Source organism: Hemicordylus capensis, chromosome 4 (assembly GCF_027244095.1).
Source record: "Hemicordylus capensis ecotype Gifberg chromosome 4, rHemCap1.1.pri, whole genome shotgun sequence".
NCBI lineage: Eukaryota > Metazoa > Chordata > Lepidosauria > Squamata > Cordylidae > Hemicordylus > Hemicordylus capensis.
Window position 1 is genome coordinate 114,444,440 of NC_069660.1, and position 144,179 is coordinate 114,588,618.

Here is a 144,179-nt window from a genome sequence, read left to right on the forward strand (position 1 = left end):
CAATGAAGTCAGGCAGCCTTTGATAATCCATCCATTCATACTCTGAGAGAGAGATAAATAATTATGTATTCCAATAGCTCTGTATTTTTTGTTCTGCATCAGCTGTATGACTGCTTATTTACTGTACATGTGATAAACTTTGATTTCTCCATTAATACATTGGGCTTTTAAAAAACAATGGTTACAATAATAATACACCTAGGAACCTTTCCAAAGTTAAGCCAGCTGCTGTTCTGAAGAAGGCAGCCCTCATGAAATTTTCAGAGAAAAACAAATTTTTTCTCTGAACTCTCACAGTTGAAATGTATCAGAATTCCATCCCCAACCCATATTCTCCCCCGATAAATTCTGGAGAATATTGGGGAGACTAGACTCTCTCAAAGTCTAGTCTCAATGCCTTCAATGGTCCTTCTCTTCCAGCAAGAACATGAAGGGCAAAGAACCCATTAGGAGAATGCCCCTTTTGAAACATAAAAGACCACAGCAGTATTTGAGGCCTCCAAGCCCTGGCACAGGGTGATGATGTCATTACCTTGTCCCAGAACTAGATGCCTCTGGCAATGTGTCACTGCCAGAGTTGGGCAAAATACTCAGAAAAAGTATTTTAGATACTAAATACTTGAGAAAATGTATTTTAGATTTTAAAAAATACAAAATACTTGGTAAACAACCAATAAAAATACAAAATAGTTTTTAAAAATACATCTTAATATACAAAATACAATACCTGGAAAAAGGAAACAATTTTGAGAAGTTTGTTACTTATCCAAACTTGTTTCCATTTCCTTTAAGCAATACAAGTTTTCCAAAGATTAAATCACTTGTGCCCCCTGGGGCTGTGAATCATTCCAGCAAAGGAAAACAACCATTCTACAGGACCACTTGATGTTAGACTGGTATTATATCTAAAAAACCAGCCGTCCGACAATGGGCTACCCAACATACTACTGTGAATAATCATATTTTGTTATTGCTCTCAACACATCTCTAACACTCAATCAGATCAATAATTCAAAAACCAGGGGCATAGACTTCTCAATTTTGGGTGGGGGGGAGGCACATGGGAGGAGAGGTCTTGTGGTAGCAAGCATGAATTCTCCCTATTGCTAAGCAGGGTCAACCCTGGTTTGCATTTGAATAGAAAATTGCATGTGTGAGCACTGTAAGACATTCCCCATAGGGCATGCCTACTCAACAGGACCCCCAGCTGTTTTTGGACTACAACTCCCATAATCCCCAGTCACAGTAGCCAATAGCCAGGGATTATAGGAGTTGTAGGCCAACATCTGCAGGAGGGCTGAAATTGAGCAGGCCTGCCTTAGAGGATGGGACTGCTCTGGGAAGAGCACCTGCATGCTTGCATGCAGAAAGCTCCAGGTGCCCTCACTTCCCTGGCAGCAACAGGGCTGAGATAATCTCCTGCCTGCAATTTAGGAGAAGCTGCTGCCAGTCTGAGTAGAAAATACTGAGCTAGACAGACCAAGAGCTTGACTCAGTTTAGGGAAACTTCCTATGTTCCTTCCTATGTTCCTATGGTTAAACCCAGTCCCCAGGACAGACACAGGTGTATTCATCTAGATGTATTCGTTATTTATATTTCTAGAAATCTTTATTCATCAACAATTGATCATAGTTTTAAAAATGGAATATTCTTTTCACTCTGTAAATCGAAGCCCACAATCTAAAATAAAAAAATTATAAAACCTTTTACATGAATTAAATGAATCCTCTGGCAGAGCTGCCACCATTCTCCTATAAGACAAAACTTACATCAAAACATCCCCTGTTCTATCTAGGGTGAACCAGGGTGAACTCAAAATATAGCCAAAATGCCTTAAAATTAGAACTTCTTTGGAGCATGTAGCCGGAGCAGGCATGTAGAGAAACAGAACGGAGCATGCTTCCAGCCAGATCAGCTTTAAAACAATCAAAAGCTAGTTTATTTAGGTACATATAAAAAGTAGGACAGTTCACAGGCAACCAAAGCAAAATGGTAAAAATGCACAAGCGAGATACCTTTCTTCCTATCTGGTGTTAGACAGGAGACTTGGTAACTTTTAGATATCAAATTGCAGTTCAGATAACAAAAGCTTGGATCGTGCTGAAGTCTGTACATTCCCAGGAGCCATGTAGCCTGGTCTCAGCTAACAAAGCAAAACTAACAGCAAAGTAGCATGTTGAAAACAGCAACCTTACAAGTCCCTCCCCTCACCTAACTTGAGGTTAAGTATCCCCTCTTGGATATAGGCAGAACAATCAAAAGCTTAATGTTTCTCCCTCAAGGTAGAGTTTTCCAAACAATAGGAAGAAGATTCCTGACAAACGTGAGAAATAAAGCTCTCCACATGAGCAGTGTGGAGAGCTGGAAGGGGTTTGGCGAGGCGAATGGGCTTGACTTGCTCTGCCCCCCTCCCCCCCCACAAGCATCCAGCCCTCCCTGGGAGGCCAGATCTGCCACCCACACGATTACCAACTCTGTCATGGAGCCGCTTGGGGGTGTGGGGATCAGGGGCCTCCCGGCCCCCAGAAGACCCAGGATGCTCCATGTGAGTGTGCAGGGCATTCTGGGGAGTCCCCCAATGCTAGGAGGCTTGTTGTAGCCTCCTGGTTGGGGGTCTCTTCATGTGTCACCACGGTGCTGAGCCATGCCATGGCGACTCATGATCAGAATAAGGGGGTCTGAGAAGCGCATGTTCCTCTAACCTTGTTTAATTGGGTGAGTGGAGGGTGTTAGGGAGGTTTGCTGCCAGGAGCCGTACAGCTCCCGTTGCAGCACATGGCTGCATGAAACCGGGTTAGGCTCCCTTAGTTGAGTTTCGCATGGTCATGAGAATAGCCTTGATAACTCACAAAAGTGGTGGGCTTCCCTCAATTCCAGGCCAAAATGGGAAAACACACAACATCCAAAAAGTCAGGATGGCTTAAACACCAGTGAGTTTGGGGGAATACTAGAATCGTAACTCATCATGTAGCCTACATAGCCTATGGTGCATACTAGGAATAGCACAACAAAGTACGAAACATACACAGGATCAGATCCCCAAACAGTTCCCATAAAATGAACACGCAAAAAGCATAACAAAGCATTTTCAGCAATCTAGCATGACAGATATAAGCATATCTTTTATTCCTACAAGGCTGTGCGTTGCCAGCTCCAGGCACTTCAGAGGCAAGATGCCTCCAAATACCAGTTGCAGGGTAGCAACAGCAAGAGAGAGGGCATGCCCTCAGCTCTTGCCTGTAGGCTTCTCAGAGGCATGAAACAGGATGCTGGACTGGATGGGCAATGGACCCTACACATAGGAAACATGGGGCCTTTTCCCAGCCACACAAACATAAGGATTCTCAGTTTCTCTCACCTCTTTGCAATTAGGAAGCAAATGAAAATCTTGTCCTCCTAACTGCACTTTGCTGATTGCTGTACTGTAGACCAGAGAAGGGCAATGTGTAGGCAAATCTCAATTAATCCACATGTCTGCAAATCATCCCACCTTCCAAGGGGGTGGGGGTGGAATTTGCATCCCAATGTGGGTGTTCACTGATCATTAAAAGACATCTGCCTGGTCATTTCAAACTGGACAAGCCAGTTACCACTTGCTTTTCTCCTTCTTACTTCTAATCAGAGAATCCTAGAGTGAAAGGGCGTGCCTCCTAAGAACTTGCTTGCTGAATTGCTACAAAGACAACACAGGATGGACTGGGTTGTTCAACTGACTGATGAACCTGAGCATACGAGCTTGCTGATGTGAATGGGCTGCTTGCTTGAAATAAAAAGGCAGCCCCTGAAGCAAAATCAAACAAACAACAAACAAACAACAAAGCAATTGTTGGCTGTTGTATTTTGGTTTGGGCAATGTATTTTAAAAATACAAAATACCTGAACAAATGTATTTTAGATACAAAATACAAAATAATGTTATGAAAAGTATTTTAGATACAAAATACAAAAGTATTGAAAATACATATTTTAAAATACATGCATTTTAGATACTGACCATCTCTGGTCGCTGCCCAATTCAGATACATTTTGGACTATATAGACACATTGGATTATAGTCTTAAAAATAGTCTGAAATGAACTGCTGTCCATGTACCCAAGAAGTAAAAGCCAACAGATACAAGTATAAGCCAAGAAACAATTTACACATGTGCACTGTAATGAGTAATATGAAGCTAGTCCAGCATATAAAACACATCATCTAGCCACCACAGCACCACTTCCAATTCTGCAGCAATTATTCCTGTGACATTTCCTATTTCCTGTTGGTCCTAGCATAGAACCTGAACCCCAGTGGAAGCTGGAGAGCTACAATATCACCTTTTACTACACCCCAGCCCCCAAATGACACAGTTACTATATGCATACAAATATACAAATATATTTCTTTAGAGTTTACTAGACTATGCATTTGTTAATACTTTCTCAAATAGCACACATGACAGCATCCCATGGAGATGTATCTCCCTTCCCTTTAACTCAGATAATTTTAGCATCCAGATGTTCTTGGTATATGTGAACAATCTAACCAAGACCAGGTGTTCTCCCAGCAGGGCTGAAGGGTCTGAGTAGTCACACTGATTCTCTTGTTGATAGCTTTAAAAATTGCTTGTTACCTGCCTTAACAAAAAAAAAATACAAAATTACTGGAGTAGTTTGGAAAGCTTTGTTGTAAAGACAAAACAACTTCATTTGGTTTGCATTCCCTAATGCAACTTCAAGTCACAACAACTATATATAGACATTTCCTAGTCCTAATGTGTGCAGGAATCACTGCCAACATATTGTGCAGCCTATTGTCACTGGAACATTAGGCTGCACAATATGTTGGCCACCCCAGGGCTGCTGTTGTCTTTTATGTAGTCCCGATTCCATTAAGAGCCAGTTGGATTTTCCATTGTGGCAAGTGGGGGAAAACTGGTAGTGCTGCTTGAGCAACCACTGGTTCTCAAAAGTACAGTATTGGGGCTGCTTACAAGCCTGCAGCAGCCCCAGGGCGGCACATTCAAGTGACAGTAGGTTGCACATCATGTTGACCAGAATATACTGGTCAACATGGCAGAAAGAGCCATTAATTTTCTTGATGAATCATTGTCTTATCTAGCAAATTATTGTCTATGCCCCCCACCAGCTGTTGTTGTTGTTTTTACTACAACTCCCATTATCCCCAGCCACTGTGGCCAATAGCCGGGATTATGGGAATTTTAGGCCATCTGCAGGATGCCCAAAGTCGAGTAGGCCTGGTCTGTGGTGATTGGCAGCAGCACTCCAAGGACCCAAGCAGAGATTTTCCCTGCCTTACTATCTGAGATCTTTATAACCAGAGGTGGAAGCAATGAGAACTGAAACTACAGGCCTGCAAGTCATGACCTCATGACCAAACTATGTCTCCTCCTCATTTTTTTTTAAGTTCAAGCCCTCACACTCAGAGTATGCACATGGATCCAAAACCTCTCATACTCCTAGCAAGTATCCTTCACTTAGGCCAATAAGCCCATGCTAGCTCAGGGCAAAACTAGATATGACATGATAAGAACTATATAAGACAAATGACAAGACATGATAAGAACATGATATAAACTAGATAAGATCCATGCATAAGTTAAAGGGAAAATCTCATATTTTTTTAAGGTGGTGGTAGAATCTGATGAGATCAGTCTCTGCCATTCCACAATGTTTTTCTGATTAAAATAATCACCAAAACCTCCCACCAAAGAGCTGCTATTTGCCCTATGGGGCAAGTATCACAATGGCCCTGTATGTTTTGCCCCATGCAGCTCTGGACTCTGCTTATTAACAAGTTCCGTTATTATGCATCACATATAGTTCAGCCATTGGGTTGTCTCAGTTTTTATAAGGTTCGTGGCATTCCCTCTGCAGTTTTGAATCTTAGAAAAAAGTCCAACTGATGTAATAGCCATGCTTAATTCTCACAGGTATTACATATTTATTGGTATGGTAGGTAAACCACATTTAATTAGCATTTGTAGAAGTTTATGCTACTGTATCTGAGCATGCTTCCAAAAATTAATGAGCCAAATATTTCCGGCTGATAACCTTCTACACTTTTATTTTCTAGGCTTATCGCAGCAGACTAACTGTGAACTCTTATGTTAACCCTTGTTCAATAAGATAAGCGTGATGTCGGTGAACAATATATTTGTTGCTTGAACACATTATGGGATAGTTGTTTATAACCACAAACTTAAAAGGATTTCCTAGCATGTTGTAAGAGCCATTTAACCATACAAGTGAAATATATTGGTAACAGCTAAATGAAAGTGGCTGATATCCAGAACTATCCTGTGAGGACGCAATAAGAAACTGTGCCCTTATACCTGGAAGCTTTCCCAGCAGCCGAACTCAAGGCTTGGAGAGAGGAGAGTGATTTTTTCTGCTCTTCCTTTCTTCCAGAAGCATTCTTTCCCTTCAAAAATGTCCCTGGAGGTAATGCAGCCCTCAGAGCCAGAGGCAGAGCCACTATTAGGTGAACAGGTTCAAAGAACCCGGGCCGCCACCAATCAGGAGCCACAAGCGCGGCCCCAGACACACCCACCCATGTCTCACATCAGACGCGAGGGGCATTATTTAGGTCCGAAACGGCCAAAATCAGCCTGCGCTGCATTGGCAGTGAGGCCAGAGGGACTCTCCCTGCCTTAAAGGCAGGGAGAGCTGCTCCTGGTCTTGCTGCCAATGCAGCAGGCTGATCAATCTCCCTTTAAAGCAAGGAGAGTGTCTCTGGCCCATGCTGCCCAATGCCACGCAGGCCGATCTCTCTTCCAAACGGGGCCACACGGCCCCGTTTGGAAGAGAAACCAGGACTCCTGCATCTGACATCAGATGCTGGGACGTGGCTAGCCGGGCTCCTGCGTCTGATGTCAGATGCAGGGGGCGGGGCCAGAGAGCCGTGGCGGCTGCACACAGGCCACCGCCAGCCTCCCTACACTTCTGCTCAGAGCCTTCATATTTCTTGAAGGCACAGAGCGCTTCTGGAGGCAGGGAAGAGCAGCAAAAATAGCTCCCCCTCGCCATCCGCATGGAGACTCCATTGCTGGGAACTTTGACTGTGTCACATGTACATTCCATTGGTACATGTACCATTGTGTTACATGTGCACTCTACCTCAACTGTGTTAAGAGTAGCCTCTGGCTATGAGGACACTGACTCTTGCTGCCTCCTTGTAGCCTTGCTCTGGATGTCAGCCATTCTCCATTATTTTTCAGGGCATTTAGGATTTATTGAAATATTTGTTCACTAACTAGGAAAGTGCCATGTTCTATGCATTTCTTTATTTTTGAAAATGTATATCTCATTATCAACACTGGCTGACATCCAGACTAACATTGAGCTAGTGCAAACATGTTGCACTGTGCAAACATGTTGCACTAGCTAGTTTTGCTAAGTCATAAGCTTATGTCCTAGACTAATGTTTTCTATGTTGCAACAGGGTGTGCTTCTCCAACCTGTAGTGCATTTCCTGCTATAAAACCTCTTCCTCGGTCCATATACATTGCAGGGGATGGTGCAAAGCTATCTGCTGTCCTTGTTGTGCAAGCACAATACCAAGGGTGCAAGAGACTGAGCATTATTGAGCATCCACTCAGCTATGCCCAGACGTATATAAAAATATGTTAAATAAATAAATGTGATATTCTTGCATGTATGCATCTCTGTTGTGCTAGTGCATTAATCTGGCAGCCAATGTTATGTAGGTGAAAAGTGTGGTATGCACACGCACAAATGAATTCACATGCAGAATACCATGTGTACTATGGATTTTATCTGTGTGAAGACTATACACTACCTAATGAGTATCTTTAACAAGAAAAAACCCCAAAAGAAATGAATTCCTCTGTGGCATTCTGTCTGCTAAACGAGTATTAGAGCTGGAACAGGAAACTAAGCAATTGGCATTCTCTTTTATTGGGAGTAAAAGATGTGATGGCTCTTTACTGATTTTGATCACTCAATTGCTACTCACTCTTTCTTTAATTCTCCATTGTGCAAGAGGAAGCCGGCTCCCTTTGTGTCTTAATTGGTTCCCCCAATCTTAGTCCTCTTTCTGCAGAAGAAAAGCACTGGCCCCACTCTCATTCACACAGAAGACACAGACTTTTGTTTCTTAGTGGTTTCTTTGCCATTTCTGCCTAAGTGCAAGTCCAGAACATAATTGTCAGATGATCACCACCAAAATCCTTACTGACAGCTTTTTTTTTTCATTTTAAAACACTGCCTACTAATCCCATTAGCTTGAAAAGATTGTTTCAAACTACTTTATTCCAGAAATACCAAAACATCTACAAAAAATTACAATTAACAATCATCACCAGTAATTATTTTCCGTCATTGTAAAGATTTCAAGAACTTCTCAGGAGAATTTTTCTTGTATGGAAAAGGCAAGGACAAAAGGCTTTCAAGGAAATGGGACAGATACTAGATGGGAAGACATTTAAAATGCATTTTAGATATCCCGAACTGCTACTCCTGGAAGAGAATAATTGGGGGGAGAGAATTGGGAGGAGAGAGAGCAGCATGGAATCGCCAAAGCTTATTTTCAAGCCAAGCCAAAAATGAAAGGAATTTTGGCTCAGATAATAAAAACTAGGGGAAGGAGGTTGTTTCCAGACTCAAACAATTGCAAAACTTGGCTTCTGGAGCATAGTGCAATAACTTATTTTATCTTTGGATTCCATACTGAATTGCCAGTGGATGCAACCCAGAAAAAGTCAGACATGTTTTAAGACCCACTGAAAGAAATAGTCATTCATTCATTCATTCAACATATTTTATACCACCCAAAACTTGCATCTCTGGACAGTTTACAACAAAAAACAGAAAAGTTAAAACATTAATTTGATGCTTAAACTGTGCACTGAAGTCACATTGCTTGCATCAGGGCTTGGATCGAATCACAAATTATCTTTCCCCCCCCTCCATGTATAAAAAAAATCTACTCTGTCACAATAAGAAGTCCAATGCAAGGTATTTAAAGGCTTTTAAAAGCTTTTCTCACAAGCATATCTCCGGTAGTTACTATTATAACACAAATCAGCCTTCAGACATGTTTAACTTTCTCTGGATAGCACCCCAAGTTTGCCATCTTTCCTTTATTCCAATAGATAGCACAGCAGTTAGGTTATATTTTTCTGTGTTTGTCCAGAGAAAGGGATTTTATGTAATTTCAGCCTTTCACACTATTATTGATGCCACTGACTACACTTTTCTCTAGCTATTAAAACATGCCTAAAATTGCTGAGCATCACAGAAATAGGCAACTGTGGCATCAGTGCATCATTCCCGTGATGTGAACACATTCTCCTAAGTGCAGCACCTAAATTCCTCAGATCAATATATGATTTGTGATCCTTCAAATACTCAATTATCTCAGTTTTGAAGAAGTGACCTGCAGATGTCAAGAATAGTATTGATTGGTCTTTAATACTTTTTTTTAAAGTAGAGCTTGAAAAAAAATTCAGCTTTGAATGTCATGTTTTCCTATAATTATTTTGATCAAATAAGTATGGTATTTTATCATTGTAGGCATGGGTAATTTTTGTCAGTTTTCACAGAAACCATTGCTGGACTCTTGAAGACAATATACTTGTTTGTTTAATCCCTTCCACTTCCAGATCATCTTGAAATAAACGGAAAGTGGGACATACATGTTTGTCTCCACCTGAATTTTAGAGCCAGAAAGGTAGGAAAGCCAGAACATTTGATGTCACCTTGAACAGTCAACACAATTGGTCACAGTCTAGCACAGGCTAGTCATGCAGTCTTCAGCCTACTTACTTGGAAGTAAATCTCATTGCAATCAATAGGAATTAGTTATGGGTGGAAGTACTTAGGATTATTCTAGAAGTCCCACTGAAATCAATAAGATATTAGGATGTGAATTTGAGCTCTTTTCAGATGTTCATTCTGGACAGAATGGAAGTGCACATGGTGTTGGGGCTATATGGCAGTGGGTTGCCCCTGACCTACTCATGGTCATTTCAGCATCCAAAGTGAGTCTATGTGCATGCAAGTTCAGGGGTTCATATGAACGTGCATAAGTGGAAGCTGCTACATGTCCCTTCATATGTGTTCATTCTAAAATGAACTTCTGAAAATGACTCACGTGCCATTCTGTTGCTTCCATTGGGTTTTATTCCAAAGCATATTTTGTACACTTTATTTCTTGTGCCATAATTCTGGATTGGGAAAAATAAAATAAACATATGCCTATTTACACAACCCCCCTGCAAAAGCCCAAATGATTAATTTCTACAGTTACAACAAAATTTACTGTAGATTTTTTTTTAAAAAAAACAGATTACAAGTTATGAAAATAAGAGTATGGCTTAGTGTTGTTATCCTGGTAATACTGTTATAATATTGTAAAAAAATTCATGGGTGTTTAATATTAAAACTAACATAAAAATGTACATAAATACATAATTTTACTAGGCACCTGTGCTAATAGAGAAAATGAATTACTACCCATGTTTTGGAAGATTGTCATCAAAAAGTAAAGCTATAACATAGTAAGAACGTCAGACCATGTGTTGTTCTGCAAAAAGCAGGCCATACTCAAAATATTGGCTAACATCCTGACCAAGGAAGTGCCAAAGAAGCAAGAGGATTAGCAGTGGCTGCCTTCAGATGCGACGTGAAACTGAGGATCCAACGCAGTATCCAACGGACCCTCAGTTCTGTGCCCTCTCCCCCCCGCTCTCGTGTATTTTTTCAGATGTTTAGTGAGACTGCAGAGAGGCTGGGGATCTGGCTGTGCAGGCTTCCTTCTTTTGTGAAGGACAGCCCACAGAGCCAATAGCATCTGGTGCAAGGGAGGAGGTTTCTCTCTCAACTCCGGTTTCGGAGAAGGCTAAGAGCAGTGCCAGCATTTTAATGTAATGCTGGCACCACCAAACTGTAGGTGGCAGTCACATAACTATGAGATAACCGAAGACAAATAGAGTTTGGGGAGGGAAAATAGGGGTCCATTTTTTTCCTTTAACTGTGGTTGCCCACATCCGGATGTGGGAAACCACATCCAGTAAGGATTCCCCTTTACAAGCATCGGGTGGAGGGGTGTTGAAAAAGGGTGTCAGGGGCAGGCAGGAGGTTATCTTATGGGCTGCTGCAGTGTACAACCCCTCTGTGGTGGCGGCAGGCCAGTGGTGGCTCCCCTAGGACCCGCCGGCTCTTGCTCTCATCAGCCCAGACCTATTGTGGGGAGTGCTGGTGGGGTCTAAGGGAGCTGCTGCTGGCCTGCCACCACAGCAGAGGAATTGCATGCTGCCAAGGAGCCACAGAGTCTTACTGTATTCCCTTTTACAAGCATCCGAAATGGGTTGAACTAGTTTGACCCAGTTCAACCACTCAGACTGGACTGGCCCAGAATCACCCAGTGAGTTTCTTGGCTGAGTGGTCTCTCTGGTCCTAGTCCAACACTCTAACCACTACACAACAAAGAAGCACCTTTTAAAGTAGCTTTCTTATATTTATGAAGATGAGACAAACTGTCCCTATTCAGCTCAGCATAGCATCCATTTGGTGCATGATGCTCATGTTCCCTCCCATTTCTTTTTAGTCTTGAGCCTTTTGAGGACAGGGAATCATATTGTCCCACACCCCAGCCTCAGGAAACACACATACATATTATTATGGATGTAAGAGCCACATTTTTATTGATCAAATTAAATGAAATAAGCAAACTGGAAAGCAGGGGCAAACTCCATCCCCTGAAAATGTGGGCCTATCAAAGGCCAAATTCAAACATCGCTGTTCTCCTCTGGGCCATGTATGGGTGACACACACTGACTCAGTAAGGAAGCAGGTAGAACCCACTTCCTCCCCTTCATAGTCAACCCCAAAGGGGCCTGGACAACTTCTGGGTCTTCGCACCCCCCCGAGCTGTGCAGCCCTGAAGTTTGTGAAGCCCTGAAGCAGGTTTCATAGCAAATCAATATCCATGGGCCGCCACAACCACAAAGGTCCGATTGCCAATATACCCCTTTTAACTGTCCAAGGGTGCTCACCAATGTTAAATCCATCAAAACTTACCATCCCGCTGTTGTAAACCTGCCAGGCTAATCAAGAGCTATATATCAGCAGATGGAGCGTGAAGCAGGCAAGGGGTCAAAAGAAGAATGTCAGAGCCAAACATTAAGCAATGTCCAAACCACAGCCAGTCTAAGTCGTTAAAATATCCAGTTGGTCAAACCAAGTCCAAGTCGAATTCCACAAACAGAGTCCAAACAGTCTGGAGTCAAAGCACAGTCAAACAAGCAGGAACACAGCTGGGTAGCTCACCAAAGCACGACGTTGCTACCAGCAATATGGCTGAAGCAATGCCGTTTTAAATAGGCTGAAGCCATGTGCTCTCAATCATGGGTCCATGACTCAGCAGCTCTCCTTGTTGAGCCGTTCTGTGCATGTGTCTCCTTATCTCCTCCTGTCTCTTCGACTGATGCCTCTTTACAGCTGAGATCAGCTGTGTCTTCTCCACAGGAGCTGTCATACTAGGCTCTGTTTCTTTTTCAATGTCCTGTGAGTTGGTCCCGCTTGCCTCTGCAACTTCTTGCCTTTGAGGTAGCTGCACTCCCTCCTCCACTGTCACACTGCCTGCCTCCTCCTCATCCTCGGAGTCCGACAGCATGCCCATGACACCCGCCCACACTGCCCCTGCCACACAGGGAGGTTAGCCTAGCTTGACCTACCTGCCCCACCTCCATCCAAAACCACCACAAGCCCCCTCCAAACATTAGCCAGCTAAAGCACACAACCTTCTTCTGACAAGTGCACCCCAACAGGTTGGTACAGGTGAGGGAGAGAGTGAGTTAAACCCGGGTGCGTGATCAACACTCCTCCCCTAGCAACACTGAGTTTACCAATGGCCACTGATGCCTTTCTCCTTGCCCGTTCAACACCCCTCATACTTTGAACTCTCCTCCACACCCTGCATTGTAGCCATTCGGCCCAGACAATACAGACTTCCAGAATCCATCTCTGTATTACAGCAAAATTGGAGGTGGCCTGATGGATAATGGATAGGCCAGTTCATCTGCCAGGGTGTGAATTTTCCCCCAGGTGGATAACTAAAATTTGAGGAGGGGGCTTATTAACTAAATTATCTAAAAGCATGGGAAGCAACTGGCTCCAAAGCATCTCCAGCCAGTACATTCTTGCAAGCTTCCCCAAACCAAGCTGGGTACCAAACTGGGAGGTGCTGGCTTGCTTGAAAGCCCAGAAAACCAAGGAATAGCCACAGATTAGTACTCTTGCAGGAGCCGCTGCTCTGCCAGCACCTGCCAAGAAAACAACAATGATGAAATAACCAGCAACAGGTTCATCAAAGTAACAGTTAACTCACATAGCACAAGAACACTTTGGACTTCCAACGTCCAATCCGCCCGAGTTCCTCATCCTGGAAACCCAGTTGACGAGTAGATGTGGCCGCACCTGTGCAAAAAGAATGAAACCTGAACAGATGCACAGGTTCCCCCAGCAGCAAGAGCACCCTCTTCAGGACTGACCAGAACTGATACTGTGACAAGGGCTCCCCATCCGCACGCACAAACAGGCACCCCAAAGTGTTAGGCTGCAACTCAACGTAGTGCCACAATGTTTTAACTGGGCACACCTGCAAGTCATTGGCCGCGGCCAATAGAATGAGATGCCCCCTCCCCTTCTGATCAGTTTTGGAGCAATATAAATCAGTTTTATCAGCAATATCAGTTTTGTTAGCAATATAATGAATCAAAGAGTAGATTATTCTCCAGATTTGGGTCTATTACATATTTTTACAGGAAATAATACTAAACGTAAAGATAAAAAATTAGTTAGCATTTTAATCCTTGCTGCTAAAGCAGTTATGGCACAGCAATGGAAACTGCTGGATAATTTAAATGTGGAGAGATGGTATAACAAGGTATGGTCATTGGCAATTTTAGAAAAAAATTCAGATAAAGTATAGATAATGAAAAATCAGAGAAAAGAATCACAATTTTGTTGCATTTGGAAAAAATGTATTTCTTATATAGAGAATAATGAAGATAACTCTGATCCTCTTCATGTTTGGAAATCATGATTATTTTGATATGACTGGAATAGTGGATGTGGTCCACTCATTGTAGTGGTCCAATACTATGTAGATATTTTTGTTTGCTTATATCATAAATATGCTATATTTATTTGTATTGAATTAAATTGAATAAATATAAGAATGTTCCACTGAAAAAATTAAGGGGGGAAAATCAGTTTTAGAGGAACGTAGCAGCAGCTGAGCACCACCCACTGAGAACAAGATGTCAGAAAACTGCAAGTACCGATCCCTGGCAGCTCAACCGCTGTGGGGAAGGACCTCACTGTGATGGAAATCCCCAAAGAATGAAACTAAGGACACTGCCTGAAATAGAGCTACCTCCCAGGGAGAGCTGCACAAGGACTGAAGCTACCCCAAAGTGGCTATAACCAGATGTAAGGTTATTGGCCACCTATGATCTTGCCCCTTAGGGAACCCATGGGTCCAGCCCTCCAACATAATCTCACCCTACAGTCCTCGGTGCTGACAAAAACACCTCTAGCCCATGCTTTGAAGGACAGCGCAGCCACGTATCTGCCCAGTGTAGACACTGCTCTGCCCAAAGCGTGCAGGCCCACCAAGAACAGCATCAGGTGTTCAACCTGGACAGGTCAACACTCAGAAAGGCCTTCGACCCTCCTAAAGACAGCAAAAGCAGCTACCTTCACAGAATAACTAGCCCTGGTACTGGGAGCCAATGAAGCATCAACGGCCCTTCGGGCCTCTATTCGCCAAGCTGCCACAGGCTTTTGGCATCTCTGGGTCCACCCTGGCCTCGGGAGCTAATTCCCTGAACCTGGCCGCCAGAAATGAGATAGGGCATCAGCAATTCTGTTCTGTAGTCCTGGGACATGCTGAGCTACAAACAAAACGTTAAAGCATAGACACTGGAGCACAAAGGGGCAGAGCAAACCCATGACTCAAGGGGACCAAGACGTTTGGGAATTAACCACCTGGACCTCCGCCTGGTTGTCACACCATAACTGGACCATGGAATCTCAAAGATCCTCGGCCCAGAGATGCACCGCCATGACGATGGGAAATAACTCCAGGAAGCTAAGGTCCTGGGTAATCCCTCTAGACACCCAAATCTCAGACCACCAGGCTGAGCACCACCTGCCCCTAAAATATATTCTAAAGTCAATGCCATCGACAGCATCTGAATGTATTTGCAACTTGGCTTTGAGCAATTGCTCATCTCTCCAGAATGACACCCCATTAAAATCCCCCAGAAATGTTTCCCACATGGCCAGGTCTGCCCTAATGTCTTTGGTGACCCATATCCTGTGATGCAGCAGCTGCACCCCGGCCATCACTTCACAAAGACACCTTAAAAAGGCCCTTCTGGGAGCCACCACACTACATGTGAAATTGAGGTGAACCACCACTACTTGCAGCTCCCTGAGAGTAGTCTTCCGTGCCTGCCCAATAGCAGCAATTCATTCACACAATACCCTAAGCTTATCCTGAATGATGAGACAACAACCCCAAATCATGTCTAACTCTAACCCTAGAAACGACAGTGTAGTGGATGGCCCTTCCATCTTGTCCTTAGCCAATGGCACACCAAGGTCCTTGGCCAACTGAATAAAGCAATGTAACAAGTGTTGGCACTCCAAAGAATTCCCCCTCCCAGCGAAAAGAAAATAGTCTAAAAAATGTGCAGTGGACACAGCATTTGCCATCTGCCTCAACACCCTTTCAAGAAACGTGCTGAATGGAATGCCTCAAAGGCGGCACAAGAGACAGAACTGCCCATAGGGAGCACTCTGTCAAAGTAAAATTTGCCTACAAAAGAAAAACCCAGCAGATCAAAATCCAGAGGGTGAATGGGCAAAAGGCAGAAAGCAGACTCAATGTCACACTAGGCCAGGAGGGCCCCCTTCCACACCCATGCACTATCCTAACTGCTTCATCAAAGGAGGCGTACCATACAGAGCAGAGCCGCTCTGGGATCCTGTCATTAACGGAGGACCCCTTCAGGTAGGACACATGATGTATCAGGTGAACTTTTCCAGGGCCTTCTTGGGAACAACTCCTAACGGTGACACCTGCAGATTAGGAAAGGGACCTACTACCCTACCCGCTGCTACTTCTTTACCAATTTTACTAAGGACCACATCTTCCTTACCCACAACTGAATGCCTGCCTAGAAGAGAAGGAGATCCGAAAACCTTCCTGAAAACCAACCCTCAAAAATGCTGCTGCCTGCAGATCTGGATAAGCTTCCAGCAACCTAACCAACATGTACAAATTAACTGAGCTGGGCCCCTTTACTTGCACATGGGGGAGGGGGGGTTGCCTTTCTTGCTGTTGTTGGGGCGGTTCTTAAAGCCTGCAACCCACCCCCCCTGGATTGAGCAGATGAGGTACTAGAGTGCTTCGCTTTGCAGGATCTGCACACATGCCAGAACCTGCAAGGGGACCGGGAGCAGCGCCCCCCAGAGTTAAACTCCCAACACACCAGGTGGGGTTGAACTCACTGCTGGTTTGGAGCTGACAAAGCTGATGAGGCTGCAGGTTTTGACAATTAGTGTCTGCTGTCAGACCTGTTGCCCTCAACTGGATGTGAAGCTGTCATGATGAGCAGCCACAGCTCTTGGAGGGGCGTGTCCCAGTGAAGGGCGGGATCCAAGGCATCCGTCATCCTAAAACTCTCGTCATAACAAACCCAAGCTTTGCCTGCAAAATCCGAAACCGCCCTGTGTATGATGTTTAAGTATTTCACCCAGGCAGCGCCCCTTGCTGGCTGGGCCCTAAGGATGACCCCCATATAAATTCTGAAACCCTATAGCCAGTTATTCCAAGTCATAAGAACACAAGTCATTCTAAGTCATAAGAACCCCCAGCACAGTATCTCCAGTGACTGTTGCTGGTGTCTGTCTTATGTTTCTGTTTATATTGTGAGCTTTTGGGGGACAGGGATCCATCTTATTTATTTGTTGTTTCTCTGTGTAAACTGCCCTGAGCCATTTTTGGAAAGGCAGTATAGAAATCAAATTATTAACAACAACAACAACAACAACATAAGAACAGCCCTGCTGGATCAGGCCCAAGGCCCATTTAGTACAGCATCCTGTTTCACACAGTGGCCCACCAGATGCTGCTGGAAGCCACAGGCAGAAGATGAGGGCATGCCCTCTCTCCTGCTGTTACTCCCCTGCAACTGGTGTCTTCTCAACTGGTTTCCATTTAGTGGCCTCATGGTCCTTGCAAGACTCACACATTTTGTGCTTCACTTCGGCTTCTCTGAATAACAGACTAAACATGTCTACATATTCCCCTTTCAGGATCCCCTCCCTAGTTGCCAGCAACAAGTGATTGCCCAAAGGCAGTCCAGCCGCCTCATATGGAGCATGTTGGGATGAAGGAGGAACCCCCATGGGGTAAAAACCCTCACTTTCACTCAAACCCAAACCCGCTGCACTCTGCAGTTGTGAAATCCCCCTCCAAACTTGATCAACTACACTTTGTGGAGTAGAAGGTGTCCATAGTGAGCCTTATGGAGCCCCTGGACCCCCTATTTGCAGAGGAGCAACCCATAATGGATTGAATCCCCAACCACCAAAAGGAGATATCAGCCAGGGATACATAGGTCACTGGCTGGTACCATCCTGAGGTGGGTGTGTGTGTGTGTGTGTGTGTGTCATGTTCACTTGATGGTAGAAAGACTGGTTGCTCCACAGGAACTGAATCTGCTGGTACTGAGCCTGCTGGCACTGCTGGTGATGGTGGTAGAGGACCACTGGGTGCAGGCATCACTGGGGTTTGGTCAGCTGTACAGGGCATCTCCATCGGACTTGGCAATGCAGGTACACCCGCTCCTTCCAGAGACACCAAGCTATCAGAGAAAGATTTTAGTAATTTGGCCCTCACTGTACTGCATGTGTGTTTCTTCCTTCCCTGTGGTACCCCAGATGTGCCTGCCCCTTTTAAGTACAGGGGCAGGGCATCTGAGGGGGCCTAACTGGATGCCCCGCTGTCTTCCCCTTGTCTTTCCTGGGAGGCATGACTCAAGCACCAAGGCAGAGCTACCAATGGTGTTTTTGTTTTTTAAGAATATATATATATAATTATAATTATATCAGCAAAGCCTATCCTAGTGCCTGCTCCTGTGTGCACAATCAAGGAGCCCTGTGCCATGGCCCCTCAACCCAGTATTCACCCAGGCCCCAGCGCCCAACTCAAGGGAGCAACTGCTTAGCCTGGGACCCAGCTCACAAATGCTTCCTCCCAAAAGGCCACACACACCCCAAATCAAGGGCACCCCAGGACAGAAACCCCCAACCATGCCAGAGCCCTGAGCCCCAGCTATCACCCTCTAAACATGGGCCACAGCCCGCCAAACCCATTGCCGCCACGCCTCACCGTGCGCTTGTTGCTCCATCTGGCCATGCCGCTCCTGCCTGCCGAGTCGAGCTGCCACAGCAAAGGGAACACTCACCTGGCCCTCCAAGGAGGAACCACTCTGAGAAAGAGCCACACACACATGCTCCTTCTCCAAAGCCAACTGCAGCCCAACTGAAATTTTGGGGTGAGGATCTACCCGAACAGCCAACCAGACCCCGCCCCCAGTCTAACCCACCAATCCCCTTGCTCCTGGGACTGATGGGCTAGGGGGTGAGAGAATGAGCCCTCCCCCAGCATGAGGTCGAGAGAGGGGCATTCATGAGTTGCTTTGGGGGGAAATCAGCTTGTTTTGTTCAAAAGGGACATATAAATATTTTTAATTGCCAACATTCTGACTAACAAAGCACTGGTGCCGCAGTGTTGTGTTCCAGACAAGGTTGATGCTGCACACAAGGGGAAAGAAAAGATCTCCTTTATAAGTCACATGGACATATGTTTGCATCGTACAGGCAGTTGCAGAAGGAAGGGGAGATAGCTTTACTGCACCGATGCTTCATTATTCAGCATGCTAGCCAATAATAATAAGTAAGAATGAGTATCCAAAAACAGAACTGAAGATAGACTCCCTGAAAGATAAAGAACAATACCCAGAGATTTAGGAAGACTGTAAGAAGAAGCAGAGAAGTAGCTGATACGTACAGTGATAAATCTGTGGTTAAAAATTTCAGCAGAAGTAGTGTCAAGGTAATGATGAATTCTTACTATGTTTTGAGAATACAGACCAGCAGATTTATAGCCACAGAAGAAGAAGAAAAAGCTTGGAGCTAAAGGATACACAGAAATTTCCAAAAGAGGGGTGGGGGAAAGAAAGATCTTGCATTGAAAAGAATTAAGTTAATAAATCAAAGAGGACATATACAATATTTCAGGAGATAAATAAGATGCAGAGGGGGTCAACTGCAGGATCATTCAGAAATAGCAGTAATAGCAGCAATTACATGATCCTAAATGAAATAACATTGAACCAGAGGGCTTATCTACTTTCTCTTTCTGCAGAAGCTCTCTGGGCCATCTTGTACTTTCAAATGTTAGATTAGCTGTCTGTATCGATGACACTTTGCTTGGTGCTTTTTCCATATCAGGCAGAATTACCAAGTAAAGAGGTGTGTGAATCAGGAAAAAAGTAAGTAAAATGTCATCTGTTCCAGAAGCTAGTACATAAATACAGTAAAATTGAACCATGGATCTTTATCTGCTTTTTCCCTGTGGCCCATCCAATATCTCTGAATGTTAGCTCCTGCTTCTCATATTCAGAGTAATTCATAAGCTAACATCTATAGGGAAGGTGTACAATGGGCAAAAGAAAGATAATATTTATGGTGACATATTTATTCACTTGAACCACACTGGAATCTTTAATTTTAAACAACTCACATTTTCTCAGAGTAAGTTTGGAGTCATCTTTGCATATACAGGAAAAATATAGGATAAGCCATAGAGAAACAGTAAAGTGGATTTCATATGTTGTTAGGCCATTTGCTAAAATGAATACCAGAGTTATATGGCTATGGCCACAGGTTAGGATACTGTTACTGCTTCGTGCATAATCTGTTTGCTTGATATTCAGACAGGAAGGTCATTCATGTATCTACAACCCTGCCCACTTAAAAAATGTAAAATGCAATTCAGCCTGTAAACCCGATTTTGAAGGGCTGGGAACTCACTCTAAAACTTATTGGAGTGGGGAGCACCTTACCTACAGTGGTTTCATCGAGAAGCAGTGTGGCAACTACCAGCTTACTGGGCCTTGCCTATGGAGTAACCAGTGTGTCTGGCACTGATGGAGACAGAGCACTGCAGCCCAGGCCCACTCTGGGTGCTACAGCTGACTTGCAAATAGCTCAGGATCCACACCTCCTGTTCCTGTCACAGCAGATAGTGGTGCCCTAGATGTTCCTCAAGGAAACCCAACTTCTCCGTCTACTCCTGGAAATGGGATGTGGGATATATACCCAGTATCAGGGCAGTGGGTGCATTTTACCATCAGTGGGTCACAGGACAGTGGTGCAGGGGTTAGCTGGGATAGTTGTCTTCCTTATGCAACCCTTCTTTAGATGTGACCACTCTTTTAGGGAGCTACCTGGAACAGGCCACAAGGGAGATTTGGCAGTGGGTATATGTTGACTTGTTTTCCTTGCTGTTTCGGGATCCTAAACTGAAGCTTCTGTAAAGAGTGGGGTGTTGGTCAATCTCCCTAAGGAAGTCAAACAAATTAAGTAACCAAAATTAAGAAGAACTGGGGTCAAATGGTTATATGGATACTCCATATTCATGGCGGTTGTTCTTCAGGCACTACCTTGGAGGGCCCTGTCCTTGTTGAAATATCTGGGCATTATTCACAGGGTTTATAACGCTTACATGGATGCCTTGTGGCTGGAGTATGATGAGCTTTTCTGCATGTGCAGTGTAGTCAACAAGGCTCTGCCCAGGGACAGGAAGAACAATGAATTTTGGCCTGATTTAATGTCCTTGAATTGGGCTTGCTTGGGCAAGGCCTCTGATAGTGGCCATCTTTGGGCAATGGGCTCTGCTAGGGATCTGTATTGGAAGGCTGAAGTGGGAAAGGATACCACTTCTCATGATTTGGGAAAGCTTGTCTGTTGGGATTTCAATTCTGCTGGCAAGTGTTTTCGTTCACAATGTTAAAGCACAAATGTCTTAAGCATGAATGTGTCAATTGCAGATGTAATCACCCAATGACCAATCACTTTCAAGTGGGGGGTTGCATGGTGTGGCTGAAATGGTCCCCCTAGCAGCAACCTAATGCAGCGGCAGCTAAAAGTTCTCAAAACAAGGGTGCCAATGCCAGTGCAGTTGGAAGCTCCTTGTAGATATCTGGCTATATATCCTGACAGAGTAGTGGCTAATTATCTGTAGCTCAGTTTCCCCATCTCATACACTGGACTCAGGGTTGCTTGTTCTGCCAAAAATTTGACTTCAGTCAAGGGTTTGAAAGGCATAGTATATGCAAAAATTTGTAAAGAAGTTGAGACTGGTAGAGTGTCAGGGCCCCGATGGGTCCTCACCTTTGCCCAATCTTAGGATTTCCTCTTTAGGAATGGTCCCCAAAAAGACTCCAGGTGAATTTAGATTGATCCACCATCTGTCTTATCCTAAGGACAGCTCAGTGAGTGCTTTTATTGCCCTTGAATTAGTGTCAGTCAAATATGCTTCAGTTGATGCCACTGTAGAACTGGTATACACTAACAGCATGGGTAAATGTGCTCATGGGTAAATGTGCTCAGATCAGTTGGGTAAGGAAGCAGGAATTCAGTTGAGGGGTGGCATTGTGCAAGGTATATGCCATCGTGCAAGGTATATGAAAGGTTTATGCTACTTGGGGTGGAGGCCTAGTAGTGTTGTTTCATTTTTAATCTATCAGGACTGTACCCCATAGTAGTGACCAGGTTCCCCTCCCTCTAAAAAGTTAACAGGAAGTGAACCCCTTTCTTGACTGACAGGTTGGTGACCTCCAGAGGTCACCCAATCAGTCCACCAGGGGTGTGGGACCTAGAGAGCTGTTGCTGGGAATTCTGGGAACAAGAAAGTAAGTCTGTGCAGAGAGTGCAGACTAGCATGGGGCCGGATGCCACATGGCTGGAGGCTGCAGGATAATTTCTCAGGGTGAGAGATCTGCAGGAGGCTTGAATCTCATGAGGGCTTTGGTGAGTTCAAGGAAAAAGGGGAAGCTATGGCTTTTGGCTTTGGGAACCCAGCATAGGGAACAGTTTGCTTAGTCAGACTGTGTGTCAGGGATTTGTTTTGCTTTCTGTGTGCTTTGCATGTCCTAAATATCTGTTATTTGCAGCTAACTAAATTTTAAAGTGTACTGCCCCAGCATCACTGAGGTACTTTTGAGGTATTCTTGTAACCAACTAATTATTTGTAAGTGTTTCTAAACATCTAAAACCCTCAGAAAGAACCAGTCTGTAATAATGGAATAAACATGGTTTTTTTTCCTCTGCTCTTTACCTTTTACAAGCCTCCAAGGGTGGTAAATCAATAAATAGGGTGGGGGGTGTTCTCTGGTACAGAAACACATCTCAAAGACAGCCTGGCCAAATTAACAATTAATTCCACATGCAGGCAGACGCATGGAGGGAAGATATACTCTTGCATGCTGGCAAGGGGGGACAAAAGGGGAAATCAGGATTTCTAGTCACCCCAAACCCCGTTGGGAAAGACTTTCTAAAGTGGTGAGTTGGTGGCAGTGAGATTTACCCTACCAGAGTCTTTTTCTTAGCTTTCTGGGTTTGGAAAGTTAAGATTTTTAAGCCAGCCAGTCCGCTTCTCAAGCAGAGGAAAGGGATGACTCATTGCTAAAATCTTCCACATGCTGCAGAACTAGTTTAGACTAGTCAGGGAGATTATCTAGTAACCTGTCCTGAGTCAGGAAAGGGATTTTCCACTACACAGAATTCGCTACACCTGCTGACACAGTTCCAATTCCAGTCCATCTATAAGGTTGTACTCAGTCTTGCTGGTTTTCCTGTGGGTCATTTTGGCATGTCTTCTTTTTGCATTGGTGCTGCCTCTGTTGCAGCTTCTGAGGGCACCTTAGCTGAGGACATTAAGTAGATGGGGTGCTCTTCTTCAGATGCGTTCTGGCTCTATGTCCAAAAGGGCCTGTTCTAAAGCATCAGTTCATTGTTACTGTTTTAGTTTCCTTGTGTATGTGTGGCAACCAGTTGGGACTACATATTGATTTGAATCATCAGCCATAGCATTCCTTACTGGGCATCTTTCAGCTGCTGGGATCCACAGCTCTGGTTCAGGTTGACATTCATTGAGCCTGCCGTAGAGGGATGTTATGAAAGGACCTGTTGTCGGCAGTCAAATAATTAAGCAGTGAGCATCAGCCACCACATTTGTTAGTTATTCATCTGGGCAGGAATGACATAGTGTTTGTTTCCAGGCTCAGGTTTATATCATTAGTTGCTAATGATTTGAATAGTTCTTCAGATATATCCTGGTTCCACTATTGCGATGGTTAAGTTATTACCATGCCTATGGTGGCCTGGGGCTTGGTAAGTCAATACACTTAACAGGTACAGGAAGATCAATTTGGGAATGTTCAAAATTGTTTCTTGGATGGGTGGTATTTTGTTTATACAGCCTGCATCTCACGTACCCAGGGAGGACATGTTAGGCATGGGTGGGATTCCTCCTTCTGAGGAGGGAGTTAAGGCTCACATGTAGGGTTTGAAGGCATATCTAGTTTCCTATCAAGGCATTTGTTTGGTGGAACAGGCCCCAGCGTGGCTGTGGGCCCACCTGTGGTGATGGAGACTAATTGCCCAGCATGGCAATTAGCCTTGAATATTAATTTTAGGATATTTGTTTATTACTGGCTACATTGTAATATTTGTCAATTATTTTGCTTGGTTTAATTAGCAAACACTAATATTATTTATTATTTATTTATTTGATTTCTATACCACTCTACCAAAAATGGCTCAGGGAGGTTTACATTAAAACAAAACTAAAATCAATTAACTATTAAAATCAAAACCTGTAAACACAACATAAAACCATTATCAAAACAATTTAAAAACCCTGGAAGGCCAGGCCAAACAGATAGGTCCTAAGGGCTATCCTGAAGGCCAATAATGAACTCAGATTATGGATTCCACAGCCCAGGAGCAGCTACAGAGAAAGTCCGCCTCTGAGTAGGGATGTGGTTTGCCCGGTTCAGTTCAAATTCGAACCAGGTTCGAACCAGGAGGGGGTGGTTCGGTTTTAGTTTTGCTCGAACCTCCCCCTGGTTCGGTTCGAATTTGAACTGGTTAGAACTGGTTAGGACATCCAAAAATGGGTAGGGTGGTAGCTGTCACCCAAGGGTACCTGCCACCCAAACCCCAAAGCAATCGGACACATACGATTTTTTAAAATGAATTATTGAATTATTATTTTTTTCTCATAGGGTATAATGGGACTCGAACCATCCCATTATTCCCTATAGTGGAGCACCCATGGCTGACAACAACCATGAAAACCCCGAAGCAATTGGACACCCCTATGATTTTTTATGAATATTTGAAATATTTTAATTATTTTTCTCATAGGGTATAATGGGACCTGAACCAGCCCATATCCCCTATTGTGGAGAACCTTGGGGCACAAATGTGGGGTGGGTGGTATACAGCGAGGGGTGCCTACCACCCACAAAGTTCCAAGTTAATCGGACACTCCTCTGATTATTGGTGAATTTTAAAATTATTTTTGGATTCCTCATAGAGAATAATGATGATTGCAGCAAAAGTATAGCTTCATGTCAGGGAGAAAGGGGTGTCCTAGAGTGGAGTGTGGTGGGTGGTAGTGCCCAAGGGGGGCCAGGAAGCTATCAGAATTATTTGAAAGGAATTGGGCAACAGGCTGCATTTTAAGTGATTTTTGGAGTTTACGCGACTTTAAGGTTTTTTTCCATAAAGAAGCATAGAGGAGTCAGCAAATGTATAGCTTCACGTCGGGGGGAAAGGGGTGTCCAAGAGCAGAATGTGGTGGGTGGTAGTGCCCAAGGAGGGCCAGGAAGCTATCAGAATTATTTGAAAGGAATTGGGCAAAAGGCTGCTTTTTAAGTGATTTTTGAAGTTTATGTGTCTTTAAGATTAGCAATGAGAGTGGATTCATGGTTTGTCATTGAAAATCTAATATGCTACCAAAGAATCTACACTCAGAACACCTCAGAAACAACAAAACCCAGTACCCCATGGGTTAGCAACCCATGGGGGTGGTTGGCACCCTCGCTCTGGGCCACCCCAGTACTCCCCAAGTGCAGTTATGGGGCTGCTGAAACCTCCATTCTTCTCTATGGAGAAAAACCTTAAAGCCACTTGTGGGGTGCTGGGGTGGACCAGAGTTAGTGGTAGTCTAGTGCAAAGAGGGTGCCAACCACCCCCATGGGTTGCTAACCCATGGGGTACTGGGTTTTGTTGTTTCTGAGGTGTTCTGAGTGTAGATTCTTTGGTAGCATATTAGATTTTCAATGACAAACCATGAATCCACTCTCATCTGCTAACCTTAAAGACACATAAACGTCAAAAATCACTTAAAAATCAGCCCTTTGCCCAATTCTTTCAAATAATTCTGATAGCTTATTTGCCCACCCTGGGAATTACCACACGCTGCTCTAGGACACCCCTTTCCCCCTGACGTGAAGCTATACATTTTCTGCAATCCTCATTATTCCCTATGAGGAATTCAAAAATACTTTAAAAATTCACCAATAATCAGAGGAGTGTCCAATTGCCTTGGGGTTTTGTGGGTAGTAGGAACCCCTGTCTGTCTACCATCCACCCCACCTTTGTGCCCCTAGGTGCTCCACAATAGGGGATATGGGCTGGTTCGGGTCCCATTATACCCTATGAGGAAAAAATAAAAATAATTTTCAAAAATTCATTTAAAAAATCATACAAGTGTCCGATTGCTTTGGGGTTTGGGTGGTAGGTAGCCATGGGTGCCAGCTACCACCCCACCCACTTTTGGAGGTCTGAACTCGTTTGAACCAGTTCGAATCGAACCACCCCCTGGTTCGGTTTGAATTCAGACCTCCAGCTCGAACCTCATTGCTGGTTCATTTCGAATTCAAACTGGTTCAAATTCGAACCGGTTCGCACATCCCTACCTCTGAATTGCCACCAGACATGTTGGTGGTAATTGAAGATGGACCTCCTCAGATGACCTTAACGTACAGGGGGGATCGTGCAGAAGAAGGTTGTCTCTAAGATAACTGTGTTGGATGATTTACTACTATGTAATAACTTTGTGTTGGATGATTTATTACTATTAGTTATTATTATTATGTGCATATCTAGGTGGTGCACACAATTTAAAACACAAATTAAAAACAGAGTAAACTGATTTATAGCGCAGACTCTTGGGCAATGCAGGCCTGCACTGGAAGTTTTCCACTTGGAATTGGCTGCTGCCCTTCCATTTAGAGGTGTGCATGAATTGTTTTTTGCTATTCGATTGGACCTCAAATTGAATAGCAAAGATTCAAATTGACTCATTTGATCATCCGGCCTCTCCTGGCCAGTTCAACAAATCAATTCAAAAATTTGCTAAATAAATAAATAAATAATATGTAATTTCCCCACAGGGAACAATGGGGTGATCCAATTCCCAAGAGGAGACCCAAGTTCAAATCTCCATTCAGCCAAATACTTGTTGGGTGACTCTGAGCCAGTCACTTCTCTCTCAGCCTAACCTACTTCACAGGGTTGTTGCGAGGAGAAACTTAAGTATGTAGTACACTGCTCTGGGCTCCTTGGAGGAAGAGCAGGATATAAATTTTTTCTTTTAAAAAACCCCAAAACAAAAACATAGTCCCTCCCAATACAGAACACATTTTGCCCAACACACAGCCCAAAGATGGTCAAAAAAGGACAGCTGACCCAGAATCCACTGCCAGCCACAATGCCTGAGCTGCAGTAGCATCGTTGGCACTAGCTGCTCTCTCTCACACAATTATGACTCCTTAATTCCTAGCATTCTAACAGCTGCGACAGCAGCATCCTTAGCAGCAAGCATAGCCATAAGCTAAACTAGAGCACATTACATTTGTACACCGCCCCAAACCTTCATCTCTGGGCGGTTAACAATAGTATAAAACAAGTTAAAATATATACAAAAACTTAAAACAATTTAACAATTTAAAATCAACCACGAATTAAAACCTTAAAATTTTTTAAATTTTTAAATTTTAAATTTTTATTTTATTTTAAAATAAATATTTATATTATAAATATAAAATAAATAAATATTTATTTTATTTTATTTTACTTGCAATGTAGAATGCAGATTTCAGAGAAGAGCAGTGAGTGAAGTACAAATTCCTCTCAAATATCAGACATGGAGCTCATATCACAGCAATTACCATGAAAGTATGAGAGAGAGAGATGAGATGAGATGCCACTGTCCAATGCCACAACACAAAGCAAACCACAACTCAAGGAAGGCAGGGAGGCAGGAACCCAAGTTTTGCCTTTGTCAATCTGAGATCCAGCAAAACCAGACAGTTAATATAATAATGATACCTTTGTGATCACATCTACTATCATGACATTATTATGTGGTCACATAGAAGTTACAGGAAATATAGAGCTGGGCACAGCTGTTCTGTTGGTGTGCTAATCCTCTCTTCAGATTATCATCACAACTGTATCTGAATTCCTTGGTTGGTAACTGAAGCAAGTGATAGTTTGCACGTGACCACAGTTTAGGCACCCAAAACCAAGCTTTCATATCACCACAAACACAAAGCTTCCTAACTGAGCCAGTTCACATATTTGAACCATCAAATGTTATGTTAAGTGCATGTATTCATGTATCAATCAGTCCTACTTCAGAAATATACAAGAGTATAAATTACACCCATATCATGACTTCTGGATTCAGAATATTGAATTGTTGTGAAATTGGTTTATTCCCTTATATAGGACTGAGTTTGGATTTGAGAAGTGAGTTCAATCCAATGAAGGTATGCTCAAATATATGCTCACATTACACAATAATAATTTGTATTAAAGAGTTCAATTGTATCAAACAATATAATTAACTGTCTTCACATGGATAAAAGACTAGAAAGAGAACACTGCACAGCACCAGTGAAATATGTAGAATGAAAAGGTATAATGTTCTCCTCTGCTTCACATAAAAGCAATACTTATGGAAAAATACAAAATTACTACCTCATGCATTTTATACATTCAGATCAGCAGGCAGAGCAAGCATTTCAATGTGACATATTATGCTAAAAGTTATACCTATTTGTAGAAGTAGGTAGCACCACAGAGAAAACACTGGAGAATATCGATAGACTGCTATTATTTCTTCAACATTTTGAATACTCTTCTCCCCTTGGGACCTTTCTTGAGCTCACGTGTTTTAAATACGGATGGGTTTTTTTCCTTCTTCAAAGTGATGCAACTAAAACTAGGAATACTTTTATTTCATAGTCTTTAAATGAAACACGGTCATTAGACTTAATAAGTGTTCTTGTTTGGCAGCTAAGTATGACAGGTTAAAAACTGATTTGAGAGAAACAGAAACTAAACCTTAGATAGAGAAAGAACAACCAAAGTCTATCCCATTCTTAAAATGACTAAATAACTTGGGAATGGCTTTCCCCACTATTTTCCACAGTGATCTGTCTCAATAGCACTAATTATGGATTTTCTTATGTTCAGATCATGTTCTTCCTTTAGAAACCAGAGAGAGACTTCAGCAGGGTTCCAAGGGGTCTTCTAGTCAGACACTGGACAAGTCCACACTGACTTAGCATCAGTGCTCCAGCACTAGGTGCTCCATATCTATCCCCTGGTTTAATTTTATGGAATATTTACATCATTTGAATCAAGTTGTTGAGGGCTACCCAGAGGCAGGGAACTGTTCACTGAGAAATTCACCAAACTTGCATCAGAGGATCATTCAGAAACATTGCAAGAATAATAAAGAATGGCTTTTGATTGCTTGAATTAATCTTAATAGGAACATAGGAAGCTTCCTTTTACCAAATCAGAGCACTACTGTATCTAGCTCAGTAGTGATGGATCCATCTGACTAGCAATGGCTCTTCCAGGTTTCAGGCAGGAATCCTTCCTAGCCCCACCTGGAGATGCCTAGTATTGCATTGGGAGCATAGTAAGCTTGGCGGCAGCACTGAAGCAAGCTTTAAGGATGGGGACCCCCAGTGTCCCCCACTTCTGCTCTCCTGCCTGCCTTCTTTTTCACCATCACCAGGCCCAATGGGCAAACTTCATCGTGCCAACCTGTTTTGTGCCAGTGTGGCCTGATGGCCTACCACGAAGCTGGTCGGGCTGTTTCAGCTCAATGGCACAGGGCTGCACAGATCCCAGTGAGAACAGACTTGTCTTAAAGGGACCAGTCACACTGGGGTGGGGCCAACTCTGGGATCACAGCCAGTGAACCAACCAGTGCAGAAGGTTATGGGGGATGTGGCTGGTGACTCCCAGACAGCAGAAGCAGTCCTGCTGCAGTCATGCCCCCTGTCTCAATTGGCCTTACATCCCTGGATTGAACCTGGGTCCTGTGTGCAAGGCAGATGCCCTACCTCAGTACTATGGTCCCATTTCCTAGGATAATGGAACCTACCTAAGTCAATGACAGCCTGTATCTTTGGACAAAGTGTACTACATTTCAAATCCAATCAAAAGCATGAGAGACTGACTCCAATGTTCCCATAGTCAAGCCAACAAATCATCCAGCTAATGTTCAGGAGTGCCACAATGTAGCATTCATGCTGCAGGTGTGTCACTTGTGCCCTAAGGTTTACCATAATTTGCATTCGATCTAATTTGTATTTAGTGATTTACAGTATTTTTTCTATCATAATGCACCATAAGACCTAGTAAAAGAATGAACTAGCAGTCCAAATAAGATTACAACATATATGGAAATAAGATTCATGCCTTTAGTTCCAAAAAACCATTTGGCCCACATTCACATATTTCTGTCTAGCACTGCACACCAACAGATGCTTAACTTTAAGCAAAGCAAATTCTTAAGTGATGCTTTTTTAAAAGGATATAAAATGTGTTCGTCAATCTTGCATAAAGAAACAAATACTCACAGAGCTCTTCCTGGCTGTTCACACAGCACAGGTGCAATGAGAGAGAAAGAGAGATCATCTAAAAATGCCTACAATTACCTGCACCTGAGGAAAACTGGTATCAGATACAGATTTTCTTAATGACTCTGCAGTCAACACAGAGCTTAATGAGGTAAATGGGGAAAACCGCTGGGAGCTGCTGCTTATTTTACATCAACAATTAACATCCATGGGGCTTGATTTGTGGGGAAAAGATGGAATCTTATGGATTTAAAAGCTATCCTTAGTTGTCAGTAATAAGAAAAAATTTAATGGATGCTGTTAGATTATTTTCATGTGGAACAAAGGTTACATATGCAAACAGACCTTTTCCCTCTGCCTCTTGTTTAGAATGAAGCTAAAATGAATGCTAGCCAACATGTGTTATTTATTTCTCATTGATTTTCAGTGAATAGAAAGTAAAAACTTTCTTCTTTGAGTTAAGGAATGGATAGTGAGAGTGGCCAGTATGTAGAGATAATTGGTACACTTAGGCTGCATTCCTATATACATTTATTGAGAAGAAAGCTTCATTTCATATGGGAAGGCTTAACTATGAGTAAATATGCATAAGACTGGGCCGTATGATTTAATATGAATGTCTTACTGGCTTCATGAGGGACTATATTCTAGAGCTGAGGTGAAACTACTTTCTCGAGAACATTGCAGTGCTAAAAAGTGCCACTACTTTGCGGTGGTTTTTCAGTACTCTTTGTGAACATATTACTTTATCTAATTTCCCTCAGTGGCTGACATCCTGATTAATGCCGTGTGTGTGCTTTAACAACAGCATGCATGCAGCACTAGCTCTCACACTAGTCCTAGCACTTCCGAAACGGGGATGCTCTTGTGCAAGAGCGTGACTCATTTAGGCAGTCTCCCTGTGCTCCAGACATACTCCGTTACTGTGGAAACATGACCTTTAGTTGTGCTTTTGTGCAGAAGTGCCCACGCTTCCACTAGAGATGTGCACGGAACCGGTTTAAGTGATTTGGTTCAAGTTAGAACCGGCCTTAAACCAGGTGCCCTGGCTCGAGGACTGGTTCGATTGAGCTAACTCATGGTTCAGCTCGTACTCAAACCATGTTTGAGCTGGTTCTAAAGTGTTTGCCAAAATGAATAATGGGGAGTCAAACCACCCCCACCTAGGAGCATCAAATAATCCTGTTTTTTAAAAAACCATCTTCAAAAACAGGATACAATATCTTGGACTAACCAAAGTTGATGGAGCACATTTGCTACTCTTTTACTAATGTGAGCTTGTCCACATTAGGGCACTCAGGTGATTTTTAAGGAATTCTATTTGAGTGGTTTCCCCCCCCCCCGCCGCCATAGGGAATAATAGGGATTATTCATTTAAAAAGGAGGATTATTCATTTGAAAAAACACACAGCATGCAAAGCAAGCATTTAAATGCACACACAAATGTTTTAAAAACGTTTAAAATAATGCACCTACTGAGAAGTATTGTTTCTTCACTTTGTGCATGCTATTATTTTATTTTATTTTTTAAATCTGCCTCAGATTGGCAGGGCCACCACAGCTTTGCTGAAAGCCTGCATTGCAAGGATCTCAGACATATGGTGGCACCAGACCACTGACTCATCACTGGCGGTATGTGCATGTATGGTGCATGCGTGTATGAGTGTGGGCGCTAGAACTAATAGGAAGGAAGCAAAGCAACTATAGATAGCATTATGAAAACCTTAACTATTTACAATATATGAAGCCTGGCTCCTAGAGTTTGTGTAATGCCACAGCCCCTGAGTGCTGCTGGGCAGGGACACCAGTTGATCAGTATCATGGGTGGTACAAGTGGGATGCATGAACAGCACTAGTAACAGACTGACCATGTGCTTTTTCCAGGGTGAGGGTAGGGTGACCTGCTCTGAAGTGGTATTGAAGGTAGGTGAGGAGGGTGACCATGAGTCACTCACTCTTCCTCCACTTCCAGCTTGGGGTAGCCCAGCAGGGGAAGGTTAACCTTGAAGAAAAGCAGTTGCTCCACCAAGGCATGAGTGATGGGATCTGTGACCACATCCCCAGCCATGTAGAACACCTTCTTGCTCTGGACACTGGTTGGTGGGCATGAAAGGAGACATCCTGCAATGACTGCTAAGTCCGGCCAGACTTGGCGATATGGTGCCAAGAACTGGAGAAGATCCATCCCCAGGTCTTCCTCCAACAGCTCCTGCAGGTACTGCAGAATTATCTGCTCAGCACCACTACAGGGCCTGGACGGTGGAGCCTCTCACACCCCTGGAAAGTTGCCAAGGCACCCCCGCTTGAACCACTGGGTGGCACCAACGAGTGGCTGCCTCTGGACTGGGAAGGTGGGGAGAGGGATGGCCTGCACTGCTGCTGGGTGTGGAACATACACTTGGTCACATCAGCACCCTCCTGGTTACTGAGCCTCCTCTGCTCTTCCTCTCTAACTCCCTCAACCTGGATGTCCCTCCACCCAGACAGGTTGTCCACACGGGTCACAAAGTTGGGTCACAAAGAAAAGCCAAAAATGCTCCTCTTCGTCACCCAATTTCTTGATGTGCCTCTCCACTACCCCAGTACTCAGCCAACCTGCCAGGGCTCTACTGTCCCTAGTGGTCAGCAAGGCCTGGAGCTCACTCATCAGCTTCTCAAGGAGAAGTGCGGACAGCAAGGCCTGGCTCAGAGGTGTTGTCTCGGCACACAGGCTCTTTGTTGCAAACAGGAAGGACTCGAATGCCGAGACCATCTCAGATGAATGAGCTTCCACGCTGTGTTGGAGCCACTGTCAATGACAATGAATCCCCGCTTGAAGTTGGGCCTCCCGGCAGACTATTCCTCGATCTGGCATACAATCATGTTCTCCAGTTTATCTGCTATGTGCACCACATCCATCTCCTCCATATGCAGCATGGCCCGCCTGTGCCTTATTGCAGGAGAGGGGCTGGCCATTGTGACAGCAGCAGTGGATGTGACCTCTCTCTCCAGCCTTCAACAGTGAGCAGTAAGGGAAAGGAAAGCAGCATGCATACTACTGATGCTGTTCCACAGATCATCTGTGAAATGTATGCTGGTGCCGGGCCCTGCTGCTTCCACCATGCCCGAAACGAGCTCCCTGCACTGTACAGGGAGGGGACCACTGAAGGTGGTCCTTGAGGGGATCCTTAGTCAGGATTCAATCAATCAATCAATCAACCTTTCTTACCGTCAGAGACCAGCATAAAGTTATACAAGTTAAAATTTGTCTGTTGAAAGTATGGGAGAATAAAGGTGATTGCAAATATGATACATAGAAGGGCTAAAATTAGACTAATTGTGATTTAAAAACAGATTAAGATGAAATGATTACTTACATACACATTAATAATAATAGAACTAAAACTACTAAGAATAAGAAAGATATAATGGGACTATTTCTGTTATAAAAGAGCACAAAAATATAAATGATTAAAAGAGCATAATACTGTTTCTATTATAAGAAAGCATAAAATGGTAATGGTAATAACATAAAATGGTGATAAAAGTGGGCAAGACATTACAAGAAGCAATAATAGCAATAAAAGTTAAAATTATAAAAGACAGTAATAAAAATGCAACAATAAAATTAAAAGTAAAAGGAGATGAGGGCAAATACAAAGTCTAGTCACCAGAAATCGGATTATGACTAAGGGGGCTCGCAGTCCATCAGCCTCCAGCAGATGCCGATCGCCGCCACACGAAACCTGGCAGCACTGTATGTAATGGCAGGCTTAGAGTCAGAAAGTAGCAGAGAGGTATAAAATTGGCTTGGACAGCTTTAGTCAGGAGTGAGCAACTGGAGAAACTGGCTTTCTCCAGCATCCGAAATGGCTAGTCATCCAGAGCCATCATCTTGCCTATGATACAGGTCACGAGATGTGGGTCTGTTTGACCAGGATGTTTACTGTCCAATGCCTTGGGCATTGCTTGACCAGGAGTGTCGCCTGCTTCAGCAAAACTGGTGCATGCCCCTTATCAGTGCTAGTCAAGGGCACAACTTACTGGCTGGAACAGCTGCCACTCCAGGAGCCTAGGGGGCTCCTCCTGGAACTTCCCCCAGGAAGAACTGAAATAATGGGTTAAAAGGCACTTCCTGGTTGCTTCAGGGAATATATTCTAATACATGTTGCCCTTTTTTCTGGGGGCACTGCCAGGAGGAATCAGATTGGCAGAAGCACCATGGGTAGCAGCTGTTCCAGACAGTAAGACCAAAAGAGGAAGTGGTAGGCAGGGGAGGAGAGGCCGGAGGAAGCTCCCTGCTCTGGAGGATTCCCTGGCTGCTGGTAAGTCAGATCTTTTACTAGCTTGTTTATTTGTTGGGAGGGGAAATGCAATCCCTGCTTTCTCCTTTCTGTCTTTTGCCCTTCCTTTCTGCTCTCTGAGTTTCTCCTTGCTTTTTGCCTGGCTTTTTTGCTTTCTGCCTTCTTCCTCCCCACCCCACACAACCTTTCTGTTTCCTACTTTTGCTCCATGTTTCTGCTCTTTCTGTTTTCCTCAGTGCTGGCAGGCTTGGGTAAATACCCAAGCCCGCTGGTGTGGAGGAAAGCAGGGTAGGCTTCTGCCTTGGTGACCAGGTTCTCCCCTGCCCCCCTCCAGCCTACTGGCATGCAAGGTTAATGGGGTGAAGACTTGGGGAGTGGTAGTTGTGTCAGCCCTCCAACCTTCTTGCCCTCTACCCCCACCAGCATTTGGGTACTCCGCCCTCTGACTGCCACTCAGCTCTGAGTTTTGCTCTGGACACAGCGAGTGTCAGCCATCCTTAACCTCCCCTTGGGCCTTTAAATTTAAAAACAAAACCTAGCACCCTCTCACACCTACACTGACCTAACACACTACAAGTATAGTACAGCAACTACACAACAGCAACATGACAGTACACTATGCACCTTTGGAGAAAAAAAAGGCATCAGGAGCAGCAGCAACAACAATAGCACCCCAAACCAGGAAGGCTCTATTTAAATCCCATATCTATGGGTGAAATGGGTTAAACAAATTGTTCCACTGACCCTCTGTTGTCCACTTCAGTTGGAGTGGAGGCTAACCAGAGGCTGCAGGCCTAGCAGAGCAGCACCCACTCACACACACCAGGGGAAGGAAACCAGATGTTGGTGGCCAGCAGAGCAGCCTCCCCCTAAGAAAAGGAAAATAACCAATGTAAACGTTAAAAAGATGCAAAGAGCCAAAAAATAGAATAGAATAGAAAAATGAAAGAATATGTTCATATGAGAGTGAAAAAGCCTTTCTCTGACTATCAAGCCCCTGTAGTTAAAAAAAGAAAAAGAAATAGAAACTGCAGCAGCTCCAAGGGCCCGGCCTGGGCCCAGCAGGCCACACAGATGGGGAGCTGGGCTGGCTGGTGGCTGGGCACCAGTTAATCTGGACCCAGGCACAGCTGTGTTTTCAAAATGAAAATTAAAAGCAGCAGCCAGCAAAGAGGGAAATTAAACTGAAAATTAAAAAATAAAGTTTTTTTTTTTGTTGTTGTTGTTGTTTAAATGGCCAAAGACTGGGCAGAGAAGGGCAGGAGCCAGGCAGGCACACTGCTTTTTTTTAAAAAAAGAAACAGCCCAGCCAGTGAAGAAAAAAATCCCGCAAGCAAAAAATTAATAAATAAATCCCATAAGGCAGCCATCCAATAAATCCAATGGCAGTCCAATAAGGCAGGCAGGTAGGCCGGCAGAAATGCTCTGTGAAGATCAGAGACTCCACAAACCCAGGTAGCAGCAGCAGCAGCTCTCCAATCTAGGAAGCTTGAGAAAAAGTGACTTTGCAAGGCCAGAGGGTGACCTTTAAACAATATTTGAGACCCCTTCCTTTGCTGCACCCTCTGTCATCCCTTCTGTCCTGGCAAATGGGGTGACCATTGTAACTGAATGGCACAACTGGCATGCCAAACAGACAGATCTGGCCAGTGGCAGCTTGGCCAATCTCTGAGAGTGACACATAGTGTCACAAAATGGCCACTGCTACTAGCCCTGCATAAAATAGTGGTTCAAGCCATTAAGCCACCTTCAAGCCAGTTTGTATCAAACCAGGTTTGGCTCAATTTGCATTCGGACTGGCCATGTTCTTTGAATGGTCAGTTCAGCTCAAGCTCCAGCCTTCGAACCAAACTGGCTGAACCTCAAGCCAGCTCGATTCCAAGCTGGCTCGCACAACTCTAGCTTCCACTAGCATCGCTAGAAGCATGCACACAACAATACTCAGGATATAATCCACTGTCAGTTTTCTTGACTTGCACTCAGTGACCACCTAATTGGTTTCATAATGTAATTTTGTTTACCATGTAAATTCCCACTGATAGGTTGGGATCATCCATGTGACTAATCCAAAAAGGAACAATCAACAGCTGGCAGGACAAGCTATAATATCAAACAGGATTTTTTGAAGTGAATATTTTCAGGTGGTTTTCTGAAAATTGCTGATTTCAGGAAGTAGTGAAAATAACTAACAGGAAAATTCTCTCTGCAGTACTTCCATATATTCTCAAAATTTAATCTAACAATTTTAATCAATGATTTTAATTATCAGATTAAATGTTGAGAGTAGCTAGAAGTACTGCATAGATAAATTTCCTGTTAATTATTTTAACAACTTTCTGAAATTAACTGGAAAGAATTTGAAGCCTTGACTCCCTGCCACCCACCCTCCAAGCTACTCTCACCTACTTTGCTTTCTTGTGGTTGAGGAGCAGTAGCAGCAGGAGAACAGAAAAGCACATTCCAGGGCACAAGGATCATGCCCCTGTGGTCAGGTGAGATTGAATGTCTCTCTCATATATTTCTTTATTGTCATTTTTACCAGGGTGCGAAGGAGAGTTTGAAGTTGTCACTGTTGATCACTGCCTGGGAGATCCAATGAACATTTGCTCATGTGTTGCTTTGACCTTTGAAAGCCACTTGAGAGTACCTAAATTTCAAAATCTTGCTATTAATACTAAATCCTTAATGACGTTTTAGTAATCTAGGAAGGTCGTTACTAGTAAGTCCCAGTAGGGCTGGTTGTGAAAAGCCCCAGGTTTGCTCCCGATCCCGCTGCTCCTCCCGCTGATAGCCCTGATTCCAAACCCAGGCTTACAGTGAGGAAGGAGCACAAGTGCACACCCCAGCTGCTGGCAGCTGCTCCTGCATTTCCAGCAGCCATCTTGTTCATAAAATTGGAGTGAGGAGTGGCCAGGCAGCATGGAGCTTTCCCAGTGCACCACACTGCTCATGTGGTGCATTGTGGGATACTTGGTGGCCTGGTTTTCTTCCTCCACACTCCCTATCAGTGCTTCTTTGGGTGTGCAGGGTTTGGTCATCTGGGGGGAAGCAGATAGGCTCCTGCAGTTCCCTCAGCCTACCCCCTTGTGGTTGTGTGAACAACCTCAGTGTTTTGCTCTTTTTGTCAAACTGTGTCCTTTTTCTTTCTTGTGCTTTGTTTTTATGGTCAATGGACTAATAAAATCTGATGACAATGAGGTGGTGGTGAGATACACATTTCTGTTCCCCTGCCCTCCTCAATGTCTGATACAGTCACAACAGTCTGCCATGTAAGGAGTGCCAGTAATTATAATCTTTCCAGCACTAGTGACAGATGGCAGAAGTGCGGGTGCATCTGGCATGTTAGGATGACTACATCAGGGAGGACAGGTCTTCCTGACTCTATCTCTCCATTTTTCTGCTTCTTCTGGTGCTATGGGAAAGGGAAGTAGAGAAGGGAGGGAGTGGGTGTTTATTTATTTATGGCATTTTTATATTGCCTCACCCAGATGGCTTTAGGAGGTTCACAAATATAAAAACAGATTTTAAAAAATAAAGTATTCATTAGAACAAATTAAAACCAGTTTTAAAATCATTTTAAAATAATGTTGAAGGTTGTGGAAGAGATCAGGTCAGATCCTTTTGTGCTCCTGATTACCTCAGTGGGGGCACAAGAAGATTCAAACAGAGCTGGAACTGGAGGCAAGCTACTTTCCAATAATTTGTTCTTCCAAACCTCATTATAGGGAGGTATGAGCCGGCTTGAGGGCTGGTCCAAGGCCGGTTCAGGTTTAAAATAAAACATGAAAAAATGGTGGACTTACTGACATTGCAGGGCCTCGGGGGGTGCTGCTGCAGCTGCTGCTGAGTCTCCTGATGTCCCCCCACCAGCCTCCCCCGGTCTCAAAGACCCACTTCTGGCCATTTCCAGCCTGTTCCAAGCCTCTCTGCACCGACGGTGGTCATTTTGGACCCCACTGCGCATGAACACTGGCCTTCTGCATGGCCAGATCATGACCCAGCCATGCAAATGGCCAGTGACCGTGCACAGCGGCCTCCAAAATGGCCACCACCAGTGCAGAGAAGCTTGGAATAGCCCATTTGAGACTGGGGGGAGACTGGTGGGGGGAGGGGGAACATCAGGAGAAACTCCCCCCTTGTGGTTGTGGCAGCACTCCTGAGGCCCTTCAATGTGATAAGTCCTCCATTTTGTGCATTAATGTTTTTCCCATCCCCCGTTCCCCCACGAGCCAGGCCCAAACCGGTTCGGACTCGAGCCGGGCTGGGCCCGGTTCTAGCATGCACAAAAACGGACTGGATCCAGTTCAATTTGAGTCTGGTTCTGCTTGAACCGAACTGGGTTTTCCAGTTTTGTGCACACCCCTCCCTAATTAACAAGGGTTTGCTCATCTCTAATAAGAATAGTTTCACTTTATCAGTGCCAAACATGTGACTATACCTATTTATAACAGCCAGCCAGGTCGTTGCCCATTAATTACTGTCCTGTTAAATTCCCAAAACTGACAGCAGAGTACACAAGAAGCAGGATCTTTCTAGGTCCTTACAGTCAACACCCAGCTTCTTGTCCATCATTCTTCCCTTTCCAGTAGCCCTTTCCAGAAACTCCTTCATTTTCACCACATTTATAGGCAGTGAAAATGTAGAGGTTACATGCTGGCAGGGGGCACTCACAAAAGTGACCAAAAAATGAGGTCCAGAGAGTGGTTTACCAGCAGCAATCAAATCACAGTGATCCTTTCTTGTCCTGAGAAATGGTATCCTCTCTCCAGTCAGTGACTGCAGCAGTGGTACTATGCTCCTTCTTCTCTTGGCAGCTGCTGGTCACCATTTTCTTTCCCAGAATACACTGATGAATGAAACTTGCTCAGTGAATTTACAAAAAGAGAATATAGCAGCCAGCAGCGACCAGCAGAACGAGGATCAGTGTTGAACTGCATGCAAAGATGACACCATTTTTCAGTTGAAAAAGAAAAAGGATTACTACCAGGGATGCAGCAAGCTTGGAGTGGGCCCTAGGATAAAAAGTGAAGATGGGCCTCTGATTCCCCCCTGATTCTCCATACAGGTGCTAGGGGGAGACCAAAAAGCAAGCTGTTATCCAGTTGGTGTGCCGTCTTCCCTCAGGAGCCTAGGGACATTCCCCCCTGTTCAATTGTAGCTACACCCCCATTACTGCTGTTGTGCTGGTGGTGGTAAATTGCTTCCCTAACCCTCAAATGCTCCATCACTTTTGTGTATTCCCTCCTTGGAAAGGCCATAGTGAACTTTGCAGGGTGTAGTGGAGGGGAGGACACGCAGGGTCAGAGTACCAGTACTTCTGGGTTTCTTTGGCTGTTGGGGTGCATATGACCATGGGGGTGCCATGGAGAGTGTCGTAATTCTGAACTTGCAACTATACTGGGGGCTCAACACTCCTTCCATCAAGCAGAAGTAACAGTGTCAATCAGTTAAGCAGTGGATTGTTCCTTTGCAGGGATTTTTAAAAAATTAGGACCAATTCTTTGTTTGAAAGAGAAAACTGTAATAAATGTATTAGTACAATTAATTGATGAATGTAGCAGTCCTGTCAAAGTGGAGGGTCATTTTATATTGCAATCATTTGTGCAAACATGCATGGTGGCCTAAATAAAATAGCAAAGTAATACACATAAGAGATATAAACATTGGATATGTTAATGGCCTCCACATCAAGAAAGTCATGAGGCAATGATAACATGGGCAAATAAATGTGGGTGAAAAGGTCACAACATGATTAATACAATCAGTCCTAGTTAACTGTATTGGGGTAACTATTGCTCCCCAAGCACTGTGAGTACTACACTCAGGTTGGAGGTCTTCTCCCTAACCTGTTTGGGTAATACGATGACTATGATGATGAATATTTATATACCACAAATATTTATATACTGCTTTTCAGCAAAAGTTCCCAAAGCGGTTTACACAGATATGAATGAATAAATAAATAAAATGGCTCCCTGTCCCCAAAGGGCTAAAATGAAATATAAGAGAGACCCCAGCTACAGCCACTGGAGGGATGCTGTGCTGGGGATGGATAGGGCCATTTGCTCTCCTCTTGCTAAATAAAGAGAATAACCAGTTTAGAAAGGTGCCTTTTTGCTCAGTTAGCAGGGTGTAATGCTTAAACCTGGCTCAGAAGAGAGGATATGACAAATTTGAATCCCTGCTCATCCTTACCAACCCAAAGAGGGATCAAGACAATTTGGGAGACCTCAATTCTTAAACCATTCAATCTTTGAGGTTCATAGCAGAGTTGCCATACGTCCCAGAATTTCAGGTATCATCTGGATTTCAAGCATCTCACACACACACACACACACACACACACACACACACACACACACACCCTCTAGCCCTTGTAGTATTGGAGTTATGGAGCAAAATGTGCAGTCACTATTCTGCTCAAAAATTATTTCAAGCCAATTTAACATAATATGCAAATTAGGCACCCAGATTTGGAAAGCTAAAATATGGTAACACTAGTTCATAGTCGCCCCAAAGTATAGCCCTCATGCTGTCAAGCATTGAGGGCCAAATTGATGACTCCTCCCTTTGCTAAAACTTGCCCAAGGGTGCACACCAGTCAGTTCTACTCCTGTGCCCTGCCTGCACTCACTCTGTCAGTTGTGGCCTAACTAAAGTGGACAGAATTCCACCTTACCACTATGAATGCACTGGTGGGATGATTTGCATCCGTATATGATCTTTCAATTCCACCTCTCGCGAGTTTTGCAAGAGGTGGGGAAATTGGGTATATATAGTAGGTGAGCCATTCTCATTCAGTGCACTTGTTGGGAGGAAGCAATTGCACCCTCCCACCTGCCCTTCCTGGACATCCTGGGGTTTTTGTCTGGTCGCTCCTTTGGGGGTGGCTGTGTGTGTGTGTGGGGGGGGTCCTTTTTCATTCTTTTGAGTGGAGGAGAGGCTGCCCTCACTGGGATAGTTCTGTTTGTTTTTTCTCTTGGGTGGAAAAACTGTGGGACAGCTTACTAGTTTGTATTAGTTCTGTTTTGGGGATGTGAGTGTTAGTTTATCCATTCATTCATTTATGTGTGCTTTCTAAAGCAGTTGATTCAATCAAGGGAATCAGGCTGTTCAGCCTTGCATTGGCAATCTTTCTCTACTTAGTTAACCACTATTTATTTGACTCTCTGCCTGGGACAGTTACACACAACAGGCTTTACCGTGAGTTTACTGGGAGGCTTTATTGCAAACTTGAAGTTGTCCCAAAAAACCAACACAGAGTGGATTTTTTTATGCCGGACATAAATCGGGCTACACTCTAACACACTGTGAAAAACCTGAATTGTGTGTGAACTGCTCCCAATAACTCGCAGGGACTTTGGGGTAAATTTGGACGATGTGTGAATGCACTCTCTCCATTGAAGAGATGTGAGTTAATGGGCTTTAAAAGCCCCATATGCAAAGCTTCCTGGAGGCTATTGCTTGGGTATTTTGCCTCAATTTTCCTTTGCAGAAAATGCCTGTTTGTTATAATTAGTTTGTTTTAGTAAAGTCCTGCCCTGGATTTTTTTTCAGTGCCCAGTTTTAAATCCATTCTTGTATCTGGCCTCATCATTTTATTTTATTTTTTATTTACATTTTCTATCCCACTCTTCCTCCAAGGAGCCCAGATCAGTGTACTACATCCTTAGGTTTCTCCTCACAACAACCCTGTGAAGTGGGTTATGCTGAGAGAGAGGTGACTGGCTCAGAGTCACCCAGAAAGTTTCATGGCTGAATGGAGATTTAAAAATCCCTTCCTGACCCAGCAAAGGACAAAAAGCAGAGCTTATTCTGAGCCATGGGGTGTGAAGGAGAGAAGTCACTCTGCCACCAAATGAGATGCTCTGCAGGGAGGTACCATGGACAGCAAGGCCATGCTCCCAGCCAAACACCTCCACCAATCCCACCTGGAGCTTTGTGCCTTTCAAAGTCTGCTCTGCCCCCAGCACAAGGCCAGGGGTGTGATGATGTTCTGAATCACATATCCCAACATCTCTGCCATGCAAGCCTGATCCATTTTATAGAGCTTACAGTAGATACAAAATATGTTCACCTTTGGGAAGGTAATGGAGCTCCCTAGACTTGGATTTGCTGCATGCAAACCTATCCTTGTAGTTGAACTTGTATCCCTTCCAGACCAATGTGTCACTACTGAGAAGACCTCTATGCATGCTTGAAATATTCCACTAGCATTTTAAAGATATGAGACCTGCATTAGATGGCATTATAAAGATGCTATGAGATCTGGATTTTTCATTAAGAATACTATATTTGGGAACTGAACCTATTTATTCAAAACCCTAAAACACCCTACCTTTTACTAGTGAGCAGTGCGTGGACTGGGGCCATAATGAGAAACCTTACTCCACTGATTCATTCAAAACCATAAAACAACCTCCCTTTTACTAGTAAGCAGTGAGCAGATCAGAGCATAACAAGAACCCTTACTCCACTGATATCAATGACTAAACCTCCATGCATTTCTGTGTGGTCAGGGCTAAGTCTATAAGGTTTTCCACTGGAAAGGCCAGCAAATGCTGAGATGTATTGAACAGAAGCTTACTCTTTTAGTCTATTCCATGTGGCATGTTAAGAAGACAAATAGATACTTAACTAATGTGGTTAAATCAAATATCATTTCCAGGTAGAGACCTTCTGTAAAAGTCAGCTCTTTGCTAAGAGAGCACTTTATGGCTCAGTCATAAACCTTTGACAAATACAGGCTTTTAATAGAAATGGGCATGACTGGGGAAAAAGATTTTGAAACATACACACAAGCTGTGTGACTACTGTTCAAAACAAGGAGGGCTGCTTATTTTTCTAGCAGGGTTCCTGTACCTATAATAGCTGCCTGATAGGTAGAAATTGTGCAGGCGAAGCTTTTCCCATCACGACATCTACATGCTAGGAAAAAGCTTCTGAAAAATAAAAGACAAGCACATTGAAGGGTGGAAAGAAAAAACCAGTAACAGGTGAGACTGCCAACCAGTGTTCCCTGTACCAGGTATTCTCAGTTGTTGTTGATCACAGTTCCCATAAACCCCAGCCAAATGCCATTGTAGCTGGGGAGGATGGCAGTTGTAGCCAACAGCATCTGGGGATCTTGTGACCAGGGAACACTGGGGCCAACACTCTTTTAAGATTGTGATCCCTTTGAGGACAGGGAGCCAGCTCATTCATTCATTCATTCATTCATTCATTCATTTATTATTTCTCTATGTATACCGCTTTGGCAACTCTTGTTGAAAAACCGTATATAAATATTTGTTGATGTTGTTACCCTTTTGCAGCTGCATGTGCAAACAGGCACACTGCATGGCTGGTTTCTTGCCTGCTCCATTCCTTAGCAGACTACTGTGGTGTTTTTGGTTAAACCATTCCTTGATCCAGGCCAGATTTTGAATGGGGCTTTAGTTATCTGTATTCCAGTCCACAGCTAACAAACAGCCAGCAGCAAGAGCACTGAAAAGCAGTCTGCACTTGCCTCTCTGTACATAATATCTATTTCATTAAACTATTAATATTCCTGATTCCACTCCACTGCCTTGTCCATGCATACCACAACTCTTTCCCTTGGAGTCTCCAACTACACAGTCAAAAAATTGATTTGTGCCACTCTTCCATGATAAAAGGCTGTGTGTGTGTGTGTGTGTGTGTGTGTGTGTGAATTTTGTACTGGGTGTCTCTACAACATGAAAGTGGCCTTTAACTAGGGCACTTTTTCTATCAGCACTGCATGCATACTTTGGGTATACCATGCACGCTCTGGAGCAATGTGCTTGTTACCATTCACCATGACATGTACCATAGTATTCAAAGCCTCTGTGTCAGCCACCATTTGTAATTCGGAATCTCTAAAACATGTTCCTTTTTTCTGCATGCATGCATGAGCAGACATGCACACTTCCAGCCCCTTCTGTCTCTCTGAGACTCCCACACCTAAGATGCTCTTCCTGGTCTTGTGAGTGATCGTAGGAGCATTTAACTCCTGAGCCTTGTGGTTACGCTTCTATAAACTAGATGTCATCTGTTGGCTCATTATAATACACTTGCCAAGCATAATCTCTCTGCTGTTGAATACATCAGGCCTCACAAGCCTGGATTATATTTCCCCTCATGGAAGCTAAAGGAACATTATGGATTTTATCACTGACATGTGGAAAAGCAATCAGACACTACATTAGTCAGCTGTCACTGCCCATTTGCCTCCTTATTCTCTCCATGTTGTAAAGACGTTCCTTACAAGGTTCCCCAGAAACTGACACTGCTAGGCAAGACTGAGCAAATGCTTAAGACAAATAATAATGCCTGGGTCCTATTGATCTGCTTTATTATTTCTGCGCTTCATCTGCATAAAAGGTGTTAGATTTCCCCCTCCTCAAGAGAGTGTAAATTTAACATTCAGAGTTGCCGAAAGATCACACCTTAGTATAAATGATTCAGTTTTTGAGGTTTAATTGATTCCCTGGTCATATAACATTATTTCAGTCTCCTGATGAAATGCATCAGGATTCTCAAGAAAGATGTGGAGACTTTTGTGCAGCTGCAAAGAAAGGCAGTGCCTTTTTAAATTTTAAAATGTACACTCTGTTATTTCCCCTTTTAACACACCATACTTCTCAAACAAAGTGAAATTAAAGAAACAATAAAATCGTAGGTGGACTCTATAATTCAGAAATAGACAAAGTTCAGGGGCAGGGCATCACAAGTTCAAGGTTCAGTCACCAACATCTCCAGTTAGAATGGATATTTAGAATGTAAAAATCTTCAGTTAGAATAGATCCAGTCAGCAGGGCTTTAAAAGGCATCTATTCCCAGACTATGGGAAACAGGCAGCAGAGATATAGGAAGATGCTGAAAGGCATAATCTCATACTGCACGGGATATGACAATGGTAAAACCCAACTGTATTCTACCAAAGACAACCACAGGGCCATGTGATCACCAGGAGTCAACACCGACTCGACAGCACAACTTTACTTTACTTGGTCTCTGGGCAGACCCACTGAGAGCTAACAGTCTGACTTCATAAGGCAGCTTAGATGCTCATAGAATAATTTTTTTCTAGACAAACAGTTTGATTTGCATGTGTGCATATTAACATTTGAGGTTCCCTTTTACCAGTAAAGATGAGAAGACACTTGCATCCTTCCATGTACTGCACAGTTTGTTCAGGCAGTTCCTGTGTGCACACATTAGTGTATAAAACGAAGGGGAAGTTTCATTTCATGTTCTGAAAGTTTCATTTCAGGCTTCTGACATCTTTGCCTTATTGGTTGTGTGCCAGAATTCTGTCAAGGGGCATTGAGCAAACTCATCATTTTGGAGGGCAATTCCCAAAGCACTCAGTATTCATTTTTAATATATAAAATATGCTCAAGGAGCTCTACAGCATGTTTTACAAGAAACATCTGTGCCTAGCCGAACAACTTAAATGATCTCAATGAACATGTTTCATTCTTTTTAATTGAGCAAAATAAACGTATATTATGAAAATATGAAGTTGCCTTATACTGTCAGACCATTGGCTAGACCTATCTAGCCTATTATAGTCTACACTGACTGGCAGTGACTCTCGAGGGCTTTAGACAAGGGTCTTTCAGAGTTCTAAATGGCAATGCCTGACGTTCTATGTAGAAAGCTCTACTGTGAGCTAGGACCCAATCCCCAATATTTTCATTTAAAATCACACATGAAGTGATCACAATCAATTCCATTGTTTCACACAATGACATGAATGTGGGCACCACAGGGCCTTTTACACTATGAGGAAATGATATACAAGTTCTCTACTGGATTAAAATAACACAATGGAAAGGCTTAACATGGTGACCAAATATCGTGTCCACCCTGTTTACACAGTTTGCACGATATGTGAGCAACATGCAGACTAAATTAGTCTTGAACATTTCTCATTGCAATTGAAGCAACTTTGGGAGCTGGTCTTGTGGTAGCAAGCATGACTTGTCCCCTTAGCTAAGCAGGCTCCACCCTGGTTCCATATGAAAAGGAGACTAGAATTGTGAGCACTGTAAAATATTTCCCTCAGAGGATGGAGCCACTCTGGGAAGAGCAGAAGGTTCCAAGTAGGCATCTGCACAGAACCCTTGGGGGCCAGTTTGATGGTGGTGTGTGTGTGTGCAGCTTTAAGGGCGGGGGAGGATGCACTTACCCCCCACACACCGCATTTCCCCCGATGACGCTTGGTTCCTTAAACATCCCCTGGGGCGTTAGAATACCTCCCTGCCTCCCCCTTTGCTACGTTTACTGGAAGTTCCTGGAAGTAGCGGATGTACCTGTGCATGACATGTGCTTGTGCGTGCACGTTGTGCTCATGAGCGCACACATCAGGTGTCTGCACGTGACGTCCATACGTGCTCAGGTGCACCCACTACATCTGGGTAGTTCGGGTAAACGTAGCGAAGGGGGCGGCAGGGGGGTATGCTGCTGCCCTGGGGAATGTTTAAGGAACCGTGTGCCAGCGGGGGAAACGTGGTGGAGGGAGAGTGCATCCTCCCCCGCCCTAAAATCTGCAACCCCCTGCCATCGAACCGGCAGAACTAGCCACCATTTGAACCAGTTCAGAGGCCCATAAAGAGCCTCCGAACCAGTTCCGTGCATATCCCTAGTTCCAAGTTTCCCCTTGGCATCTCCAATATAGGGCTGAGAGAGTTTCCTACCTGCAACCTTGGAGAAGCTGCTGCCAGTCCGTGAGGACAATACTGAGCTAGATAAACCAATGGTCTGACTCAGTATGGCGGCTTCCTATGTTACTATGTAAGCTAGTAATGACTAACCTGTCTCATTTATTTCAATGGTGTTTAGTCATGACTAGGTAGTCTAGATGTTATCAGTGCCTCCAAGGGATTGGAGATACAAGGGATTGGATCACAACTTCTATAAGTGGAGTTTTGCTCATGGAAAAATTCACTCATAGAATGGGGAGTGGAAGGGGGTTTTCCTGCTCTTCCCTCTGCAACCTCCTGCACAGAGGCAGAGCTGCCCGTCTTCAATAGTGTCCCTTGAACATGGGCCAGTGCAGCCCTAGGGGCCTCTCAGCCTCCCCCTCCCCCGTCCCCCTTCTGAAAGGTCTGACAGCTGTTCTTTCCCCTCCCACATCTTCGCACACTTGTTCCCTGCCTCTAGTCTGCTGCCTCCCTCAACTTCTGCCTGCTTGTTATTTCTCTTCCGCCTGCTTGTTTCCAGTACCTTCCTCCTTCCACCCCTTTCCTTCCTTCTTCCAGCAACTGCAGCAGCAGACAGCGGGTGAGCAGCTGGGGAGGTTGTGCGCTTGCCATGAGAGGAAGGCCTCATGTGTGTCACAGGAAGGAAGGTCATGCGCATGCGTGACCAGGGAAAGGTCATGTGTGCTACCATGTGCATGCCATGGCAGGAGGACCACACACCAGGGGGGCCTGAAGACAGGTCCACCGGCCACTAGCTATGGCAGTGTTCCTGCAGCGACCCAAAGTCTGCTCTTGAGTGCTGGAACATGTAATATGGGTAGACTGCAGCAGGAAGGGAAGCACAGAGAAAACTGGACTCATCTGCACCTTTGGATCCAAGTCATTATCTCTTTATAACTTATGGAGAAATAGTTATCAAAATGCCTTTTACTACCAAGTGATAAACCTTGCAATTTGTCATATGCCTACTGAATTTTGAGTAGCAGGAATAGGCCCAGCTGAGCAGCCAGGTGGAGAATTGTATCTGCATACAGCTGCTGCCATAACAAGAGGTGAGATTAACTCAGTGCAAGAAGTGAGGAAACTGCAAATTCTAATCTAAAGTACTTGTCTATTTGAGTGTTTGTACATATCTTCCCTTCAGGCATTAAGCCATAAACCAACTGTTCTATATATTATATCGCATTCTGGAGGCTATATCACTATAGCCCTATTCAGACATCATGTTGTAATCTGATGTCTGTACACATATAAATGTTTTTGTGTGAATGACTGTGTATGTGTTCATTTTTAAAATGGGTTTGGAAACAGGTCCCTGAAATGCAGGGTACAGATAGGAGGTTTACTGCTATATGTGCATTCAACATAATGTGTGTAATTGTGCATGTGCACAGATATGAACGTGCATTCACTGTACACAGATTGTATGTGTGTTGAACATAACATGTGAATAGGTCCTATGGGTGTGAGGGAATGTGACTTTTCAAATAGACAAACACATTTAAAATAACGCTCCCTGCAAGTAATAAGCTACAGAAATCTGTAGTTGGAGTTCATTGTTGGCTTTCAGGAGAGCCATTAAAACCTATCTGATTGGCCTGGCCTTCCAGGGTTTTTAAACTGTTTTAAATGTTTTAATTGTTAATGGCTGTATGCTGTTTTTACATTGTTCTGTAATGATTGTTTTTAAAAAGGATTGATTTGTGGGTTTTATTTTTATTGTTGTGTACCACCCAGACCTGTTAGGATGGGGTAGTATATAATGTAATACATACATACATACATACATAATTGATTCAGTCTCTCTCTCTCTCTCTCTCATTTGTTACATACTGCTATTCCCATGACTGCAGGAAAGAGGGCTAAGGGAGCCCAGCCCACTTTCCTGTGGTTGTGTTCTGCCACGGGAGCTGCGCAGTTCCCGGCAGCAAACCCCACTAACTTCCCTTCCCGTTAAACGAGGTTAGTGGAGCGAGCTCTTTGCTAGCCCCGTTCCCCTGTTTGTCAGATGCCGTGCTGTGCCACTGTGCCACAGTGACTCATGAGGAAACCTTGGAGGCTCCAACAATCCTCCTGGCCTCCGACATCTCCCCAGAATGCCCCACTGCCCTTACTAGCTCCATGATGGAGCCAGTAGTCATGTGGGTGGCTGATGCAGCTGTCCAGGGCAAGGTCCCTGCTCATCTGTGGGGAGAGCAGGCTGAGTCCGTTCTCCTTGCAAACCACCTCGCAATGCTTCACTTCAATCGTGTGAAGCACTTCACTGTGTGTTTTAACATGGGAAAGCATTCAAACACTCACACCCGTATGTCTGAATTGGTTCACTCTAAAATTCTACTACTTGGGACTATCCCTTAATTTGTCATAATGTATATGAGGTTCAGAATGGGGCAACTGCCACAGTTCAACAGTATGTGCATAGTGCAGTAGGGAAGCCGTATATTTGTTTCCCCTGTGATCTGGAGAAAAAAGGGGAGATGAATAATAGGGTGGGCAAAGAAAGAAGCAGCAGGTGCAGGAAAACAGGGAGTTATGATCATGTAGCCACGGAGAAAGAAAAGCCAAGTACATGAAAGGCAGGTTTATAGAGATGACTGTAAGAGGAAAGGTCACTGTAGAAAATAAGGCTGTGGAGAAAGCATGTAGGACCTAGGCAGAGGTGGTAGTGTGCTCTTGGTGAGAATGAGGCAAACAAGCAGAGGAGCAGGGAAAGTATAGGGTTGAAGACAGAAATATGAAGAAGAAGGAATATCAACATAATGGGGGACAGGGAGTAGCTGATTTTCACATATTGGTGTAACTTAAGTAGCCAAGCATTTGGCTACAGCTCTCTGACTATTTAAGAGAAGAGCTAACTAAGGTGCTTTAAAGTAAGTAAAGTGTGCCATCAAATCGATTTTGACTCCTGGTGCCCACAGAGCCCTGTGGTTTACTTTGGTAGAATACAGGAGGGGTTTGCCATTGCCATGAGATGATGCCTTTCAGCATCTTCCTATATCGCTGCTGCCCAATATAGTACCAGCGGGGATTCGAGCTGGCAACCTCCTGCCTTTTAGTCAAGCATTTCCCCACTGCATCACTTAAGGTGGTTAAGGTGCTTTACTTGCAGTCCAGAAACATGTGAAAATTATAGGTTAAGGTGGTTACCTTCACTTCCATGTCATATAAGCAGTACATATTAATTTCATATATTATGCTCCCTGCATCCATGGTTTGCTTTGGTCTTTCAGCTTGTCTTGGGCAGGAAAGGCATATGTCTAGGCAAAAATTCTATAGGTGCAGCTTCCCTATCACTTGCTAGAGATGCACCTGATTATTTTCTGCCTGATACATCTCTACAAGGCTTGGTGACTTGTCACTAGGTGGATGGATGGTTTAGATTTCATAACTGAATTCAGGGCTTATAATGGTGGAAGGCTGTTTTTATCCTTCACCTTAACCATATAGGTATAATAATAGTGGTGATTTTAAAGAAAAATGATTAGAAAATGCCATCAGCTATAAAGGCTATTTGGGCAAATATTACTGGCAGGATGTTCACCATGTGACCTTTCCCAAAGCCTTTTTCCACTGATACCGTCAGAAGTGATGGAATAAGTCATAACAATTATAGTTTTCTACTCAGAAATGGGCAGAGAATATTCCCTTTCTATAGAGATAAGCACTTTAGTGTCCTCTTCAGCTGATGAACAGCCCCCATAGCTAGATGTTACCCTGGAGACTGTAAAAGGAGACAGCACTATCTGTTTCCACCTCTCTCCTTGTCCTTTCTTCCTGACCCTTAACCACCAAGGAACTTTGACTACAAAAAAAAAAGAGCAGTTTGGTAATATATGTTGCAGATGTACTATTATGATTATTTTGATCTTATACATTCTTGTCTAATAGCCCATTTTCCTCCAAAAGCTTTACATTTGCCATATATGAGGAAAATAATAACAATTTTCTTATAAAACAAAACACATAGATTTAACATGGATTTAAAAAATATTTTATTTCCACTTGTGGAAGCAAGCCCAGCAATTATATAATACTTCCTATGTATGATTTACATTAATTAGGATGTCATTACTTGGACTTTCAATAAGACAGCAAAGGGCCAGCTTTGCAGATATATGTCAAACTAGGGAGTACATACACATTGGAGAAGACTTCTGTGAATGGATTCAGAGATGGATACAAGGCTCCTCTCCCCCAAAATGCTGAGCCATTACAGTATGTGGGGTGGGGTTATGTCATAAAAAAAACTTTGGCTGCTTTCAGACATAACACAAAACCAGTGTTAAACATGGCAGAGGTTCAAGTATGTGGACATCCGAATGCTTTCATCACCCATCCCAGCCACATTTTTGCCTCCAAACCTGAATTTGAACCTTTGGCTTGTAGTGAGTTTTGCTGCTGAAATATCTGGTTCAGAAGGACCATTGTTTTCTAGTCCGCATTGTTTTTTCCACCTGGGTAACCTGGGTTTTGAACTGCAGCTCCACCCGAACCCATAGAAAGGACGGCTCAGAGCAGCCCAGAAACTAGTCAGCTCTATGCCAGCTGAATTTCTCGCTGGCCACCTCTCAAAGTTCTTGCTCTGCTCTCCGCCATCTCCACACGCCTACTGCCAGTACTTGACAAAAGAGATGCCACATCCCTAGTGTTCTTTCATTAAGGGGAAAGAGCCAGATTGGAGAAAGCACGCTTTCTCCTGCATCTCATGGGCGCCCCTTGTACATCTGAACAAATAGGATGGGGTAACAAGATGGGCACAGCAAGAGAGGTCTTGAGCAATTCAGGACTGCAGAGATTTATGCATAAACACATGAAGTTTCGGTCACACCAGAAATTGAACCAGGTTGTTTCCCCACAAGAGGCACACATGCCAGACTGTAGGGGGAGTGATACTATGGTGCTTAGAAATAACAGTGTGCCAGCCCTGTGCAAATCGAGGCTCCCATCAATGCTACATCTGGAATAAACTCATGGAAATCCCCCAACGTGGCAACCTTACTTTGATTCAGTCATATAAAGAGACAACACTTAGCCCCACAAATCTGGTTTCTGTCTCTGTCCATTGGATTGTATCCCTTCAGCAACCTGCAATGCACAACTTGGCATATTGCCAGTCATTCAGGACCTTTACTTAGAACTACCATGCAAAACGTTTTGACAGTTTTCATATGGGGAAGGATGAGGGGCAAATACACAAGGAACCCTTTCATTAATAACACACCTGATCTAGCACTGCTGCTTAGCAAGGCATCCTTTCAAAGGTGTTGCATGTGCTGTGTGGTTGCGCAGCAGGGCATTGATTGCTCTGGATGTCTGGATGGTGTCTGGACAGTGTCTGTATTTTTAAGGTTCCTATGCATGGTGCTGCCTCTTCCAACTGTATAGAGGGGTTCCTTCAGCTGTGTGTGTTAGACACACACACACGCACACACAGAATTTTTCTATACCACTTTTCAACAAAAGTTCCCAAAGCAGTTTGATTGATTGATGATTGATTTAGTGCCGTAAAGTCGGTGTCAACTCTTAGCAACTGCATAGATAGATTCTCTCCAGGATGATCTGTCTTCGACTTGGCCTTATTCATTCATTCATTCATTCATTCGATTTCTATACCACACTTCCAAAAATGGCTCAGGGCGCTTTAAGTTCTCTTAGTAGTGCATTCATTGCTGTTGTAATCGAGTCCATCCATCTTGCTGCTGGTCGTCATCTTCTTCTTTTTCCTTCAACTTTTCCCAGACTTCTCAAGTGAACTGGATCTTCACATAATGTGTCTGAAGTATGATAGTTTGAGCCTGGTCGTTTGTGCCTCCAGTGAAAATTCTGGATTGATTTGTTCTGTGATCCATTTGTTTGTTTTTCTGGCTGTCCATAGTATCCTCAAAAGTCTTCTCCTGCACCAAAGTTCAAAAGCATCAATACTTTTTCTATCTTGGTTCTTCAAAGTCCAGCTTTTGCATCCATAGAGTGTCACAGGAAAAACCATTGTCCAAATGATTCTAATCTTTGTATGTGTAGACATGTCACAGCATCTAAATATCCTTACCAAGGCCTTCATTGCTACCCTACCAAGTGCTAGTCTGTGGCGTATTTCTTGACTGCTGGATCCTTGACTGTTGATGGTCAGTCCTAAAAGCCAGAAGCTATCCACCACTTCAGTGTCTTCATTGTCAGTTCTGAGGCTGGTTGCTGTACCCATTGTCATTAGTTTAGTCTTTTTTGCATTTAATTGTAGTCCCATTTTTTCACTGTGCTCCTTGACTTTCGTTACTAGAGCTTGCAGATCATCTGCATTCTCGGCTATCAGAGTAGTGTCTTCAGCGTAGCACAAGTTATTGATGTTTTTCTCCAACTTTAAAGCCATACTCATCTTCTTCCAATCCAGCTTCTCTCAGTATATGTTCAGCATATAAACGGAGCAAAGAAAGAGAAAGTATACAGCCTTGTCTTTCTTCTTCGCCGATCTGGAACCAGTCTGTTTCACCATGTTCTGTCTGGACTGTGGCTTCCTGTCCTGTGTATACGTTTCTCATGAGAACAATAAGGTGTTCTGAGATGCCCATTTTCCTAAGGATATTCCACTTCTTGACATGGTTGATACAATCGAAGGTTTTTCTATAGTCAATGAAGCACATATTGACTTCTTTCTGGTATTTGGTTTTCTCAATTATCCAGTATACATCCACAATGATGTCTCTTGTTCCTCAGCCTTTTATGAAACCAGCTTGAACATCCAGCATTTCCCTTTCCACGTAAGGCTCTAATCTGCTTTGGATGTTCCTGAGCATTATTTTGCTAGCATGTGAAATTAAGGATATTGTGCGATGGTTTGCATAATCTGTTAAGTCTCCTTTCTTTGGTATGGGTATGTAGACTGACCTCTTCCAATCTGTTGGCCACTGTGTTCTCCAAATTTGCTGGTGTAGTTTGGTTAGAGACTGATTCTTCTTCTGTTGCCTGCCATATTTTTTGTAGCTATTCCATCAATTCCTGTAGGCTTCTGACTTGGTAATAACCGGAGTGCTGATCTAACTTCATCTTCCCTTACTAGAGGTTCTTGCAAGTAGGGAATATCTTCTAGAGTATCTTGGATGTTGACGTCCCTGCTGTACAGATGTTCAGTATACGCCTTCCATCTCTGTTTGATCTTCTCTGAATCAGTTACTATTTGTCCTTTGGCATCCCTTAACATACCAATTTGAGCCTAGAACCTCCCTCTGAGTTCAGAGATCTTTTGGTAAACTTGCCTTGTTTTTCCGTGTCTATTTCCATCCTCAAGGTCTTTATATATGTCATTGTAGTACTGCTCCTTTTTGCTTCTAACATCTTTCTGAAATTCTCCAAGTTCCTTCCTGAGGTCTTTATCTTTCTTGACTTTGGCTTCTTTCCTCTTCTTGGCAATTTCCACTGTCTGTTATGACATCAATTTTGCTTTCTTCTGTTTCTTGGTCCATGACAGTCTCTTTTCACATTTGTCCTTAACAACGTTTTGATTTCATTCCAAAGTCCTTCCGGTTCCCTATCAATGAGGTTCAGAACTTCAAAGTGTGGTGTAGTGGTTAGAGTGCTGGACTAGGACCGGGGAGACCCGAGTTCAAATCCCCATTCAGCCATGATACTAGCTGGGTGACTCTGGGCCAGTCACTTCTCTCTCAGCCTAACCTACTTCACAGGGTTGTTGTGAAGAGAAACTTGTATGTAGTACACCGCTCTGGGCTCCTTGGAGGAAGAACAGAATATAAAATGTAATAATAATAATAATAATAATAATAATAATAATAATAATAATAATAATGCCCCCCAGTGAGGCACTACCTTGGCGTGGTTGTGGGGCTTGCGTGCTCTGAGGAAGGTGAGAGCTATGCCAGAGGTCCAACCATACTGGACAGGTCTCAACAGAGGAGCCTGACAAAGAGTGCCTCTCCCATCAACAATATGGTGAGACGTAACTTTAATAAATCTATACTGAATCGGTCGTCGTCCGGGTCAACAAGGACCGCGCCAGTGCTGGAGTCCCTGGACATCTGGTGGCAAGTGGGCAACAGGACTCAGGATCTTCAGATGAGCAACCAGGGCTGAAGACAGCAAAGTTACTGGAAGAAACGTCGCTTAACCGAAAAAAATATATGAAAAATGCCAACAAGGAAATAATGATCTGCTATTACAAGTCTAGTCCAACTAGAAGAGGTTATTTAAAAAGAATGTACCAAATTTGGAAAGAGAAGCATCCAGATACAGAAATAACAGAACAAAGGCTAGCAGACCAGAGAAGATTCATAATCAGAAATAAAGTATTCACAGAAGTTGAGCTGGAAGAACTGCAAAGAGCAACACAGGCTCAAGACATGGAAGAAGAATTACCACCAACTGAAGCAGTTGCTCAGGCGCAGGTGGAGGAGGTGTTGGAAATAGAGGATGCCACTGTTGCTGAACTGTTTCAAAATCAAAACGAGGCAACCTCCCCTTTGCCTTCACCTCAAAAACCCAAATGCCGTTTAACAGAAAATCAACAAGAACTAAAGCAAAATAACTAAGCACATGAACCAAACAACCACCAGGGTTCGATTGCCAGCTCTAAAAACAGTTGCCAAAAAACAACTTGCTCAGGTATTAAAAGATGTCAATGCTGCACTTGCAGAAATAACAACCAATAATTTGCAAGAAACAAACCAACTAATGTACAGTGCAGCAACAGTAATAACATCACAAGAGCTCGGATATAAGATCAACGGACCTGTAAAAAAAGAAAGTAGTACATCACCTAAATGGAAGATTAGATTAGAAAATAAAATCTCCAGGCTTAGATCAGATGCGAGTAAATTGAAAGATATGAAAGACAAGAAGCTGAAGAATGAAAACACCAAAAAGTATCTGATCCAAAAATACCACCTAGATTCAAGGAAAATTAGAGAAGTCCTGGAAATAATAAAACAGCAAATAACAGCAGTGTCAAAGAAGATTAGAAGATATGAAGCCAGAACTACACAACACAGGCAGAATCTCCAATTCCAGTCGAATCAGAGACCTTTCTACCAAAGTATAGAAGGAGAAACTGCAAGAAACATAGAAACACCAAATAAAGAAGAAACAGTGCAGTTCTGGGGGAAATTATGGGACAATCGAATAGATTATAATAAAAAATCAGGCTGGATGAAAGAGGTCAAAAAATGTTACCAACAAATGCAAGATCTAATAATAGCACCAGAATTAATAAGTGAAAGAGCAAATAAAATTAAAAATTGGACTGCTCCAGGTGACGATGAACTGCATGGCTTTTGGCTTAAACACCTAACAAGCCTTCATAAACAACTATCAAAACAGTTCAATCACATTTTGCAAGGAGGTTATATTGAACAATGACTAACAACTGGGAAAACTCATCTCATCATGAAAGACCCAGCAAAAGGTGCAGTTCCAAGCAATTATAGACCGATAACCTGCTTGCCAACCATGTTCAAATTATTATCTGGAATAATAGCAGATGGAGTGATGCAATACTTATTAACTAACAAACAGCTTCCAGTTGAACAGAAAGGAAATTGCCCGAACACCAGAGGCACAAAAGACCAGCTGCTGATTGACAAAATGATTTTAGAAAATTGCAAGAGAAGAAAAACCAATCTAAGTGTTGCATGGATTGACTACAAGAAAGCCTTCGATTCATTGCCTCACACATGGATACTAAAATGTTTAGAAACAACTGGTGTCAGCAAAAACATTCAGATATTTATTAAAAAAGCAATGAGCATGTGGAGTACACAGTTAACAATCAATGGCGAGACACTTGGACAGGTTAGCATTAGAAGAGGCATTTTCCAAGGGGACTCACTATCCCCTCTGTTGTTTGTAATCGCCATGACCCCACTTTCACAAATACTCAACAAAACAGTCCTCGGATACCAAACATCTAAAACATCAAGTCAAATCAACCATCTGCTGTACATGGACGATCTGAAGTTGTATGGAAAGTCCCAGTCAGAAATCAAATCACTGCTAAACACTGTCCATATATTCAGTAGCGATATAGCAATGGAGTTTGGACTAGACAAGTGTGCTGCATTAATAATGAACAGAGGAAAAATAAGAAAAACAGAAGGAACAGAACTGCCCAATGGAAGCAAGATCAAGAACCTGGAAGAGAAAGAACCTTACAAATACTTGGGCATTCTCCAGGCTGATAACATCGCACACACTGAAGTTAAAAGAAAAATTGGAAGTGAATACATCAGGAGAGTTAGAAAAATCCTAAAGTCCAAACTCAATGGCGGGAACACCATACAAGCCATAAACACCTGGGCTATACTTGTTATCGGGTACAGTGCAGGAATAATAGACTGGACCCAGGCAGAGCTAGAGACGCTAGATCGTAAGACCAGGAAAATCATGACCATCAATCATGCTCTGCACCCCCGCAGTGATGTCAATAGGCTATACCTCCCTCGCAGCTCAGGTGAAAGAGGAATGCTGCAAGTCCATCAAACAGTAGAGGAGGAGAAAACAGGCCTTGAAGAATATATAAGGGACAGTGAAGAAGATGCACTTCAAATGGTAAATAATGCAAAACTATTCAACACCAATGAAACAAAGCAGGCCTACAAGAAAGAACAAGTCAAGAACCGAGCAGAAAAATGGAAAAAGAAGCCACTGCATGGTCAATATTTGTACAATATAAGTGGAAAATCAGACATCACCAAGACCTGGCAATGGCTTAAGAATGGCAACTTGAAGAAAGAAACAGAGGGTTTAATACTGACTGCACAAGAACAGGCACTAAGAACAAATGCAATAAGAGCCAAAGTAGAAAAATCCACCACAAAAAGCAAGTGCCACCTTTGTAAAGAAGCAGATGAAACCCGGTGGTAATTGGCACCCTGGGTCCAGTTCCAAAAGACCTTGAAGAGCACCTCAACACCATAGGGGCCACAGAAATCACCATCAGCCAATTACAAAAAGCAGCTTTACTGGGAACAGCCTATATTTTGCGACAATATCTATAACAATTGACAATAAAATTCTGCCATCCCAGGTCCTTGGGAAGGACTCGATGTCTGGATAAAACAAACCAGTCAATAACACCTGTTTGACTGTGTAAACAAGAAATAATAATAAAGTGGTTCCTGGTGTTCTCCTTGAAAATGATGGGAACACTCTCAAGATCATATTGTGGAAGCTGGATAGCTTTCTTTTCCTGCTTTAGCTTGACTTGGAACTTGCACATGAGCAGTTCGTGCAAAATCACTGGTGCAGGGTGGCAGCATACCCACTTGCCGCCCTGTTCAGCATCAGACTGGAAGTGGCCAGTTCGTGTGCACAGACTACAAGTAGCCAGTGCACATGCATGGCATGCACTTGCTGCCCTGGTCTGATGCTGACTGGGGCAGCAAGAGGTTATGCTGCCGCCCCGTGCCAGCGATTTTGCAGACAGTGCCAGTGGGGGAGATGCGATAGGGGTGGTGGTAAGAACACCCTCCCTGCTCTTTAAAGGTAACTTCCCTGCTGCTGAACCAGCTGAACCGCCGGACTGCTAGACCAGTTTGGAGGTCTAAAAAAGGACCTCTGAACCAGTTCAGGCACATTGCTAGTACACACAGAGGGCACGGAGGGCACCAGGGTAGGGGGAGGTAAGATCGACCATATCTTTCTCTTAGGCAATCCTCTGCTGCACCTGGCAGCTGGCTCATGCCACCACACAAGTGGCTTTGCCAAGAACCATGCAACATTCTGGAGGCCAGGGAAATGCAGTCTGGCCTCCAGAAATCCCACAATGCACCACATGTGGACCACAGTGCATTGGGGGATTTCCTCATGAGCCAGGCACTGTAGGTACCCAGCTCTGTGTCTGCTCAGGCTGCCTGCAGCCTGAGCACAACTGGTGACTGAGGTAAGAGGGTGTGCAGGCCTCAATTCCGGCACTTCACATGAGGAGCCCCACCCAGATAGTGGTGCAAGCCTGCATAGGGCTGCTCGTCTGAACAGTCTTTCTGGGTTTCAAATGGATGTTTCCCAGTCCTATGTATAGATGTCAGAGATTGAACTTGGTTCCTTCTGTATTACAAGCAGATGCTCTTTCACTGAGCTACAGTCCTTCTCCCACCCACCAAAGAATACTTGTATTCTGCAATGGCTTGGGTTACATCCATGTAAATCAGATGAGTGGATCTTCCTTCTTTTTCTGTGTGCAGTAGGATTTCATGCACATGAATAAGCTGTTCTCCTTCCCGCAAATGAATGGTGGATTGTGTGATTATGAACAAAGGAAGGAACAATTGCCATCAGTAAGCTTACCTACAGTACTTAGTTAGTAAGTTATATGACTAGAAGGATTTCTCAGTAGCTAATCATAATCTGAATAATTGTCATCTATAATTATGTAGGAGAGCACAAAGCTGAAGAAACTTCAAACTGACTTTGTGATACCAAGATTGGCAACATGTTGATGGAGAGGAAGTCATTCACAAGTAGACATTACCCCATCAATCAGCTTGCATTCAGGAGAAAAATTGACTTTGTCATGATACGGTTCTTAAAGCAAAAGTAATAAATTCTGTACAATCGGCAAGCCCGCAGTGTGCCTAATTTATTCATTACCCACCCTGAAAAATAATTAAGTCATGCTTTCTTTCCTGGTGCTTCATTACAGTTTAGCCTTTTTTTTTTTTTTTTTTTTGCAGCAGTCAGTGACTGAATGCTTATTAAAATAAATTAGCTGCAAAACTTTTAACTCTGTCTTAAAGAAAAAACGAATCCACGTTTCTAGTGGAAACAACATTGATTAAATAAACCTAGTTTCATGCAGAGCAGACTAATTCCTTTAGCCACAGTTTCCAATCTTAAATCATGTTGTATCTGTATTAGTTTGAGCAGGATATAATGAGCTGTGAGTTTATAATTGCTATTAATCTCTTTCAGCAAGCATTTTATTGGCAGGATGAGTGACTTTATAGCCCCAGACATTCATTCAGACACACCCATATTTCTGCTTTAATGCAGCCGCTTTAGATATGTTAATTGATACATGATTTGTTCTGGAGTTTTGTAGTGTTGAGCAGTTGTTGATATCCTGTGATGCTGCTGCCATGTTGGAACCCATTTTAGGACATAGGTTAGAAGCAGAAGAAACATGCAGTTCCTTTGTCACCCTGCATAGAGAATTTGTCACAATAGAGGTGTACATGAAAGGTTCAGCGCCGAACTGGTTCACCTCAAACCAGGCCAGATTTGATTGTGGACTGAACTGGGAGTGTTTTGGTGTGTGAATGAACAGAACCAAGCCTGGTTCAGATGGACTGGTTCAGCACTGAATGGGCAGTCGGGGGCGGTGACAAGAGAAGTAATGAAAGGGTCTGCTTATTCACAAGCACACTGCCCACGCCACTTCTTGCCCCCCCAGGGGCAGCTAAAGCATGCATGCTCCACCCTCCTTTACCAAGCTTGCCTGCTTGGCAGCAGCTTGGTTCTGGCATCTACACATGTGTAGATGCCATTTGCATGATGTCCATACATGTGTGGAGGACAGAACTGAGCCGACGCCAAGCGGGAAGCTTGGTAAAGAGTTTGCACGCTTTAGCTATGGGCTGTGCTGGGGAAGGGAGAGGTGGCACGGGCAGTGTGCTTGGGTAAGTAGACCCTTTCACTACCTCTCTTGCGGCCTCTCCACCACCCCTTCACAGGAGCCAGGGTTCCCCACTCCTGTACTTGTAAAGGGGAATCCTAACCGGCTTTCCCTTTACAAGTATTAACCACCGAACCACTGAACTGGTTTAGTCAAACTCACTGGTCCAGCTGGTTGGTTCAACCGAACCAGTTCAGCAACCTGCAGTTTGTCTCAAATTTGATTTGAATTCATATCTCATCCTAATCAGCAGTTTCCAGTTTACATAATCTGATTTGAATTCAAGCTGAACTGTGATCTTTGGTTCATGCACACCTCTATGTCACAGATGCCCTTAAGAAGGCAGAGGATGCTCTGGGATGTGTTTTCCAACTGAAAACATATTCCAGAGCATCATCTGCCTTCTTAAATACTCCTGTTCTTCACTAACTGTAGTTTCTGTCACCACCTAACAAATATGGAACCTCTTGGGGAACAAATCTTGTTGAGTTTTGGAACTGGATTCTGACATTGCCCTCTCCACTTGATCAGAAATAATAAAAATTTTACAATCCAAGCCAATATCCCTTATGAACTGTCAAACAGCTCATGCTTATTTTTATTTATTTATTTATCTAACTTGTATACCACCCAAACTTTAGTCTCTGGGCAGTTAACAATAACATAAAAACAATTAAAACAAATATAAAAGGTTAAAACAGTTTAACAATTTCAAAAAAGTATAAAATTAAAACAATATAAAATTAAAACTCCAAATTTAAAAAGCTGAAAAAGCTTGGGTGAAGAGTTGGGTCTTCAGATGTCTTTTTAAAAAATAGTCAGGATAGGGAGAATCACATCTCAGCAGGGAGCACATTCCACAATCTCGGGGCAGCAATCAAGAAGGCCCCTTTCCGTGTGGCCACCAGACGAGCTGGTGGTAATTGGAGACAGACCTCCTCATGTGACCTTAATGGGTGGTGGGGCACATAATGAAGACGGCGTTCTCTTAAATACCCAGGGCCTAAGCCGTTTAGGGCCTTATAAGTTATAACTAGCACTTTGTATTCTACCCAGAAACCAATTGGCAGCCAGTGTAGCTCCCTCAGCAAGGGAGTAATGTAGTCTCTCCGAGATGACCCGGAGACCAACCTGGCTGCTGCATTCTGAACCAACTGAAGTTTCCGGATTACATACCAAGGCAGCCCCACATAGAGCACATTACAGCTGTCCAGTGGAGGTTACCAACAGATGTACCACTGTTTTGAGGTCATTGATCTCGAGAAACTGATGCAGCTGACATATCAGCCAAAGCTGATAAAAAGCACCCCTGGTCACCGCCTCAACCTGAGAAACCAGGGAGAGGTGTGGATCCAGAAGTACTCACAGACAATGAACCTGTTCCTTTTGGGGAAGTGTTACCCCATCTAGAGTCAAAATCGTCTCTGGAGTTCTGACCCCACACAATAAGTACCTCCATCTTATCTGGATTCAGCTTCAGTTTATTCTCACTCATCCAGCCCATTACTGCCTCTAGGCAGGCATTCAGGGAAGATATGCCATCTCCTGAAGAAGTTGACATGGAGAAATAGATCTCCATGATCATGTATTCTTATTGTCCCCGATACAGCTATAAAGAGAGGATGAGGTCTTGCAAAGAATCCTTGCAAGGGTGGGGCTGACAATGGAGATTTCCCTGCATGGGAGAGAATAAAAAGACCTGCTGTGAAGGTATCTATAGCTTCAGACTGAAGGAGACTAGGTGGGTCTGGCTTGGAAGTAAATGCTGAAGTGGAGGCTAGAATGGGATGAAGAAGCAAAGAGACAGGAAGGGACAGGCTGGAGGACAGGAGAAGTGGGAATGGAAACAGAAGAGGAGAAGGAGATCAAGGCCAAGTCATGGGAGCTGGCTTTGGAAGAGCTCTTTGTGGTGCTGAGGCTAAGGAGTTTACAAGGAAAGGAGGAAGCGCCACCCCTTCCTGGACCTGATCCATTGTCATGAATTAGCTCTTGATTCTTTCTGCTTTGAAGTAGGCCCATGGGAAAAGATTAATTGGGTGGCCAGCAAGTGCTTCTCTACTGGTTCTGGACTTCAGCCTGATCCAGTGCTGTTGCTGATCTTGGGGTCCAGGATAGATAAAGGAGGGTCTGGGACTAGGGATATGATAGGGTGTGAGGTCTCCCAAGGCCTCCACTTCTCACGAGGAACATCCCCTCGAGGGGTGGGATCTGGTTGGTTGGATAGTACTATGGGCTTGTTCAATGATAGAGACTAGAGACAGGGGATGGATCCTCCTTGTCCCCAGCAAAGGAGGCCACATCAAGATCTGGCATGGCTGAGTCTTGACAGAAGGCTGCAGATGGAGCCATTTCTGAAAATTCTTTGAAATTTCATTTGGAAAGAATAAACATATTCCCATTATGATTGGGGATTTCTATTCATTGGTGAGTTGCCAAGCACCCTCAAAGTCTTCAATCTATTATCTTATGCTACAGTCTGTAAAAATCCAAAATACCAAATCCCATATAAATAGATCAGTGTTGGACAAATTGTTATTTGAGTATAACCTAGAATGTATTTTAAAATCAGCAGAAAGATTACCATAGTTGCATTCAGTGTTCCCTCTAACAAGGATTCCCCAATGTTGTTGACTACAACTCCCAGAATCCCCAAGCAAAAGCCATTGCAGCAGAGGGATCTGGGAGTTATAGTCAACAACATCTGGGAATCCCTGTTAGAGGGAACACTGGTTGCATTCCCCACTGCTAGTATCTTAAAGCATCGTGTTTCTCTGTCTAATTTTTCTATATGGCTCACTCCCAGCCCTAAAGGTCTCCCCTCTTCCCTAGTGCTCCTATGCCATGTATGGGGCTTTCAAGATCTCTTTTCTTGCATGCCAACATAGTTACATTTGTGGCTTATGCTTGTGCAACAGTTAAGGATAATTTATGTGCCAGAATAAGTACTAGAAACAGAAGACCCCCTAACCATAAGCTTAGAAGCACTGTTCTTGATAAGTTATGCAGCTATTGCATGGCAGAACATTACAGTAATCAAATACTTGACCTACCGTGGCCATTATTGCTCCAAGTTTTTGTACTGACTTCTGTGAACATCTCTAGAGTCCATATGGATGATTCTTTTTCAAGTTGCATTTGGAAAACACAGATAAGCTGCTTTCTAGTTGAATTTTTAAATGCTCCCTTAATTAAGATACACTCCATACAAACACTTCTTTTTTTGTAAACTAATGTGCAATTTGTAACATATGAAATCTATCAGATAGAAATTATATTTCAGTGATCTAAACCCAATTAACCTTCAGGAAATCTAGGTAGATACAGTCTGTGAATGATGTTAATTATGGCTGGGAAAGCTAGGCAATTATTGACCAAGTTTGGCAGACGTTTTATGTTACCTACTGATACCACATACTGCTAGCTGCCTTGATATGTAAGAGAGAAATATTAATTCAAATGAGGTCATTTGAAGAATTATGAGTTGAATATCTCTTGACCATTTAAAAGAGCACTTTAGGTTCTTTAAAGCAATAGCTTCCCTTTATCCCACCCTCTTGTTCCGAGGAAAATAAGTTACAGCTATTATTGCATAGGTATGGATTAAGAAATGAAAATAGATTAGTTGTAGACCAAATATTAAGAAATGCCATGAGCTGTTTCTAATTTTGAAAATGTTTGCTACTAATCCCTTGAGACTACTTAAAATTCTTCAGCCACATGGAGCCCCGAGCTGTCTAGGAGCAAGCCAAGATACGAAGCTTCAGTTTGAAAACAGAGTATTAGAAGCATTTGTGTGCCAGTCTGATAAGGGGCAAATATAGGCCTGTTCTCACACCATGTCTGTGATCTGTGCCTGGCATTGGCCACCCCCATGACTGCCCCAGGACAGGAGCTGTGCCTGGAATACCATGCTAGAAATACTCATGCAGATAATGTCTATATCCTTTGCAGCATCTGTAATGACAGGAAGTAAGATCTGTGTGAAACTCTTAGTACAGAAGAACCCTCTTCAGAGGTTTGGCAGGGATGGGGCTGAATGCTGATAGGGCAGAGGGAGGACACTGCTGCTATACTGCCAACCCTGGTTCTACTCATGTTCATTGAATGCACAGACACAGTGAATGGTGAATGTTGAAAGAAGGCTATGGTTGCAATGGAATGTCTAGTTTTTAACCTGACCTGTGCAGACTATTAACTGATTGAATAGATACTGATTGTACTGATTATACTATTAACTGATTGAATAGATACAGAGCCCCTGGTGGCGCAGTGGTAAAAACTGCTGCCCTGTAACCAGAAGGTTACAAGTTCGATCCTGACCAGGGGCTCAAGGTTGACTCAGCCTTCCATCCTTCCGAGGTCGGTAAAATGAGTACCCAGAATGTTGGGGGCAATATGCTAAATCATTGTAAACCGCTTAGAGAGCTCCGGCTATAAAGCGGTATATAAATGTAAGTGCTATTGCTATTGCTATACTAACTGGAACAGCCATCCATCTGAATAAATATGGTGATGTCTTCAGTTAAATTGTTTCTTAAAGCATTTTCAACTATCTGTTCAATTTTAAACCCGTTAACCACATTTACTGTTGTGGTCACACAACTGTTGTGGTCACACAGGCCACATTCAGAATCAGGACCATGGTTCAAATCACAACCCAGTTATGGAATCAGAGGATGGTGTTGGACAAATTACTGAGCCCCTACTTCAGGAAATGAAAAAATAGGGAACAAAAGAAATCTATGTGAGCTTCTGCAGAATCACTATGAAGTGTAGAGCACACAACATGAATCCAATCTGGAGGAAACCAGTGTGTGAGTAAAGAGGTCAGATCTGGTTTCTCATAAATGTGTCATCCCCATGAGATTCTAGAGAAGGAAAGGAATTATTTTGCCCAGGATACCTTCTGAGGGATGGACTCCCCTCTTCCCAAATTGTTTTCCTGTATGTAGACCTTCAAATAAGTAACCTAAGTTCCCACAGGGACTTCCTGGTGAAGCTATAATCATATTAACATGCGGAGTGTGAATCCACATCAAGAAGCAGCCCCATCACCTGTTTAACTCCTCCACATTCCTAAACTAGAATGGCTACTGAAATGTGACCTAAAGTGAAATTTGAACAACTCAGGCTAAGCATAATAGGAAGTCTGAAAGAAGCCAAAAGAGCTTGTGTTTTTAAAGATTTTGTTGTGATTTATACTTATTAGGCACTTCATAAATCCTGTGATTAAAAGATGGAGCTATACATATTTAAATAATAAACAATCATATACACATCAAATTATCACCATATTTGTTTGTTTGTTTGTTTGTTTATCAAATTTGTACACCACCACAAACTTTCATTTCTGGGCAGTTAACAAAAGCATAAAACAAGTTAAAATATATACAAAAACTTAAAACAATTTAACAATTTAAAAATCACCTAAAAACCTTAAAATTTTTAAAGAACTGAAAAAGCTTGAGTAAAGAAGTGGGTTTTCAAATGCTTTTTAAAAATTGTCAGAGATGGGGAGGATCGTATCTCAGTAGGGAGCGCATACCACAGTCTCAGGGCAGCAACCGAGAAGGCCCGTCTCTGTGTAGCCACCAGGCAAGCCAGTGGCAACTGGAGACAGATCTCTCTGGATGACCTCAGTGGGCGGTGGGGCTCATAATGAAGAAGACATTCTCTTAGATACCCAGGGCCTAAGCCATTTAGGGCTTTATAAGCTATAACCAGCACTTTGTATTTTGCCCGGAAACCTACTGGCAGCCAGTGTAACACTATCAACAAAGGAGTGATGAGGTCTCAACGAGAGATCAACCTGGCCGCCGCGGAGACCAACCTGGCCGCCGCATTCTGTACCAACTGAAGTTTCCGGATTACATACAAAGGCAGCCCCACATAGAGCGCATTGCAGAAGTCAAGTCTGGACGTTACCAACATATGTACCACTGTTCTAGGTCTTTCATCTCAAGAAACTGATGTAGCTGGAGTATTAGCCGAAACTGATAGCAAGCCCCTCTGGCCACTGCCTCAACCTGAGATACCAGGGACAGGTGTGGATCCAGAAGTACTCCCAGACTGTGAACCTGTTCCTTTTGGGGAAGTGTGACCCCATACAGAACAGGGAGATCAAAATCATTTCTAGAGTTCTGACCCCGCACAATAAGTACCTCCATCTTATCTGGATTCAGTCTCAGTTTATTCTCCCTCATCCAGCCCATTACTGCTTCCAGGCAAGAGTTTAGGGAAGTTATGCCACCTCCTGAAGAAGTTGACATGGAGAAGTAGATCTGGGTGTCATCAGCATACTGATAACAACCAGCTCCAAATCCCCTGATGATCTCTTCCAGCGGTTTCATGTAGATGTTAAAGAGCATTGGAGAGAGTATGGAGCCTTAGGGGACATTATACTTGAGCTCAGATTTTGAAGAGTAACAATCTCCAATTGACACCATCTGGAATCTATCTGAGAGGTAGGAGCGGAACCACTGTAAAATAGTGCCTCCCACCCCCAACACTCTCAGACGTTCCAGAAGGATACTATGGCCGATAGTATCAAAAGCTGCCGAGAGATCCAAACGGACCAACATAGTCACACTTCCTCTGCCTATTCCCAGTTGGAGATCATCTATCAGGCCAACCAAGGCAGTCTCCACCCCATAGCCCACCTGAAAGCCAGTTTGAAATGGGTCTAGATAATAAGTTTCCTCCAAGACTGCCTGGAGCTGAGAGGCTACCACCCTCTCACCTTGCCCAGCCATGGGAGGTTGGAAACAGGCCTATAATTGCTCAACTCTGAGGGATCTAATGCAGGCTTCTTAAGAAGAGGTCTAATAACTGCCTCCTTAAGACAAGAAGGCATCCTGCCCTCCCTCAGAGAAGCATTTATGATTTCTACCAGGCTTCCTACAACAACCTCCCTGCTAGATAGAACAAGCCATGTTGGACAAGGGTCAAGAGAACAAGTGGTAGGCCTCACCATTCCAGCAGCTTGTCCACATCCTCAGGAATCACAAACTGAAACTGACCCAGTCGAACCATATAAGAGGAGTTGCTGGACACCTCCAGTTCAGACATCAAATTAATTGTGGATTCTCATTCTAAGTTGGCCCAAATCCGAGAGATTTTATCTGCAAAAAATTCTTTAAACACATCACAGTGGGTAACCGATGGCTCCAATTTCTGATTCAAGGAAGTGGGAGCACATACTAGCCCCCTCACAACCCTGAACAACTCCGCAGGACATGAACTCAGATGCAATATGGGCAGAAAAGAACTGCTTCTTTGCCGTACATATTGCCTGAGCATAGATCTTTAAATGTGCTCTATGTCGTAATCTGTCGTATTCAAGTTGAATCTTTCTCCACTTGTGCTCTAGTTGCCTAACTTGCCGCTTCAGCCCCTGTAGATATTCTATATACCAAGGGGCGAGTGGGTCGGAGGGGACACTTAGGAGTAATCGTGTCTACTGCCCTGGTGAGCATATTATTCCAATTTTGCACTAGGGCATCAACAGGATCACCTGCAAAGCCAACATTAAATCCCTCCAAGGCTTCTTGGAATCCTATTGGATCCAGAAACCTCTTTGAGCAGACCATTCTAATAGGCCTCTCGCCCCTGCAGAGATGGAAAGTGGTTGTAAGCCTAACCTTAATCAGATGGTGGTCCGTCCATGACAATAGGGAAATCACAGGAATCCCCACCCACTGAACACCACCCTGATCAGAGTAAAAGACCAGATCAAGCATGTGCCCTGCAATGTGCGTCAGTCTGGAGACCATTTGGGATAGGCCCATAGTTGTCATGGCCACTATGAAAGCCTGAGCCACCCCGGACAAATTGGTCTCGAAATGAACATTGAAGTCCCCCAGCACCAAAAGTCTGGGAGACTCCAACGTGAGTTCCAAGACCAAGTCCGTGAGCTCAGTAAGGGATTCCATCAGGCAGCGGGGCAATCAGTACACCAACAGAAGTCCCAATCTATCCCTGGTCCCCAAACATAGGTACACACATTCAATATGGTCAGATACCTCGATGGGGACCCTGGTAAGGGAGATATTATCCTTATAGACCACAGCCACTCCACCTCCACCTCATATATTACACCTAAAGCAATATTCAAAGTGAATGTGGGAGTTCCCTGGATGAAACATCATATGACATTGGAGGAAGCCAAGTTTATAAAACATCCAAACATCCCTGCTTTTGTCACAGAAGAAGCAGAAGAGTGACCAAAATGCTGGGAAGAATAGTGCTGTTTGGAGAAGGGTTCTAAAATAGTCCAATAGGGAACAGGAGTAGCCCAGTGGTAAAGTGTAGGGTTGTGTGAACAGGTTAGATGTCGAACAGGTTCAACATCAAACTGGCTTGGTTCAATGGCTTAATATCAAACCGAATCCTCACAGTGCAGTTTGCTGTTGAACTGGAAACCCCTCCCCCCGAGCAGCCATTCAAGGGAGTTCATTCATTTTATTATTTTTTATAACTTTTAAAAATTTAATTTTACAATTTAATAAGATAACATGCTAGCCCCACAAATGGCGTTGATGCATGCGTCAATGCCATTTACGTGCCAATGTCACATGAGGGCTGCCGGGTATGCATCCCATCGCCATGGCACAGCATTTTAGAGGGGCAAGTGGCACAAGCTGCCGCTTGCATGAGAGTCTTTCCATAGCAATAGCGCCGTGGTGAGCCAGCGGGGGCTTGGAGGATGAGCAGGTAGGACCTGCCTGCCTCCTCTTAAAGGAACCCCTTGCAACCCTTTGATGTGCATTGAAGTAATTTGCTGCACATCCCTATCAGTGAAGTTGAGCTAAAACCAATGCTACATTTTAGAACATATAAATTTCTTCTGAGTTTAAAATAAAGCACAGTGGAATTAGCTACTTGACAGCTGACATGTGGAATTGCACCTACAAGAAGATAAATCAAACATTCTACATCCAACCCCTTAGGTTTATCTATCTTCAGTGTTTTTTCTCTGATCTCATCATAAATATGTCAATGGAAGATGTAGTGGATGATGTCCTCCACTTGACCAGCGGCACAAGGACAAAGGTGCTGTTCCACTGGGAGTTTGCAAAATTTCCCTTCAAGATATGCTGAAGGCATAGTCTGAAAACTAAAAGATGTAAAGCATTCCTCAGTGGAGCACTGGTAATATTAATCCGACATAGAGAGAGACTCCTATGTTTCTTATAATGGTAGGACCAGAATGAGAACTTTAATGACTGTACCGCAGCGGCAAAACTACTGGCATCCCATTTGAGGAGCCAATCTCTGATATTTTCTCTGCTCCAAGAACTAAATTCATCCACCAGAGGCAGAGAGTACATTTGTAGGATGTGAGACAAAAGTTTGGTCCATTGATTCCCACCCATATAGTGCAAATAACAAAATTTAACTAGGTTGTGTTCTTGGAGACTTTCTAATTTCTTAAAGTACCTTAACAATGCTAGATGGACTCTAACGTAGATTGAGGGTAACCCTACCTCCATTCTTAAATAGGCAGTAGGAGTGCCCTGGGGAGCACCCCAAATTTTCCTTAGGAAATTGTGGACTACATCCAACAGGGCAATGGTCTGCACATCCCACCCCCAGGTCTCAGCTCTTATACAACATCTGAGCTATCACCTTGCCCTGAAATATTTTAAGTGAAGGGGCTATTAACTGTCCTTCTTTGGAGTAAAAAAAAAAAAAACCCTTTAGAACACTGCACAGTGAGAATGATCATCCCCACATGATCAAGGAGACAGTGCAAAGTATGCAGCTTTAGCTGAAGCTTCACACACAGGTCCAATAAGCAATTAGTCAGGAATCCACACTCAGGGTTGATGGGGGCTGCCACTGGTGCCTGTGTCTTACAGTAAAGAATACTGGATTAAATGGAAAGGAGATGGCCTGAATGTAAAAAGCATATCTACAGAATGCTGTAGATACTACAAAGAACTTTTTTCTTGTCAACGTAACGGATGTTTTCTGTTATTCTAAGGCAGGCCTGCTCAACTTTGTCCCCCCAGCTGTTTTTAGACCACAACTCCCATAATCTCCAGCCACAGTAGCCAACAGCCAGAGATTATGGGAGGTTTAGGCCAACATCTGGAGGAGGACCAAAGTTGAGTAGCCTGTTCTAAGGTGTAACGGAACATGAAAGTGTATTAAATCATAGGAGAAGGAAGTTTCAGGAAAGTGACAGTCCTACAACAAAGCAGATACAAACCTAATTCTAACCTTGATGCATCCGGAATAATGATTTATTTTTGCTATCATATTCTTTCAAAAAGGATGAACAATAGATTGACTGCTGTAACTAATATAATTATTATAGGCCTATATTTTGCAGATGCAATCAACTTCCAGTTGCAATGTATGAAAGCTTGCACCAGTTTTAATGAAGTTGGATTACATCTTTAAAGATATATATACATACATTGACAGATTTATATTTATACACCTCTAAATTATACATAGCTATTATTCATGCTGTAGTTGCCACCAGAGGGCATTGATCAAGCATCCCAGAGTCAACCTGCTAGACACACTTTTTAAATTTCATTGTGGCTTTGTCGAGATAAATCTGCCAGCATTGTTGTGCTAATAGGTATCCCTTATGGTTTAATTTTTGAATCTGACAGATCTGATAACATTTTACTCTGGTGCAAAAGGGAAAAAATGCAAGCACACTGTAATAAAATAACCTTGAAGAGACAACTTAATTAGTATTTAAGTGATTCTGATTTACAGTGTAATTCGTATGGAAATATGGATGCCCACCTGCATATCAAATGCAGTCTCCACATTTGTGACTTTTTATACTGAGCAGCCTTCGATTGTTTCATTCAAAAGTAACATAACTGTCTCAGAGAGTTATCTACATAGGGTAATTTATGTGAAGCACTGATGTTCATGAAGGTATATCTGCTGGGCCCAAAGTACTATTATATATGCTAAGAGGTCAGAATCACTTTAGACTAGTCACTTCTGTCTTGACGTGGTTCAGTCAGACCAGCTGGAAAACTGCATAAAGAACAAAATAGCTCATTGATAGCCTGATGCTATATTTAAGCTACATTTTGTTAAGCAAGTAAATGACAAAGAAATATCTGTTAAGGTAAATTCTCACGGTCAATATAATGAAGACCTTCTGCCTTGATACAAATGCTCATTTCAAGAAGACACCATTATGTCTCATTCTGAACAATGTTCCTATGATTCTATAATGAGGGTAATTCAGTAGTCTCCTCTGTGCCTCTTTGGTGCTTTGTTGGAGTGCATTCCTCTTATTTCATACATATTCGTGTCATGCAGGTACAAGTAACCTTAGGATGCTTCTGCCTTATGTGAGCAACTTGGCTTCTTATATTTGCAGGTTACATTAATATGTGAAGTAGAACCTTGCCCATCTCCCTCATGGGGAAATTCATGCCCTGTATTTGCAATAGAACAACATGTTCTCTGCATAGGGAAGATTTGCGTCCCCAATCATGATGTTAATAATATGCATGGATAAAGGCAATGAGATTCACTATGGCATGCCTCTTGTACTCAGCACCATGCTTAATTTCGCTAGGCCTGGTACAAATTTGAAATATATATTGCCATTGCATCCCCCCTGCATTCTGATGAACAGCTTTGTTTATTTTGGGGGAAAATGGGGGGGGGATTAGTATTCTTTAGATGAGGAGTCAAGAGCTGGAAGTATCAATCAATCTTTCTTATGGTCAATAGACCAGCAAAGAAACACATAAATAAAATACAAATAAACCAAGGCATATATTACTAAAGTAGTACTCATTTCCACATTCAAATAGTACCCATTTTGATTTAGTAGCAGCTGACATTAATATAGCAACTTTACTGTTAATAGAAGAGCCCCAATCTGATAAAAACAGAATAAAATGGGATTTATCTGGTAAATTGGAAGTAGCATGTCCTCTTTTCCTTCTTTGCTTCTCTTTGCTCCATGAACTCCAGCTCCAGAAACCTTCACACCTTGACTTGGAACTGGAAAAATATAGATCTAGTACTGCCTCTCCTGGATTAGTAGTGTCACCTGAAGCACATACACACTCATTTAATACTCTGTCATAGAAACAGGAGATGGGATTAAATCTGCATAATAAAGCTGCAATGGAACAGCCTTATTACCTCTATGTGGACAAATAATAGCTCCTCTGCATTCTCCTAAGGACAGCATCACTTCTTGATGGAGATGTGTGTGAGTGCAGTGGCTGAAAAATGCAAAACTAACACAAGATTTGTGTGAGTGCAGTGGCACACTTAGTTTACAGGGTGTTTGTTTGTTTGTTTACATTTATCTCTCTCTCATCCTCCAAGGAACCCAGAGTGGTGTATGTGGTTATGCTTATCCTTAAAACAACAAGTGGCAAGTGACAGGCCCAGAAAACAGTGATGCTTATGTAGATTGCTGCTAGAAAGACAGAGATGTTACTTTCCCAACCCAACGGTATCCTCAGGTTTAGTCAGGCCATTCTGTGTGGAGGAAGTTGCTCAGTCCACAGCCAGCTCCAGCTGAGAGGATGTCATATAAAATTTGGTCAGTTTTATTAGTCTTATTTTACTTTTACATTGTATATTTTTTATTAATGTTGTGAGCCGCCTAAGCAGTAGTGTACTGGAGGGTCGGGGTAAATAAATATTCCAAGTAAGTAAGTAAGTAAAATACATCCTCAGCTCCACCACCTTGACTTTTGTCCATACAGTTTCAAACCAGCACGTATTTGTACACAGTGCATTAGATAATTCTAGACAGCCTTCTCTAACTTAATGTGTCTCTGGGATGTTTCACAAAAGATTAGTTTCCTACTCACAACTGCCAGGTAGGAAATTGCATGACTAGTGCATGGCTCACTAAGGTGAATCTAAATACATGAAACTCCCTGACTGGGTCAGGGCATGATCTGCTTAGCCCAGTATATCCTACCCTGAGGGGCAGCTGTCTCTAAATCCTTAAGCAGGAATATCTTCCTGTCCTGTTTCCAGGAATTATTATTAAGCGGAAATGGCTGGTAATTACACCTGAGCTATCCTACATCTACAGCATGAGTTCCACTTCCGTCCCTGCTAAAGAAGCAAAGAGGCACTTTTCAAAGTGGTGATTCCCTTATATGTAGGACAGGGAGAGCAACCATCCCAATCCAATATTAGCATAGAAACCCTCCAATGGCTGCTGATGGCATCTACCTTGTATTTATTTTTTAGACTGTGAGCCCTATTGGGACGGGGAACCATTTTATTTATTTTTCTATGTAAATCACTTTGAGGATTCTTGAAAAGTGGTATATAAGTATTTGTATAACTGCTAACTGAGCAAAGAAGCACCTTTTTAAAATGGTGATTCTCTTGATTGAGCAGGGGGAGAGCAACTGGCCCTATCCATGCCCAGCACAACATCCCTCCAGCGGCTGTTGCTGGTGTCTATCTTAGCTTCCTTTTTAGATTGTGAGCCCTCTGGGGATAGGGAGACATTTTTTTAATTTGTGTATATCTGTGTAAGCCGCTTTGGAAACTTTTGTTGAAAAGCCATATATAAATATTCATTGTATTGTCATATTTGTATATTCATATTTGTAGTAGTAGTATTAGCTTTACCACTATGCTATGCGCCTCAAATAGGAGATATATCCATAAGACAAAACAGTAGAAATACTGCATGTATTTTTCCAGTGTGGATTTTGTATGCATGGACCAGCTAGCCACGAGATTTATGCAATTCCATGACTTCCATGTATGAAATTCTTGTGTGAAGTAGCCCTCGGTGTCAGCTCAAGGTTGATGAGCATACTGGTATAACCAGTGATGACAATTTTAAAAGTACTGTTAGTTGAAACTCTGCCACCCAAGGGACTGGTGTTTCCTTTGCCTGTTTTTTGTAAGGTATCTCAATGACTAGAGTTCAGTGAACTCTGAAGAAGAAGAGACAAGCAGAAAAGGGAAAACAACTTGGCAGAGAAACAAAACCCAAATCAGTTTGCTTTTTAAGGTGTTGTTGAAGGGCTTTGCAGCTGAGGTGAGGGAGCTAGTTTTCGCTCACACAATCTGTGCATTTTGCTGCTTAGGTACTTCAGTGACTCCTATAGAGTGCCGTGAATCCTAATGCATTTGACTGGAACAGGCAGCAATACACAGAGAATCAAACCATGTACTTTTTAAAAAAAGGCCCAACTTGTGGCACCATTTGAAGCCATTCGCTGCCACTTGGGAAAGCAATAGATAAAAAACCTCCAACAATAACAGACAGAAGTAAAGAGCAGGCTGTGGGCTTGAGAAAGTTTAGCAAAAAATACTTTCTTCTCTCTAATGTAGGTTACAAAGAAAGGTGATTCTTTTGTGCAACAGCCTAAACACAAACTTTTGAGATGAAGCAAACACTTGGAGCCATTGTGGACTTTGGAAAGAATGCAAAATGTGGGTAATTATTTGGGGGCAAGCAGGTGAGTAAAAGACAAAGGAAGAGAATCTGAAACTTATTGTATTGCCTCCTGAGAAATTTAGTTCCCATGGCCACTTGGAAATTCAGCTGTGTCCTCTGGGCAAATTTACAGCAAGCATATTTTGGAACAAGAGATGCTTTGGGGAGAAAAAAGTCATGTCAAAGAGAACATTTACAAGAGAATTGACACAAATAGAGAAGAAACTGACAAAACAAAAGACTGCTTGGTCAGGTGATCTGTTCACAGTGAGTGTTTCACTAAGAAAAAGGGATTTATCTTCAAAGAAGTTTTGCAAATGTAGTTGGCATGTAGTTTCACAGCAATCACTGAAAGTTTCAGCAAGAGTTTAACATTAAAGTTTGGGAGCATGCCTATAATTTATCCTCTAGGCATCCCAGTTTTCCTGGGCTTGTCCCAATGTCAAATGTCCTTATTTTATAGCATATCTTAGGTAGATGCAAATTACACCTTTATCCTGCACTGCGCTTCTATTTCATTAATCTTATGTAGCCCAATTGGGAAAGAGATTCTCAAAAGCCTGTCGGGACATGTTACAAGCAAGCAGGAAGTTCTGATGCCCACAAGCAGGAAATTTATTTATTATTTTTTTATTTTTACATCCCACTCTTCCTCCAAGGAGCCCAGATCGGTGTACTACTTCCTTAGGTTTCTCCTCACAACAACCCTGTGAAGTAGGTTAGGCTGAGAGAGAAGTGACTGGCCCAGAGTCACCCAGCTAGTCTCATGGCTGAATGGGGATTTGAACTCGGGTCTCCCCGGTCCTAGTCCAGCACTCTAACCACTACACCATGCTGGCTCTGATGGTCTGATGCCATTTCCTGCAATACTTCTAGCAGTGAAAGGTGTCTGTCCTGTTTGCCTCAAATTGTGGGGAGACAGGACAGACACCTGTGATGATGAAACCAGTGATGACCAGTGATGATGAATATATTTTCTGTTTATTTAATGCATTCTATACAATCAACTGTATAGTTCTGATTGCCTTGACAACCTACAGCTACATGGGGGCCAGTTTTATCAGCCAGACTCCATAGTCCATGTGAGAAGTGGGGTCTGGTGTGTTTTTAACTTAAAAGGACTGGGGCAAGCTAGAGGCGCTTCCGGACTTAGATGCTGAGCCTTCAGACTGAGGTTTGAGGGGAATTTATATTTATATCCTCCAGTCTTAGTCTTTGTTTTTGTTTTAGGTTTTTTGTTTTGCTTTTGTTTTAGTGGTCTGTGCCAGGCTGTTCGCAGGGATGTGTCTGGGCTTTCTTGTTCTATGTGGTTGGGGCAGCTATTTCAGTAGTGGTAGGGAACAGAGGATTGGGCATCGGCAGGCCATCACGCCGTTATAGGGGAAGGGAGTCCAGTAATTGTATTACTGTTTTCACTGCTGGCTGCCCTGTCACTTCTCAGGCCTTGGGGAGTAGTTCCAACTCCCCACTGAACCTAACCATGCTCCTTTGTAATGCCAGGTCAGTTCAAAATAAGATCAAGATCATCCATGAGCCGACTGAGCTCCTGCTTCCCTGATTGGCCAGATGTGTCTGCCTCTCTTGTAGGCTTTGCTGTGTTGCTAGTCCTGGAGAACTGGCACCCTATTGGCCCTGGCGGAGGGCAAGGATGGGGGCTCCAAAGGAGGGAGATTCAAGTTGTATTTAAGGGAAGCCCTGCCTTGCAGAATCACTCCTCTTCAGAGAGGGGAGCTGCCTGGCTGCTGCTGCTTTTTTTGGCTGTAGTTGTGCTGCCTCTGCCTCTGGTCTGGTGGTCTCTGTTGTGTGCTGGTGAGGTCTCTCTCCTGCTTGTGCCCTGCTGCATGTTATTTTGGCTCCACCCCCACCTCCCTCTTTTTAAAAAAGTAATTTTCCCTGGCTGTGTGTGCGCTACTGTGCTGCCCTTCCAAAACTCCCTATTGATTTTTTTTCCTGCAGTGAGTGAGTGTCTCCTCCTGCTCTAGCCCAGCTAGTCACTGCCAGGCGGGGGCACAAGCCCTTGGCCTCTGGCCCAATATTTTGGATCTCCCCCCCACACTTTTTTTTAACTCACTGACTGCCTGCCTTTTTTCTGGGTTGGGTTGACTCTGTCCTCAGCAGCCTCAGTAAGTCCCCCTTTATTCCATTTCACATTTGGGGGCAGAGGGGGATTGCTGTTTTTGTTTTTGGAGCAGGTGGTTTTAAAAAAACCCTGTTAATGTATAGATGCCTATGTGTATATATACTTGTATATATTGTATTTGTACAATGTGTATTATAGCCTCCCCTCTTTCTTTTCCCTCTTCAGTTTAGTTCTAGCATGCACATGCACACACCAAATACGCTTGCACCACCAATGATGAGTAAGTGGTCTGGTGCCACCATGTGTCTGGGGGCACCTTTGCGGCCTCCAGAAAAGATGTGGTGGACCTGCCAGCCTGAGGCGGATTCTCCTTTATTGTAGCTGCATGCACAAAGAGAAGAACAGAAGAAATTTCAAGGTGTATTGTTTTAAGTTCTCATTCAGTGTGGTGTGTTTTTGCCTTGCCCTGTTGCAGTTTGCATGCCAGCTTGGTTTTGCTGCCTTGCACCGTACTGTGTCTTGCTAGATGTTTGTTTCTGGCTGTAGTAGTAGTCTTTGGTGTTTGGTTCAGTTTCCTTGGTTTTGCAGGCAGTTCTGTCTCTGTGGTTGTTTCTCGGTTTGCAGCTTGGTGTCTTTTTAGTTTTGTCACTGCCTGTTGGATTGTGGTCTGACAGGGACACAAAACCAGGGTGGGTGGTGGGCACCAATGGGTGCCAACTACCACCGAAACCACAAAGCAATTGGGCACTCCTGTGATTTTTAATGCTTTTTTAAAAAAAAGATTTGCCTGGTTTTGTGTATTTCTCCCACAGGGACAATGGGGATTTGTGGTGGCCCAGCTGGCCCTTTCCCCCCATTTGATGGTGACTGCCCGGGCAGTGGGGCACCCCAAAGTGGGTTTGGGGCAAATAATGTTGGGCCACAGCTCCCCGTCATAGCCCCAAGCTGGTGGGGTTCATGGGTTTTTTAAAGGATTATTTGCTGGGGGGGGGCTGTTTGACTGTTGTCTCAATGAATTGAGAAAAAGAACTTACAAAGCAAGTTCACAGTGTGTGGATTTTTTTCTCAATGGGATTGATTCACTGAGAGAACTGTTAAAGAGGCCCAAAACAAAACAAAAACAACCACGAACCCCACTGGTTTGGGGTTTGAGGGGTGAGTTATAGCCCAACATTCTTTGCCCCTAAACCCACTTTGGGGTGCCCAGGCACCCCCCAAGGCAGACTTCAAATCCCCATTATTCCCCTAATTATCCCCATTATTCCCCCCACCTCAAATCCCCATTATTCCCTTTGGGGGAAATTTTTTTTTTTAAAAAAAAGGAACAATCATATCATTAAAAATTGCAGGAGTGTCTGATTGCTTTGGGGTTTGGGTGGTAGTTGGCACCCATGGTTGCCTACCACCCACCCAGGTTTTGTGCCTCCTAGGTGCTTTGCATAGGGAATAATGGGCCAGTTTGAGTACCCTTTATCCCTATGTAGAACCTTTTAGAACTGGTTCGGGTTGGGCTTGAATTTTAACTGAACTGGGGGAGGGGGTTTCCAAGCAAAACCAAAACTGAGCCTACCTACCCCAGTTTGATGTTGGTTCAAATTTGAACTGGATCACACAAACCAGTTTTGTGCACACACCTAGTTAAGGGTGGGGTGGGACTGGTAATCCCTTTTGTGAGATTAGATTGGATCCGTTTCAGTTTGTAGCTCCTGAGGATGTGGACAAGCTGTTTGGAGTGGTACAGCCTACCAACTGTTCTTTGGATCATTGCCCAACATGGCTGATTTCATCTTGCAGGGAGGTTGTTGGAGCTGCACTGGTTGATATCAGTAACATCTCACTGATGGAGGACAAGATGTGATCCTATTTGAAGGAGGTTGTGGTCAGAGCCCATCTTAAGAAACCCACTTTGGACCCCCTGGTGATAGATAATTTTAGACCAGCCCATAGGCGTAACTATAGGGGGCGGGGGGGCACGTGCCCCGGGCGCCATCTTTGTGGGTCACATGGGGGGCGCCGCCAGATCCCAAAATTTTTTTTTGGAAAAAAATTTTTTTTTTTAAAGATTTTTAATACACATTTCTCCAGCGCCCCCTCCCCCACGAGCGGTCCCTTCCACGCTCGTGCCCCCACATTGCTTTGCTGGCCTGGCTTTCCGGTGGGCGCTGCGGCGGGCGCCTAGTTCCATGCTCTTGCCTTTCCTTGGCTTGTGACGGAACTTATATCCAGCTAGAAAGAGGCCCTCTAGTGGCTTGCCAGCCAGGGTGAGGGAGGGTCTCTAGTCACGCACGCACGTGCGACTTGGCCGGCGTGCCGAGTCGCGCTGCGCATGCGTGCGTCCTCCCAGCTCGGCTCGCCTGCACGTGGCGCGGTCGCGGAGGAGAGCGTTGTTGCTGGGGCTGGGGCTGCAGGTGCAGGCAGGAGGACACGGACACCTGGCGGCACGGACAAGAAAGGATTCAGCGGGCGGGCGGATTCGGCGGGCGGGGGCTCACAACAAGGTGTGTGTTTTCTCTTCTGTCGTGTCGTGTAGTCTTCTTATTCTTATCAATTCCCGATTCCCCGCCTGTTCTGCCACTTCCTTCCTTCTGCATCTCAGCCTTACATGATCTATGAGCAGCAGCAGCCCAACCCCTTGGTGAAACTTGCGGCCGCCCCCCCTTCAATATCGCTGCTTCCCCATCATCTACGAGCAGCCCAACCCCTTGTTGAAACTTGCAGCCGCCGCCCCCCACTTCAATCTCGCTGCTTCCCCCTCGATTTGAAACCTTTTCTGGTGTAAATAGCGTGCGGTTTTGGAAAAGGGGAGTCTTTCTTTAACAGTGGGAGAATAAGGAGTCTTTAGCACTATCACCCTAGTCCCTCGAATTACTCTGGAGTCCTTGGTTTTTGTTTTGTTAAAATACATACAGTCACTCACAGGGTTGTTGTGAGGAAAAACCTAAGTGTAATGTAGGATGTATCATCATTCATTGCATCATAATTCTGATGTTTGAGATACAAGCCAACTTCACAGGGTTGTTGTGAGGAAAAAACACATGTGTGTCAGTCAGATGTATGTTGGGGGGGTGGCGGGGGGTGGCGCAGCGGGGGGGGCGCAATTTCAGTGCTTGCCCCGGGCGCCGTTTTCCCTAGTTACGCCTCTGGACCAGCCTCCAGCCTCCCAGGGTTGGGTAAAATGATTGAGAGGGTCAATCTCAATCATCTTGGATCAGCTCCAAGAGGCCTTGGAGGAAACGGATTATCTAGACCCATTTCCAACTGGCTTTAGAGTGGGCTATGGGGTTTATTTATTTATTTATTTGGTTAAATTTCTATACTGCCTTTCATTAAAACCATCTCAAAGCAGAGATGATTTCACACAAAAAGTTAAAACAAGACTATAAAAATTACACAATTAAAATATTTAGCTAAAATATAAAAATTGAAATCTGATTAAAAGTTTAAAAACAAGCACAATATAACTATAAAAAATACAAAACAAAAGCAATAGCACCAATAAGATAAAAACCTGGGTAAAAAGCTAATATTTCATTCGCTTTCTAAAAACTGTGATGGAGACTGAAGAGTGTATGCTAACCCCTGATAAATGAGCAGACACCTTTTAAAGTTGTGATACTCTTATATTTAGCAGGGGGAGAGCAACTGGCCCTATCCAACCCCAGCACAGCATCCCTCCAGTGGCTGTTACTGGTGTCTACCTTATGTTTCTTTTTAGATTGTGAGCCCTTTGGGGGCAGGGGACCACCTAATTTTTGTATTATTTATTTTTCTATGTAAACTGCTTTGAGAATTTTGTTGAAGAGCGGTATATAAGTATTCATAGTAAGTAAGTAAGTAAGTAAGTATGCCCACTGGCAGAGCATTCCAGGGTCTGGGGGCAACAAGTGAGAAGGCCCTGTCCTGCATGCACAACAGTCAAGCCTCTTTCACAGTCTACGCCCCTAGACAACCTCACAAGTGGGCAGCAACCCTTGGGAGCAGGCAGTCCCTCAGATATTAAGGGCCCAAACCATTAAGGGCTTTAAAGGTCAAAACCAGTACCTTGCATTGGACTCAGAAATAAATTGGCAGCCAGTGCAGCTCTTTCAAAATGGGTGTAATGTGATCCCAATGGGCAGCTTGAGATAAAATCCTAGCTGCCACATTTTGCACTAGCCACAGTTTGTGAATATTCTTTAATGGCAGACCCACATAGAGCATGTTACAGTAATCCAGCCATGACGTGGCCAAGCTGACACACTAGCTGAAGCTGTGCAAAAGCACCTCTGGCTACTGCCTCCACCTCAGCTTCCAAAAGCTGAGCCGGGTCCAGCAATACTCCCAAGATGCACACTTGCTCTTTCAAGGGGTGGGCAACCAGAACCCAGAAATGAACCAATTAAAACACAGATTAATTCACTAGATGTTTCTGACCAAATGGAGTTCCCATGTTTGCATGTTCAGCCACTCCATTTACATCATCCTATTCACTCATTGTGTTGTAGCACAGCAGACACAAACCATGGGATCTTTTGAGATTCCCTGGAACTACCTTAGTAAAGAAAAAAGGTCGATTGGAATGTTGCCCCCGGACATGTTCTTGGGTAGATCAAATCCCAGTTCCATGATCCACACACACCTTGATGTTACCAGCAGCTTGGGCAATCTGCTGCTCATACGCCATCACACCAGGTTGTGCCAATTTCCAGATTGGCTTTCATGCCAAATTCCAGATTGGTTCTCTGGCCAAACCTGATCTACCCAGTCTTCCTTGCCAACACAGGAAGCTTGTTCCATGGAAGAGGCACTCTCGTGGATTCACCTCTATCATCTAAACCCTCCAGCTTTCTCACCCCTGCTTCTGACTGAGCTATTCTGGAGGAACAAGGTCCCTCGGTTGTTCAGGCAGCCTCAAGGTTTCTGCGCCAATAGAAGATCAGGTAATATGAACATTTGCCCCTCTCTGGGACCATCTCTATCCCTGCTCCTTTTTCTTAAATCCAGCTGCCTCCTTCTCTAAGCCTCTTTCTCTAGCCCGCCTCGGAATTCATACAATTAGGACGTTAATCTAAAATGCCTCTTTGCAGTTGAACACAAATTTAATAGGATTGCTTTAACCACACATTTCTTTCCACTGTACTCCTCCCTTCACTAAACCCTTCTTTTGATTTTTGAAACTTCAACCTTGTCTCAGTCCAGTTATTTCCTGCTTCCACAGCTTTGTGTATATTTAATCTGACATGGAACTGTCCTACTCAGAGCTAATTTTCCCACACAAAGCCCAAACACACTGGGTGTTTTTTAAAAAACCAGTCATCTCAAGGCAGTTCCATTAACAAGGGCAGTCACAAAGGACTGAAGGTTTACTTGACAATCCAAACTGGAGAAGAACATTTAGAGAACCTGTCACTTGATTCATAATAAAACTAAGCTCCCAATCATAATGTGTTTTCATATTGCAAACCAGGAAATTACAAGCTATGGTAACATTACTATTTCAGTACTACTTGCACAAGCTCTTCAAGTGAGAGTTAAATTACTACTGTTTCTTCTGGGTTTGACCCCATGGTGAGAAGAAAAATATGACTGTCATATATTCATTTGCATTGTGCAAGGGAGCATGGTGCTGCCTTTGAAAAGGACACTCTATCAAAGTATTTCTGCCTTGAGAGAAAAGGAGCTACATTCTATTTTAGAACTGCCTTCATTTCCTGCTTCAGGCCTCACAGCAGTTGAGTCTTTCAACAGTAATTTAAGAGTGAATTGCCACTGGCCAGAAGTACATCCAGTGCTACAAAGCACATCAGTGGTTGTTTCAATGGTATGCAAATACAAGAGCCTTATTGCAGATACAAGAGTCTTATTGCAAAGCAATGGGTGTTATAAAAAGAAGTACATGGAATAGGCCTTCTAAATTAATGAAAATACAAAGACAAAATCAATAATTTTTAAAGAAGTGAGGATTAATTTGGAAAAAAAGAAGAAGAAAAGGAAACATTCTGGGCTCAAACATACTAATTTCTTTATTAATGCAGGTTGTCAGTAACTACCCAAATGCTTCATATTATAATTATCTTTATGAAAATCAATTAAAATGTGGTGTTTTCATAATTAGATATTTCTGAAGATCAAACATACCTGCAGGTACCTACAACACTGGATTCCATCCTTTTGGCAGCTGCCTCAAAAATATTTCATTCCTAATAGTATTTATTCAGGTGTTAAATCACCACTGTGACATTTTTTTTTTCTTGCAGAGATAAACAAAACCATTAAGTTAAAACAGATACAGGTGCCTGGTTTCTCAACAGATGAGCTTACCAGCTCATCAGAACTTCTTTCAATTTTACTCAAATTTTACAGAAGCTTTCATTAAAACACTCCATGATGGAATAAAGTGGATATAAATGTAATAAATTAAAAGGTTTAATACATTAAAAAAAACCCACCTCACATTCTTTTCTGTGTTTACTCTCAAACATAAGTAATTTCATGGACCTTGTTTTGAGTGAGTATGCTTGCCATTCTAGGCTTTAGACTTGTTCACAAAAACAAAGGTGCTAATTTTTCTCTAGACCGTAATGTATTTGGCTGCCCAACTGATTAAAATTATTTCCATATGGATGTGTACCTGACTATTTATATGAACTTTCATTTTTATGAACTTTCAGGACTATATATTTTTTCCTTGTGATATCTATAAATTAAAATGTAAAAATGATAACCATTTGCCCATATATTTATTGCAATCACAACTATTAGTAGCCTTGTTTCTAATAAATAAACTAATTCTAATAATAAACTAATTAATTATTTTTCACTTGGTAATATAATAAGTAATACAATTTTAGGATCCATTTGAATGTTATATACATATTTTATGTTCAAAAGAACTTACACAAAAATTTCTTAGTTTGGGGGCATTCTCACATGCAAATGTGATTTGTATCAGTCATTTTATGTTAGTCATTTTATACTAGTCATTATATTAGTCATTTGTCATTTTATTTGTATTAGTCATCAGTCCACAGCAAAACAACAGCAACAATAAAATACAATAAACACATATCACATCACATACAAGTAATGATGCATATTTACATCATTAAAATAAATAAAAATTAGGAAAAAAGTAAAGTGTTCCGTCAAGTCAGTGTTGACTTCTGGTGACCACAGAGCCTTGTGGTTGTCTTTGATAGAATACAGGAGAGGTTTACCATTGCCATCTCCCGCACAGTAGGAAATGATGCCTTTCAGCATCTTCCTATATCACTGCTGCCTGATATAGCTGTTTCCCAGTGGGGATTCGAACCAGCAACCTCTGGTAGACTGGTAGACTACACTGAGCTCTAGCATGACATATGCTTTAATATGGTGCCACATGATAAGGCTGGGTGCCTTATTTATCATGTGGCAACCAGACTGGAAGTTGACACAAATGGTTGTTTCTTTGCTGGAGAAGATAATGGTTGGTATCCTAATGATCTGTGGGATGTATCAGTGCTGCAGACAGGATCTACTAACTTGAGCACAGGCACTACAGCGGGTTGGGTGGTGGTGGTGATGATCTCCCCTTCCCCACGAAGCCCTCTGTATCACACACAAATATATCCCTTAATGTTGTGCAGCCCTCAGGGACATACTTTTTGGTGAAACTGAGGACTTCCAGGCAAAGGGGAGGTCATCAAAATTTCCCCCTCTCCATAAGCACCAGTGCTGTGTTAGTCTGGAACTCATCACAGCACCAGCACATCTCACAGAGCACTGGCCAACGGATGTTGGCCAAAGAGAACAGACTTTGATAGTCTTAAAAAGTACACCAAACTGTTGAATTAGTTTAGTTAGACATATATATGAATTGCTAATGGTGAGAAGTTTAGATTTGAATCAAGCTGTTCCTTATACGCACATTTTTGTTTTTGTTTTCATTACATGATACTAAGTTCTGTTTGAATGCAATTAATTTAATGGCCTCTCACTGACCTATCATTTAAAAAAAATTAAGGCAGATGTTATGGGGCTGGAATATCTTAGCAGGAATTCAGAGAATGAAAGATAGGAGTGTTTGATATAAATTGGATGCAGATTAAAAGGAAGAGAGAGGTATGAGAGGGATGAAAGAAATTTAATTCCAAATCCAGTAATAAAACAAGGATGAAATTACATCTTTAAATCTAATATTAATTGGCACTGTAACCAAGTCTTTTGTTGCTTTAAAAGAGAGAGCAATTAACAGGAACACAGGACTATGAGTATATGGGCAAAAATGTTTACCAGTTTGGTAGACATGTTAATACAACACAGTTATCAAAGTGTTTCTTGGTTGTTTTAGATTAAAATAAAGTGGTTGGCACTGGATTTTAATTTCACATTAGCTTCAAATTGTGCATGTAAGAATAAATTTAAGAGTGCCTTCTTCTTCATGAACCATACCACCTCTAAAGATCATCGGGAGAGGTCCGCTTGCAGTTAGCACCCACTCACTTGTTGTTAACCCCAAACTGGGCCTTTTCTTGGATTGCTTTGGGACTATGGAACACACTCCCAAATAAAATCAGAACCTCCCGATCTCTGGCTGTTTTTAAGCAATATCTGAAAATATATCCATTTTATCAGGCTTTTAGTTCATAATGTTTTAGCGTTTTATTGATAGTTATTTTAAATTGTTTTACATGATATAATGTTTTAATTGTGTGTGTGTGTGCGTTTTGTTTTGTTTTAGTCTGTAAACTACTATATGGGGCAATATAGAAATGCAAAAAAAAACCCTTTATTGAAAAATATATTTTGAAAGGGTTTTCAATTAAACACCAATATTGCTAATTTAAGAAGCATTGCATTCTGTTTGAGCCAAAAGCTGGTCATGAACTCTATCATTCTCTGATGTATAGTCAGAATTTAGAGGAAGAAAATGCATTTATTATTGTCTGATATGTTTTTGTCATATGCACCAAGGAGGAGAGCCACCTTTCCAGATGATCATTTTTTGCACAATAAATGTCATTAATGTTGGGGCAGGGGGTGGCAAGGACTCAGGCCACATCTGTTGTGAGTGTATAGTTTCCCCCCAGCTCTAAATCACAGTATTTATTCTGGGGAAAATGTGACTCTTCTCCAAGTACGTGCTTCCATTTCTCCAGTTAGTGTGGTTACCTGTCTTGGATCATGTGGTTGTGACATTAGCTTTTTCTCAGTTCATCAACAAAATGCTTCAATTTGTGCTTCATCACCATCTTTTTCCATCTGTTGCCCCTCATGTCCCTTCCCCTCTTCTTGCATAGTCTTTCAGCCTGAGCTCATTTTGACTTTCTGAAATATGCTATATTTTTCACTTTTCTCACTCTGCTACTTCCTCTCTTGAGCATGTTTCCTCTTCCTTTCTGAAATCAATAACTCCTGCTATCTTAAATTCTCTGCTTCATTTCTTTAATCTATCTATATCCTCTAGTTCTTTTCCTTCCTGTTTTAAGTCTGCCCTTGATCTTCAGATTCTTTTAAAAAATGCATGACCCCTTTCTTAGCTAACTATTGCTCTATCTCTATGCTTCCCTGTCTTTCTAACATTCTTGAATGTGCCATCTATTTCCCAGCCCTTCACTATCTCTGTGATAAATCTCTACTTAATGTCTATCACTCTGCTTTTCAATCTGCTCATTCAGCCAAAGCTGCTCTAAGCCAGATCTCAAGTTATCTTCACTTTCCTAAGTCACATGGTCTTCATTTCTGTTTTCCTTGGATCTTTCTTCTGTTGTTGACATCTTGGATCATGCTCTGCTATTGTCTTGTATATGATGATGGTCTCTACATTTCTCTGGTTCCATTGTTGACTTGTTTCTGTCTTTTTCATCAGTCTCCCAAGGTTCTTTTAATAGTTTTCTTCATCTATTTTCTTTTCCATTGGGCATGTTCAGACAATCATCTGCTGGCATACACAATAACTTTGGTTTGCTGGGGTGGGGATGGGTTGGAGCATGTGTAGAGGGGCAATTCAAATTAATATCCTTTTCACACAACCAAAGGATGCACCAAGAATGTGTTGGGATGTCTGCAAGTGACTTCAGGGTGGGCATGCTCCCAGTGGGGCCCCAAAGTTATTGTGTGTGCCAGTAGACAATTGTCTGTTATTTACCCCTGCAAAGGGGGATTTCTGGGTTTTTTTTATTTCTGCTATTTTCCCCTGCAAAGTATTTATTGCTTAAAACTGAATGCTGAGAGTATTTCTAGAGCACATACAAAAACTACATACTTTACGTGAGACCAAAAAAAAAAAAAAAAAGACATGGCTTCAATCCAGGCTTAGAATCTAAGTAAAGCAAGATGCCTAGGAAAAAGGAGTGGAAATAAGCAATAGTTGTGCAATATCATTAGAAAACACCAGTATGAAGAGGCACGTTGTAATCAAGCATTTAAATATCCCAATGGGAGAAACTAGGCAGATGTCAAGATAAAGTCTTGAAATGACAGATGATGGCAAGGGAGAACTGAAAGAATCTTTGCAGGACAGTGAGTATAAGTATAGCAGAAAGGTGAAATTGGGGCATTTAAAATCATATCATTAAACCAAAATGAGGTCTTGAGCTTCATTTCAGGTATAGTCACCTTAAGTGATGCAGCGGGGAAATGCTTGACTAACAAGCAGAAGGTTGCCGGTTCGAATCCCCGCTGGTACTATGTCAGGCAGTAGCGATATAGGAAGATGCTGAGAAGCATAATCTCATACTGTGCAGGAGGAGGCAATGGTAAACTCCTCCAGTATTCTACCAAAGAAAACCACAGGGCTCTGTGGGTGCCAGGAGTTGAAATTGACTTGACGGCACACTTTACCTTACTCTATTCTATCATCCCTGCAATATGCAAGCCACTTCTCTGCCTTCAATAGTTACCCCTCATTCTTCTCTAAGGAAATATTAAGATGATCAGGCTTCCCATCTTGCTGTGGTTGTGAACAGCCAAGTCAAAGAGGGAAAGCAACTTGACTGAATCTACTTTCAGTAGTACTGGGTTGAGAACCACTCCAGAGCATGATTTTATAGAACATTAAATGTCAGAAGTAGATATTGTTCATATATCAAAGCCTACCACAGTCCAACATCCACTGCAATTGTTCCTATTGCCTTGCTTTAGCAAACACTTCTGTACATGTCTGTGTTGAAATTATCGACTAAAAGTGTGACTGTGTCAGAGTTTTAAAGGTTTTGTTTTGAAGATTACATCCATCCTGTTTTCTTGATAAATTTTATTACTTCAAACAGACCTTGAACTTTCCCATGTGTTTTACTGCAAGTTCATTATATCTGAGTCAAAAGGTTTATAAGCAGAAGTATAGATACATTGGATTGTGGCAGACATATCTTGCTCGTACATGCCATGTGCTACTGGACCATAAATAACTTTTAGAAAGCAACATTGTTAGAACCATCACCCTCCCTTTGTTACAGTGTGGAAGGTGTTTTTTTTAAACTCTCTTTTTACTTTACTTTCTTCTTCTCTCAAATAGCTACAGCCATTGTCTTCAGGCCCCATGCACCAGAATAGTGCCATTGAAGCCAATAAGACTATGGAGTATTTACCTGTAAATGCAATAAAGATGATGGCTCAAGCTTGCTATACTGTGCAAGAGAGTTTTCTTTTTAGGAATTGTTACTGATTTAGAATAACATGACTATACAGATTACAGAGTTCAGCTTAAATTCCTATTGAGATTTCAAATTGTTTTCCTAAAGCTTACAAGTACGGAGAGGTAACAGGTTTATTTTTACATCAGCAAATGAGATATGCATAGTAACTGGCAGGGTGGAAAGTCCTGCTAGCCTTATGCCTGAATGTGCTGAATGAGCCCCTTTATATTTTGACCATTTCAATCATTATTCTTTAAATGGCTAAAAGAACAATATTAGATTGAAATGCTATGCATTCAGACTTCCCCTTTATTTTAGGGGTGGGAAAGAGTCATTGTCCAAATGCTTCATAATAGTCCAGGGGATACGCTTCAGAAAATACCGTGGTTTAGGAGACAAGTCTGCAATTCTCTGGTCACTGGTGTATAACTAAGTAGTCCAAAGACAATAGCTTGTTTCAATTTCGCCTTTGCAAACAATTGAAAAGCAGCACAACCAGTACCTTCTGGAATTCTCAAGGCGACACTTTTCCCATGTTTTAACTAACAATGGCAGATAAGGACTGTCATCTTAATGTCATGCTAGGTCAGGAGAATCTATTGTTCTTCCTTCAGACAGGACTGGCTAGTCAGTCTGAGGATATGTTTAATCTTAGGAGGATACAGCAACCACCCCCACCCCCATTTTGAGATAAATACATTAGTATGTGCAGCTAGTGACAACCAGCAGCTATGAGCATTTTACTATCTACATTATGTTAAGCTCAAGCACTTCTTGCAGCCTTCCAGACTTTGGAAAGAACAGTTATCTCATTTTATTTATTTTGTATTTATTTTTACATTTCTATACCGCCTTTCGTTAAAAGAAAACCCCAAGGCGGTTTACAAAAATTAAAACATACAATGAAAGCAATAAAAACACCAAGCAATAAAAACACCAAGCTAAAAACATATCAAACAAGCATAAAAAACAAGACAACAGATAAAAACACACAGAAGCAGCAGTAAAAACAATTATGTAAAAGCCTGGGTAAAAAGCCAAGTCTTTAAAAGCTTTCTAAAAGCCGTGATGGAGTCTGAGGAACGAATGGCCACTGTGAGAGCATTCCAGAGTCTAGGAGCAGCAACAGAGAAGGCCCTGTCCTGAGTGCACAACAACCGAGACTCCCTCATTGTCGGCACCCGGAGCAGGGCCCCCTCAGATGTCCTCGTCAAGCGGGCAGCAACCCTTGGGAGCAGGCGGTCCCTCAAATATCTCATGTATTCAATTGCAAATGTATAGGCCCTGTGAGTGATAGTTGTAAGAGGTGGACAATAAAGTGAAAAATTGCCGGCAAATAGAAGAAATACAGTGTCGTTCATGAGTTATATTAAGTTCCTTATAAAGTCTTAGCTCTGACCAGACATTTAAAAAGCAGGTATGCTGTACTGGTGTACAGTGTCTTGAGAACTCAGCGTGGAGTCCCACCCCGTGCTGATATGCTCAGAAGTCCATCCCCGGCGCTGTTGGCGCAGTGTCCCAGGAGTGTGCCTCAAGCCTCGCCCCAGTGCTGTCCATGCTTAGAGTGTTTGTCTGTAGAAACAGAAGCTGTAATCACGAACAGATTCTTTCCATGTTAGGGCGATGGGGCACCCTCCAAACATGATAAGAATCTGTTCATGGCTACTGCTTGTGTTTCTACAGACAAATGCTGTAAGCGTGGACAGCACTGTGTTGAGGCTTGGGGCAGACTCTAGGAATGTGCATGAACCAGTTCAGTGGTCCTTTTCCAGACCACCCTGGGGGCAGGCACATTGTGCACATGCCACTTCCAGTCTAATGCTGACCTGGGCGGCAAGAGGGTACGCTGCCGCCCTGCACCAGTGATTTTGAGCACAGTGCTGGCTGGGGAAATGTGGCGGGAGGGGAGGTAAGAGCACCCTCCCAGCTCCTTAAGGGACCCCCGCTGCCGAACTGGTCATCTGCTGGTCCGTGCACATCCTTAGCATACTCCTGGGACACTGTATGTAAGTATAGCATCCCTGCTTTTTTTAACATCTGAAGAGGCTCACGTGTGTCTTGCATCAAGATCAAAACAAACAATCATTTTGTAATCACTGAAGTCAGAAAAATCCATAGAATAAGCTGTTTTAAATTGCTACCATAAAAACAAAACAAAACAACGGAAGTACTTTTTCACACAACGCATAATCAACTTGTGGAATTCTCTGCCACGAGATGTGGTGACAGCCAACAACCTGGATGGCTTTAAGAGGGGTTTGGATAACTTCATGGAGGAGAGGTCTATTGACAGCTACTAGTCGGAGGGCTGTAGGCCACCTCCAGCCTCGGGGGCAGGATGCCTCTGGGTATCAGTTGCAGGGGAGTAACAGCAGGAGAGGGCACGCCCTCAACTCCTGCCTGTGGCTTCCAGCAGCATCTGGTGGGCCACTGTACGAAATGGGATGCTGGACTAGATGGGACTTTTGCCTGATCCAGCAGGGCTGTTCTTATGTTCTTAACAAAAGGCTGTGTTGGTCATAGTGCTGACACGCCTACTGTCGTTTCTTTTATTATGTAACCCCCCCCCCATGTTGTTGTTGTTTTTAAAAGTTTTTTCTCTTCTTTTCTGCATGATATTCCTGTTACTAGATCTTGGGCTACATGCACCTTCTCCACCAAAAGGTTACCCGGTTTGCCCTGAAGTGTGAAATGCTACAACCCTTTGTGACTATGCTTTGGCTTAATGTAGGAAATTTAACTCAATTTAATGCAAAGCTGCATAGAAAACCAAATTGTACATTGAGTAACTGGGAAAGCTGGCCATGGATAGAATACACCCAAATTGGAGTATTCAGAAAGGCACAATGGAGTGCAGACACATTTCTTACTACCAAAGCTGAGTTTTATTAAAGAACAGAGATTTACAAGTGAAAGGTAGTGGTTAGTGCCTCAGCAGATTTGCTGGCTGTGATCTTCCCTGAAGGAGTTAATGCTCTGTAAATGGCATAGAGTTGCCCCAATACAGATTTACAGGTTGGCACTGAGGGGAGGGGTTAGCATAGGGAGGGGAGGACGGGGAGGGAGAGAGAGATAGCACAGTTCTATAGTTACGTATATTGCAGCTTTGCCCTTGCTGAAATGATGAGATGGGAGATATGCTTGGCAAGGGAAACTCTGGGCACCTAGGGCAGTGCCTTTCAAGGAATTGAGGAGTCCAAAAATAGCAATTTTAAAATGGCATCCATGAGTTTGCCAATATTATTATTATTATTATTATTATTAATCATTAATTATTTATTTATTCACATAGTCAGACCAGTGTTACTGACTGGTTTCTTTTATCCAGACATCGAGTCCTTCCCAAGGACCTGGGATGGTTGAATCTTATTGTCAATGTTGTTGCTGTTGTTATAGATATCGTCGCAGAATATAGGCTGTTCCCAGTAAGTTGATTTTTGTAATTGGCTGATGGTGATTTCTGTGGCCACTATGGTGTTGAGGTGCTCTTCAAGGTCTTTTGGAACTGCACCCAGGGCGCCAATTACCACTGGGATTATTTTGGTCATTTTCTGCCACAGCCTTTCAATTTCAATTTGTAGATCTTTGTATTTGGTGATTTTTTTCTATTTTTTTTCTTCTATTCTGCTATCCCCTGGTATTGCTATGTCGATTATTTTAACTTGTTTTTCTTTCTTCTCAACTACAGTTATATCTGGTGTATTGTGTGGCAGATGTTTGTCTGTTTGTAGTCGGAAGTCCCATAATATTTTTACATCTTCATTTTCTACCACTTTTTCAGTTTTATGGTCCCACCAATTTTTGGTTACAGGTAGCTTGTATTTTTTGCAAATGTTCCAGTATATCATCCTTGCTACCTTGTCATGCCTTTGTTTGTAGTCAGTCTGTGCAATCTTTTTACAACAGCTGATTAGGTGGTCCACTGTTTCATCTGCTTCTTTAGAGAAGCGGCACTTGCTGTTTGTTGTTGACTTTCGACTTTTGCTCTTATTGCATTTGTTCTTAGTGCCTGTTCTTGCGCAGCCAGTATTAAACCCTCTGTTTCTTTCTTCAAGTTGCCATTCTTAAGCCATTGCCAAGTCTTGGTGATGTCTGATTTTCCACGTATATTGTGCAAATATTGACCATGCAGTGGCTTATTTTTCCATTTTTCTGCTCGGTTCTTGACTTGTTCTTTCTTGTAGGCCTGCTTTGTTTCATTGGTGTTGAATAGTTTCTCGTTGTTGACCATTTGAAGTGCATCTTCTTCACTGTCCCTTATATATTCTTCAAGGCATCTTTTCTCCTCCTCGACTGTTTGATGGACTTGCAGCATTCCACCTGAGCTGCGAGGGAGGTATAGACTATCTACATCACTGCGGGGGTACAGAGCATGATTGATGGTCATGATTTTCCTGGTCTTACAGTCTAACGTCTCTAGCTCTGCCTGGGTCCAGTCTATTATTCCTGCAGTGTATCTGATAACAGGTATAGGCCAGGTGTTTATGGCTTGTATGGTGTCCCCACCATTGAGTTTGGACTTGAGGATTTTTCTAACTCTCCTGATGTATTCACTTCCAATTTTTCTTTTAACTTCAGTGTGTGCGATGTTATCAGCCTGGAGAATGCCCAAGTATTTGTAAGGTTCTTTCTTTTCCAGGTGCTTGATGTTGCTTCCATTGGGCAGTTCTGTTCCTTCTGTTTTTGTTGTTTTTCCTCTGTTCATTATTAATGCAGCACACTTGTCTAGTCCAAACTCCATTGCTATATCGCTACTGAATATACGGACAGTGTTTAGCAGTGATTCGATTTCTGACTGGGACTTTCCATACAACTTCAGATCGTCCATGTACAGCAGATGGTTGATTTGACTTGATGTTTTAGATGTTTGGTATCCGAGGCCTGTTTTGTTGAGTATTTGTGAAAGTGGGGTCATGGTGATTACAAACAACAGAGGGGATAGTGAGTCCCCTTGGGAAATGCCTCTTCTAATGCTAACCTGGCCAAGTGTCTTGCCATTGATTGTTAACTGTGTACTCCACATGCTCATTCCTTTTTTTACAAGTATCTGAATGTTTTTGCTTTCACCATTTGTTTCTAAACATTTTAGTATCCATGTGTGAGGCAATGAATCAAAGGCATTCTTGTAGTCAATCCATGCAACACTTAGATTTGTTTTTCTTCTTTTGCAATTCTCTAAAATCATTTTGTCAATCAGCAGCTGGTCTTTTGTGCCTCTGGTGTTCGGGCAATTTCCTTTCTGTTCAACTGGAAGCTGTTTGTTAGTTAATAAGTGTTGCATCACTTCATCTGCTATTATTTCAGTTAAGTTCATCGTCGCCTGGTGCAATACAATTTTTAATTTTCTTTGTTCTTTCAGCTATTAATTCTGGTGTTATTATTAGATCTTGCATTTGTTGGTTACATTTTTCGACCTCTTTCACCCACCCTTCTTGTTTATTATAATCTATTGGATTGTCCCATAATTTCCCCCAGAATTGCACTGTTTCTTCTTTATTTGGTGTTTCTATGTTTCTTGCAGTTTCTCCTCCTATGCTTTGGTAGAATTGTCTCTGATTTGACTGGAATTGGAGATTCTGCCTATGTTGTATAATTCTAGCATTGTATCTGCTAATCTTCTTTGACACTGCTGTTATTTGCTGCTTGATTATTTCCAGGACTTCTCTAATTCTCCTTGAATCTAGGTGGTATTTTTGGATCAGGTACACTTTGGTGTTTTCATTCGTCAGCTTCTTGTCTTTCATATCTTTCAGTTTACTAGCATCTGATCTAAGCCTGGAAATTTTATTTTCTAATCTAATCTTCCATTTAGGTGATGTACTACTTTCTTTTTTAACAAGTCCACTGATCTTATATCCAAGCTCTTGTGTTGTTATTGTTGCTGTACTGTACATTAGTTGGTTTGTTTCTTGCAAATTATTGGTTGTTATTTCTGCAAGTGCAGCATTTACTGTATAACTTTTAATGCCTGAGCAAGTTGTTTTTTGGCATCTGTTTTTAGAGCTTGAAGTCAAATTCTGGTAGTTGTTTGGTTCATGTGCTCAGTTATTTTTTGCTTCAGTTCTTGTTGCTTTTCTGTTAAACGGCATTTGGGTTTTTGAGGTGAAGGCAAAGCGGAGGTTGCCTGGTGTTGATTTTGAAACAGTTCAGCAACAGTGGCATCCTCTATTTCCAACACCTCCTCCACCTGTGCCTGAGCAACTTCTTCAGTTGGTGGTAATTCTTCTTCCATATCTTGAGCCTGTGTTGCTCTTTGCAGTTCTTCCAGCTCAACTCCTGTGAATACTTTATTTCTGATTATGAATCTTCTCTGGTCTGCTAGCCTTTGTTCTGTTATTTCTGAAGAGATACAGCTTCTCTTTCCAAATTTGGTACATTCTTTTTAAATAACCTCTTCTAGTTGGACTAGACTTGTAATAGCAGATCATTATTTCCTTGTTGGCATTTTTCGTATATTTTTTCCGGTTAAGCAATGTTTCTTCCAGTAACCCTTCAGTCTCCAGCCCTGGTTGCTCAGCTGAAGTTCCTGAGTCCTGTAGCCACTTGCCACCAGATGCCCAGGGACTCCAGCACCTGGCGCGGTCCTTGTTGACCCGGGTGATGACCAATCCGGTATAGATTTATTAAAGTTACGTCTTACCATATTGTTGATGGGAGAGGCACTCTTTGTCAGGCTCCTCTGTTGAGACCCGTCCAGTATGGTTGGACCTCTGGCACAGCTCTTACCTTCCTCACAGCACGCAAGGCCCACAACCACGCCGTTGTTGTTGTTGTTGTTGTTACTTTTAATTATACTATTTACACACAGTCTACCAGATGTTATTGCCTGGACTTGGTACTTTAATTATTGGGCCCTCTCCAAGGGTCCAGGATAACTATTATTGTTTGTTTGTTTGATTTGTATACCACCCTTCCAAAAAATGGCTAAGGACAGTTTGCATTAAAACAACACTAAAACCAATTAACTGTTAAAATAAAAAACTGTAAAAACAACATAAAACCGTTATTAAAACAATTAAATACCCTGGAAGGCCAGGCCAAACAGATGGGTCTTAGGGGCTCTTCTGAAGGCCAATAATGAACTCAGATTGCGGATTTCTGCCGGGACTGCATTCCACAGCCCAGGAGCAGCCACAGATAAGTTCCGCCTCTAGGTCGCAAGCAGACATGTTGGTGGCAACTGAAGATGGACCTTCTCAGATGACTTTAATGTGTAGTAGGGATCGTACTGAAGAAGGTGCTCTCTAAGATAATAGGCAAGTGGTTCCAATCTACACACCTGAGTTTTATGAGAATGTTGAAAAGCTTTTATTTAGGCTTAATATATAAGAGAACTTGCAAGTAAGGTGGGGGTGCAGGTGTGTAGGCCATGCACATTAGCTCTGTTGTGGTGTAGTTAGTGTACTGCTGTGGTCCTAAGCTAAGGTAGGCCAGTCCATAGCAGAGAAAGACTTAGTAGGAGGCTATAGGGAGCTGTAGCATCTTAACCTTGACAAACATAGCCTAAACAATTTAACCTAAAAATTAGGTGGACTAGGCAAAATCCTAGTTCAAGCAATCTAAAAGCTGGATAATAATTCTAAAACGACTATAACATAACTATTCTAAGCAAGGCAAACTTAAAATGGTTGAAGAAAAAAATACCATACAACTGCTGCAATGTCAAGAGGATTGGCAATTAGCAAAGAACATTCTTGCTCACTGAAGTGGCTATTTTTCATGCATCTGATGAGTGGGCAATGGTTAGGGGGGTGCAAGCTGGCTCGGTTTGAGCCGGGTTCAAGCTGGCTTGGTTCAATGGGTTTGGGGTCGAACCGAACTGGCCTCAGGCAGTCTGAGTTTAAACTGAGCTTCAACTGAGTTTGAACCAGGCCTGGTTTGAACCAAGCCAGCTCAGAGGTATACTGGTAAAGGGGAATCTGGTGATTCCCCTTTACCAGAACATGCAGATTTGAGCCAAACCTCCGGATTCGAGCCAAACCAGCGAATCTAGTTTTGTGCATATCCCCAGCACTGGTGTTCTTATCACCACTGAACAAAAAAAGTGCTAGTTTGAAAACTGGCAGAATGCTTCTTTTAAGGATGCAGTTGTTATAGGGAATGCGGCTTAGCTCAGTGGTAGAGCACATGCTTTGGATTCATAATATTACAGGTTCAATCCTTGGTATCTCCAAGGAAGAGTGAAGCCCACCTGAAACCCTGTGGGATTATAATGTAGACAATACAGAGTAAGATGGACCATTGGTCTGACACAGTATAAAGCAGAATATGATGTTATGTATAGGGTTGTTTAGGTAGCAGGTGAATTCACCTTCTTGCTGACTCTTTTATGAACATGTAATTCATTGGAGGCCACCTGCCTTGATGAATTTTTCTATGAGATTTGGCTGAGTTTCAAGTGATACAGGGCCAGATACCTAGTGAGAGAATTTATGGTTTCCAGGAGTAAGTAAGCAAACCTTGCTGGTTTCAGCTGACTTTTATTTTAAGGACTTTGGTTCCAAGCCCTATCAAAATGAAGCTTAGAGGAACAGTTTTCAATACTGCAACAGAAATTGTAATCCAGCCCACAGGATGCAAAACCCAGGCAAAATAATAAATAAAATAAAATGTGCCACAGAACACACTGGGCTGAAATAGCTGGGATTTGCACAGCTCTAATTATAATCATTGCACTGCAGGCTAATGGTTATTTTAGCAGAACTGATCATTTGAAATATGCAGAAATACTGCATATATTAGGGCCCATTACAGAGAATAAAAAATAACATTTGCTTCAGGAATAACATGAGTGAATTAGTATACTGTGAGAATGGGGAGATATATAGACAAAAATAGGGGGAAATATGAGTCCTGGAAGAACTACCCGCTGACATCTTTTTTCCCCTTGTACTATGCCTTGCTTTCAACATCAAGACAGCATAATATTTTGTTGCTGTTATGGCTTGCAGACCCCAATTAAAGTCAACAGGGCACTACCAGAATAAATGCTTTTAGCTTCACAGACCAAGGAGGCAGTGGACCATTTCACATGCTTTGAATCTCACCTACAGGACGTATGTCAAAACCTGAAGTGCTTCCATTAACGTGGGGACATTTTTTAAAAACTGAAACAATTCAATAGAAATCATGTACACAAGTACCCTCAGCACCTACTGTTCATGTTGATGCAATTCTCTTTTAATGCAGCTCCTTTACATGGGGCATCTCTCCTAATGATCTACAAGTACTCCAGCCTCAATAATATGCCTCCACATCATTTAGCTAACTAATCACCTGGATTGCAAAAGTCTTGGTTTTAATAAAGGCTGGAGTATAAAGCATTAGGAATTCACCTAATTTGTTTCTGTTCAAAAATGACCTTTTAATTATAATGTTGCTTTTACAACTGGGATCACTCATCTTAAATGAGTTACATTGTGGCTGGTGCTATCATTGCAGAGGCTGGAATTTGTGTACATTCAAATGCATGAAACTGTGTTTTGGGGGCAAATATGACCTGCAGTTTCCCTCACCAAACTCCAACTTGAACCTTCAGTTTTTCGTGAGTTTTACTGCTCCAACCTGAAGTTTGAAAGCGGTAGTGTTACATCTGAATGCAGGTGTTGCCATAACCAGGGTTTTGTGCTATTTCTGGAACCAAAATAATAGAGAGCATGGCCCAGACCCACCCAGGACTGCCATGCATCTCGCTGGCTGCCTCTCCAAAAGACTTGTCCTGCCCCTTGTCTCCGAGCTACTCAAGCCATTCCTGGCAACAGGGATGCTGCTTTGTCTCATCCCAAGCTTCTAAACCATTCAAAGGGAAAAGTCACATTGAGGGATGCCTCATTCCACTGTGTCTCTTGTTCCTCCCTCTGGCAATCAGAAGAGAAAGGGGACAGGATGGCAAGTTGGGCATTATGTGTTTGGGTCACCAGAAATAAACCAATAAAGAAGTATGTTCACAAGCACATGCAGCCGTGGTGGCACCATAAACCAGGCAACCCAATTAGATCACTGCAAAGGTAACATATGGCTGGGCAGCGATACCAGGTGTCAGCCTTAAAATGCAGCCCTACCCAGGAATTCTTTAATGGCTCTGCACCATTTTTTGTACAATAAAGTCGGGGGGGAGCCCCTGGTTGCTCAACACAAGCAAGCTGCAGGGATGGGTACACCAGTATCACCTTTCCCTGTCTGGGCAACTGCCGTGATGAAGCAGTCCAAATATTCACTCTGCCAGTCCAGTAATCCATTAGCACATATCCATGTTTGTTTTTGCCCAGTATGGTGACAATACTTTCCTGGGTTTTCTGATAATTGGGTCTCCCCTCTCCCATGATTCCCTGCAGTGGCCAATTTGCATACTCCATGACATTGGTCCAAACCTAGGAAATTTGAATAAGAGTAAAGATCTATCCCTGGTCCTGGTGTTTCCCTAGGCTGCCCACCACGTGCAACTGAGACAGAAGGAGTGGCCACTACTCCTTGGGAGTATGAAATGGTTGCCTGGAGAGGAGGGCACCATGGTGTACAAGTTCTGTTATTTACCAGAGGATAGGGGGACCCCATGCAAGCAGTGGCCCCTTGATTTGGATGGCCTAATTCATGAGAGTCCAGTCCAATGGAGGATTGAGGTTCACTGAACCTTCACTGAGCCTTTGGTCCTCCCAGTGGACTGGCCCTCTCATGAAAGGGATAATGCTTGGCTGGCAAGCTGACACAGGGCAGGAATATGCTTGGGTGATCCTGGACTGCTTTGCCAGAGGTTGTCATCACAAGAGCATCCTTGGTCAGAGTGGACCAGATCCCAGGATCCTTTGTCCTCTCTCATATACATATTGCCTCCTAGGAAGTCATCATGTTTTCTTCCCAGAGTAACAGGAAAGTAGTGCCCCTCAGCATCCAACTGTTGCCATTAATTGTGCTTGTGCGGGACTGTTTTGGTCCAAGGCTCTTATGAGAGCGGTGGTGCAATTGCTTTCAGGAGAAAGGCTCAAATTCCATTTGAAGAGATTTAAATGCCCTTTCCCTGCCAAGGGTGGGTGGTCCATTCTGAAAAGGCATGGTTGTGCTCAGCATGGCCTCTTGAAGATCATGGCCAATGGCTGCCACCCAGCAGACGTTCTGATGCCTTGCTACAGTCTGGTTACACAAGTGCTATGGAGGTTGCTAAGACATGTCCTTGGCAGACCAGGAAGAAGGAATGGCTCCCCTACCCTGAAACTGGAGATTGCAGGCCTACAGTTGGACGAACGTCTGCGAATCAGAATTAGCAACCTAGATGTGAGATTCATTCATTCATTCATTCATTCGATTTCTATACCGCCCTTCCAAAAATGGCTCAGAGCATTTTATACAGAGAAATAATATATAAATAAGATGGATCCTTGTCCCCAAAGGGCTCACAATCTAAAAAACAAACAAACAAACATGATAGACACCAGCAACAGTCACTGGAAGTAGTGTGCTTGGGGTGGGTAGGGCCATTTACTCTCCCCTTGTGTTGAAATTGTTTCTATGTAGCTATTTTAGCATGTTTAAAGTAGCTATACAATACAACATCATCAAATATTTATATACTGCTTTTCAATAACATTTTCCAAAGCGATTTACATAGAGAAATAAAAAATAAATAGCATCAATGACAGAGATCTAGCAAGAAGGGTAATGGCTGTAATGGGGGTGGGGGAGCTGGTGCATAAACACAGCAGCAGACATGATAAGGAAAATTACTCAATGTGGTCCCATTGAAATAAAAAAAAATAGGCATTGTCCATTTCAATGGACCTACTTGGAGTAGTTTTTCTTATAAAGTGAATCAGCTAGCTTTATTTATCATGACTGGCTGCTTCCTCCTCCTCCTCCTCCTCCTCTCCTCCTCCTCCTCCTCCTCAAAACAAAGCGTGATAGACAATCCATGCACATGAAATCAACATGCAATCCATGAAGTCCAGTCCAGAAGAGCACTATCATGAGAACACAAGAAAAGCCTTCCGAATCAGATGAATGCTGAACTTAGTCCAGCATTCTGCTTTCTACTGTGGCCAACCATATGCCACCAGGAAATCCACAATCAGGGCCTGAAAGCAGTAGTGCTACCCTCAGCTGCTCCTCAGAATTCAGTGTCATGTTGCCATTAGTTATACATAGCTGCTGTGGATAAAAGCTACTGATCTTTTAATTTTATTTATTAATTATCAAATGTCTATGCCACCTTTCTACCAATAGTACTCAATAACTTGTTGACGCTCTTTAAAGTTATCTGATCTAGTGGCCATTACAACATACTGTGTGAATAATAAGCATGGGAAGAAGTTTATTTTTCAATTTTCAGACAGAAAGGAATGATACAAACTAAGTCAGAAACAGTTTTTGATAGTACAAGCAACAGAGCAAGGAATATAAAATCTTCTGCCAAATAGCAGAAGCACCAAGAAGAGTAACCATTCTATTAAAAAGGTGGTTAAGCTGGGACATGGAGAACTGGGGTTATATATCTCTGAATGGCAAAAAAATAATAATAATTGTCTAGTAATGGTGAGCTGGGGCTCCTGTCCTGTCTACAGGAGTGATAGATTGGGCCATTGGAAACCCATGTGTACTAAACAGTACAGACACTTACCAAGACATAATTTTGTGTGCTTAATAACATTTGCAAAGAACAGTGATTGATGCCCATGAATTTGGTACCTATATTTGGTACCTATTGATTCTCCCTTCATGAGAATCAATATGGATTCATGCAGTAACATTTCCTTATCCAATGGTGTTGTCTCTAACTTAAAAGGCTCAACAATAGCTTTGTTCTTTCTTGAGAGGCATCTATTATTTTAATCTACTGGGAATTCAAGAGAAAGCAAACAAAAGAGTATGGATCTTTTAATGGGATTGAAACTGGTGGCTATTTTTCTGGGATTGATTGAATGGGATCATTAAATCTTTTTTGTTGGCTTTAATAGAGAATGATTGAAAAATCAATGGATACATACTTCAGATCGCAGAAACGATGACATGTCAAAATGTCACAAGGGATGAAGAGGTAATGATAGAGTTCGGAAGAAAATGGATAAAGTCTCCCTTTGACTATAGCACTTGCCCGGTTGAAAACATGAAAGTTACTCACTGAACAGCCTTTTACTTTCTGAAAGTCTTCAACAATTATTGTGACTTGATGTATCTCTTTCTCTTGTTCTTAACAATAAATAAATAAATCCCTAAAGAAATCTCAGGAATCATCTTCCTTGCCAATATGAAAAAAATGACAATATTTTAGTAGCTGCTTTAAGTATCTCCCAAATTTCATGTGAAATTACATATGATAGGCAGCTCTAATAAATTCAGTGATGGGGAAAAAAAAATATAGTGACATTTAATGTCCCTGTTCTCATAATGCGTTCTTGCTGATAGCAAATGTTCTCCATGCTTTATAAAGAAAGGTGAATGATGGAAAATTTGAATACAGGGTTATGGTCTTTTGGGTAAAAACACAAGAAAGATAGTTGTTGGGGTTTTTTTTTAGATTGTTTGAATATGTTGAACTGAACCACACACAGACAACTATTGATATGCAGACCTGGAAGTTTCTGTTCTAATTAGTCACACACTTCATTAGCTGAAATTGAGTTAGTCAAGATCTTTCTGTTAACTACTGTATTTTGGAGACACACTTACTACTCATTTTTTATTTTGACTACCTAATAACTTACTTGATCCAGAATCATATTGCCCCCAGACCCCCAAATGAAGACAGGACTCCCATGTATGGGATAAACAAGGGCCACCCATTATTAGCTATCAAAGGATATGGGATATGCAACAAGTATTAACAATTAACTAGATTGCAGGCGACTCCAACCCCTCAGGGGGCATTCAACCTCTTATTGAGAACTGTCTGCCCCATAACTGTTTGGGTGAATCAACCGGGCTTGAAAGATGCCAGCAGCAACTGTTGCATAGCTTCATCCAGCCACACAGTTTACTGTGCCACCCAGATCATGTCCCCTTGAGCCCCCAAAAGCTCCAAGTGTGTGAGCAAATTGGCCACCTAAAAGTGATCAATTCTCAGTCATCCTGGGCCACAAAACCCTGAAGTGCTGTTCCATGGAGCCAACCTTCACCCAACACAGTTCTCTGCCTCTGTTTGAAGACCAATGAATCCTTACCCTGCCCTCACTCACCTGCCAGAAAAGGAGGGGTAAACCTCAGTTTTGCCCCCTTTCCCCACATGCCAAAAATTGCTTCACACAGGCCTTGTTTCACATCCTTCAGGCAAATATCATTGTCCTGATCCGCCAAACGTACTCCAAACACCCTATTACCACTGCAAATAGCTAAGTTTAAATTCTCCACAAGTAATGACAGTTCCACCCAATGAGGAAACTACCCTTCTCCCTTTGCAATAGACCTTATTGTGTACATGGTCCAAACAGTGGTGGTCACCTGCTCCCACCCCTGCCCAGTAACACTGTGGTATGAACCATGACCATAGGCCCAGCCCCTGGGGGCAACAGGCCAACAACTAATGCAGGTTGCAGCAGCCAGCAATTGAAATCAATGGGCCAACAATACACGTTCATTTAGGGCTGATGGCCAACAGTGAGTGCAGGTCAGAAATTGCTCTTTCAGGAGTAGCATCAGATAACCCAGGTCATCTGACAACACAGCCACTCCAACAACCCAGCCACTACAATGCTACACATTACAATTGCATCCATATTCAGCATCTGTTTGCTGCACTTCAGGCTCCAATTTCCAATGAAACTACTAATTCAAGGGATCTGGATCTAGAGAAGATGCTGCCCACCAATAGATTCAGGTTTGGCTGCCTCTGGTTGATCCCTGATAGTAGCCAACATCACTTCTGGATGGCAGTGGGTGCTCCAGGTATGCTAATGTATGGAAACTGAAGGGAAATTTCAACCACTGTCCCAATAAGCCCCCACCTGAATTGTCTTCATCATCGGAGGATGAGGGTTAGCTGGAATTGGGAGGCGAGCTGGTCTTGTGGTAGCAAGCATGAATTCTCCCCTTTGCTAACCAGGGTCTACCCTGGTTTGCATTTGAATGGGAGACCACATGTGTGAGCACTGTGCGATGTTTCCCTTGTGGGATGGGGTCACTCTGGGAAGAGCACCTGGCTGCTTTCACACAGAGAGTTCTGGGTTCCTTCCCTGTCATCTCCAGGTAGGGCTGGGAGACACTTCAGTCTCAATAATTTGGCTAGGCTTTAAGACTCCTTTTGTGGCTATGCTGTCTCACGTTTCAGTCTTTGAGAAAAAGCCCTTTGGTGTTGCTGAAGGTTCTCAGGCGGGGGGGGGGGGCAAACTGTTGGGCATAAGCATGCCATGCGATTTACTGCTAAATCTGTTTTGCTTAAGGCCTTTCAGGCAGGTTTGGTGGCCACCTGTGAGTTAGTGCCTGAAGATGAGGTAGTGCCAGTGACTCTGCAGTCTGAACCGGTGGAGGTGCCACAGCCCAATGCTCCGCACTATGATGGGGGAGGTGGTGGCAAGTCTCCAGATTGACTTGCATGGAAGCATAAGCCATTTGTGATTTTCTTCTGGTACCCAGGAGGGTCCATCACTTTCATCATTTGCCATCTGAGTACAAGGGGAATGGGGCATTGGTGGCCATGCGGCCTCACATTCAGGCTTTGGAGAAAGGTGTAATAGCCTTGTATAGAGGCAGCATCTCCACCCCTGAGCTTGGTTTCCTTCTACTGCACTATATGGGTAAAGATTAATACTTCTTTGTTAGTCAGGCAATATTCCATCCCTGCATAGTAACGCACTGAAGTTGATGACCACTCCAGTCTTCCAGAAGATCATCAGCCATGTCAGGTACAACAGCCCTGCAAGTGTCCTGAAAGTTACCAGCCCACAAACAGGTTTAGACCAACCTGCCAGTGTGTACCAATCTTGGGCAAGTGGACAGCCTGGGAAGGATAGATGGACTGCGGGGGTGGGGGTGTGCGTGGGAAATGAACCGATTCTCACTCACTTTGCAAAGACATTTCTGACTGGCATCAATTCTTGCCACAGTTGAGTGCCTATTTATAAATCTGCGGCCACCAACTAACATACACATTTCATTTAAAATCCAAGTTTGATATAGGAGTCTCTAGCCAGGATATCACAGCACCATTGGATTCTATACTGCTTTCAATGGCTTCAGTAATCCCTCCAGATACAGTTGTACTTTTCTCAATAGTGCTTACTCTGTCATTCAGCTTATGAATGACACCTTTTACTGAAAAGGAGGCTGCACAACAGCTTCAGGAAACCAAATGCAAATGCTGGTGGCATTTGCAGTGGCTGATTTCTGGTTGCGTGTTGAAAGAGTCGAGCACAGGACTCTTTTCATGGTGAAAAGAGTCATGTGCCTGAATGACACACTGATGCTACAAAATTGTGAGATGGGGGTAACAAAATACAAAATCTAGGAGAAGCCTCCAAGCTGAAACAAAATCCCCAGATATCATTCATTCATTCATTCATTCATTCATTCATTCATTCATTCATTCAATTTCTATACCGCCTCTCCCAAAATGGCTCAGGGTGGTTTACACAGAGAAATAATAAACAAATAAGATGGTTCCCTGTCCCCAAAGGGCTCACAATCTAAAAAGAAACACAAGATAGACACCAGCAACAGTCACTGGAGGTACTGTGCTGGGGGTGGATAGGGCCAGTTACTCTCCCCTTGATAAATAAAGAGAATCACCATGTTAAAAGATGCCTCTTTGCCAAGTTTATTCGGGCATAGGACTCTTTTCACCATGCCACCACAAAGGGGTTTGGCTAAGCAGGGTTATAAGGGGTTAGCCCAAATGACACACTGTTATGAAATGCCAATACCATCAACACTGCTTCCCTCAATGAATCAAGCCATGTCTTGCCCCTAAAACAGAGCCACCCCTATGCCCAGATGCAGGTAATTGCCCCCAAATGCCTGGACCCTGCTTGGATTGGGGGTGGTGGTGAGATGCACCACTTAACACAGACCAGCAAATGGTGATGTGGGAAGGGAAGGTGGGGGACAGGAGAGCTACAGCCCCAAACACAGCCAAAGCTCTTGCTGGACGAGCACCCCCTGCTTTTCAGGTGCCCACTCCCTTATTTCCAGAACCACCCCTCCCCCCACCTCTGCCAAAAACGTTGCAGCTACTGTCGTTCAAACTGTAGGCCTAGCTGGGCCAAATATTCGATCCCGGTGCCTGCTGCTTGCCACCTCTCTCTCTTATGGGAGAACATCAGCCCATGTCCCCCAACCAGGCTAGTGCTAGCCCCACAGAGCTAAAACAGCATCCATTCGAGTCAGCAGCTGGGTTAAGAATGAAGGGAGGAGGGAGCCAATCTGCATACTTAAATGCATCTCCTGCTCCCTTCTTGGCCATAGCAAGCATGCGGCCACCCCTTGCATAAGGAGGGAAGGTGGACACTTACATCTGTCCTGTTTCCTTGAGGCCTGGGAGCAAACCTAACCCACCCAACAACCTGTTGTCTAGGGATGTGCACTAATCAATTTTTTTAATTCAATTTATACCCAAATTGAATCATCCTCGATTTGTTTTGGGTCCGAATCTGCCCCCCTGAAGCAGCGTACCTGATTGTACCCAGATTCGATTTGTATCCGAATCGATTCAGATGAGAAAAAGGGTCCCAGGGCTAAAAGAGTGGGGTGGGTGGTAGTGCCCAATGGGCACTACCACCTACCACAACCCGCTCTGGGCCACTCTGGTGCCCCTGATGTGGAGCTATAAGGTTGCTGAAATCCCCATTATTCCCTATGGGAAAAAGCTTAAAGACTTGTCAACTTCAAAAATTCTTTTAAAATCACCCCCTTGCCCAATTTCTTTGAAATCTGGGTGGTTGCTTCCACCCTTTGGGAACTACCACCCACCCAATTATGGTTAAAAAAAAATGGAGGTCCAAATCTCTGAATTTTTCAGATCTGAATTGGGGGTGATTTGTTTTGTACCCGAATCTTGGCAGTTGAGGGCAGGGGTGATTTGTTTTGTCTACAAATCACCCGAATTGGCCAGATTCGTGTACAAATATTTTGTACCCGAATCGTTTCGCACATCCCTACTGTTGGTGCTGGGCAGAGTAGCAGTCCCTAAACACAGATTAAAATTCCAGCATGTTTAATCCAAATAATAATATGTAAATCATAATAAGCAAAACAACATTCTTAAAATATATCGTAATGACCACCATTGTCATTCCCCTGTACTGCTACTGTCTTCACTGAAAGACTTAGCATGCAGAGGAAGCTGTTGAATGTTTCAGTTGGTTGCTAGATTAGACTGTGGGACTGGGGGCCGTTGCTGCCAGTATTCATCCTATTCTTTGCCCTACAGGAATGAGAAAACTTGTGGGAATCAGGGGGTCAAGGAGGTGGCTAATGTATAGGGCATAGATAGAATTCATATTGTATTTCCTAGAGTATACTTCTACTCTTAATAGCCTGGTTAACCATATTGGAACTATATGTATGCATTTTGAAGAACTGACACAATTCAAATCATCTTGAGAAAGTTGCTAGTGATAAATGCCTTCTGAGGGCAAGATGGAAACAGATGTAAGGGGGGAAAGGAAACAGTTAATATTTCTAGGACTATTCACTTCTGTGGAAATGGCACTGATTAGGCACTAAAAGGAAACATGAAAATTTAATCCTGTTCTATCTGTGAATTTGTAAATGAGCAAGTAAAAAGACTTCTACAATACCCAAGACTCCAGTTCATGCTTCCCAAAGAGCAATCAAATATTGCAATGCTCATAACGTTTCTCCTCATAAGAAGGTGAGCATGTATGCTTTGCAGGTCTGCTGAAATATCTGTGCTGTAATGATTATCTCAGGAACAATATTGTTTTTCATGAGGTATGATGTTATCCGCCTTATCCTTATATCAAATTGCAAGTTGACTGGGTTCAGCTGCAGAACCATGAGCCAAAGAGAAAAACCTTCCCCTCACCAAATGTGTTCATTTTATGAACATAGGTCCTCAAGACTTGAACAGAAGCTAAGTAAAGGTCAGATTAAAAAGGCTGACGAAGAAGCCAGAACAGTGAGCTAGCAGTAGGCAAGAAACTCCCTTCACCTCCAGTTTCCTAATACACACGTCCAAATTCAGGGAAATGGAGTTTGCAGGGGGAAGGAACCTGTGGTTTTCCTCCCTGAACTCCAAATTAATCTGAGCCTTTGGATCAGAGTGGTTTGGGTGCTGCAAACTCAACTTCTGCAGCACCAGCATTACATCTGAATGCCAGCACTGCAGTTTCAGCCCCATGGAACCGGAGTTGAGGGAGGAAGCTCCTCCCATTCAAGCCACCCACTTCTCCTTAAGCAGTATGGAGAGGCAGGATGTCAGCCTCTGGTTTCTTTTTGCCCTGGTGGAATTCAGGATCAGAACAGAGAGGCAAAAGTTGGTTTGTTGGTTGGTTTGATTTATATACCACCTTCCAAAAATGGCAGTTTACATCAAAACAAAAACAATTAAAATCAATCAACAATTTAAAAAAAATTAAACAATTACAATCATTTAAACATTAAAATCTTTAACATTAAAATCATTTAAAACCAACATAAAAAAATTTAAAAGCATGAATCTAATTAAAAGCCTTGGTGAATAAATGTGTCTCCAATGCCTTTTATTTCAACAGGGAGCACATTCCAAAGTCCAGGGGCAGCAATGGAGAAGACCATTCCTGAGTAGCTGCCAAACGACTTAGAGGCAACCTCAGACGAACCTCTCCAGATTATCTTAACAGGCAGTGGGGCTCATCGTGAAGAAGACGTTCTCCTAAATACCCAGGGCCTCAGCTGTTCAGGGCTTTATAGGTAATAACCAGCACCTTGTATTTTGCCCAGAAATGTATCGGCAGCCATTGTAATTCTTTCAGCACAAGAGTAATATGGTCTGTCCTAGATGACCCAGAGATCAACCTGGCTGCCGCATTCTGAACCAGCAAAAGTATATATAGCACAACCTGGGCACCAGTTCTGAAATAAAAACCTGTCCCAAAATAATGGTTTCAGATAGAGCTTTCTAGCAATGTAAAAAGCAACTCTTGCTCTTTTGATAAAAGAAAGGGCTTTGAAACCATACTACTGAATATTCTTTGGGCTCAGGTCTAAAAATATAACTTAACAAGGCCCTATATTTGTCTTCCCCTGGTAATCAGTCAACTCTGTGAATTGTCCTCATGTCTGATTTTTTTTTTTTAACGTTTCTCACACTCTTCCCTTCTATGGCATGTATCTTCAGCAAATACACTTTTAATCTATGGCTTTAGTTTGGCTGCAGGTGGTGACAATTAAGAAAGGCATGATTACTATACGTACATGAAGTTGGGGTGAGGCATTGTAGTTCAAATTCAGATGGTAGAACGTTCATGCAAGCCACTTATCCATTGTTATAACAGTACTAAGTTCCTTTAAAATCTGTAAGGATATTTTTTATTGGGATTAGAAGCCAGAATGTCTAAAGTGAATTTGTTTAACAGCAAGCTTCCTTTTGGGCATCAAGCTACACAAGCTGCAGGTTGCTCAAGAAAGCAGTGTTCATAACTATCCACATCTAATTCATACTGCTGTGTGCAGCCCTAAGGTCACAATTATTTCTGAATTCCACAACAAATGTAGGTCTGAGATGATGGCTAAAGCAGAGTAGCTGGAGATTTCCCCCCCCCTTGCTACAGCCTGGAGAAGTCCTCATGGCTGAAAACAATATGTCACCTCTAATCTTATTTCCTACTCCTAGCCTGTATTTTCATTAACCCACTTTTTTTTTAATTTCATAGTCTGCAATCTGACACAGTACTTGCTTTGTTTCCAGAATAATTGTGAGTGACTTTACAAGGGACTAAATTGATGGAATGGATTATGTGGCCAGTCTGTGAAAGATCACTTTTTGTAAGCTGTTTTCTGAACAACTTCATTTGGGAAGCAGGAAGGCAAAGAATGTTACGTTTTAACACTCAAATTCAGTTTAAAATAAATTCAGTACAGTATGGACAATTTTGTGCCTCTTATTTGTTACCCTGGAAAGGAGAGACAAAAACATTCCAATTAATAGTTGTTCATTGTTTGGTAAATTTTAAATGAAAAATAAATATGAGGTGGTGGATTATTCATGGCATATGTACTGATAACACAGATTTTAAAATGCAGAATGGATTTACTGCTTTGGCAATTCTGTAGTGGAACAGAAAGGCAGTATATAAATATCTTAATAAATATACTTCGAAATTTGCATTGATATATGATAAAATGCAAAATGGCTTTTATGTGCCAATGATATCAGTTCTATCTCAAATGGCCCTGTTTATTTGACAAGTCAGTATGAAAATATTACAATCAGCAGTAGAGGTTGTACAACAAGCCAAGGCAGTGCCAAATAGCTGACTCTGGTTCACAGCAGCAACTTTTGCACTTCTCTCTCCCATCCCATCCCACCCCAGCATTAATGAGAGCCATGTTGACTGCAGGATGGTCTTTCATGAGGGATGTGTGAATTGTGAGGTCAAATTGATTCAACTTAAAGCTGGTTGATTTGAGTAATTGGACTTCGAAACAAATCTGCCCAGTCACCCCTGGCCAAATTTGAGCACAAATTGAATCTCCCCAGATTCGATTGAATCAATTCGCAATTGAGTTTCTCTTATTCATTCCCATGGATTCCCAGCTTTCTAAAAAAAATAAAAAAATAGCTAAGCTCTAGCCCTTCTAGAAGTGGAGTTAGGGAACAAAATGTGTGGTCACTATTTTTGAAAAGTTTAGACTCTTCGGTGTGTTATGACTTTTCTTCATAATGAATCCCTATGAGGATTCATTACACACCAAATAATCTAAGCACTTGAAAAATTCCTACAAACTAAACTGAGTACCCCACTGGCTTGTAGGTTGGGGGGTAGTTGGAACATGGAGTGCCACTAATTCCGCCCACCTGCAAGGCAGTGGGGTCCTCAGTTAATTTTAAAGGGATTTTTTGATTAGATTTAAAAATGTCTCACAAACCCTCCAAACTGAACCAAACTTGGGGGGCTGGGGGGGGGGGGCGAACTGGCTGGGTCCTGTTTGGGTCCAGTTTGGACTTGAACCAAACTGGGCCAGGCAGTTTTGTGCACATCCGTATTGTGCAGCACTTGTGCAAACATGTTGCACCAGTGTAAGGATGTTGCACAAGCGGGATGTAGTATGACTGGAATTTGCATTGCAGACTAGTGTTGCACTACTGCAAATCTGTTCATGTTTGAACAAGATGGTGACAAACTTCAAACATCCCTCAGTCTTGCAGCTGCATGGTCTTCTTGCACTAGAGCAGGGATTCTCAATGTGTGGGTCCCCAGATGTAATTGGACTTGAACTCCCATAATTCCCAACCAAAGGCCACTGGGACTGGGGATTATGGGAGTTGAAGTCCAGTAACATCTGGGGACCCACGCGTTGAGAAACCCTGCACTAGATGAACTTCATTCCTTGCACACATGCTTTCTTCATCTGGATGCCAGCCATTAACTTTACATTTCAAAGAGTATACACAGTCCAAACATTGTTTAAAGAGAAATGACAGAAGACCCAAGACTATGAAAAATAATGTTGGTGTGCATTTGTTTTTTATTTCTATTACAATGAATTATTTTAAATTCGAACATTATAGATTAAGTTTGTTGCACAAGGTAGAATCATATTATTATTATTTCTTTAAGTGGAGAAGGAAAGGCGGTCACTCACTGTGCCAAGAGAAGGCATTCTAGCAGTTACAATGGTAATTGAAAATGGGGGATTTTTACTATGAAATTTGCAGAGTTCATTTGAAAATGATATTTGAGCCTATTATAGTTCCAAAAAGGGATTGCTTAGAAATAAACCATTTAATGTTTATAGGAAACCCTCAGGACTCACACTGCATGTGAACATTAAATTAATGAGGCTTGTATCAGCGGAGCAGTTGGAGAATCTTAGCTATAGCAGAATCCTAATTCCAGTGAATCAATTGGGGGTTTCCTCATTGATTTTAACGATGCAGGAATGCACCCTGTGCTGTCCTGGTCTATCTCTTCCTTGCCAGCAGTGCCTTGATACATGCTAAGAAGAGCACAGGCAGGAATCTTCTATAAGGTGGGACTCTCAAGGAATGATTCTATTCTTGACTTGTGGAAAATAATATGTTAAATTGGAATGAGTTGAAATGAGAATTATTTTGGTGGACATTTTTAACAGCATCCCAATGTGTCCCCATTTTGCCAATTTGAGGGGGATTGCTGCAAAAGTGAATGAAGGCTTCATCTATATAAAAAGCATTGTCCTGAAGAGGCTTCTTTGCCCTCTGTAATATCATCACTTCCACTCTTGCCTAGGATTATGCATGTGATCTGTCCAGTAAGCATTGTTCTTGTTCTAAAGCACTTCATGTGCTTTCAGTGACATGAGCATATAGCAAAACTGACTGGCTGCATAGCTGAAGATGCCATCATGGGCACTGCTCTATCCCTGATTGGCTGGCAAGGAGATCCACTTAAAAATGGCGCCAAAGATGTATTAAAGATTGAAGAAGAGCTGGTCTTGTGGTAGCAAGCATGAATTGTTTCCTTTGCTAAGCAGGATCTGCCCTGGTTTGCATTTGAATGGAAACTAAACATGTGAGCATAGTAATGTATTCCTCTTAGGGAATGGGGCCACTCTAGGAAGAGCACTTGCATGCTTGTATGCAGAAGGTCCCAAGTTCCCTCCCTGACATCTCCAAGATAGGCTGAGAGACACTTCTGCCTGCAGCCTTGAAGAAGATGCTGCCAGTCTGTGTAGACAATACTGATCTATATGGACCAATGGTCTGACTTGTTATAAGGCAGCTCCTTATGTTTCTGTGTAAATATTGTTATTGTTTGACAGAACCTGAAAAATTTGCATATTTTAAAGGTTTTCAAAATGTTTATCCCTACTTCCTGAAAGCACTACTATTGCCCTGAAAATCAAAATGGCTGAGCATTCAGTGCAATCCAGACATTAAATAATTTTATGTTTACTGATATGGAGCATCCTCTATCTCAGTGCTGATGTTAATAGAATGATGAGAGATTACATCTTATGATCTTCAGGGATACAACAAGCCAATATTTTACTAGTCCAGTCAAACCATGTTCTCATGGAAAACCAATACTGGGACTTGAAAAGCCAGTCAGATTCAGCCAGGTTATGCCTTTGAGCTGATTCCTCCCACTGGACTTGCTCAATGGGTCTATATTTTTGAAATAAAAAGTTGCCAGTCATGTAGGCAATGCTCACATTATCAACAGAAAGCTAGCTCATTCCGAACGCAAAGCCTAAAGGTGTCACATTGTTGCCATCAGGGCATCGTTAAATATTCAGTGGCTCACATACTGTGCAGTGTCCCACTGATGGAAGAGCAGAGCACCTGTGCTCCTCTGTCCTTCTCCCAGCCCCATGGATACTATTTACAAATGCACAGATGCTCCATGGTTCTTAAGGATTTTGTTATCACCATAGGATACTTCATCAATTATTTCCTATGAGAAAAGCATCCTACAGCATGGACTCAATTCTTAAGAGCCACAGAGGTTCTGCATACTTGCAAGCGTAACCCCTCTTACTCGGGAACTGAGGGGTTTTGAGTTCAGATCTCTCTCTCTCTCTCTCTCTCTCTCTCTCTATATATATATATATATATATAGAGAGAGAGAGAGAGAGAGAGGGAGGGAGGGAGGGAGGGAGGGAGGGGAGAGGAAGAGGGAGGGGAGAGGGAGAGGGAGAGTGGGAGATACAATAAGGCTCTATACACGATCAATGTGTGGAGCTTAACTGGGCTCGGTGGGAAGAGTGGGCTTAGCCTGCTCTTGCTGTACACGACCAGAGAGCCATCTCAGGGCAGCTGGACTGACCTCCCACATGACTACTGGCTCCATCACGGAGCCAGTAGGGGCAGCAAGGATCAGGTGCCACCCGGTCCCCAGAAGTCCCAAGATGCCCCATGCAAGTGTGCAGGGCATCATGCGGAGACCCCCCAAGGCCGGGAGGCTTGTTGGAGCCTCCTGGTCGAGGGTGTCCTTGTGAGTCGCCATGGTGTGAAGCCACACCGTGGCTTCTCATGATCAGAAGAATGGGGTTAGCAGAGCCCTCACTTCGCTAACCTCATTTAAGGGGAGGGGTACTTAGTGTGGTTTGCTGCTGGGAGCCATGCGGTTCCAATTGCAGCACACGAGTGCAGGAAAGTGGTCTAGGTTTCCTTAGCCCACTTTCCTGTGGTTGAGGAAATAGCTTGAGTGTATTTTCCCCAGTGGTTGCAAGAAAGAAAGAAAAATGTTTCTTATACCAAACTCAAGGATTTATAAACAATTAAATTTTCTTTGTACAACCGAATTGGCTGAACATGCATAGAGATAAACTTAAAATACCCATTTACAAATTAGTAGAAAATCATAAAACATGCATACAATAATATCACAGGGCCACAAAATAAAAACCAAACCAAACCTCAGTCTCTTTCTTCAAAGAGAACTGTCCCAACTGTACTCCTGCACAGTCCATACTGAAAGTCCCGTGGGTGAGCAGCCGAAATGAAGAAGCCGATTAGGCCAGAAGATTCCAGGGACCTTCTGCTTAAACTTTTACATTAATACACAAATGTATATAACTGTTACAATATAGTCAAGTCAAGTTTTATTTACGGTCCTAGACCAAACAATCCATACATGCAAAAGGTGAAACAAATTCATAAGAAACTCTATAGATTCTCATTATACATCTTAAAAGCAATATAGCAAAATTTAGCTACGGAGTTAAAAATTGAAACATCCTCATCAGAAAGTAAAAATTTAACAAGTTGTTCAGCAGATTGATCTGTCTGTTTACAGACCAAAGGTAAAATTAAGTGCTCCCTCAATTGCCTATGTATTTTACAAGATAATAGAATATGCTTGATAGATTCTATTTCCCCACTGCCACATCTACAGTAGTGTTCTTTCAGGGGAATACCACTGTATCTCCCAGCTAGTAGTGAAGATGGAAAAGAATTTGTTCTGGCCCTTGTAAATGCCCACCGAAATTTGCTAAGTGTAATATGGGACAAATAATTCGCTGGTAAAAGATCCCGTCAAGTTCTTACTCCTTTATAGAATTCTGTTAAAGAAGCCAAGTTATTTTGTAATTCAATATCTGTAAAACACTATTTCACTATTCTGTTAGCATTTACCAAGTCTAACTCCAGCAGCTGTTCAGGGTATATTCCTAGGGTAGCAAGCATTTTGCTAACTACAGTGCACCATTGCGGTTGTGGATTTATTGATAGAAACTGAGGAAATAGGCCCACTGAACATAGGTGGACTCTCAACCAAAAATAAATAATTAAAAGCCAGGCACAAGATTCAATCTTTATAAGGCCAGCCTCCATACGCAAAATTACATTTGAGGTGCATCTCATAGTACCGAAGATAGCTCTCAAAAAAACTGATTGAATTCTTTCTAGCATATCAAAATTCGCATAAGGTCCCAGTTAGATCCCATATAAAAGCTGAGGGATAACCTTTGCTGAATATAGTTTTAAAGTTGCGGGAATAAAACCTGCTCCCTGCATTCTGAAAAATCTGTTAATTGCCACCACACTACATTTTGCTGAATCAGCTACCATTCTCATATGTGCTGCTTTCCCAGCATTTTGTAGAAAATCCACCCCAAGATATTTTATTTGATTGACCTGTTCTAATTTATGACCATCCAAGGTCCATATAAATCACCTTGCTTTATTTTTAAAGCACATAATTTTAGATTTATTATAGTTGATCTTTAAATATTCCTCTTGGCAATATGAGGTTAAAACATCTAAAGCTCTTTTGAGCCTGACCATGGTTTGGGATAAAATAACTGTGTCGTCTGCATACAGCAGAATCAGGATCTTTTTATTGGCTAATTTAGGTGCATGGATATCAGCATTTTGCAGCTGTTTAATCAAATCATTGACGTAAAAATTAAATAAATGGCCAACACACACCCTTGCCATACTCCTTTCTCAGTTGGAATCGAATTGGTGAAATTGCCAGCAGTGTCTAAGCATACTCTTAAAGAGGAGTTCTCATGGACCTTAATGAGCAGTAATAAAAGCCTTTGGTCTATAGATTTACTAGCCAATTTGGTCCATAATAAACTCCTTGAAATGGAATCAAAGGCCATTTTAAGGTCCACAAAAGCGGCAAACAGGGGTCTTTTATAGACTCTAATTTGTTTGTCCACAAGTTGTAAAATTAAGCAATGGTCCATAACAGATCTATCAAGTCTAAACCTTGCTTGCCTGTCATGGATTATATGCTCCTGCTCCATCCAAGAGCAGATGTTTGGCATACAATTTACCTATTATATTCAAAAGGCTAATTGGCCTGTAGTTAAAGGGAACCTCCCTATTGCTTCTATTATAGATCGGGACCACCATGGCTGAGCCCCAATCCCGAGGGAATTGTGCAGTTTGATCTATAGGAGTAAACAGAAGAGCCAATGCTGGGGCCCCCCAGTCTATATGAGTCTTTAATAGTTCCGGAGGGATGTTATTGTTCCCAGGTGTTTTTCCACCCTTCAGCTGCATAATTAGTTGTTCTACCTCATAGGTGGAGACCAAAGGCCAAGAAGGTAAGGTATCTATATGTAAGTCAATCTGGGGTTTAAATATGTGGTCACCATAAAGCTCCTGAAAGTGTGGTTTCCCATAATTTGGGGGCAATTGGACAGACCTGTTCAGAATATACTTTATTTTTGAATAATGAAATCAGCCTCCAAAAATTTGATGAATCGCTTTTCTTAGCTACTTCTATCAATAATAGCCATTCCTTTTGAGTAGCAATTGTTTTCTTGGTTCTAAGAAGAGCTTTATACTCCTTCTTCTTTTTTGACAGTTCTGAATTTAAATGTGTAGACTGGTAGAGAATAGCATATTTTGAGAGCATGACAAGGTGCTTTTTTGTCCTTATGCATTCTTGGTCAAACCACTTTTTGGAATGGCCACTTTTCTTTTTAGGTTTGGCGTGATGATCCTTGATTAATAGAGATTTAATTGAACTTGTAAGAACCTCATACTTCTCAAGAATATGGGAATTTTGGTCTCTTTTAATCAATGCATCCAATAGCCCTTCCTTAAGTGATTCTCCATTTTTTGAGTTAAACCATTTGGAGAAAACTTGATTAATTTGGGAATTCCATTTGATTCTGGGAACCCCATCATTAGCTTGTTGTGTAAAAGGAGTATCTTTAAAACTCATATCTTGCTTCATGAAAATGTAATTTAGTACTAAAATATGATGATCACTTTCTGGCCTGGCTTTGATACTAAATCTATCTATTGCTTCAAATACATCTCTAGAAACTAATACACAATCAATAGTAGATCGATTACTTCCCCGTTGAAAGGTATATTTCCCTGGGCAATCCCCAGACACAGTACCATTCAAAATTAATAGGTCCAGTTTGTTAGCCATTTGGGCTAAACATAACCCAGCAAAACTGCATGTTGTATCTAAGGAAACACGGTTAGATAAACCAAGTTCTAACTCATCCAATGGGGGCCACAAAGAAAAACTTCCATAAAGTGAGACATCATTGTGTCCCAGTTTTGCGTTGCAATCTCCAGCTATAATCAGATGAATATTAGGGTATTTATCTATTAACTTAAAGATATATTGTTCAGTTTCTCCTCATAGCGCCTCCATCTGTGAGATGCAACTCTGTGTCAGGACATATACGTTTACACAAAAAAAACTGGTTTTATGATAGGAGACCAGTACAGCCAACACCCATTCCCCGGTGCAAGATGCCTTCACCATCTGCGCATTAAAGCACGAGGTAATAAGTATACCGAGGCCTCCCAATCGTCTACTGGCCTTCTTACTAGCAAGGGCTGGCCTCGTATAGGAAATATAATTTTTGAACTTTATTTTACCTAACCACCATGTCTCCTGTAAGATTATAATATCAAATGTAGAAAGAACATTCAGGAGATCACAATCTAATAGTTTGGAACCCCATCCATGAATATTCTAGATGATTACTGAAGTGGATTGACAAGCCAGGTGTAGGATAGTATGTCAGTTCTTCCTATGTATCCCCGGCAGTATCTTTTACCACCAAAGTTTCTTCTCATTTAACATGCTAATCCCTCAAACCCAGTTTAGATGGAGACTGGAATAAAACAGGATTGAATTGAAATGAATGCTCTATAATCAGAGATAGTAATTCCATAGAAACATTATATAAAGAACTATTAAACTGTCCATTTGAGAGTTTATGTTAGTTGTACTCAGCACTTCTATTTGAGTTGAGTTATTGGATGAAATCAATGCATAAAACTCATCCAGATGTGGGTCAGACGATAGTGGTATCCCTGGAATGGGGTTACCAGGATCCAGTAATTTAGTAGATGATCATTTAGTGGCCAAAGGTGTTATATTCAGTTTATCCTCCACCACAGGGGGCTGTTCTTTTCCATGTGCAGTTGTTGAATAATCACCAGGTTGTAACAGATCTTTCTTGGATTGGCAATTTCAGAATGAAGGTGGGATTGAGTTCCACTTTGTTGTTCTGAGTAAGGAGTAGATTGTACCCTTCCTTCTCTTAAAGGGGAGCTCAGCCCAATCTCTGTTTTGCATCATATAGGACAGACTGCATCTTTAGGTCCGGTAGGTATATAAATACATTTGGGGCATCAGACAGTAGAGTTATTAAAGTTCCTGCTGTCTCCAGAGGATAGTGTAATCAATCGGGAGACATCCAAAGGCCCTGTTAGATACTCAAGATCTCCTGTCGTCTCCATCACTATAGATGTAGAGGATGGACAGGCTTGGGATTGCTCATCTACAGATTTTTAAGTAGATTTCCCCATCCGGTGTCTGCTACACTGTTTAACCTGAACAAAATATTTCTCCAAGGAAGCTGCAATTGAAGGTTTAGAAAATACTCTTTTAGGGAAGATTCTCCACTTATTCAGAAATTTCCTCATCCTTACCAAGGATGCAGGGATTAGTTCATGTTCAAACAATAGTAATATCTTTAACACATGTGGATTCCTTGTATGTTGCTTCTCAAATTTCTTAAGGTCCACTGATTCCTCTTCAAAACCCAGCAGCTGCGCCAGGGATTTTTTTAATACTATGCAACTTGTCCCAGCAATAAACATTATGACAATCTAGAATAATAATGAGTTCACTCTGGCAGGGTTGAAAAATATACCCTGCACCGGGCTTAACAAAAGAATAATCAGCTACTGGGGAACAGCAAGTGATATCTACACCAGTGAGTACTGTTTGCGAACATACTTCAGCAGTAGCAATGGGTTTAGTTTGCCTTGTAGTACATTTGTTCAATTGATTTACTTGTTCATTACTTGTTCATTCCAGTTTCACAATTACTGTAGAAAATCTCTGAAATAGGCACATCAAAGTTTCAAACATTAAAATAAAAGTTTTAAAATTAGGATTGGAGGTTGAATCAGCTGCTGTTCTTTAGCAGTGTATCCACTTCAGTGGCATCATTCCCAGCTATTGGATTCGCCGATGAAGGGGCCATGAGTGATAAAGAAGCTGAGATCCCAGAGAAAGACAAATTCAAGGAATCCTCGTGTCTATCAGTGTTTCTGTTTCCTCAATTGATCTCATTAATCTCATTTGACACACACACTGGTGTCTGCTTCATAAAAAAGGAATCTAGCTTCGTTTGTGTATACTCTGTGACTGGTTTGATTTCAGCTTGAGAATCATGCAGCTGTTCCTTGTTATCAGTGGAGCATTTCTTGCTACCAGCTATCTTCCTTTTAGCACACTTATTTCTCATTGTTTGTACTCACTTTATACTTGCTGTTTTCCTATTTCCTCTGATGGTCATATACTACCAAGGTCATACATTTAAATGGTTTGTCATTAAAAAATCTCATATGCTACCAGAGAATCTACACTCAGAACACCTCAGAAAAAAAAACACCCCATGAGTTAGCAACCCATGGGGGTGGCTGGCACTCTCTGTGAACTACACCACCACTCGCTCTGGGCCACCCCAGCACCCCGCAAGTGCAGTTATGGGGCTGTTGAAACCTCCATGCTTCCCTTTGGAGAAAAACCTTAAAGATGCGTAAACTTCAAAAATCACTTAAAAATCAGCCCTTTGCCCAATTCCTTTGAAATAATTTTGGTAGCTTCCTTGCCTCCCTTGGGCACTGCCACTCACCATACTCTGCTCTAGGCCACCCCTTTCCCCCTGATGTGAAGTGATACATTTGCTGAAACTTCCATTCTTCTCTATGGAGAAAAACCTTAAAGATGTGTAAACTTCAAAAATCACTTAAAAATCAGCCCTTTGCCCAATTCCTTTCAAATAATTCTGGTTGAATGAGAGTGGATTCATGGTGTCTCATTGAAAATCTCATTTGCTACCATAGAATCCACACTCACAACACCTCAGAAACAACAGAACCCTGTACCCCATGGGTTAGAAACCCATGGGGGTGGTTGGCGCCCTATGTGCACTACACCACCACTCACTCTGGGCCACCCCAGCACCCCCCAAGTGCACTTATGGGGCTGCTGAAACCTCCATTATACCTTATGAGGAAAAACCTTAAAGATGTGTAAACTTCTATTCACCAAAAATCAGCCTTTGCCCAATCCCTCTGCAATTGGGGTAGTAGCCTCTATCCATTAGGCACTACCACCCCACCCCACTCTTCTGCCCCAGATCCCACATTATGCCCCAAATCTGCCCCAAAGAGACTAAAACTTCAAAAATTCACCAAAAACCAGCCCTCTGCCCAATCCTTCTGCAATTGTTTGTTATTTCTGGATGGATTATTATGTAACCCATCTTATTTGTTTGTTATTTCTCTGAGTAAACTGCCCTGAGCCATTTTTGGAAGGGCAGTATAGATATTGAATTATTATTATTATTATTATTATTATTATTATTATTATTGGGGTGGTAGCCTCCACCCATTAGGCACTACCACCCCATGCCATTCTTCCACCCCAGATGCCCCATTTCTGCCCTGAATCTGCCCCAAATACCTCAAACTTCAAAAAAATCACAAAAAACCAGCCCTTTGCCCAATCCCTTTGGGATGAGTACCCAGAATGTTGGGGGCAATATGCTAAATCATTGTAAACCGCTTAGAGAGCTCTGGCTATAAAGCGGTATATAAATGTAAGTGCTATTGCTATTGCTATATGAGTGGTGGCAGGCACCCATTGGGGCACTACCACTGCCCCCACTCTTCTGCCCCAGAATCCCCCTTTCTGCCCCTAATCTGCCCCAAACAGCACACATCAACAACAACAACGGCAGCAGAGCTTAAAGAACCATGTTTCCAAAGCAGGCTTGATACAGATGCAGCAGACTAGACCCTGGGGCCAACAACACACAGTGCCGCCCAAGCATTTTTTGTCTACACAGATAGCAGCATCACACACAACCTATTTGATGCAAGCAATCTAGTTTGAATAAGAATGATGATGATGCTAGAAGTCACAATATGACCCAGTCTTCATTGCAAAGAAGTCCACACACACAGAGAGAAGAGAGAACCTGTCCTGTGCCCATCCATGAGGTCCCCAAAATACAGGCACAACAACAACAACAAAACCATCCAAGGCATTTGAATTGCATAATATATACACTGTAACTATGAAACGGATACAATAGGGAACAGACAGAGAGCAGTAAGGGAACAGATACAAAATAACAGAATGAATGACACAATATAACAAGGGAATGAACAGAATAGATATACAATATAACTAGAGAAGATACAATAGGCTGCTTGGTAGAGAATATTAATATATCAGTTATGGGGTAGAGGGCTTGAGGAGGACAGAGGTAGGTGTGTGTGTGTGTGTGTGTGTGTGTGTGTGTGTGTGTGTGTGTGTGTGAGAGAGAGAGAGAGAGAGAGAGAGAGAGAGAGAGAGAGAGAGAGAGAGAGAGAATGGGGTACACTCACTCAGTCTAGGGGGCTTCACCCAGTTGTCCACTTCTGTGGTCTGGTCCCTGAGTCTATTCTTTCTTGTTCAATCTTCCTCTTGACTTCTTCTCCTTCAGATTTGGGGGAGCTGAGGCAAAAGCCTTGAAAATCTGGGGGAGTAGGGGGTGGATGGCCAGGTGACCAGCCCAGTGGCCACAGGGGCTGGGGCAGGTGGCTGGCACACAGCAGGCACAGGCAGGCAGTGATTCTCTCAAGGGGGTGAAAAAAGAATTCTTCTTAGGATTCAACAAAAAAATTAAAAAGCAATGCAGCAGAGATGAATTTTAATCCACTCCCAGGTGGGTAGCCACTAGTAGCCACTAGCCAGCAGGGTCGGGCAGGCAGGCAGGGCTCAGGCTGGTAAGGCAGAAGGAAGTAGGCACTAGGCAGCATAGGGGCAATGGCATGGTGGCAGCATGGTGGCAAGCAAAACACAGCAAAAGTTCTCTCTCCTAGAACAAGGCACAGAGTAGTGGTTGGCCAGGCTGCTGCCTCTGTAAATTCTGAATGAATGGCAAATTAATGAATCCCTCCCTGAACTTACTCACTCACTCACTCACTCACTCACTCCCACCCTTGCCGCTTCGACCCTTCCCCTGGCCAGTGTGGGGTCAGTTAGAAGTGGCAAGACCCAAAGAAGCCAATGGGGAACAAGGAGGGAAGCATCAGGAGATCAGCCCATGCTTTCATCACTGTTCTAAAGGCGGGAAATTCAAATAGACGTCAAAGTCAAAATGGAGACTGACTCAGAGATCGCCTCAAAATTGAGGTCCGAAACAACAAAACGTTTTGTAGCTGAAACAGGGGTGTTTCATTTTGGCTACAAAACATTTTGGATTGGCCATCGGGTGTTTCGTTTTGGCTCTGAAACATCCGAAACAGCATGTTTCGGGTACAAAGCGTTTTGTACCCAAAACGTTTTGCACATCCCTTAGAATATCATCCAAAGTGACCCATGGTTAGAAGGTAAATCCGGCTTGTATGTTCCCCTACCCTTTCAGTCCCTAATTCAAACACTACATGGAATTAGATGCTCCAAAAGGTCACCTCGATTAACATTTTACTCACCCTGGCCCCAAGGACATCAATGCACACTTCAGGTTAGATATTCCAAACAATAACATGGTACTAGCAGAGATCCATCAACATGAGAGAGAATTTATAGAGTTAATTATTCCAGATTACTCAAGCAAGCAAATCAAGACACATGTTGAAACTGTCTGTCTCTTTCAGAGAGAGAGAGAGAGAGAGAGAGAGAGAGAATATTCACTTCCCATCAACATGTAGTTTATTAGCTTTACCTCTCTGCTTAGATACTGGCCTATCTGCATCCAGACTTCCTAGATGCCAAACAGAAATGAACTAGATAAAATTGGTAGTTTTACTAGTCCAGTCACTACCTAACCCGACTGGGGAGGCATAATATAGGTAATAACAATAATAAACTGCCATGAAGAAAATGAATGTCCCAGATATACCCTATTTATGTTGAGATACTAGATCTGCTTGGTATTGCAAGAAAAATGTCCTGCTGATGCAGAAAGAATCAAGAGCACAGGCATGACCAAATCTCTTCATTACCACTGCTAAAATCCTGCTAATAATAAAAATGTCAATATCAGCAATTCAGTTACTTACATCAATGGAGAGGAAATTAACCACTTTGCCATTGTATACACAGCTACTGAAGTGGAACGGTATTATTGCCATACATGCATTGATAATTGATGTTGGATCAGATCTAGAAATAGACTGAAGATTTTCCAGGGATATTCCTGGAGCATTTGCAATTATGCTCTGCTTGGTTTTCTTTATAAATATCAAGGTGATTAAATTAGGACTGCATGAAATATTCTCTAATTTTGATATTGGCATTTTAAAAAAGCACATTTAATGCAGCTGAACAAATTACTGAGCACACATTCAGCTTCCTAGATATTCACACTGTGTCTATGCTGTTGTTCCATTTTGTTCCTCTTAGTGCTACCTCTTGGCTACATTTACCTTCTTTTTGTTCTTTCATTCCTTGGCATCTGCACTGCTATCTAAGCCAATTTGCTATTGCAATCTATATGATTTGTTTATTTGCACAGCACCCAAGAAGACATGAGACACAAAGGTATTGCTGTAAATAAGGGCCACAATTTATTTTAAACTTTTGAAAGTGACGTTATTAAAGAACAGGGATTGGCACTCTACCCCATACAGTGCGGTATCTATAGGCATGCACCTCCAGGGCATGCTTGGCCTACAGCATAGGGCAATACACCTTGGCTCCAGGCAGCCCCCAATGCTCAAATGTAGGGGCTGCCCATTCTAGCCGGCCTAGTGCCAGGCCTCTGGCATAGCAGCACACACACCACACACACCCCGGTAGCCATTCAGCGATTCCTGGGAGCTTAGCCTGACAGAGTAGATCAGTCCAGGGCAGATCTCCCTGAGCCATGCAGTCTCTTGAGAGTTGCCCTGTCCTGTAGCCAAACGCTTACCTGAAGGTGCTCCCCAGCCTCAGATGTTATTCCCAACTGCACTGTACCTGCCAAAACTGTGACCAATAAAGGGTTGAACCTTGCTAGCTAACTAAAGGCTAGTACCGTCAGGAGCAGGTGGAAAAGGACGCATACCACTGGCCAATCAGGTGAGCGGCCAAAAAATTCCTGCCTGGCCCCAAAAGGTGACCAGCTAGAGCCCAGACTGTGCCTGAGGGAGGGAGGGAGGGTGCCTTCACATAGTGAACTGAGGCCTGCCCGTCAGCATTGGAGTGAGCAGCATGGCCGAAGCTCCACCCCCACATGGGCCAATTGGCCAATGAGGCTTCTCCAGGCCTCGTGCTTTGTGCAGGGGGCTAGGGCAAACCACCCGTGCCGCTCATTCAAGCAGCGAACAATGTGAAAATGCCCATGACATCACATGGTATCAGATATAGTGTCATCATGCCATCATCAACAATATCATGTGGATCTCCACGACCTATAATGTGCAAAGGCAAGTGTGGGTGAATGACTGACAGTGAAGAAGACACTGAAATAATGTAGATGTGTATACAAGAAGAACTTCAAATGGGGGAAATGGGAGATGCATATCAACACAAAAATGAACACAAGACAAGTTAAGATAAGCCATGTGGCCTAGCACTAGATTAACTACAAAGAGACTCCTTGGTAATATGCTTTTTAAAAAAAGTCTTCCAAATTTGCTGTGTTCGTTTTATACATTTTAAAATATTCAAATCAAAAATATTCCATTTGTGCTCAGAACATAGTTCTCATGGTCAGGATAGATTCAACCCTGGCAACCTCATAAATGCAGCTTGATTATAGTCATGAACACAATGACTACACAAGTGTGCCATTACTAACTCTTCAGACCTCTTTTTATACTGTCACCATTGATTAAACTGAACCAAAAGCTGTTTCTCCAAGTCAAGTCCAGCATGTCAATATCCTCCATTCAGCATGGTCCAAAAAAGCAGTGGAATTCCCAGCTGGCCTCCATCATAATTCCCCTCTTGCTACTGGTGGCAGACTGCATTATGCTGAACGTTACAAGTGGTGGTTGAACAAACATACTGAGCAGTGCAGAAGGATGCATACCAGCCAGCATTCAGTGTTTAACAAAGGGATTCTTGATAACACTCAACAGTATGTGAACATTATTTACTGCTAGATTACAATAGAATTCCTGTGGTATCACATATTATATTCACATTAAAACCAAATGAACTCATCATGATTAATGCTACCACAATGAATGCTGAAGGAATTACAAATGATTACCCACTCATTGTAAAGGGTTGCTGATAATTAGTGCTATTACACAAAAAGGTACATTTTAAGCAATCATCATAATTAATTCATTCACCATTGTATTATGCAGTGCTGATAACAACGAGGTCTCCTGGTTCTCCTGTGGCACTCACATGTACGTTCGTCAAGTCTCCTTTGTAATGCCTCTCACTAGATTAGTGTCAAGTCACAAACATGTCAATGAAAGGATACCTGTGGGGAGCATATGCTATTTTTCTTCTTCAATGCTCTACTGAGGCAGTTTGTGAAGCACATTAAATCTTTCCCTTGTGACGGGAGGACTATATTAAAATAGAATAATATCAGTAAGTATGAATTCCTTTAGACAGGGCAGACAAGGTCAGGCAGATGGTCATACAAATCTTTTTTGGAAAATTGAATGTGTCCAACAAATTTAGCTAAATCCAGAAATTGCTACTGTTTGTTTTATTATGACCCATTCTTCTCAGAGTGGTTAGAGCTCAGAGTGGTCCCAGGGCATGGTGGAGGAACTCTGACATTTTTCTTTGAAGTTCACTTTGGAGAAATGTCAGCTTCAACCTATGTTGTACATGAGAAATGTTGCCGCCCACCCAAGGCTGTCTCTGGTGCAGTAGATTTGCCCCACCCAGCCTTAATTGAAGCAGGAGACTGGTGGAGTTTCCAGACTGCTTGTGGGGTCAGGGGAATGGAGCCACGAGGCACTTGGGATTATTCTTAATGGGATCAGTGTAAGAACATCCATGACACTGTGTCTGGGAGACATGGAAGCAACCTGCCTCCACAGCCAGCAACCTTTTGAACCAGTGCTTTTGAACAGAATGCAGCAGTGTTTGTGCATCTCCCTTAGAATGATGGTGGAGTCATGATTCTAAGCATAGCTCACTGGCAAGTCCTGCTCTCCTGCCTCTGCATGCTCCTTAGCTCCTCCCTCACACTGTCCACAAATACAGCATTTACTTCTTCAGACATGGGGACAGGGCTTGCTGGTGCACACTCAGGAATGCTGAATACAAGTACAGTATCCATGCTTTATGAATACCCGAAGAAAGCTACAGACTCCAATATATGTTGTGCAGTATGATATCCTCTCGCCATGCTTTCCCCAGTAAATTAAGAACAAGTAAGGAAAAGTCCCAAGGAGGTCAAATCTTAACTCACCTGTATATCAAAGTTTTTTAAAATGCAAATGCCATACAAGGAATTATGATTGTATGGCTCTCTGATTGGAACCCTTCCATTCCATATAACATTAGGAACATAGGAAGCTGCCATATACTGAGTCAGAACATTGGTCCATCTAGCTCAGTATTGTCTACACAGACTGGCAGCGGCTTCTCCAAGGTTGCAGGCAGGGATCTCTCTCAGCCCTATCTTGGAAATGCCAGGGAGGGAACCCGCAACCTTCTGCTCTTCCCAGAGCAGCTCCATCTCCTGAGGGGAATATCTTACAGTGCTCACACATCAAGTCTCCCTTTCATATGCAACCAGGGCAGACCCTGCTTAGCTAAGGGGACAAGTCATGTTTGCTACCACAAGACCAGCTCTCTTCTCATTGCTAGATACTGTGCTGCAGTGTGTGAAATATATCATGAGTCGGCTGCCAACAAACTCTAATTTGATCATCGATGTATAGTACATCATTTAGGGTTATTTAAGGGGTTGGTTTAGTGCAATAGTTGAAGCTGAGCCCTTTCTCACGATCTGTGAAAAGGGCTTGGGAAGCAGGCTAGGAGGAAGGTCTTGTTACCTTCCCTTCCCCACAAAGGATCCATGGAGGGTGCTGGATGTGAGGATTGTGCACCCAGATGATCCTCCACCACCTCCAGCAGCGTGGAGGGCCAGGGACTGGATCACATTGTTCCGCCCCCTCCTGGCACTTCCATAATGCACTGTGTGAGTGTGCGGTGCATCGTGGGTATCCCCTGACACTGACCAGGAGCCCCACAGTCTGCCAGCCCCAGCTGCAGGATGATCGAAAAATTAGGCGAAGGGGTTGCTTTCTCCCTTAACCCTGTTTAAGCTGTGGGATCTGCAGGTGGCTTTGCCATGCCAACAGGCCTGGCAGCTGTTTGCCTCCTGCTACTGAGTGGGCTTGGCTGCCATAGCCCACTCTTGGCTGCTTGTGAGAATAGCCTCAAGGTGCTTAGTATTTTTAATATTGAACACTCTAATCCTTCAGTGTTATAAGTCTTAGCACAACTTTTAAGTTGCTGCTGAATGTTAATACATTTAACCTGTGTCTAAATCTGTTGTACTTTATACTGGTCAAATACAGAAATAAATAATAGCTATCTATATATATATCTATCAGTCATAGGACCGGGACCATTCTGATCAATGATGGGAATTTGCATGACTGCTCTGTTGAAACTTGCCTTAGGCTGAGTTCCTACATTACCTTGGTAGTGTAGGAGCCACAGCAGCACTGCTCCTCTTCATACTGTTAGGGTCATGTGAAAAGCCTGGAGCATTTAAAAGACACCTACGAGGAATCGCTTTCACATTGAGAGCCCTCCGAACACTGCTGCCTCATGGGTTCCTCCCACATTGCTCCTGGCTTCTCATGTTTTCTGATTCTGCAGCAGTGAATTTGTGGCTACTCAGGGATGGGCCATCTCTGTTGCTGCCCTGAGGCTTTGGAATGCACTCCCTGCTGAAATGAGCCTCCCCATCTCTGACCACTTTTAAAATGGCAGTTAAGTCATATTTTTTCACCTGGGCTTATAATTAGACTGTCAGTTTTTAACATAGAGGTGGGTCTCACGATCAGTGAGACCTGCTTTGTCTGGGTTAGCAGGGAGAGCGGGCTAAGCCCTCTCTCCCCGCAGATGATCAGGAAGCCCTGCCAGGGCAGCCAGATCAGCCGCCCACATGACGGAGCCAGTGGGGCCTGGGGAGTTTGGGGGCTGTGCGGCCCTGGAAGCTCCAGCATGCCCTGCACAAGCGTGCAGGGCATGCTGGAGAGACCCCTGAGTTGGGAGGCTGCTTTTGAGCCTCCCGGCTGGGGGTCTACTTGTGAGTAGCCGTGCCACAGAGCCGCACAGAGCAAAAAAAACACCACAGGTTTGTGGAGCGCTCGCTCCACAAAACTGGTTTAAGAGGAGGGTTACTTGAGTGGGTTACCCACTCAGGAACCACCGGGCTCGCAGCTGAGCCCGGTAATTCACATGGTATGCAAAAATCTGGCTAGGCTCCCTTAGCCCGATTTTTGCAGACCATGTGAGTAGCCTCGTTGTGTTAAATTTTAAATTATTTTAATTTTTTAGTGTCTTAATTTTGTTCTAATGTGTAATGTTTTATTGTAAAATGTCCAGGGACATATGTTTTGGGCAGTATATAAAAATGTTAAATAAATAAATAAATAAATAAATAAATAAATATTTTTAAAAAATAATACTACAGGGACTTGCACAACACTGAGGTAATCCCACACCACTGAGGTAATGTATGAACCCAGTTTCAGGTAACCTTACTTTGGTATAGCATCATAAATTCAGAAACATTTTTTCTTAGTGACTACATGATTTGCCCTTTAGGTAGGTCTCCTTTGTTACTTAGTAGCTTGGTATAAATCACTATTACAAATGCCCTTTCCTTGAACAACTGTCATACATTCCCCTCTTCCTTTGTGTTTTCTGACAGTTCCAACTTGCATAAAACACCTGAAAATCATGTTTTCAACAAATGTATTCACCTGTGGATGATAAAATGAAAGAGGTGGTGGCTGATAGCACTGAATTATAGGGTGGTGTTTAAAAGCTAAAGAAAGATAAAGTCTTGAGGTCTGCAGAGTTCAACATCCATTAAAATGTCTATTTTCAATAAACCTTGCTGAAAGTGCAATTCGGCCATTTCATTTTAGTCTTGTCCCGAGTAGCATTGACAAGGCTACTTGCTGGCATTCAAGACACTACAATTTTTTTCCCTTGAATAACTTTGCATATTCCAGCATAATACACAGTAAGAAAGTGACATGACCTTCACTGCTTCAGTTTACAAGCTTTTAATATGTTTTAAAATGAGGACACTGTGTTTCTGAGAGTGATGGTCCCCTATGGAAATAGTCTTCCTGATCTCATTCTTAAAGGTGGCATTCTTGTTTCTTCAGAAAAAAGAAGTCAGTTGCTTTGATGTCTTGAAAACTTTATATGACTATAAAACAAACTGTTAAGAAGAATAACTATACATACTTTGAAGTGGTGGGTAGTTCAGGATAACATAATAGGCATGAGCTACTAAACACTAGAAGGTTTGAAGCCATTTCTCTATACAGTATAATGCAAAATGACATTTAATTTTTCACTTTTTATAATTGAGAATTAAATGTAACTACAAAGAAACATACATGTGTAGTTAGTCATAGCAATAGAATAAATTGGGAAGCATGTGGGTGCACACAGACCTCCACATGTGGGGCTGATCTGCTGTCTTCTATGAGCCAAGGAATGCTTATTTTCAATTTTATGTGTGAAATATATAGAAGAAAGGGCAGCTCCTTCATGTTATGAGCCATGTATGAGCCCTGAAGAGTTCATCCCTTCTGTTCATATTGCCACACACAGCCATTTGGGGGATTTAAACTCATTGGTGATTTTTCAGAGTTTCTGTTCATTTTAATGGAACTCAGGAGAATTTCAGAACAGATAAATATTCCCCTTGATTTTATTTTTTTAAATAAAGTATCAGGGGTAGGTTCACAGTAATTAAATGGTTCCTGATCTTCTGCCTTTTAGGTTAGAATAGGCTAAAAACTGAAATGAATCAATTTCAACCTAAATCTGTGACATTCTTTATTTTGAAATTAAGGCCATGTAAGGGGTAAAAGTAATCAAATTCTGAGCTCCAGCAGCTGCTTTCAGATTCACCAGCCTAGTCTGATGAATGCTGACTGTGCGGGCACAAAAGGGAACATTAGCTTGAAATATGTCTTCATGATTGATTATGAAAAAGTAAGAGTTTCAGGGTATGGATGCCTCTCATAATAAAAATGAGTATCATAGTGAAATTTTTTATTTTGCACTCAGCAATATGAATGTTGTCAACATCTATATAACTGGGAATATGTATAGAAAAGGGAGATATTGCTAAAACCAAAATATGTACTTTTGAGAGGGTTGCATGACCATCAGGGTTCTACTTCTGGGTCATATAAAGTTTCTCTGAGGGAGAAAAAACAATGGTGAAAATCACCCTTGCAAGCATCTGTACTTTGATTCAGGCACATCCCTAATTCTGACCTTAATTGCTTAGTGTGAAAGCTCAAGGGGCAATATGTGGTTCCTAGGGCTATAGTTTGGTTTTTCTACAAGTTCCAAAGTGTGAGTGACCCTGAACACCAGTTGCTGGGAGCAAGAACATCAGGAGAGGGGGCATGCTTCATACCTTGGTTGTGACTTTTGCAGAAGGGTCTTGGGAAATCTGGGAAACAGGATGCTTGACTAGATGGGCCTTGGGCCTGATCCAGAAAGGCTTTTCTGTTCTTACATGGGAAGCTACTAATGTGGAGACCATACAATGTGCATAGGTATCAGATTCTGTAAGTGCCCATCAGATGTACAGATCAAATACTGAAAGACAAAGATTTGTGCAAAGAATTCAGGGCATGATATTTAATTATTTACTCTGATGATGACTCTGTGAGATGTGACATGATTCATACACAAGTTTGCTAATGTAGAGGAGCACAGAAAAAATGAGGGTTTAATTAGAAAAACCATTAGGCTCCAATATTGCTGGAAGCAGTTTCTACTAATCTGGTATTCTGTAACCATTGTTATTTAGACAGAGCAAACAAGCTAGAATCAGAGGAGATGCAGACAGGAGGCGATAAGAGTTGACAGTATGACACTGCACCAGTTGCACTGCTGCTTTCTGAGATCATTAAACATGGGTGCCTTCATTGAGGAGGCCTTCGGTACTTGTCACTCCCTTATCATCAGTCAGTGGCAAATTTCTCATGAATCCTTAATCTAGGTCTCCCAGGTTGATTCTAATAATTTTGCAAGGAGCTGCCAAAAATTACTTATTGTTCCGTTAATCATTGCTAATAGGAACAGAGGATGTTTTGAGATGCCCCATGAAAATCATACTAATTAGAAATGTCTGAATTCATACAACTCCTCAGAGATTAATTTATTCATCATAATCAGTTAATCACTTTTCCCCTTACATAATTAGACAGCGCCTGGTGGAAAGGAAAGTTCCTTTTGTTCTCCTGGAAAAAGAAGACTACTGTGAATTTACAGAAGCAGAATGGGAGGCAGAGATTTAAGACTTGCTTATCAATACACATTCAAGGCCTGTACATGCTGATTAAGGCAGGTACCTTCAGTGTCCATTCTCCAGAAAAATCTAGCATACAGAGCTGGAATACCTTTTTGCTAAGCAAAATGCATGGTTTTCCTACTAGAAAATAGTTTTTTCCATTTTTCTTTGAGACAATGATTGAAGACTCCTCCCCAATATGTTTATTTACCGTATTAATAATGTATGTTCAGGTACTTTCACATATTAAACATGTATTTGAGTCTCCATCACACACTCTTTATGCACATGATCCATTGTTAATGGAGGGTGAAAAGTAGGAGTGAACTTTAAACTCAAGGTACCTTTTTAGGCAATGTATGAAAGAAACAAAAATAAACCCATGAAACCCATAAAGATTCCCATGCTCCCAGACAATCAAGACATGGGAACTGTTGTTGGAGAAGGCAGGCCAGATACTTTCCCAATCTGTCAGGATATCCATGTGCTTTCTGCAGGAAGTGATGTGTGATGCTTATGTCACAGAGACACCTGCTCTTATATGCCATAGGCATAGGAGGATTCTGTAGCTGAACATCTGATCCCCCAAGTTGAGTTTTTAAAATTTATTTATTTATTTATTTATTTATTATTTTTTACATTTTATATTGCGCTCTTTCTCCAAGGAGCCCAGAGCAGTGTACTACATACTTAAGTTTTCTCCTCACAACAACCCCGTGAAGTAGGTTAGGCTGAGAGAGAGGTGACTGGCCCAGAGTCACCCAGCAAGTATCATGGCTGAATGGGGATTTGAACTCTAGTGTTCCCGGTCCTAGTCCAGTCCTCTAACCACTACACCATACTGGCCTGGTTTGTGTGTGGTGGGGGGGAGTGTTTGAGTACATGATCATTGAAAGGATGTCAGCAATTTCACTCATGGAATCATTTTCAGTAGTTATAGGTGATAGATATTGGGTTTTGTCTTCATATGTAAAAGCTTTGTCAAGTGCATGTGCTATGTAATTGTGACATACTTACAGCTGAGGATGATTGTTTATCTGATCAATGACCATAATAAAGGATATCTATCTATCTATCTATCTATCTATCTATCTATCTATCTATCTATCTATCTATCTATCTACTTACAGCTAAGGCCTGATCAGATTTGTAAAGTAAAGTACACATCTGGTCTGATGCAGCACCTAGGGAATAGGACAATGCTTTAAAATACAGAAGTTGACCATCCCTTGTTTAAGAGAAACTGGGCATTAGTAGCATGTATGCAATGTTGATGTTAGGCAGGATGAGAGGAACATCAAAGAGAAAATAGTTAATTCATTTGGGAGTATCATTAAAGGGAAAAGAGTATTAAAAAATTATTGGCTTACATAAAACACAGCATGGATTTACATAAAATCACGCCCATGGAAGGCGGATGCACATGCACTGGTTTCAGGTTAATCCAAACTGCATCTTCTAATGAGTTCAAAGAGAGTCCGTGCCTCCTAAGAATTGCATCGGAGCAGCAGCAATGCTGCTCCCACTAGTCTCAATCAGAGCAGGGTTACGGTTACACAGATGCAATTCTTACAAGCCACGGACATTCTCTGAGCTTGACAGAAGTGAGGACACAGTTTAGATTCACATGGGGCCAGTGCACGTGCATCTCCCTTCTATGGATAGCATGCTATGCTCTGTGTAAGCCAATGTGCTTTAAGAATAAAGTACTTATAGACAAAATGGCTTAGGTCCGAGTTATCTAAGAGATCCCCACCGCACGTTAAGGTCATCTGAGGAGGTCCGTCTCCAGTTGCCACCAGTTCGTCTGGTGGCGACTCAGAGGCGGGCCTTCTCTGTAGCTGCTCCTGGGCTATGGAATGCACTCCCGGCAGAAATTCGTAATCTGAGATCATTGCTGTCCTTCAAGAGAGCCCTTAAAACGTACTTATTTGGCCTGGCCTTCCAGAGTTTTTAAATGGTTAATTGTTTTAAACTGTTTTAAATTGTTGCCCTGATTTCCAGGGCTTTTAGCTGTTTTATTGGTTTTACTGTGTTTTAATAGTTTGATTTTAATAGTTAATTTGTTTTTAATTGTTTTTATCATGCTGTGAACCGCCCTGAGCCGTATCGGAAGGGCGGTATATAAATCTAATAAATAAATAATAATAAATAAAATAAAATGTACAAATGCATGTTCACTTTAAATGTTTGAGCAATGGAAACAGGAAGAGATTAGCATGTTTATCAGAGTCTATTAGAATCATTTCAAATGTTATTTAATTTCTTCTATGTTTGGGTTTAACTGGCAGGGAACAGTCTTTCCCCATTCCTTCCCTCCTATTCTTTTTATTTATTTACAGATCTCATTTCTCAGTAAGCTTCTATTTTAAATGTTTAACACTTAATTATCCCCCCCCCAAATTACAGAATGTCAATATTTTTTAAAAATTGGAGAGTGTATATTATGAGTTTCCATGTTATAAACATTGCCAGATTTTAAGCATACAATGTAAAAAGGTGATGTGTGGATGGGTGGTCCAGTGAGGAAAGCATAAGGTACTGTATATATCAATCTGAACCTAAGAAAGATATAGTTATGAAGCCATTCCCATTCACTAAAGCTGTTGAAAAATATAAGAAGTCAGACTGGTGCTGAAAAACACCTGTTAATTTCCTGAAATTCCACATTTTTTATGAGTCATGTTAATTATCATGCTGACTGTTCCAAAGCAAAGTTATGCTAGGGGGATGAGGGGAATTGAGGCCCATACGAGTCAGAGTTTCCTGCTGGCAAGCGAGATGCCACCAGGGCTTTTACTTAGCTTGTAGCCATTAACTGAAGGTCCGCCGAAGTAAAGCAACTCAGGTATCCCCAACTGCATGTCATACAACTTCAAATATAGTTTGATGACCATCATGAGAGAAGTGTTAGTAAAGTGGGACCAGTTCATTAAACAGTTACATATTTTCTTATGGGTAGGAAAATATCCTCTAGGAATAACAAAATTTGTTTAGCTTATAAAAAATCCCCCACACTCTGAATATTTTTACCCCAATAGTGATTTGTGTTGGTTCACAATGTTTTTATGTTTTTATGTATATCCTCCATCTTTCATCCAGTTATTAATTGTTTCTTTAATATCTTTGACCTGTCAGTAAACATTTAGTTTTGCTTGAAACAGGGTAAGCGATCTCAGCTCGCCAGCTGTCATTGAATTTATTGTGGCAGATGGAGAGTCAAGCTCTCCAGCATTCTTATATAATGAGGATGAGGGATAAATAAGTCGCATAAAAATCTTAAAATACAGTGAGTGACTCTGGACCAGTCATGTGTCTCTCAGCCTAACCTACCTCACAGGGTTGTTATGAGGATAAAAATCACCATGTACACTGCTCTGAGCTATTCAGAGGAAGAGTGGGATATAAATGTAAAATGAATGAATGAACGAATGAATGAATGGGTTTTTTTAAATTCTATTTTGCTGTTTTGTGCTAAAAACAAAACAATCAAGACTGGGTCTTTAAATTTCACTGTGAATGTTTTCCTTCCTTACTGCCATATCTCTCCACACTTCTGAAATATGAAATGGTGTCCATACCTTATAATTATCTGTGTTTCTTAGTTCCCAGGCACAGAGATGTGCTGAAATGATGCCTGAAAGCCTGTTCATGTCCATTTATTCTTGTCCAAATATTTCCATTTGGAGACTCCAGAGCTTCACATAATTCAGATAAGGCACATATAAGTAGCACAAGAACCTGGGACTCATCCAAACCAAGCACAATTTCTGAGTATGGGAGATTTGTGGGCTTTAGTATTTCAAGACATGAAAAAGGGGAGTTTTTTTCAGCTCACAATTTTTGGAGGGATATGAAACGTGTGATACTTCTTTTTATTTTTTACTTATAATCTCTTTCTTTTGTATAAGCTCACAGTGCTGGAGTATAATATTCCTGTGTAGGCCTTGTCTGTATAAATTATGTTTCCCTCCCTCAATTGAATATAAGCCTTAAGAGAAATGATACAACTGCATTTACATTGAGTCTCCACTGTGGTCATCAAGGAAGGGGAGGGAAAGAATCATTGGTACGACATACAATTATTTAATAAAATGGCTGTAAACATGACTGAAATAAAACTGGCCAATGGGAAGTTAAAGTATTCCTATGAAAAGAGCTACAAAGACCCATAAAGGTCAAATGTTAATGTTTGAGCTGCTGAATCCTGTATCAGAATATCCATATAACACTTATTTTTGTATCCTGAAAGCCTAAACATAACACAGATTTTAGCTGAAACTGTTGCTGACAGGGACAGCTCTCTCATGAAGCTATCTGAGGTGAAAGCCTCAAGTAGAGAGTGCAGTGCACCCAGAGGCGCTCTTACCCCTGGACCTTGGGGCCCCAGTCTGTAGCCAGGAGAAATGAGCTGGTGCTGATTGCTAAAAGAGATAACTGGAATGCCAATGTCATGTCGGTTGTCAGTCTGCTCTGCATCATCCACTTTCTGCTTTTGGCACAGGGATGTCTTGAAAGCAATGCTTTATTTTCCCAGTGGTAGATCCTTTTGCCTACAGAGCAGGGAGGAAAAAAATCATTTATTAAAAACATTTTTTAAAAAAATTAAACAGTTTTTAAAATAACATACTCTGTATATTTTTTAAAAAATGTTACAGTTGTAATGTGCCTTTTAAGCAATTAACTGAATTGAAATGAAATCTTGAGTTTAGCATTAGTAACCACATTAAACTCTAAAAATCACACACACAGAGACACACACGTATATCATGCTTTTAATGTTCAAAATTCTCCACATATATTATCACAGCTATACTAACAACATTCTTGTATGGGAGGCCAGGATTCTTATACCTAAGACTAATAGAATAGTGGTGACTTACTAAGGTCTACTATGTAACTTCATAGCAAAGAAAAGAAATGGCAGCTGCCTAGATCACAGCTCCTTAGCTATCATATAGCCATTACACTGGGCCTTTATGCTACATCTATAATCCAACATGAGCTGCAGCCCTTTGGCAATGGAAGGAGAGCTGCAGAAGGTTGTGTATCCACAGCCAGCCTTCAGAATCCATTGCATAGTGAAAAGGGTTTTTGGAGGACCAGGAGAAATGAGAAAATGCTGAAATAGCCTCACAGACCTGCAACCCTCTACAGCCCTCCTTCCATTGTTGAAGGGCTATGGATCATGTCAGACAATGAGGCAATTCTCACGATCAGTGGAAAGTGGGCTAAGGGAGCTTTAGCCTGTTGTCCATGGATTGTGGGAACCACCAGGCTTGCAGGCGAGCCCGGTTTTCCCAAAGCAGGTCACGCACTTACCAACTCCTCTCCTTAGCCCAGGTTAGTGGAGCGAGCACTCCTCTAACCCAGGTTTTGTGGTCGTGTATTGCCATGGTATGTCTCCACGCCATGGCAACACATGAGGAGCCCCCGGTCAGGAGGCTGCAAGCAGCCTCTCAGGCTCGGGGGTCTCTCCAGCAGGCACTGGAGCAAGCGCATGCACTTCAGCATGCACTCCAGCAAGCATGCAGGGCATCCTGGAACTTCCGGGGGCTGCACAGCCCCAGATCCCCGCAGCTCCCACTGGCTCCGTGACAGAGTCAGCAGTCATGTGGGCGGCTGATCCGGACACCCAGGGCTGCAGCAGTGCTTGTCTGTGGGGAGAGCGGGCTCAGCCAGCTCTCCTCGCAAACCAAATTTTGAAGAGTCTCACCAATTGTGAGACTCGCCTCAATATCTCTTAAAACTAACTCCACAGTGTGACTATGTTGGTCCTTTTGGATCTCTTGGTGGCTTTCGATCCTATCGACCATAGTATCCTTCTGGAAAGTCTGAGGGGGTTGGGGGTGGGAGGTACTGTTTTACAGTGGTTCCACTCCTAGGGATGTGCAACCCCCCGAACCGGTCCAGTCTGGCACGGGGGGGGGGGGGCTGTAGCTTTAAGGGTGGGGGGTAGTACTTACCCCCCCCGCCGCTCTTCCCCCTCCGGCACTGTGTTATTTTCCAAAGTTTCTGGGGCGGCAGCGTTCCTCCCTGCCGCCCCTGCCCCCGTCGTTAGCCCGCAAGAGCCGATGTAAAGAGCACGCATGCGCCCGTTCCGGCACACGCAAACCCACCGCCGCCCGCGTGCTCCGCATATGTCACACGTCAACGTGTGACGTATGCGGAGCACGCGCGGAGCACACGCGCAGCGGCGGGTACGCACGCACGCTGGAACGGGTGCATGCGTGCTCTTTACATCAGCTCTTGCGGGCTAACGACGGGGGCAGGGGCGGCAGGGAGGAACGCTGCCGCCCCAGAAACTTTGGAAAATAACACAGCGCCGGAGGGGGAAGAGCGGCGGTGGGGGGGTAAGTACTACCCCCCACCCTTAAAGCTACAGCCCCCCTCCGTGCCAAACCGCCGGACCAGCTCGGAACCGGACCGGTTTGGAGGCCTCCCGCATGGCCTCCCAACCGGTTCGGGCACATCCCTATCCACTCCTACCTCTTGGACAGATTCCAGATGGTGTTGACGAGATTATTGCTCTTCAGAATCTGAGCTTAAGTATGGTATTCCTCAAGGCTCTGTACTTTCTCCAGTGCTTTTTAACATCTACATGAAAACACTGGAAGAGATCATCAGGGGATTTTGAGCTGGGTGTTACCAGTACACTGATGATACCCAGAACTACTTCTCCATGTCAACTTCTTAAGGATCTGGCATATCCTCCCTAAATGCCTGCCTGGAAGCAGTAATGGGCTGGATGAGAATAAACTGAAGCTGAATCCAGATAAGACGGAGGTAATTATTGTGAGGGGTCAGAATTCTAGAGACAGTGTCAATCTACCTGTTCTAGATGGGGTCACACTTCCCCAAAAGGAACTAGTTCGCAGTCTGGGAGTACTTCTGGATTCACACCTCTCCCTGGTTTCTCAGGTTGAGGCGGTGGCCAGGGGTGCTTTCTATCAGCTCCGGCTGATACACAAGCTGCACCCGTTTCTTGAGATCAATGACCTCAAAACAGTGGTACATACGTTGGTAACCTCCAGACTTCTATAATGTGCTCTACGTGGGGCTGCCTTTATACATAGTCCAGAAACTTCAGTTGGTTCAGAATGTAGCAGCCAAGTTGGTCTCTGGGGTCATCTCGGAGAGACCATGTTACTCCTTTACTGATGGAGCGACACTGGCTGCCAATAGGTTTCCAAACAAAATACAAAGTGCTAGTTATAACTTACAAAGCCCTAAATGGCTTAGGCCCTGGCAGGGGTGTAGCAAGGTTGGAGCGGGCCCAGAGACAAGATTTTAAAATGGGCCCCCCCTCACTGAAGCTCAGCTCATTAAGTATGAAATCTTAAATGAGGCTGAACAGTGGTTTAAAAAAGCATAGTAACATTTATATATATAACCTATGTGCCATAATAGAACATCATCCTAAATTATTTTTTAAAAGATTTTGTAAATTGTGGATGATGCAAGTCATTTAATGGTACTAGAGAAAGACATGCTGTTCTGGTAACTCCAGGCTTTAACACTCACATCGATTTCAGAGGATGAATACAACTGAAGGAAGCCCAGGCGGGTGCGCAACTGGGGGAGTCAGTCATGTGACTTGCCACTGGCCCCCCCCCCGGCAGTGGGTCCCCAGTCTCCCCTTGCCCTATTATAGTTATGCCCCTGGGCCCTGGGTATTTAAGAGAGCGTCTTCTTCACTACGAGCCCCACTGCCCATTGAGGTCATCTGAGGAGGTCCGTCTCCAGTTACCGCCAACTCGTTTGGTGGCTGCACAGAGATAGGCCTTCTCGGTCTCTACCCCAAAATTGTGGAATGCACTCTCTGCTGAGATACAATCCTCCCCATTTCTGGCAATTTTCAAAAAACACCTGAAAACCCATCTTTTCACTCAAGCTTTCTCAGCTTCCTAAATTTTTTAGGTTTTACTCTCTGGTTTATTTTTAAATTGTTAAATTGTTTCAAGTTTTTTTGTATATGTTTTTAACTTGTTTTATGCTATTGTTAACCGCCCAGAGATGAAAGTTTGGGGCAATGTACAAATTTGATAGATAGATAGATAGATAGATAGATAATCATTTCCCGCTCATACACCAGGATTTTTGTCGCCCACATGATCAATTTTCAGGAGCATGCATGGCTGCTGGATCTAACCTGGTAGCTCTGCTGACTTACTTGCAATCATGAGAACCAGCCAATGTATTGAATACATTGTTCTGTTACCTAATCTTAAATGAACAAGCATACCAGCTGGGATCAAAAAAGCAACAATATGTAGTCCCAAGGACTTAGACATACCTAGTGGGATTTTTTTATCTCTTCTTGTTGAGCAGAAGACTCCCATGTTATATACCACAAACTGCTTTTGAAAGTATCCTTCATTTCAAAAGTGCTTTGCTGCTGTTTCAGAAATGTAAGTCCAGAGTCCCCTTGGGCATGCAGAATTAGTTGCAAAGACCTTTGGATTCCAGCCCTTGTTTCTAACCGTAACTACTCAAAATAAGCCTGATATAATCTCCTCGGTTTGAACTCATGTACCTTCTGTTCTTGTTGTATATAAATTTTTTCCAGGAAAGCTACTATTGGTTAAAAATCTGTTGCTCCCAAGGTGCCCCCTGAGAAGCATTCTATGACCCCTAGTTATATGAAAGAAGGTACAATTGGGGTGCACATCAGACAAATAATAACATACAGTCTTCCCAAGCATTGCACTTGTTAACTCAGGGTTAACATTAGCAATCCAAAATCTCCCCTGACTAGAACCTGTCAGTGAGGCTAAGCAACTGAAATATATATAGTTGGGGTGTGCTGACAGGTTGAATTATTGTCTTCTGTGAACTGATCTGACTACAAAGTCAGTTTTGCTTCAGACTTCACTTGAGTTTAACCCTATCCTCATGGGGAAAACCTGGTATTATAGCCTCCTAAACCATTTGGCCCTTTATGGACATAATTACATTTACAGAAAAGCTTCTGGGTTTCATTTTAGATGTGACTTACATACTCCTTGTTCTTGTAGCAGTAGAGATTTTCCAATGAATTCTTTCTCTGTTAGGTAATGACTGTATGAATCTTAAAATCTGAAACCATCTCTATTTGCATTGTTTTCTTTAAGTTAAATGTTGCATATTTCAAGCCATGTAAATTCCAATGATGTTGGTGGGTCTTCTACTCATTAGTAAATAATTCCAAGCAGGGCCTAATACTTAGGAGGTTTGATAATCCCTATTATTCCCACAATGCCCTCCCACATTCTGAAATGCTGTTTGGCACGACTACATGCATTGCATGAAGTGTTCAGTGCCTTATAAGATATAATTAGCTGAGGAGCTGTGTCTCTATAGGACCCCTTCCTAGGTAAGCCCCATGAATAAGAGGTATCTACTATCTAGACTAAAGGAGACCAGCACTGAGTGTTCAAATTTATGTTTCTGACAAATGAAAGCCTTTGTTTTTAGATATGTGTTATCCAAGTTGGCAGATTTTTAAGGAAGACCACAAAACACAAGAGCCAAGGTAGAGTATTTGGAAAAAGTGTGGTGCAAAAGTTGAAATACCATATATAACCCCCCCCCCAAAAAAAACCCTTTCCCCTCAGAAACGTGTATTCACTTTATGAATGTACAGTGGGCAAGGTTGTTATTTGTCATTAATTGTTTTTATTCCTTTAAAGCAAGTATTTATTTATTTATTTATTTATTTATTTAGATAACGCCACCCAGAGAAGTAAGTTTGGGCAGAGTGTAAATCTGACAAATAAATAAATAAATAAATAAATAAATAAATAAAGTGGATATTTATTTAAAAGGTGTTAAATTAAACACCTTTTAATTCACAGAATGTACATAATAGCTTTCAATAATAAAAATAAACAACATAAACAACAATAATGAAGCATAATGGCCCAAATACTATGCTGGTTTAGAAGGGTGGAGCAAGTGTTTCACTCTCACAAAGCGCCAGTAAAATAGCTATGCTCAAGACTTGCCTCACAGTGCAACATGTGGAGAGGGGGATGAGGATGTGATTTTCACTTCTCTCCCTTCCCCACAAAAGCCCTGCTTGTTTCTAAGAAGATGTCACTTATGATCATGTAGCCCCCAGGGACATAATCCTGGTAAGCTCAATTTTCTTGGTCAGAGAAATCAGTGCAAAATAGCACCTCCATCTCATCTGGATTGAGCTTCCATTTATTAGCCCTCATCCAGTCTATTACTGACTTTGGGCAATTCAGCTGAACCGAGAACGCAGCTACGGCTGAATAAAGGAGGATAAATGCCCCTTGGTCCCTGAAGCTCCCCCCTTCCCCCACTTGTTGGGTGACAGCTTGCTCTTTGATTTCCCCTTCTCCTTCTCAGAAGAAGGTGGGGTGGGGCAGGGGCCCATGTTCATTTTGGTCCTAGAGCCCACTTCAATCTTGCCATGGCCTGAACTGAATGGAAGGACTTCCACTTTTTCTTCATCTCAATGAGATAAAAATAAGTAATAGGAATGAGTGTCATTATGATACATCACTCCCACTTCCCAGAGAACCTTGATTAGCAGTTTCATGTCAATATATAAGCAAAGACAGGACAAAAACTCCATTGCACAAGTGCTGTGCAGTGAACAAGAACTGTAGGACTTGATAGCACAAGTGCTGTCGTGCAGACCGAACATTCCTCAGCACTACCTTAGGGAACCAATTTGTCACATAAGAACAAAACCAGCATCTCCAATTCCCACTTCTGGCAGAGAATCCAGTCATGGCTGCTGGAAGTGAAAGCTGCACAGGGTTGAAAACAAGCATGCTGTGGCTCATATGCAACGGTCACATGGAGATGTGTTTTTTAAAGGTTCATTTTGTGCTAGTACGGCAGCTTTAGCTCACCCACAGATGTGCAGAGCACACTCGCCCACGTTGTGTAAGCTTTTTCTATGACTTGTGTTCTAGGAGGCTAAAGCTTAGTATTTATGTTTATTATATCAGCAGGGTCATAAATAACAGGCAATGGAAATGAAATACCAAGAGAAAGTAAATTATTAAGTAGCTAATGGCAACTTTTAGTTCTCATAAATAGTTCCTTGATAAACAGGTAAATTGGCACCCAACTTAAACATAAAATTAAACTATTACATGCTTCACTATTATCACAAAGAAAGGTGCAATGTAGTCCCACCAGCTCTGCCTGAGATATGGCATTCATTTTTTAAAAAATAGGTAGTGATCATTTGCAAGTGACAGAAGAACATAAGGACATAAGAATAGTAATGCTGAATCAGGCCCAAGGCCCACCTAGTCCAGCATCCTGTTTCACATAATGGCCCACCAGTTGCCTACGAGAACCCTATATGCAGGTAGTAAGGGCATGCCCTGTCTCCTGCTGTAGGCTGCAACTGGTATTAAGAGGCATCCTGCCTCTGAGGCTGGAGGTGGCCTATAGCCCTCCGACTAGTAGCCGTTGATAGACCTCTCCTCCATGAAATTATCCAAACCCCTCTTAAAACCATCCAGATTGTTGGCTGTCACCACATCTTGTGGCAGAGAATTCCACAACTTGATTATGCATTGTGTGAAAAAGTACTTCCATTTTTTGGTGCTAAATTTCCTGGCAATCCATTTCATGGCATGACCCCTGGTTCAAGTGTTACATGAGAGGAATAAAAATTTCTCTGTATCCACTTTCTCCACACCATGTATGATTTTATAGACCTCTATCATGCCTCCCCGCAGTCGTCTTTTATCTAAACTAAAAAGCCCCAGGTGTTGTAGTCTTGCCTCATATGAAAGGTGCTCTATCCCCTGATCATACTGGTTGCCCTCTTCTTCACCTTTTCCAGTTCTACAATTGTACACAGTACTCCAAGTGTGGCCACACCATAGTTATGTATAAGGGCATTATAATATTAGCAGTTTTATTTTCAACTAGTATTTTTAAGCCCGTTAAAATAATGGGCGCTAGTACCTTCCCCCCCTTTCCTTTCTTCCTTCTCCCTCTCTCTCGCCCTCCTTTCCTTCCTTCTTTTCTTCTTTTTCTCTCTCTTTCATTCCTTCCTTTTCTCTCCCTCTCTTTCCTTCCTTTCTTCCCCCTCTTCTCCTTCCCTTCTTTCTTTTTTCTTTCTCTTTCCCTCTTTCCTTCCTTTCTTCTCTCACTCTCTCTCTCTCCATTCCTTCCTTCTCCCTCCCTCTCGCCCTCCTTTCCTTCCTTTTTTCTTTCTCTCTCTCCCTCTTTCCTCCCTTCCTTCTCTCTCCCTCTCCCTCCGTTCCTTCCTTTCTTCCACCTCTTCTCACTCCCTTCTTTCTGTTTTCTTTCTCTTTTCCTCTTTTCTTCCTTTAACGGGCTCGCTCTTTGGGGCTGGCTGCTCCTCCCTCCCTTCTGTCTTTCTT

General features: G+C 42.6%; 1 long non-coding RNA gene across 1 annotated transcript; it reads left to right on the forward strand.

Annotated features, from left to right (window-relative positions):
• The first annotated feature begins 34,211 nt into the window (after positions 1-34,211).
• LOC128323971 (uncharacterized) lies at positions 34,212-101,959 on the forward strand. The gene is made up of 3 exons (XR_008306557.1): positions 34,212-34,373; positions 74,994-75,121; positions 101,721-101,959. It is a non-coding gene; the product is annotated as an uncharacterized LOC128323971 (long non-coding RNA).
• The last annotated feature ends 42,220 nt before the right edge of the window (positions 101,960-144,179 follow it).